At 44.0% G+C, this 144,179-nt stretch overlaps 1 protein-coding gene across 3 annotated transcripts; it reads right to left on the reverse strand.

Moving 5' to 3' along the window:
• Window positions 1-13,948: 13,948 nt before the first annotated feature.
• On the reverse strand, window positions 13,949-114,763 carry LOC311230190 (uncharacterized protein). Of its 3 annotated transcripts, XM_084316395.1 has the most exons (4): window positions 114,658-114,753; window positions 111,971-112,116; window positions 70,464-70,547; window positions 13,949-14,338 (listed from the first exon to the last, which is right to left on the reverse strand). In XM_084316395.1, the coding sequence occupies exons 1-4, from the start codon at window positions 114,744-114,746 to the stop codon at window positions 14,301-14,303; spliced, it is 357 nt and encodes a 118-aa protein (XP_084172521.1). In that variant the 5' UTR covers window positions 114,747-114,753; the 3' UTR covers window positions 13,949-14,300. The 3 variants fall into 3 exon arrangements, 2 of the variants coding, with proteins under 2 accessions (XP_084172521.1, XP_084172522.1); XR_014619779.1 differs by lacking the exon at window positions 70,464-70,547 and having other exon boundaries at window positions 114,647-114,763; XM_084316396.1 differs by lacking the exon at window positions 70,464-70,547.
• Window positions 114,764-144,179: the final 29,416 nt, after the last annotated feature.

Here is a 144,179-nt window from a genome sequence, read left to right on the forward strand (position 1 = left end):
TAATGGGAAGACACGGATTGGGGGCCATGAATGAAAATGGGGAGAGGCTGGCGGACCTGTGCGCTATGAACAACTTGGTCATTGGCGGCAGTGTTTTTCCCCATAAGAACATCCACAAGGCCACTTGGGTATCGCCAGACCACATAACCGAGAACCAGATTGACCATGTCTGTATCAGCAAGAAATTCAGGAGGTCCATGCAGGATATAAGAGTAAAGAGAGGAGCAGATGTGGCTTCAGACCACCACCTTGTCGTAGCCAGCCTGAAGCTGAAGCTGAGAAAGAACTGGATGTCGGCACATACAACACGACACAGGTACAACACAGCTTCCTTGAGAGACGCCAGTAAGCTGGAAGAGTTCAGAGTAACACTCAGCAACAAGTTCCAAGTTTTACAGGAGCTGTTGGAAGAGGACGAGTGCACCCTGGAGAACAGTTGGAAGGAGATAAAAGAGGCAGTAACGTCTACCTGCCAGGAAGTTCTTGGCCCCAAGAAGCACCAGCACAAGGAGTGGATCTCAGGGGACAGTCTGCGAAAGATCCAAGAGAGGAGGGAGAAGAAGGCGGCAGTGAACAACAGCCGGACAAGAGCAGAGAAGGCCAAGGCACAAGAAAGGTATGCAGAAGGAAACAAGCTAGTAAAGAAGAGCATCAGAGCAGACAAGCGAAGGTATATGGATGACCTGGCAACAGAGGCAGAGCAAGCAGCAAGAGAGGGGAATATGAGAGAACTGTACAACATCACCAAGAAGCTGGCAGGAAAGTACAGCAAACCAGAACGACCTGTGAAGGACAAAGAGGGAAGACTGATAACAACGGGAGAGGAGCAACAAAAGAACAGATGGATGGAGTATTTTGAAGAACTTCTAAACCGGCCAGCACCACAGAACCCACCAGACATCGCACAGGCTGACACAGACCTACCCATAGCCTGCAACGCACCAACCAGGGAAGAAATTAGGAAGGCTATCAAGCAGCTGAGGAACGGAAAGGCTGCAGGACCAGACAACATCCCTGCGGAGGCACTGAAGTCAGATATAGAAACCACGGTGAAGATGCTCCACCCACTCTTCATGAAGATATGGGAGGAAGAAGACGTGCCAGGAGATTGGAAAGAGGGCTATCTCATCAAGATCCCAAAGAAAGGCGACCTTAGCAATTGCGCAAATTACAGAGGGATCACACTGCTATCAGTGCCAGGGAAAGTTTTTAACAGAGTAATCTTGAACAGGATGAAGGACCTCATCGATGGACAACTCCGCGATGAGCAAGCTGGTTTCCGCAAGGACCGATCCTGCACAGACCAAATTGCAGTGCTGCGCATCATCGTGGAGCAGTCGATAGAGTGGAACTCGCCCCTGTACATAAATTTTGTGGACTATGAGAAAGCCTTTGACAGCCTAGACAGAGAGACCCTCTGGAAGCTTCTCCGACATTACGGGGTGCCGACCAAGATTGTTTCCATCATCAGGAACTCCTATGAGGGACTGACATGCAAGGTGGTCCACGGAGGGCAGCTCACAGAGGCATTCCAAATGAAGACCGGGGTCAGACAAGGTTGTCTGCTCTCGCCCTTCCTCTTCCTGCTGGCCATTGACTGGATAATGAAGACCTCCACAGCACAGAGAAGGTACGGGATTCAGTGGACACCTTGGACGCAACTTGACGACTTGGACTATGCTGACGATTTGGCACTACTGTCGCACACCCAACAACAGATGCAGGAGAAGACCAACAACGTGGCATCCACTTCCGCGCAAGTGGGACTCAACATCCACAAAGGCAAGACTAAGATCCTCAAGACCAATGCAGCAAACAACACCAACACAATCATGCTGGATGGCGAGGCTTTGGAAGAAGTTGAAGCCTTTACCTACCTTGGCAGTGTTATTGACAAGCAGGGCGGCACAGATGCTGACATTAGAGCACGAATAAGGAAAGCACGTACAGCATTCGTGCAATTACGGAACATCTGGAGCTCAAAAGAACTGACTTCCAACACCAAAGTCAGATTCTTTAACACCAACGTCAAGGCAGTCCTATTATATGGAGCAGAGACGTGGAGAACTACAGCTGCAACCATCAGGAAAGTGCAGGTCTTCATTAACAGCTGCCTGCGGAAGATCATCAACATCCGATGGCCAGACACCATCAGCAACTGCGAACTCTGGCAGAGAACAAACCAGCTGCCAGCAGAAGAAGAAATTAAGAAACGCAGATGGCGCTGGATAGGCCACACCCTGCGAAAGCCCGCAAGTACCATCACCAGACAAGCCCTAACATGGAACCCGCAGGGCAAGCGGAAAAGGGGCCGCCCGAGAAACACCTGGCGCAGAGACCTGGAGGCAGACACCAAGACCATGAAGATGACCTGGAACCAACTGGAGAGAACAGCTCAAGACAGAGATGCTTGGAGATCACTTGTTGATGGCCTATGCCCCAGAAGGGGTAGCAGGCGTAAGTAAGTAAGTAAGTAATGCTGTTTTCTATTACTTGGGTCTGAGAAGTGATCAATGATAGGGTCTTGATTATACTTGCCTTGCTAGGAACTACCTATAGGGGGCGTGCTGCCTGCTTCTCATTCATTACACAGACGTGAACGAGAGCAACAGCGGGTCAGATTCAGATCTGTTTATTGTCACGTATTTTCAGTACCTTACAGCAAAGAAAGAGTGAAATTATATTTGTTGTGGTCCCTTGGCCATAGCAGCGTCCAATAAAATTAGCATAGAATATTAATAATAAAATAAAGATGAGAGCGTCAATGGGCTCTTTTGACGAGTCTGATGGCTTGGGGGAAGAAGCTGTTCTTCAGCCGGTTGGTTCTGGCTGTGTGGCTGCGGTAGCGCTTTCCAGACCGCATCAGCTGGAACAGTCCATGGTTCGGGTGATTAAGGTCCTTGATAATTTTCTGGGCTTTTTTAATGCACCGGCTCTCATAGATGTCCTGGACGGGGGGGAGCTCACATCCACAGATCTTTAGTGCTGTCCTCACGACTCTGCTGTCCTCACGACTCTGCTCAGCGCTCTGAGGTTGAGGTCGGTGCAGTTCCCCCTCCAGGCGGTGATGCACCCCGTCAGGACGCTCTCTGTTGTTCCTCTGTAGAACGCCTTCAAGATCTTGGGTGTCATGCCGGACTTCTTCAGCCTCCTGAGGTGGTAGAGGCGTTGTTGGGCCTTCTTTACCACATGATTATGTGTATGAGGCGCCGTTTGGGACAAAAGCCTGGCAGAAACGCGACACCGCCTATCCAATCATCCTGCGCGACCCACTAATACAGGACACCGCCTATCCAGTTATCCGAGAGAGGGCCAGTTGGTGCGCCGATTGGGACAAAAGCCTGTCGAATACAGACACTGAGGTCCAGTTGGTTGAGGCCCAGATGTCCGACGAGAGAGGCCCAGATGGGTCCGCAGATGCTTGTTTTGATTCTGACTTTGATGAAAAGGGGCGTTACATACAACTTGACTTGATTTCTCCAGCTCAGGAACGAGGAAGTAAATCGTGTTTGCTCTGCATCGGTTACCGGTAAGGTCTTAATTCATATACATTAATATTGAAATGCATTTATACTTAACTTTACCGCATTATTCAAACGTGATAGGAAGTTATGAGTCACCATGCAGTCCATTTTGGCTTCAGAGATTACATTAACGTTAGTGTGGAAATCAAACTCTAACCCAATGCTAATAATAGTTTTCACATTCTTGTTGGGTGTTACATTAGCATGTTGTGAGTAACCATATACATAAATGTATAGATGTAGCAGTACACTGTCTATCTGCATGTCATGTATGTCATATATGTCCTGATGAATTGAAAATTGGGGACCCTGATGTAAACAAGACGAAAGTCTTTCTCTGGTCTGCATCCCCTTAACAATTGTGTGTATTGAGCTGTACTGTTTTGTACCCATTCTGCAATCTGTTAATAACGTTTTCAATCAATCAATCAAACCACAAGAGACGAAGATCATTGATTGATTGATTGATTGATTGAGAAAATAACATAGCTGTAGCTAGTACCAGTGGTGCGTTCCTCAGTACTGTATATTTGCATATCGTATATGTCACAAATGTAACAGTACTAAATACATGTATGTCATGTATGTCCCTATGTCATGATGAGTTGAATCTCTATGGCTGATTGGCTGTATTGTTATTGTGTAGAACTGTATATCAGTGCTCATGCTCTACATCTCTATGGCTGAACCCTGTTACCCTATAAACACATTATCCTGGCCAGCACCACTTCACCCTGAACCACTCTGTTTACATGTTTGAACTCGTAGGAACCTGCATGAGAATGGGTACATTACAGTACGGCTCAATACACACAATTGTTAAGGGGATGCAGACCAGAGAAAGACTTTCGTCTTGTTTACATCAGGGTCCCCCATTTTCAATTCATAGTGACATTTATGACATACACAACATACAGATATACAGATATAAAAATCTAATCTAATCTAAACTAATCATGACATTTATGATTTGTGACATACAAGATATGCAAATATACAGTACTGTTAAACAGATCCTAACATTAAATATATACATACGAGGGGGAGGAAACTGTACATTAGGAGGAGGTGGGTGGGTAGAGAACATTTATAACACAATAACATGTTATTTATTTGAACAGTAAAAAAAAAAAAAAAAAAAACTCAAGTGAAAACTTAGGCTACAGTATTCTGACAGTCCAAACACAGACACGTCTGTACATGGTAGGTTGTTTGAATTGTTTGATTTGCACATGCATCTCCCCTTCATACATTGTGTTTTTTTTTGCAGGAGCAGTACACAAGTTCCAAGATTCCATCTGGAAGTGACATCCAGTCAATCTCAAAGAAGTCTCCCTCTATCTTCCATCCATGGCTCATCCGTGTCTGGACTGCTGATCACATGGGAACTGTATTGAGAGGCATGAAGCAATAGTCGGGTGGTCTTCTACCATGAGTACCACTGTAGTACTAATACATTATAGATGCAGGATGAAGGTCTTCTACCATGATTACCACTGTAGTACTAATGCAGGATATATGCAGGATGGAGGTCTTCTATAATGGCTACCACTGTAGTACTAATGCAGGATATATGCAGGATGGAGGACTTGTATAATGGCTACCACTGTAGTACTAATGCAGGATATATGCAGGATGGAGGTCTTCTATAATGGCTACCACTGTAGTACTAATGCAGGATATATGCAGGATGGAGGACTTTATTTCTTTATTTCTTTATTTCAGATCCCCATTAGTCACTGCCTCAGCAGCGACTATTCTTCCTGGGGTCTGGATCCAAACATATAAAATTAAACAAGAATAATCAATAAACAACATAAAAACAAAACAAATATCAATAAAACACCAATAAAATATACAAACAATTATAGAACATTAAACCAATTAAAATCAGACATACAACCAAATATGTATGCCAAATTTTCTAATATAGAACAAAAACAAATATCAATAAAACAACAAATATCAATAAAACAACAAAGACAACAAAGACAACAATAACAAATATCAATAAAACAACAAATATCAATAAAACAACAAAGACATCTCAGAGCAAACTAAAATGTGCTCAAAAACAGCACAACATTCCATACACTCATACTCTAATACTCATAACCACTAGACAAACACATTCCAAAACAACACATAACCCAACACAAGAACCCATTCATTAGACACAGATTAGACCTAACCAAAATCAACCTCTTTCTGCATTACAGCCACTCGTAGTCTCCTCTTGAATCCCACCTTACTGGTAATTGAAACCAAATATTGTGGAAGTCTATTCCAGTAGGACATTGCCCTGTACATTACAGTTTTCTTTAAGGCTTCAGTTCTGGGTCTCGGCAGGGCGAACCGACCCTTCAAGGCTTGTCTAGTGCCATAGCCATGACCATCACTAATAAGCACCAGCTGCAAAAAGAGGCACACAGGTTTATGCAAAGTATAAATATTTCTCATAAACAAAATAAGACTACACACTAGTCTCTCATTGACTCTCATCCATGACAGTTCCTTGTGCATTTTCTCAACACTGTTTCTAATTGAGCTATGCAATGCAAGTCTTGCAGCTCTATTTTGAGTAAGCTGTATTTTATTTAAATCTTGTTTGGATGCATTTGACCAGATTGCTGGACAGTAGTCCAGATGTGACAAAACTAGTGATTGTATGACTTGCTTGGTAGCTGTGTCTGTTAAAAAATAGGCATTCCGTCTAATAATTGAAATACTTCTGCTCATTTTTGTTACAATATTGTTAATGTGAGTTGACCAAGAGAGTGTTTCATCTATTATAACTCCAAGCAATCTGGCCTCCTTAACTTGCTCAATATCTGCACCCTGCAACGAAATATTTAATCTGTGATTCTCTCTCTGAGCATGCTTTGAACAAATAATTAGACATTTTGTTTTGGATGCATTTAGTTTCAGCTTATTTACCGTGACCCATTCAGAAATCTGCATTAACTCGCTTTGAAGAAGACTGCTGAGGTCTTTGGCATTGCTTGCCGAAGCATATATTGTAGTGTCATCTGCATAAATGGAACTGCTTGCATTTCTTAAACTTTGTGGCATATCATTTACAAATATTGAATATAATAATGGTCCAAGGCAACTTCCTTGAGGAATGCCACATTGTAGCGTTTTAAAGCTTGATAAAGTTCCATTAAACAGGACACATTGTTGTCTCATGAATAAATAACTTTTCATCCAGTTAGTAGCTGAGTGTTTGAAACCATAATCAGCTAGTTTTGTAAGCAGCAGTTCATGATCAATGAGATCAAAAGCTGCGCTAAAATCTAACAGTACTGTACCAACTAATAATTTACAGTCAATATTTCTTAGCCAATCATCAGCCAATTGTGTAAGTGCTGTGCATGTTGAATAGCCTGGTTTGTAAGCATGTTGAAAGTCAGAATTTATGTTATTAAGGGAGAAATAATTTTGAATTTGTTTGAATGCAAGTATACCTAAAACCGGTAAAATACTGATTGGCCTACTATTTGGTCCAGTGAATGATTCTTTTCTATTTTTTGGTAGAGGAGTGACCTTAGCTACCTTCCATATTTGCGGATAAATTCCTTCCTTAAGACTCAAATTGAATATATGACATATCGGACCAGCAATACTTCCAGCTGATAGCTTCACAAGTCTACTGTCCAGATTGTCGTGACCAGAGGGTTTGTCACATTTCAATTCAGACAATAACTTTTCAATTTCTGAAAGATTTGTGACCAAAAATTCAAATTCACATTCTTTGTCCTTCATGATCTGACTTTTTATAATTGAATCTGATAAGTTACCCTTTACAGGTTGCATGTTGTCTCTTATAGTATAGGACTTGTATAATGGCTACCACTGTAGTACTAATGCAGGATATATGCAGGATGGAGGACTTGTATAATGGCTACCACTGTAGTACTAATGCAGGATATATGCAGGATGGAGGTCTTATATAATGGCTACCACTGTAGTACTAATGCAGGATATATGCAGGATGGAGGTCTTATATAATGGCTACCACTGTAGTACTAATGCAGGATATATGCATGATGGAGGTCTTATATAATGGCTACCACTGTAGTACTAATGCATGATAGATGCAGGATGGAGGACTTCTATAATGTGCTTGGTTTCAGGACTATTTATCTTCAAGGTGTCAATCTGTGAATTCAGGTAACTTTCAATCTGATTTCCTGCCATTGTCTAAGGGTGTACCACAGGGTTCGGTATTGGGGCCGGTCCTCTTTACAATCTATATTAATGATATTGTTTTTAGTCTTTCAGCACTAGCAGGTTGTCAGGCTCATCTTTATGCGGATGATACAGTCAGGGCCGCCTGGGAGAAATGCGAGGCCCTGTGCGAGATTTAACGCGAGGCCCCCCCCCCCCCCCCCCCCCCCCCCCAAAGGTAAATTTTTTTTTTTTTTTTTTTTTTTTTATACAGTCAACATATTCTTAAATAATAGCGCTGCCCGAGGCGGGGCATGATACAGTCAACATATAGCAAAAGAGAGAGCGAGAGAGAGCTCCCGTTCTACAGTCAATATACAGTGTACAGAGAGAGAGAGAGAGAGACACATTGGAAAGAAATTGAAATGCTATTTGGCCCTAAACAGAGAGTACACAGTGGCAGAATACCTGAGCACTGTGACTGAAGATCCTTGAGCACAGCCTAGCCATCGAGAAAGGCCGCCATAGGCAGACTGTGTGTGTTAGAAAGAGAGAGAGAGAGAGAGAACATGTGTGTTTGTCATGTGTGTGTGTGTTAGAGAGAGACTATAGCATGTATGAGAGATTCAAAAGGACAAAGATCAACACTTAAATCCAACAAGAAGAGGGTCTATACCAGAGAAACCAAAGCAGCAAGGAGCCAATGGCCGACATCAGCTAAATAGGCTAGCCAGGTACTGTGACACCAGGCCACGTGACACACAGCTTTGGCCAACGGCCCAACGCTACCCAAACGACCATTCACACACAGCACATGTCGTATCTCCAAATGTTGTGAAGTAGCATATGTTTTGCCTGGGAAAAAACATTGTTATTAACAAAACATTCGGGAGGGGAAGGAAGGAAGAGTGGGGTAATGTCATGACATCGTACCTGCACGAGGAACGCAGGGCGAAAGGCCGCAACACAGGTCTCCACGTTGACGAAAGGCCTCTCGCTGTCGGGACAAAGCTATGGCCAGAGCCTTGTCATGGTGCAGGCCCGACTACATCTTCTGTCAAAGATGATGTCGTAGTCAGAGTGCCAGGGCCTGCTATTCTCAAGGCTAACTGATAGCATCAAACGAACGTTCCCAGCTGACGCTAAACAGCTAACTGGCTAACAGTTAGCTCAATCAGGCACCTGGCTGTATGTAGTAGCCGCATAGCTTGCTTCTGCGTTAGCTAACAGCTAACAAGCTATGCGGCTACTGTCTACATACAGCCAGGTGCTCTCACCAGGCACACACAGTTAGCTACTAGTAGTACTATATATTAGCTAGTCGACCAGTTTGGCTCCAGAGAGAGAGAAAGATAGATAGGTCAGGTCCACGGCGGGTATATAATCATAGGTTGACTCACCATAACGCAGTATCAATGAATGCGGCGCGGCGGCGCCAATGGTAAAGTTGGAAGGAGACTTGGCCCACGGTGTAATTTCTTCTTCTTCTTCTTCTTCGAGTACTTTCCGGCAGACTGGACACCTTTCGGCGTATTGCTGCCTAACAGATTTATCTGCTCACAAGTTCTCTTCTCCTTCTTTTGAAAAGACATCCACTCGCCTCGCTCCTCTGAATAGCGCTGAATTAGATAATCCCTGTACCTCGTGTAGCCTTTAGCTAAGCTAGCTACTAGCCGACATCATCATGGCTATATCCCGACTGAACCACACGTTAGCACTCAATATTATAACGTAGCTAAAGCTAACTAGCTGTCCCTGTCTTTAGCTGGGATGGCTAGCCTGACTGAACTGTCTAACATGCAACAACTTTCATCTTCAGTCCATCTGCCGAACAATGTCCTCTTCATCTTGGCTGGCATAACCTCCAATGCTGCACGCGCGAAATAGTCAGACTCTACCTTACCTGTAACCCCTCCCCTCATTGAAACCAATTCTGCTGCAAGCCTCAGAGCTGCCTCCAATAGTGTATCTGCAGAGCCAATAGTGTATCTGCAGAGCCGCAGAGCCAGGAACAAGTCAGACACATTCTACAAACGTGTCTAATGTGAAATATATAAGCATATAAGCAAAACTAGATTTTAGGTCTGTGATGAAAAAGGGCCTCGCGGGAAGGGGGGCCTCGCAAAAAAATTAAAAATAAATAAAAAAAATTAAAAAAAAATTAATTTTTTTTAAATTTTTATTTTGCGAGGCCCCCCTTCCCGCGAGGCCCTGTGCGACCGCACTGCTCGCACACCCCCTGAGGCGGCCCTGGATACAGTTGTCTACTGCATTGCGGATACTGTTCAGGAAGCTATTGTGAACCTGCAGCTTGCGTTTGACACTCTCCAAAATGCTCTAGCTAAGCTCAAGTTAGTGCTTAATGCTAGTAAAACCAAGTCTATGATGTTTTCTAGAGCCAGGGTTATAGATTATGACATGCTACACCTAACAACAGCAAATGGTTTGTATATTGAAAGAGTTAGTGAGTATAAATATCTTGGTATATGGCTGGATGATAAACTTTCTTTTAAATTCCATATAGATAGCCTAGCTACAAAATTACGGCAAAAGATTGGTTTCTTGTACCGTAACCGCGCTAGTTTTCCTATGTTCTGTAGGAAAATAATTGTACAGGCTGTTTTTTTGTCAATATTGGACTATGGTGATGTAATTTACAGGCATGCGTCCAGGCCTTTGGATTCTGCCTACCACTCCGCCCTAAGATTTATTACGGGTGACAAATATGATACTCACCATTGTCTTTTGTATGAGAGGGTAGGCTGGCCATCTCTCTCGTTGCGACGTAGTTATCATGGGTATCTTTTTATCTACAAAGCAATTATTGGCAAACTTCCACCTTATATTACATCTTTGTTGGTCTGGAGTGCTGTCACCTACCAAACTCGTTCGAATGATCGGCTTGTGCTCAGGGTGCCTCGAGTTCGGTCTGAGCTTGGAAAGTCTGCCTTCTCCTACAATGCTCCAATGCTCCATACACATGGAATACCCTGCAACAGACTCTAAAGCTCGGAGCATTCCTGTCATTCATGGAGTTTAAAGGCATTGCACTTGACCTATGTACTGAATCATGTAATTGTTTTTAATCCATCATTGTAGTAATTGTAATTCATTGTAATTAATAACTGTTATGATATTTGTGTCCTTTGTTAACTCGTCATCACTGTGCTTTCACGAGTATAAATAAAGGTTTGAAATTAAATGAAATAATGGCTACCACTGTAGTACTAATGCAGGATATATGCAGGATGGAGGACTTCTATAATGGCTACCACTGTAGTACTAATGCAGGATATATGCAGGATGGAGGACTTGTATAATGGCTACCACTGTAGTACTAATGCAGGATATATGCAGGATGGAGGTCTTCTATAATGGCTACCACTGTAGTACTAATGCAGGATATATGCAGGATGGAGGACTTGTATAATGGCTACCACTGTAGTACTAATGCAGGATATATGCAGGATGGAGGACTTGTATAATGGCTACCACTGTAGTACTAATGCAGGATATATGCAGGATGGAGGTCTTATATAATGGCTACCACTGTAGTACTAATGCAGGATATATGCAGGATGGAGGTCTTATATAATGGCTACCACTGTAGTACTAATGCAGGATATATGCAGGATGGAGGTCTTATATAATGGCTACCACTGTAGTACTAATGCATGATAGATGCAGGATGGAGGACTTCTATAATGTGCTTGGTTTCAGGACTATTTATCTTCAAGGTGTCAATCTGTGAATTCAGGTAACTTTCAATCTGATTTCCTGCCATTGTCTAAGGGTGTACCACAGGGTTCGGTATTGGGGCCGGTCCTCTTTACAATCTATATTAATGATATTGTTTCTAGTCTTTCAGCACTAGCAGGTTGTCAGGCTCATCTTTATGCGGATGATACAGTTGTCTACTGCATTGCGGATACTGTTCAGGAAGCTATTGTGAACCTGCAGCTTGCGTTTGACACTCTCCAAAATGCTCTAGCTAAGCTCAAGTTAGTGCTTAATGCTAGTAAAACCAAGTCTATGATGTTTTCTAGAGCCAGGGTTATAGATTATGACATGCTACACCTAACAACAGCAAATGGTTTGTATATTGAAAGAGTTAGTGAGTATAAATATCTTGGTATATGGCTGGATGATAAACTTTCTTTTAAATTCCATATAGATAGCCTAGCTACAAAATTACGGCAAAAGATTGGTTTCTTGTACCGTAACCGCGCTAGTTTTCCTATGTTCTGTAGGAAAATAATTGTACAGGCTGTTTTTTTGTCAATATTGGACTATGGTGATGTAATTTACAGGCATGCGTCCAGGCCTTTGGATTCTGCCTACCACTCCGCCCTAAGATTTATTACGGGTGACAAATATGATACTCACCATTGTCTTTTGTATGAGAGGGTAGGCTGGCCATCTCTCTCGTTGCGACGTAGTTATCATGGGTATCTTTTTATCTACAAAGCAATTATTGGCAAACTTCCACCTTATATTACATCTTTGTTGGTCTGGAGTGCTGTCACCTACCAAACTCGTTCGAATGATCGGCTTGTGCTCAGGGTGCCTCGAGTTCGGTCTGAGCTTGGAAAGTCTGCCTTCTCCTACAATGCTCCAATGCTCCATACACATGGAATACCCTGCAACAGACTCGAAAGCTCGGAGCATTCCTGTCATTCATGGAGTTTAAAGGCATTGCACTTGACCTATGTACTGAATCATGTAATTGTTTTTAATCCATCATTGTAGTAATTGTAATTCATTGTAATTAATAACTGTTATGATATTTGTGTCCTTTGTTAACTCGTCATCACTGTGCTTTCACGAGTATAAATAAAGGTTTGAAATTAAATGAAATAATGGCTACCACTGTAGTACTAATGCAGGATATATGCAGGATGGAGGACTTCTATAATGGCTACCACTGTAGTACTAATGCAGGATATATGCAGGATGGAGGACTTGTATAATGGCTACCACTGTAGTACTAATGCATGATAGATGCAGGATGGAGGACTTCTATAATGGCTACCACTGTAGTACTAATGCAGGATATATGCAGGATGGAGGTCTTATATAATGGCTACCACTGTAGTACTAATGCATGATAGATGCAGGATGGAGGTCTTATATAATGGCTACCACTGTAGTACTAATGCATGATAGATGCAGGATGGAGGACTTCTATAATGGCTACCACTGTAGTACTAATGCATGATAGATGCAGGATGGAGGTCTTCTATAATGGCTAGTACTAATTCACAATACCCTGCGTGGCTGAATAAGTGTATGAATGAATACATGAATAAATGTTTCATATTGTGTTGTAAATAGTTTATATTGTTTAAGTGTTTATAAAATGTTATGAAGTGCTGCTGTTTGTGTTAACTTTGTCATATTTTTCAAAACACATGTACTAATGTTAATGTGACAAGTGATTTATGTCTCTATAGAACCCACTACAATATAAATATTATATTTATTAAGGTTATTTATTTATTTGCATCTCAGATATTGATTGAAGAGGTGTGTTTCTATATGGGTGACATGTCCCCATACACAGGGCATACGAGGGCATTCACATGCAGTCACCAGCTCTCCACCCAATCCAATGCCTATATGGGAGATTTCCCACGACCTGTTAAGACGGCACTCTCTCACGTTAAGACAGCACTCTCTTACGCCACCATCGCCAAAACACCAAAAGAGCATCAAATCACTGACCTCTAGGACCATCATCAAGGTCATAGTACCAGTTAGATTAGATTACATTGAAATGTATTGTCATCATACAGCATAAGTACATTACAATGAAAATAAGGGTGGCATCCAACCCCAGTGCTACTAGCTAGTTTTTGATTATCTGCTGCCATTTAATGATGAAACATGTGTCCAACTTCCTCTAATGTTCTTGTAATGTTAGTTGATACTGATGATGATGACGATAGTGCTGCATGATGCCAATAAATTCGCATACGGGAATTAAGGACCCCCAACATTCTCAAAGACACTGACGTCACGAGACCACCGCCATCTTGGTATTGGGGAAACAATAATTCTACGATCAAATGTATGCATTGAGCTCCGTTTTTATTACATATTTTATCACATTCTTGTTCATTTCATAACATTTTCATATAATTTGTTTTGAAAATATTGAGGCCAACATGGCATTTCACTATTTCGAAAGCCTTTCTGGTGATGTTGGCCTCAATATTTTCAAAACAAATTATATGAAAAATGATAAAGCCAAGTCGAGGGATCAGTAAATCCACCCGCCACAGTTGAACTCCCTGATGGCTCAACCTGGGTGTGTGATGCAATGGCTCTGATACAGGCAATGAAACCTCATACATTTGGAAGATTAGCAAAGAGCAAATTCAAGACATCACTTTGATAGTTGGACATGGGTCTGAGTGCCATGTCGTCAGAGTCAACAGCAGTGGCACAGGGGTGGAGGTTTTACCACTGTTCTCAATACAGGAGGAAGCAGACACCGACTATTGCTTCATGCCTCTCAATACAGTTCCCATGTGATCAGCAGTCCAGACACGGATGAGCCATGGATGGAAGATAGAGGGCGACTTCTTTGAGATTGACTGGATGTCACTTCCAGATGGAATCTTGGAACTTGTGTACTGCTCCTGCAAAAAAAACACAATGTATGAAGGGGAGATGCATGTGCAAATCAAACAATTCAAACAACCTACCATGTACAGACGTGTCTGTGTTTGGACTGTCAGAATACTGTAGCCTAAGTTTTCACTTGAGTTTTTTTTTTTTTTTTTACTGTTCAAATAAATAACATGTTATTTTCACACTTGTTATTGTGTTAATGTTCTCTACCCACCCACCTCCTCCTAATGTACAGTTTCCTCCCCCTCGTATGTATATATTTAATGTTAGGATCTGTTTAACAGTACTGTATATTTGCATATCTTGTATGTCACAAATATGTGACAAATATGTGACATACATGTATTTAGTAGTTACATTTGTGACATATACGATATGCAAATATACAGTACTGAGGAACGCACCACTGGTACTAGCTACAGCTATGTTATTTTCTCAATCAATCAATCAATCAATGATCTTCATCTCTTGTGGTTTGATTGATTGATTGAAAACGTTATTAACAGATTGCAGAATGGGTACAAAACAGTACAGCTCAATACACACAATTGTTAAGGGGATGCAGACCAGAGAAAGACTTTCGTCTTGTTTACATCAGGGTCCCCCATTTTCAATTCATCAGGACATATATGACATACATGACATGCAGATAGACAGTGTACTGCTACATCTATACATTTATGTATATGGTTACTCACAACATGCTAATGTAACACCCAACAAGAATGTGAAAACTATTATTAGCATTGGGTTAGAGTTTGATTTCCACACTAACGTTAATGTAATCTCTGAAGCCAAAATGGACTGCATGGTGACTCATAACTTCCTATCACGTTTGAATAATGCGGTAAAGTTAAGTATAAATGCATTTCAATATTAATATTAAAGCTCTCTCCCTCTCCTGTAGTCTATGACCAGCTTCTCTCCCCCTCTCCTGTAGTCTATGACCAGCTTCTCTCCTCCTCTCCTGTAGTCTATGACCAGCTTCTCTCCTCCTCTCCTGTAGTCTATGACCAGCTTCTCTCCCCCTCTCCTGTAGTCTATGACCAGCTTCTCTCCTCCTCTCCTGTAGTCTATGACCAGCTTCTCTCCTCCTCTCCTGTAGTCTATGACCAGCTTCTCTCCCCCTCTCCTGTAGTCTATGACCAGCTTCTCTCCCCCTCTCCTGTAGTCTATGACCAGCTTCTCTCCCCCTCTCCTGTAGTCTATGACCAGCTTCTCTCCCCCTCTCCTGTAGTCTATGACCAGCTTCTCTCCTCCTCTCCTGTAGTCTATGACCAGCTTCTCTCCTCCTCTCCTGTAGTCTATGACCAGCTTCTCTCCTCCTCTCCTGTAGTCTATGACCAGCTTCTCACACCCTCTCCTGTAGTCTATGACCAGCTTCTCTCCTGTAGTCTATGACCAGCTTCTCTCCTCCTCTCCTGTAGTCTATGACCAGCTTCTCTCCCCCTCTCCTGTAGTCTATGAGCAGCTTCTCTCCTCCTCTCCTGTAGTCTATGACCAGCTTCTCTCCTCCTCTCCTGTAGTCTATGACCAGCTTCTCTCCTGTAGTCTATGACCAGCTTCTCTCCCCCTCTCCTGTAGTCTATGACCAGCTTCTCTCCCCCTCTCCTGTAGTCTATGACCAGCTTCTCTCCCCCTCTCCTGTAGTCTATGACCAGCTTCTCTCCCCCTCTCCTGTAGTCTATGACCAGCTTCTCTCCCCCTCTCCTGTAGTCTATGACCAGCTTCTCTCCCCCTCTCCTGTAGTCTATGACCAGCTTCTCTCCTCCTCTCCTGTAGTCTATGACCAGCTTCTCTCCTCCTCTCCTGTAGTCTATGACCAGCTTCTCTCCTCCTCTCCTGTAGTCTATGACCAGCTTCTCTCCCCCTCTCCTGTAGTCTATGAGCAGCTTCTCTCCTCCTCTCCTGTAGTCTATGAGCAGCTTCTCTCCTCATCTCCTGTAGTCTATGACCAGCTTCTCTCTCCTCTCTTGTAGTCTATGACCAGCTTCTCTCCTCCTCTCCTGTAGTCTATGAGCAGCTTCTCTCCTCCTCTCCTGTAGTCTATGAGCAGCTTCTCTCCTCCTCTCCTGTAGTCTATGACCAGCTTCTCTCCTGTAGTCTATGACCAGCTTCTCTCTCCTCTCCTGTAGTCTATGACCAGCTTCTCTCCCCCTCTCCTGTAGTCTATGACCAGCTTCTCTCCTCCTCTCCTGTAGTCTATGACCAGCTTCTCTCCTCCTCTCCTGTAGTCTATGGCCAGCTTCTCTCTCCCTCTCCTGTAGTCTATGACCAGCTTCTCTCCCCCTCTCCTGTAGTCTATGAGCAGCTTCTCTCCTCCTCTCCTGTAGTCTATGACCAGCTTCTCTCCCCCTCTCCTGTAGTCTATGACCAGCTTCTCTCCCCCTCTCCTGTAGTCTATGACCAGCTTCTCTCCCCCTCTCCTGTAGTCTATGACCAGCTTCTCCCCCTCTCCTGTAGTCTATGACCAGTTTCTATGTTTTTTCCACATTGGGGGAGAGGTTGTTCTCCTGGCACCACTTTGCCAGGTTGTTAACCTCTCTCCTGTAGGTGATTCAGCCTATCACTGTGGTGTCATCTGCAAATGTAATCACTGTGTTGGAGCAACACACTGGAGTAACTACACACTGGAGTAACTACACACTGGAGTAACAACATTGATTGATTGATTGATTGATTGAACATTTTATGAACAGATTGCAGAATGGGTACAATACAGTACGGCTCAATACACACAATTGTTAAGGGGATGCAGACCAGAGAGACTTTCGACCCACTGGAGAAACAAATGCTCTGTATTCTCCACAGTGAGATAATAATAATAATAATAATAATAATAATAATAATAATAATAATAATAATAATAATAATAATAATTAATTTAATTTAATTTGTACCGCACTTTATATTTGTGAAAATCTCAAAGTGCTACAGGAGATAATGATAACAAGTTAAATGAATAAAAACAATTAAAATGAATAAAACAACCAATAAAATCGAAGAACATAAAAATAAAAATATAATAATAATAAAATGAATAGAAGTAAAAAAAATAAAAGTAAAATAATAATTCAGGCAAATGCCTTGTTAAAAACGGACTGTGGTGCTCTCAGATGGTCGGGGAGGGCATTTCACAGCCGAGGAGCAGCTGAGCAGAAGGCCCGGTCACCCATGGTGCAGAGGTGTGTCCTGTGTTTGGGTTGGAGTGTGTTTGAGTGTCCAGAGCGGAGGGAGCGGGTGGAGGTCGGGGGAGCGATGAGCTCCTTTAGATAGGAGGGGGCGTTGCTGTGGATGCACTGATGGGTGAGGAGGGAGACCTTGTATTCAAGTCTGGAGGAGACAGAGAGCCAGTGTAGGGAATGGAGTATGGGTGTGATGTGATCATATTTCCGCACTCTCATCAGGATCCTAGCAGCACAGTTCTGAATGTGTTGGAGCTTCTGGATGCTCTTGCTAGGGATCCCGATGAGCAGTGCGTTGCAGTAGTCAAGCCTTGAGGAGACAAAGGCGTGAACAAGCTTTTCCGCATCAGGCAGGGTGAGTGTGGGACGGAGTCTTGCTATGTTTCTAAGGTGGAAGAATGAGGTTTTGCACAGGTGCTTAATGTGGGAGTCAAAGGTCAGGTGGGGGTCCATTTTTATGCCCAGGTTAGTTATTACAGGTGAGAGGAGGTTAACCCTTTCACTACCACAATACAGAAGGTTAACCCCTTCACTACCACACTACAGAAGGCTAACCTTTCACTACCACACTACAGAAGGTTAACCCCTTCACTACCACACTATAGAAGGCTAACCTTTCACTACCACACTACCAAATGGTTAACCCTTTCACTGTGACAATACTGAAGGTTAACCCTTTCACTACCACACTTTAACCCTTTGTGAGTGAATGGGGTTAACCTGTAGTGTGGTAGTGAAAGGGTTAAAGTACTTCACACTAAGGTTTGATGAATAAACAATTAGCTACGGATCATCGTTACAGATTCCGTACTACTTGGTAAAAGGATTCTAATGCCGTATGAAGTGCTTCTACTTTTGATCTTTGACTGTCAGCCAGTCTACACTCCAGCAGGCCGGTGTGAGTCTATAGGTGTAGACCTTGTAGACCTTGTAGAGCTTGTAGACCTTGTAGAGCTTGTAGACCTTGTAGACCTTGTAGATGTAGACCTTGTAGACCTTGTAGAGCTTGTAGACCTTGTAGATGTAGACCTTGTAGACCTTGTAGACCTTGTAGATGTAGACCTTGTAGACCTTGTAGACCTTGTAGACCTTGTAGATGTAGACCTTGTAGACCTTGTAGACCTTGTAGACCTTGTAGATGTAGACCTTGTAGACCTTGTAGACCTTGTAGATGTAGACCTTGTAGACCTTGTAGACCTTGTAGACCTTGTAGAGCTTGTAGATGTAGACCTTGTAGACCTTGTAGACCTTGTAGACCTTGTAGATGTAGACCTTGTAGACCTTGTAGAGCTTGTAGACCTTGTAGATGTAGACCTTGTAGACCTTGTAGACCTTGTAGACCTTGTAGAGCTTGTAGACATTGTAGAGCTTGTAGACCTTGTAGACCTTGTAGAGCTTGTAGACCTTGTAGAGCTTGTAGACCTTGTAGAGCTTGTAGACCTTGTAGACCTTGTAGAGCTTGTAGACCTTGTAGATGTAGACCTTGTAGACCTTGTAGAGCTTGTAGACCTTGTAGACCTTGTAGACCTTGTAGAGCTTGTAGAGCTTGTAGACCTTCACACTCCTGGCTCCTGGTTCAGCAGCGCTCACTACCTCTGGCACAGGTTCTAACGCTGACGTCCCACTGTCGGACACTTCTCCCCAAATAAATAAAAACATGATATTTTGTTGCACTCTGTAATAAGCAACGGATGTCTGTCTGGTTTGTTATCTTCAGAGAAGCCACAGGCCTGGTCACGGTGTGCCGCTGGTTGTGCCGTAAATGAGACAGAATGCAGTCATGGCAGACGAGGGAAACAGGTCCGTGTACGTTTTGATAGTACGTTCTTCGTTAAAAAAATAAATAAAGGAAATACGAGGTGTTTTCCTATTTCCGTTTTTAAACCAAAAGCTGTTTTTCGTATTTTGGTGTCAGAATAAAAAAATAAATAAAGTAAATAATGGGTAAATAATTGGTTTTTGCGCATTCCTTATTTCCTTATTTCGTTTTGATTTGAAGAATGGCGAACGGAACCACGTGACAACTACATTTTTCAGAGTAAAAGCCAAGCGGGGATCTATACCAGGGTAACGTAATGAATAAATACATAAATAAATGCATATATAGGCCTACATAGATCTTTTTTGTATTGTACATTTCATTTAGACATGATCTTTTATGTGAAGTAATAACCTAATATGGAAATAGCCTGTGTGGTCTGTCCCAAATAGTGTTGTCTAAACCAGTGTTTCTCAACTGGTGGGTCGCGACCCAAAAGTGGGTCGCGGGGCCATTTTGTGTAACAAAATTAATAAAAATTTTTAAAAAACTGCACTACCTATCTTTGTGAAAGTGGCTTCTCAGCTCTGGTCCAGCTGAAGACAAAGCAGAGGAACAGATTGGACATTGAGCATGACCTCAGAGTTGCTTTGTCTACATCACCCCAGACTTTGAGACTCTTGTCAGGAGCAAACAACATCCCCAGTTATCCCATTAGTTCCCTGGGATGTTAAGCTAAGAAGTCTGCTAAGAAGGATATATTATTTATTATTTATTATTATTATTATTATTATTATTATTATTATTATTATTATTATTATTATTATTATTATTATTATTATTATTATTATTATTATTATTATTATTATTATTATTATTATTATTATTATTATTATTATTATTATTATTATTATTATTTAATTTCATTGTGTTTTTAGCCCTAGTTGCACTTTTGTTGCACTTTTTTGTGTTTATTTCATGTTTTTAACACTTTGATTGCCTAAGGCTAAATTCATGATATACCATAGGTTGCCAGCTCTATTTGTCTATGGAGAAGTTCCCCTTCTTTCCAGGGCTATAACTTTTTAAATTCTATTGCTAAATTGCCATTATTAGGGCCCATTCAATGTCCTATATGTATTGTTCAGGGTGTATGAACGTTAAACTTTTTCATTCACATATTCATACTAAAATATGATCTAAAGTATAAGTATGTTTTCATCTCTTTCTGCAGCTTTCTCCAGAACGTGATTTATAGCCCCAAATGCATTATATTGATGATCAAATACAGTTTGATAGCAATCGGCGCGATATAAAAAAATCCAACTGGACGGACTTCTGGAAGTTACTACACATCATCTGATGATGACCGGATGGGCGAGGGGGCGTTTATAATTCCGTGGGCAGCGTTATACCATTCATCTAATGTGGGTCAAATGTTCATCATAGCAGTTTATATCGTACACATTCAAAAATAACGCTGAATCTTACCGTATCTTCCTCGCGCCGTTGGGCGATGAGCGTGGAACAGACATTTTCCTATTATGGGATATAGAAATATCCGGTCCATTTCCAGGTTGTATAATAATATATACGTCCAAATCATGTTGTTTTTTCGAGTTATTTGCAGCGATCGGTGTTCACTGTGTGAAGACTGAGTCTCTCTAACATTAGCGAGTGCCCGGACCACATATGGAGTGAGTCCTGCCGGGTTAAAGGTAACATCCGTTTTTTCGATCTGCCGATCGGCCACCAGATGGCGCTCTTGAACCGCTAGAGGATTGAGAGGAGATCACACTTGTGTCTCAGGGCCCCGGAAAGGAAATATGATTCCGATCACAGATTTTTGAAATATTGATATCAAAGACGAGTTACGGCGTCCTCGGCAACTTGAGCATGGCGGGGAAGGACGCCTAAACACGTTTTCGGCACTTAAAGTGTTAACAGTGCATGAAAGATTGTGTATTACTGTAAAAAAAAATATTGAAATAAATCATAGTGGTTAAAAAATGTGGGTCGCGACTTAATGACTAAGGAAAATGTTGGGTCCCGAGGCTGGACCAGGTGAGAACCACTGGTCTAAACGCACGTTACCCAACAGATATCCTAGTCCAGTGGTCGGCAATAGGCGGCCCGCAGGCCGAAATAGGTCTGCCAGCCAGATTATTTTGAGAATATGATTTGTGATGAAGACTCGCTTTACTGTATCGGAATCGGGAGACTTAGGTAAAGTTAGAAAGATATTCACAGATTCTAATTTCCGTGGTCAATAATTCCTAAGCGACATGTTTTTAAAACACAAAGGGCACCTCTTTCCTATCGTAGTAAGGTAGACAACGAGCTACAACCCTATTTTCACCTAAACACTCCAATAGCCTCCAGCTGCGTACGGAAGTAAATCAGAATGCAGTTCGTTTCTACCTTAGCAAACAACTTTAACAAAGATGGAGAAACGCAATTACAAGGTAAGCCTTTATATATATATATTACCTTGTATAATTTATAAGATAAGATATTCCTTTATTAGCCTTATTGATCCCCTTGGGGAAATTCAGGTATAGCAGCATGGGGGAGGGGGAGGGGAGGTACAGGTCACGGAATTATAGTACAGTGGAGAAGTAAAAATGAAAATAGAATAAAAAGGCAGTGTAAACAATATACAATATTATTAACTCTGGACAGATGAGGGTATGTATGCCCTCTGTTATTTTGCCCTACAATAAATATAGTTGAAATACCGTAATTCCTCTAATAGTAACCCCGGCTTGTATTTGTTTCAACTGTAGCGGGTACCAGGCTTGTATTAGGAGGAGGCCTGTATAAGAGGGAGGCCTATATTTCAAATTTTCAAACGGATCATAATGAATAAATCAACATTTTGTGTCAGTTTGAACCCAGTAAAATGTACTGGGTTCATTTATTGAAACCAAGTACTGTATGAAATAGTAAACAGTGCAATTACAGGTGGTCACTGGTCATTTCAACGTTTTCAAAGTGAAATCAAGTAACTAGCTCAGTATGCAGCTCAGTATATTAGTAACCCGGCTTGTATTAGGAGGCCGGCTTATAATTGCTTAGCTCAAGAGCGCACCCGGCCATTAATAGAGACCCGGCTTGTATTTGAGACCCGGTTACTATTAGAGGAATTACGGTATATAATCTAATAATACAATAGTCTAAATCTAATCTAAATTATCTAATTATCACGGTTGTGTTTGGAACCCAATATAGAGAGATAGAGAGAGAGGAAGGAAGCACTGCCTGGCAGGAAGGTAAGATTTATTATATGACCTTGTATTATTATATAATTATTAGGAAACTTAATTTTTTTTGGGCTAAACTGACAAGAACTCCTACAAGTGCATTGGGTTAAGCATGGCGAACATGGGCATTTTACCCCACATTACCCTAATATTGATTATATTTGTGCGCAATACAATTTGTAACCCTGTGTCAAGTCGAACTAGATCTCCCTCCTGAACCAACCCACTGTCTACCAGCCCAACCAGGGTTCAATCAGCAGCACCTGTTAGCAGTGCTTTGAACAGATCAGTCTGAAGAACATTCTCCATGGACTGCATGTGCTCTGTTCACAACTCAGACAGGCAGCCAGTAAGAGTGTTTGTGTGTATATATGATGATGGACTGCATGTGCTCTGTTCACAACTCAGACAGGCAGCCAGTAAGAGTGTTTGTGTGTATATATGATAGGGGTGTAACGGTACACAAAAATCACGGTACGGTACATACCTCGGTTTTGAAGTCAAGGTTCGGTACGGTTTTCGGTACAGTGGGGGAAAGTTTGGCTTTCCATGTTCCACTCAGGGGTGATGTAGTGTGCAGCAACTAATTGTACTTGTAGGGCTGTCAATGAATATTCTATATTGAAATTAATAATCAACAAATTAAATAATAATAATAATATTAGATTGTGAAGAAAACAGCCCCCGGTGGGCGGTCGTTAGTGGTTAACATACCGTTGTATTATTTCGGTACGCTACACAGCCGTTCGGTACGGTACGGTACACACTGAAACTTGTTCGGTTCGGTACGGATACGTGTACCTTTACACCCCTAATATATGATGATGGGGTACACTGTTAAGTTGGTGATGTATTTATGTATGGTTTAAGTGTTTACTGTTAAGTATGTTGCTCACTAGCCCACATTACAGTAGTCACAAGAGTATTATCTTTGTACACATAGCATAGACAATTTAGAGTTGTATGATGCATTATGGTAGAGTAATTTAATTAACTTTAACTTCCAATGTGTATTTTATTGCTTGTATTTTTCTGTGTTCTAAGGTTGTTTACCTAATTGCTAATTGCTAAATGCTAGAACTATAAAGACCATCCATCTACTGGCTAAAAATGGCTGAAGTATTGAAAGAATGAAAACAAACCTTTGAATATCAAATAAATGAAGAAAGGTCATTCGGTCTGGTTCATTCAGTAAAACCCAGTTAACCCTTCGGGTGAACAAAGTTGGGGACAATGCAGAAGGTCAAACGCATACAACTGGACACCCTGTGCAAAGTGACTGTTTATGTCTTTCTGTTAAACTTTCTATGTCAGTAATGCATAATGTAGCACGGTTTCTGTGTCTGTGGATGATTATCTGTTCTTGAAAGTGTTTTTGCAACTTGTGAGATTACGTTTAGGTGTGGCAGAGCCTGTGTGATAACTAGTGGTTGCTAAGGGGATTATTGGTGATTACTACTGGTTGCTACATGGTTAGTTGGTGATCAATTATCATAATTCTTAATTAACCAAAATATCCCCTCCCCTCCGGCACTGTACTGTAATCTACTCTACTCTAGTCAGGCCTGCTTCAAGATGGTTGGACCGATTTCAGAAGAAGTCCTCTCTCCAGGTGCCTGTATACCTTGACAGTGAGAAACAACAGGACGCCCTTTTCTACGACCTTAAGACGGTGAACTTCATCCTCAATGTGCTATTCCCGGAGGTAGGCCGAACTATTTCATTGTTGTTTTTGTGTGTGTTCCTGCTCCTGCACTATCCTAAGTGTAGCAGGGTGGATTATCCCTGCTTCGTGGGAACGGGTGGGCACAGCCACTGGGTAGCGGGACGCAGTAGAGCTCCGTCTGACAACACCCTCGTCTTTGGGCCTGGAGCGTCAAACTGGAGGCCGGCAGTGGGAGTGGATGGGGCCTGGGATTTACCAACCTGGTCTAGTACTCTGGTCTTCCTCGCCTCTCCGGGGCGGTCAGCAGTACTCCCCAACTCACTCTCACTTCCCCCAATACCTCCGTTAACCCTACCACACCTAGTGACTGATATATGAATAAGTAGATTCGTTCCTCCCGCAAGCAGTACCCTCCCTCAGTGACACTAGAGACCTTAATAGCTGAAAGGGGAAGGTGGGTAGGAAAGGGTTAAATGTATTAATGTTACCCGCACCAAAAGGGTTAGTGTTAAGGCTCAGGAATTGACACGCACACAAGACTCCCATCTACATCCTTTAGTGTTATTTAAGGACTGGTCAGTTACAAATATTCAATAGCAATGGGTCAAATGAAATGTAGTTCTCCTATTATTCGAGTTGTAACTCAATACCTTGCAGACAACTGATATTGTACACCCAAAATAATATAGACTCAGATATTGCAGACCCAAAGATAATAGACCCAGATATTGCACACTCCAATGTAACTGACTCATTACCCACGTCTGGGCTAGTACCAATAAGAATACCTCTAAGGCTTTACATATATGGCTGCGTTACGTTACCCCCAAGAAGAGAAGGGTTAACTGGATGGGAAATTAATATGAATGAACATACACGTTATTACACTCAAATGAAATGAAAATGTGGGCCCACGTTACCAAACAAAAGTCCTAACTAATGCCGGCATGAAATGTTTGTGGGGTACCCCTATATCCTGTGGTTAGCAACCATTATCTTGGCCCGTAGGCCGCGACACACTGTGTAATGTACGATATGTTATTGGTCACCGAAGTGCCACTGTACTTAGCCAAGATGGCGGCCTCGCCCTCACCACCACTCGTCCGGGTGGTAAGATGGCGTCGAACGCTCTCGTCACAAGGGCTAGCAAGCTGTGGTGTGCAGGGGGGCAGTAGCAGGTTGGAGACGCATGCTGTGGTGTGGCGACCTCTGCTGGAGAGGCGGCGTCCTCTGCTCCGTCGAACCGAAGCCTGCTGCTGGTCTGCTGAGCCGCCGGTGCTGACAAGCTGCTGGTGGGCGAGCTGAGTTGGTGCGCGTGCTAATCTGAAGGCTACCTTAACTGAAGCTACTCTGTGGGTCTTAGAAGGCCCTCCTGCTAACGAACATGCAGCCAGCGCACGGTGCCTCTAACCACCAGCTCTCTTCAGGCGGCGCTTGCCAGGGGTACCTCGCTGGAGGGAATACAGTTAACATTAGCCACTTCAATATACCGCTTACTTCTAGGTTAACCCATTGTATCACTAGGGTTGTTCCGTTCGGATGTTCAACACGCTACTAACGCTTACATTTCTATCATAACACGAAATATACTCAGGTCCAATTACATTCACCCGTGTGCTCCACGACAGGGCTCCTCAACGACAAGTCCTCCCAGGTTCACGTTCAATGTCGAAGAGGCTGTTTCTCTCCACTTCCTTTCAGGTGACTTGCTTCTTCTCGACGCCTTCCTCCTGCACTCCGCCTGCCACCGCCGCCCCCTGCTGGCCACCGCCCACTAGTCCCACAGGACGAACTGGGTGAATGTGAATATGATTCAGTTAGTGTTTGTAATCCATATTCCAGCCGGTGAGAGAAGGAGAAACCTGCGTCATTGTTCAGGAGAATATCAAGGGAAACTGGTTAACATGTCTTTGTGCACCAAGGGGAGATAAAAGGTTAAGTCAGCACTTCTGAATAATAGTCGAATATTCAGGATGCTACATAAGCACACATTGTAGTATTTCATGAACATACACCAGGGGTCGCCAATTAGTTTTCGCCGCGGGCCAGATTTTCCCCAAGCCGTTGCTTGGCGGGCCAGGATCAAAAACAATGGCTAATTTAATATACTGATATTGAAAAAAGACAAACGTTTTTCTCTGGTCTGCATCCCCTTAACAATTGTGTGTATTGCGCCGTACTGTATTGTACCCATAAACCATTCTGCAATCTGTTAAATAAAGTTTTCATTCATTCATTCATTCATCATGAACAGCAGATCAGCTGTTGCAGATCACAGCGGCGTGTGATGAACACAGATCAAAATGCATGAAAACACGACTCACCATACCTTGTTTGTTGTTAAGTCCTCCAAAATCCCTGCTAATGTTTGAAACATGTCATATCCACTCGCCGCCCTCCAATTCCAGATTGGCGTTGAATGCTTTATCTGAACTTTATCTGCCAACTTGAACACAGTTGTCATCATTGCCTCGTTGTTGTTGTTGTTGTTGTCGCCACATATTATGCAGAGAGGACGTCGGCTCGGCACGCAAGAATCACCGACCTGTTGCGATAAACCCGTATTTTAAGTATTGCTCCTGTTTATTAAAAGAAGCGTTATATTTCCCCGTTTTCTTTTTAACTCGCTCGCATCTCGAACGCGGAAGTGAACGTGCGTTCGGGAAATATACACAGGCCCGGTGGGACTATTCCATTGGTTCTCCCAGTCCACGTGACCATTTCTAGCATTTCAATTGGCTATAGTGACAGACATGATGACTACCGGTAGATAGATACAGCTTCACAATAAAAGACACCCTGGCGTCCCGAGTGAATATTTCCCGCGCGTCACATAAATATCATATTCTCAAAATAATCTGACGGGCCAGAAATTATTGCTGGCGGGCCAATGTCGGCCCGCGGGCCGCCTATTGCCGATCCCTGACATACACCTACCATGGTGCTACTTGTGTACAGAACTGTGTATAATAACTTGCTGTCCTACGCAGGTATAACGTTATATTTGAATTATATTTGTTGTTCTAAAAACGTATCCTTTTTCTTTTGGTAGTCCATCATACAGGCCCTGGCTGTTCTGAAGACGGTCTCACTGCAGGAAGCAGAACAGCTCTTCCTCTCTGCTCCTGTTTACCATCACAGGTAAGAATAGAGAACGTACATTTTTCACACATTGCAATACAATATTTCTGTTTACCCAACAGTGATATGTTTTGGTTTTTAACTTGGTGGTACATTATATTACTGCTAATTCTATGATAATTTTGTATCTTTCTATTTATTACTAATAATATTTATTTAATTAATTATGTATGTATTGTATTTGTTACAAAGGATCAGATTAAACCGAATATATATATTTATTGATTGATATATATTGCATAGTATTTGTATATCGTTTGATATCCCTTGTATATTCCTTGTACATATACACGGAATATCCCTTTAGCCTAGTACGGACCATGATGTTTCGTTCTCCTATTGGACAGCGGTCCACAGGCGCCAGGGCCATGCCTCCGGAGTCAGGTTCAAAGCCACCGTCAGGACATGTCTGTACATGCCCGGCCTTGCCCAGGAATACGAGACAGAAATGAGGTTGGCACTAGATTGTTCGCCGTGCTTATAAATATGGCGCAGGTTAATACAGAAGTAGAGTTACCCAATAAGTTGAAGCCTCACCCACGATACTCCGTGCGGTGAAGTATGGCCTGTTTGGCCCCAAATAGAGCATTGAGACCGCGTGCGAATTAATAACTGAATTGTCAGAGTTTGGCGCTATACCGTCGAGTTCAAGTTTCAAGTTTCAAGTTTCTTTAATAGTTGTCATACAGAAGTACAGAATACTTTTGTACAAAATGCTTCTTACTGTTGCGCTCCAGAGACTGTGCATGACAAGATAAGTATGAAATAAAAACATAGTAAAAATTAGAAGAAAAAAAAAGAGGTCACAGTGTTCAGTTTAGACATATGTACAATGTTCGTAGACGTAGTTACCATACAATATACAATACTGTGCAGTGTACTAATATACAATACTATATAGTGCAAGGCATAAATGGACGAGGTGCAGTTTAGGTACAATTCACAGTAGGTGTACGAGTTGTAGTGCAAATCCTTTATCAATAAATAAATATAAAGTGTAAGTGTGTTTGTGTGATCTAAAGTGTGGAGAGTGGGTGCTGCAGTGTGTTGTTTGTTTGAGTGAGTGTGTGTGTGCGTGTGGGTGTGTGTGCTGTGTGCATTTGATGGTTGTTGCATAGTGATTATTGTTCGTTTAGCGATTATTGTTCGTTTAGCAGCCTGATGGCCTGGGGATAGAAGCTCCTTCTGAGTCTTTCTGTGCTCGCCATAAGACTCCGGTATCGCTTGCCTGACGGCAGCAGTTCAAAGAGGCAGTTGTTCGGGTGGCTCGAGTCCTTAATAATTCTCTTAGCCTTCCCCTTGCACCGCTTGTTGTAAATGTTCTGGAGGGTGGGAAGCCCCCCTCTAATTGTGCGTTCGGCTGAACGTGTCACTCTTTGTAGTCTGCTACGGTCTTGTGCAGTGCTATTCCCAAACCAGGAGGTGATGTTGCCGGTCAGGATGCTCTCTATTGTACATGAGTAGAAGTTCCTAAGGATCTTCTGACTGACTTGGAACTTCCTTAGGCGCCTGAGGAAGTAGAGGCGTTGTCGTGCCTTCTTCACAACACTGTCAATGTGTGTGGTCCATGTCAAGTCCTCGGATATGTGGGCTCCGAGGTACTTGAAACTGTTCACTCTCTCAACTGGTGCCCCGTCGATGCTGAGGGGGCTGTAGTCCTTGACCCCCGACCTCCTGAAGTCCACAATCATCTCTTTTGTTTTGCTGACGTTCAGGGAGAGGCAGTTCTCCTGACACCACTGTGACAGGTTCTCTACCTCTTCCAGGTAGGCCCTCTGTGCGACATATTTCTATTAAGTCAGTAATAGTCTATTTGTGTATAGTATATCGTGCGGCTAAAGTTCTACAGTGACCAGCATCACCAACGCTTCCTCGTACCAGCTAGAGTGCTTATCCAGGCTGGGCTGCTTTCATGGCGCTTTCACCCGAGGAGACCTAGACGAGAACCGTGTGGACATGTACACTGGATTAATCTACCCGACGACTACATAGCCCTTTGCGGCTGGATTATATTTGTTTTGGTCCTGTGATTTATGGAGCGGAGAATCGCCGATGCCTACACGTGTGGGATTTACCCTGTGAGGAGCCACGTCGAGTCTGCGCCTCAGAGAGCCTGAGGCCGGCTAGCTTTCTTCACTGTGGAGCTACAGTCTACGGAGAACAGCTGTATTCGTCTGTGGATCAAGAGACTATTGCACCGTCTCCTGTACTTGGAGTCTCCTTAGTCATCGTTGACCAGACTCTCTACTACCGACAGATCCTCTACCCCTGCTGGCTTACAACCGGGGGGACCCTTCCAGTATCTCCCGCTATATATTACTAGTGTACCATAGATATAATTCCCTAAGATTCAGGTTGTATAATTACCTCCTGCGTAACCAGAGAATGGACATTCATTATTGATTTGCCTACGCACATTCCTTTGCCTTATAAGCGCATCCAAAGTAAAATAGAGAAGTATATTATGTACCTTTTGCTGCAATAAATACTTGATTACACCTTTGTGTGGAACCGATTCATTGTGGGAAGTGTTCATCATATTTATATATCATGTACTGTATGGCCAGTAATTAAAGTACATAAAGCGGTAGTGGTTTAATGATACCATACTTATCAATACAGTCAGGGAATTGTACCCCTCAGTTACAATTGGTCCTTCGAACCGGATGGTAACTAGTGTAATATTAATATAGTGGTATTAATATTGACATGGCCTATGATGAACACTCCACAAAACGGTTCTCCTAAAGTAGATCGCCCGCAGCGTAGACGGCAGACACCTCAGTACTTAGAGGATTACGTTGCCAATATACTACCTAGCTTTCTACAGACGGTAAACGCGGAAAAAGTAGATAGTAAAATTATGTCCGACCCTATCGACCAGGCTACCCCGCCAATAGAGGCCCTAGTGGGTTCTAACGTAACTGACCAAGCTCACGGTAGGGACCAGGAGGGACCCGACATGACTTTACCCCCCGCCAAGACCGAAGAAGTAGTCCCCGGAGAGCTCCAGGATAAAGACAGCCCTCCAGGGATGGAACTCTACCCGCTACAAGAAGAGGAGAGCACCCCGGAGATGGATCTCCAGGACTCGCCACAGGAGAACAGATCTCCAACGAGTACTGCCAGGAGCGGATCACCTCAACCAGCGTCTTCCCCCAGCGAGGCGGACAAGATGCTGGCACAGGCATTCCTCGCCAGCCTAGCAGCCTCAACAGAGCGCGATCGACTCCAAGCACAGACGCTTAGTGAGCGTGAACATTCTTCCATGGAAAGAGAACGCCTTCAGGCGCAGCAACGGAGCGACGAAGATCGTATACGTCTAGAGATTAGACGCCTTCAGACGGAAGAGAATATGGTAAGGGACCGGGCCGAAGCCCAGCGCGCCGCCGCCGAAGCCCAGCGCGCCGCTGCCGGTGCCCAAAGAGAAGCAGAGCGCGACCTCGCTCTCACCAAGCGCGAAGCCGAGCGCGACCGATTACAAGCGCAGATAATGGAGCAGCTGATCACCAGGGCAACACCCCCTCCCTCCGCACGGGGTTCCAGGGCCTCGTCAAGACAAGGGTCAAGGGCACCCTCCCCTACCCGATCAAGCGACCCTGAGCCCGACCACCAGAGAGAGCCTATACCCCCCTCCGAACCCCTTCCCCGACCGGTCCAAGTGAGACCCAGCTACAAGGAAGAAACGGTCTACACCGCGGAGAGGCTAAATAGACGACTACAGGATCTAGAGGACCTGCCAGAGGAAGAAGAAGAGGGAGAGGAGGAGAGTCAAGCCCGACAGCAGCACAGTACTCCACAGGACCAGGAGGTCCAGTACAGCCCAGGCTCTACCCCCGCGGCTCTGCGCTACAGACCCCCGACTCAATTCACGGGTGAGCTTGACGCACGACCAGCCCCGAGGAACAGCACCTGGATACGCGGGCCATGGTACCCAGCAGGTACCAGCCCACCAAGAAGCGTAAGAGGAGACTCGCCTAGGAGGCCTCTCTTCCAACGCTCACCGATGTGCCAGCCATCCATGGCATCATACATTGGCACACCGACATTTCCGGACTTCACCCACGAGAACAGAGCACAGTACACGGAGCTACGAATGTGCTTAGAGACAATGATGTCCGATGTAGCTGATGAACCGTACAAGTATGCTATCCTACTGAAGCACCTCAAGGTGCCCCGAGCGCACAATATAGCGCTGGCCTATGCCACCTCTACTACCCCATACACAGCGGCTCTAGCAGCACTCGACCAAAGATATGGACGCATATGGGACTACGTAATACAAGAGATAAGGCATATTGACCGCCTACCCCCAGCCACAGACAATCGCTCACTAGATGACTTGTCTATCAAGGTACAATCCCTGGTAGGGATGCTGGGGGCGCAAAGAGAAAAAGGTATGCACGAACTGTACGCAAACTCTAATGCCGAGAGGATTTTAGAGAAGCTTCCGCCCGCCCGACAAGAGCGCTTCAGGCGGCAAAGAGACCACCGTGATCCTAACGGTCCCGAGCCATCCCTCCTAGACCTAGCCGACTTCCTGGCGAGAGAAGTCAACAGCCTACGGTTGGATACGTTCATGCGGAGCACCCCAAGCTCCAGAGAGGGACCTAGGAGAGCAAACGATGGCTGAAGATTGGTGACCGTCATGCACCAATCAGAATCAGTACCGAGCAGCAAGAACCACAGTACCCCCTTGATGAAAGAGAAGTGGAAGATGGTGTGCCCGTACTGCGAAAAGGAACACTGGTTGTCACAATGTGACACGTTCAAGAAGATGACCGCCGACGAGGTGAGTCAATGGATAAAGTCCAACCGACGCTGTTACCGATGTGCGCGCAGTCACATGGCAGCCGATTGCCGCTTAAAGAAGAGGTGTAGTGTGTAGTCGGTGTGACGGAGCCCACCTAGATGTCCTACACGACAGTAACAGAAGAAAGCCTGTACCCTCAAGCAGCACAAAGGCAAGTGTTATGTACATTGACCCCGCCAGCAGCGGGGGCGCCCGGGTGCCCTTAAAGGTGGTCCGCGTAACACTGAGTTACCAAGATAAGGTCATGGACACTTACGCCGTCCTTGACGACGGGTCAGAGAAGACCCTTCTCCTCGCGTCCGCTGCGGCCCAGCTGGGGCTGCGGGGGAGCGAAAACCAGATGACGATTCGGACAATAAGAAGAGATCTAAAGACGATAAAGGGCGAGAATGTCTCCTTCACTATCGCAGCAAGCGGGCAGCCAGAGAGACGGTATAGGATTACTAACGCTTTCACCAGCCAAGAAATAGGCCTGTCGCAGTACACCTACCCCATCGCCAAGCTGATGGATAAATATGTGCACCTGCGTCAACTACCTATACCGCTCATAGACGGTGCCACCCCGACCCTGCTGATAGGCTCCGACCATGCAGACCTCATCGTCCCGATAGACCGGGTCCACACAGGGCCCAGAGGCTGTCCTGCAGCAGTCGAGACCCGCCTAGGATGGACATTACAAGGCCCCCTCGCTAAGTCTCTTAACCGAACAGCAGCCACTAGCTGCCTCCACTCCAGAGTGACAGAAGAAGACACCACCCTCCTACAGCATGTCGAGAGGCTATGGACACTAGAGACAATGCCCTTTAAGAACGAAAAGAAAGACATTCGTTCCAAGGAAGACATTTACGCTATAGCCCTCCTCGAGCAGGGGACAAAGAGAGTCAAAGTCAACGGAGTGATGAGATACGCAACTCCACTCCTGAGGCGAGAGGGTATGCCTACCTTCCACGCCCCAAAAGAAGCGACGGAGCGGTATCTATTGAACACAGAGCGGCGCCTAGCCAGAGACCCCGCTCAAGAGACGGTGTACCGCGCTGAGATTAACAAGCTAATCACAGCGGGACACATAAAGAAAATTGACATTAAAGAGGCCGATCAGACGACCGAATCATGGTACGTGCCGCACCACAAAGTCCACCACAACGGCAAGGATCGTATTGTGTTCAACTGCAGCTACCAGATCGGATCACAAAATCTGAATAAAGAGCTCTTGCCCGGCCCAACACTCGGCCCCTCCCTACTAGGCGTGTTACTACGTTTCCGCCAAGACAAGGTGGCCATCAGCGGCGACATCAAAGGGATGTTCCTGCAGGTGAGACTAGTGGAGGAGGACAAGCCCCTGCTGCGGTTCCTATGGAGAGAGAGGATCGGGGATGAGCAACCAGCCATCTATCAATGGGAAGTCCTCCCTTTCGGAACCACATGCAGCCCATGCTGTGCTACGTTTGCACTGCAAAAACACGTCGCAGAGGACCCAGCAGCTGATGAAGAGGTCCGACAAAGTGTAGGAAATAGTTTCTACGTGGACAACTGTCTGCAAAGCGTCTCGACGCCAGAAGAAGCCGAGGCCCTTCTACTCAAGCTCCGCGCCTCCCTGATCAAAGGCGGCTTTGATCTCAGGCAGTGGGCCAGCAGCGACCCGCAAGTATTGCGCAGCCTCTCCCCCGAGGACAAGGCAGCAAGCAGCGAGACCTGGATGGCGACCATCCCAGGAGAAGCCCAAGAAATGACATTAGGACTAGTCTGGCGCTTCAAAACAGACTCGCTCCATTATAAACACACACCCCTGACCAAGGAGCAGGGAAGGTCGACTGCACTACCGACCACCAGACGGAGTGTATACAGAACACTCGCCAGACAATATGACCCGTTGGGATGTATTCTACCTTACACCACCAGGGCAAAGATGATTGTAAGAGCGTTATGGGACAAGGACCAGGGCTGGGACGACCCCATACCCGAACACCTTGCATCCACATGGAGAGAGTGGGAGACGGAACTCAGCTCACTCCCAGGTGTCAACATACGCCGCAGCTACTTCCCACCCACAGTGAGGCCGGAGACGTGCCAGATGGACCTGCACGTCTTCAGCGACGCCTCCGAAGTAGCCTACGGTTCGGTGGCCTACTTGCGTGCCCGAGAGGAGGGAGGAGAAATACATACTGCTTTCATCCTGGCTCGCTCAAGAATAGCCCCACGAAAGCAACAATCTATCCCGCGTCTAGAGCTCTGCGCAGCCCTAGCAGGAGCGCAACTCGCCACGTTAATCCAACGTGAACTCACCATTCCGGTGCAAAGAACAATCTTGTGGTCAGACTCCACGACAGTACTCACATGGATCCGGTCTGATTCGTGCAGATACAAGGTCTTCGTGGGAGTCAGAGTCACAGAGATTCAAGATTTAACAGAAGTAGCAAGCTGGAGGTATGTGGACACAAAACACAACCCAGCTGACGTCATCACCCGGGGAATGTCCCTGGATGACCTCACCCGTCACAACCTATACAGTGACGGGCCAGAGTTCCTCAAGCTCCCGGAAGAAGAGTGGCCTACACCCACCCCACGGGAAGCGAGTAAAGAGGAGGCCGAAAACAAGAAATCTATGTTCTGTGGATTGAACACACTCGTCTCCACAGACCCCGACATAGACGATTGCCTCACCCTAGAGAGTGCGCAGCTAAAGACATTCCTGTGGCACCACCCAGAGGTTCAGCTCACTACTGACATTACAGCAGCTGACTACGAAGAAGCAGAACTTCTTCTACTACAACGAGCCCAGAGAGACTCGTTCCCCGATGAGCTAGACTGTCTACAGGGAGCAAAGCCCGTCCCATCAGACAGCAGACTGCTCCACCTAGCCCCCGAGAGCGACGCCCATGGTCTCATCAGAGTGGGTGGTCGTCTGCGGAGAGCTCCAGACTTACCGGATGACGTCAAGTACCCGATAGTCTTAAACAGCCGACACAAGGTCACAGAGCTGATCATAAAGAAATACGACGAGGATGTGCATCACGCCGGGGCAGAGAGAGTCTTCGCGGAGATCAGACGTCGTTATTGGATACTGCAAGGGAGAGAAGCAGTGCGGCGCTTCCAGCGAACCTGTCTAGACTGTCGTAAGTGGCGAGCGCAGCCCAGTATACCCCGGATGGCTGACCTACCTCCCTGTCACCTCCGACTCGGCGACAAGCCTTTTCACTCCACCGGTATGGACTGTTTCGGCCCGCTGTATATAAAGAAAGGAAGAGGAACCGAGAAGCGGTGGGGTATTGTATTCAAATGCATGACCACCCGAGCGATGCATATAGAACTCCTTCCAACCATGAGCACAGACTCATTCCTTATGGCCTTCCGAAGATTCACATCGCGGAAAGGCAAACCGTCTATATTATTGTCTGATCACGGGACAAACTTCAAAGGCGGAGAAAGAGAGCTGAGAGAGAGCTTCCAAGCTATGGGCCCAGAACTTAAGACCCACCTCGCTCCATCCCAGATTGACTTCCAGTTTAATCCCCCGAACGCACCTCACTTCGGTGGAACTTGGGAACGAGAAGTACGTTCAATAAAGACAGCCCTGTACGACGTGCTTGGGGCCCAGACCGTGGCAGAAGAAGTCCTAATGACAGTCCTCACGGAGATCGAGGGAGTATTGAACTCAAAGCCCCTCGGTTACGTCTCAAGTGATGTAGCAGATGTCGACCCAGTCACCCCCAACACACTCTTGATGGGGCGGCTGGACCCCGCGCTACCACAGACAATGTACAGGCCTGAAGAAGCGAACGGCCGAAGAATGTGGAGGTACAGTCAAGTATTGGCTGACAAGTTTTGGAACAGCTTCCTACTCCACTATCTACCGTCTCTACAGACCCGCCAGAAATGGGTGAAAGAGAGAGACAATTTGACAGAAGGAACAGTCGTCATGATTATCGACCAGTCACTACCCCGAGCTATGTGGCCGGCTGGCCGCGTAAGCAAAGTGATCACCGGTGCCGACGGAAAGGTCCGAGCAGCCGAAGTGCTCGTCCAAGGACGGATCTACACCCGACCCGTGGCGAGGCTAATAGAACTGCCAAGGCTCCCCGATACTATCGATGACGACCATGACCCCATGACTTTGTGAACTGCCCGACCCCTCACAACAGACATTGAGTAGTGGACAGTGCGGTTAATCTGTCTCTGCTTAGCTAATTAGGTGGGACTAATTAGGAGGCGGCTGTTACAAAGGATCAGATTAAACCGAATATATATATTTATTGATTGATATATATTGCATAGTATTTGTATATCGTTTGATATCCCTTGTATATTCCTTGTACATATACACGGAATATCCCTTTAGCCTAGTACGGACCATGATGTTTCGTTCTCCTATTGGACAGCGGTCCACAGGCGCCAGGGCCATGCCTCCGGAGTCAGGTTCAAAGCCACCGTCAGGACATGTCTGTACATGCCCGGCCTTGCCCAGGAATACGAGACAGAAATGAGGTTGGCACTAGATTGTTCGCCGTGCATATAAATATGGCGCAGGTGAATACAGAAGTAGAGTTACCCAATAAGTTGAAGCCTCACCCACGATACTCCGTGCGGTGAAGTATGGCCTGTTTGGCCCCAAATAGAGCATTGAGACCGCATGCGAATTAATAACTGAATTGTCAGAGTTTGGCGCTATACCGTCGAGTGCGACATATTTCTATTAAGTCAGTAATAGTCTATTTGTGTATAGTATATCGTGCGGCTAAAGTTCTACAGTGACCAGCATCACCAATGCTTCCTCGTACCAGCTAGAGTGCTTATCCAGGCTGGGCTGCTTTCATGTCGCTTTCACCCGAGGAGACCTAGACGAGAACCGTGTGGACATGTACACTGGATTAATCTACCCGACGACTACATAGCCCTTTGCGGCTGGATTATATTTGTTTTGGTCCTGTGATTTATGGAGCGGAGAATCGCCGACACGTGTGGGATTTACCCTGTGAGGAGCCACGTCGAGTCTGCGCCTCAGAGAGCCTGAGGCCGGCTAGCTTTCTTCACTGTGGAGCTACAGTCTACGGAGAACAGCTGTATTCGTCTGTGGATCAAGAGACTATTGCACCGTCTCCTGTACTTGGAGTCTCCTTAGTCATCGTTGACCAGACTCTCTACTACCGACAGATCCTCTACCCCTGCTGGCTTACAACCGGGGGGACCCTTCCAGTATCTCCCGCTATATATTACTAGTGTACCATAGATATAATTCCCTAAGATTCAGGTTGTATAATTACCTCCTGCGTAACCAGAGAATGGACATTCATTATTGATTTGCCTACGCACATTCCTTTGCCTTATAAGCGCATCCAAAGTAAAATAGAGAAGTATATTATGTACCTTTTGCTGCAATAAATACTTGATTACACCTTTGTGTGGAACCGATTCATTGTGGGAAGTGTTCATCATATTTATATATCATGTACTGTATGGCCAGTAATTAAAGTACATAAAGCGGTAGTGGTTTAATGATACCATACTTATCAATACAGTCAGGGAATTGTACCCCTCAGTTACAGTATTCATTATTATATTATTACAAGCCCAATCTTTGGCGGCCCTTTTTGGGCAGGGGGGCCCCCTTTCTATGCTTTTGGGGGGGTTTTGGTGATCAAATATTGAACTATAATAATCAGTGCAGGAGCTCACTTATCCTTGAAAGACACTTGTATCACTGACTTAAACTTGATTTTTTTTAACTTGGCATATAAAGGGCACTTTTTTATGAGGCACAAAAGGGCAGGTGCTCAAGTTTGTTATTTGATCCAAAGAGAATGGACTCTGTTTTACCCAGGTGTTATGATAGTTTGTTATCAGCGAGCCAGGTGCAGATTCTGCCGAGTTCAGAGCTGAGGGCTTTTTCAACCTGTAATTTGTTCTTGTCAGAGACCAGCGAGTAGGAACGAGTTGCAGTCACAACAAGCTGATGCCATTCTATTTGCATAAATTAGGAACAGTAACGGTCCTAGTATGCTCCCTTGTGGAACACCACAGCTCACTGTGAGGGGGGGGGATAGGGTACCGTTTACCTCCACCATCTGTTCTCTCCCCTCCAGGTAGGATTGCATCCAGCTCACTGATAAACTATCAAAACCAAGTGCTTTTAGCTTGTCAATCAGAATGGAGGGATTGACAGTGTCGAAGGCCTTTTGGAGGTCCAGCATGACCATGCCGCAGTATTTTCCCACGTCCACCTCTTGTTTGATGTGGTCGTTCAAATACGACCTTGTGCAACAGGTAGCTGGTTACAGAATAGTCTCTTAACAGGGCGGCTGTGTGGCGCAGCGGACATGCTTGTCACCAACGCAAGAGACACCGGGTTTGAATCCGGCTGTCGGCGTTGCCTCCGGCTTGGGCCGGCCATCATACTAACTCAATTGGCAGAGTCAGCGGGTGGAAGTCGATGGGTGGTAATCTGGACGTTGTAAACAGCGACTCCTACAGGTCGGTTGGGGCGCCTGCACAGTAGAGACAGGAAAATAGCGGGGGCAGTGTGAGCCTCCTACACGTTACTCCTCGCCAAATGAGAGTCCGCGCTGGCAGGTGAAAAGATGCGACTGGCTGCCTACACATGTATCGGAGGGGACATGCGATGGGCTTCTATCCTCCCTACAACCGGCCAGTGGGGGGCACATGTGAGCAACATTCAAGACAGGGGAGGGGTGAATTGGCACAGCTCAATTGGGATGGGAGAAAAATAGAAAAAGAGGAGAAAAAGTGGATAAAAAAAAAGAATATCCAGTCATTTCCATTCGCAGACAGGGAATCCAGTAGCCGGTGCAGCATCAATAATAATATACATAAACTCGTATCACTTTGGTGCATTTGTGTGGTGGCACTGGCGATGCAGCAACAAGCACTTGCTTTGTACACAAAGCTAACCATTAGCATCCAGCGAAATGAAAGAAAGCTGTGGCGCCATGTTAGTTGACAAGGTGAAGCGTCTGGCGTCTCTGCGGTGTGTCGTTATTCTATCTCTTTGTTTCAAGAGCTTTTTCAGCATCGGAACTGTCTCCACGCCGTCCTTCGACTTCCACAACCAAACAGAAAGTGAATTTTAGGTTTGATTTCTTCTTCTTCTTCTTTAGAATTTCCGGCAGTCTAGACGCCCTTCGGTGTATTGCTGCCTAAGGGCATGCGTCCACCTAGCTCACATTTCCAGCTGAAAAACGCTGGCAGTGCGCCGGTAGTTTTGGGATGAAGCGCATCTTGTAGCGAGATGACAGAGAGAAAGAAATCTAGCGACAGCCATCTTTTTATCGTATTTTCCTGCCGCGGTTTTGCACATATAGCATATTTTAATACACTTTATTGTATATTAATTATATATATAGTTATTGCCTGACACCACAGTTCGCCCTTTGCTTTTTATTAGCGTTTTATTAGTGTATTCGTGTAGTTATTAGTGTATTTGTGCCCTCATACTGCTCCTGTCTCTTGTGGGCAGACAGGCAGGCAACTCCGGTGTCAGGTTACAAACAGAGTGGTATGATAGGCTGTGATTGGTTGTCAGGCCAAAGAAAGATTTTAGAGAGAAAGAAGAAACTCCCAGTACTGATAACCTCTTAAAAGATGTCCCTTTCTTTCCTATACCGGTCACATTCTAGGAAAACATACTTGACAGTTTCAGGCTCTCCACACTCACACCGCCCATCTGGATGTTTTCCCACAATGCTCAAGGTACTATTCAACCCACAATGTCCCAGCCTCAATCTACACATCTTGACCCTATCGCTCCTAGACCCATATCCAGCCACGTTGATTTTGACCCGAGGCTGCAGAGAGAAATAGTGCCTCCCCTTGGTCCCCTTTTCCCACTCAGCCTGCCACTCAGCCTCAACTCCTTTCTTGATCTTCTCTCTGAGTTCAACTCTTCCCATTGAAATGCTTATCTCTTCTTCCCTTCCCAGGCTCTGTTTGGCAAGGGAATCAGCGGTCTCATTTCCCTCAATCCCAGCGTGCCCCGGGACCCAACAAAACTCCACTGAACAGCCTGCCTTCTCAATCCTATATAAAACTAATACTATTTCCTGAATGAGATCAGGGCGAGCTTTAGACCTACCTGCACTCACAGCCATCAGTGCAGCAGCCGAGTCAGAACATAGAATCACCTGGCCTGGTCCCACTTCCTCCACCCACCACAATGCCCAGAGAATGGCCAGTAACTCTGTTACAAATACAGAGCTGCCGTCAGAGATTCTCTGTCCCTTACCGATCCCTAACTGAGGCACACACCACCCAAATCATGCCTTCCCACTCTCTGGATCCACAGAGCCGTCAGTATAAACCTCCAGAGACCCTGAGGCTAAAAGGAATTGATCTATTTCTCCCACAATCTCGCCCTTGTCTTTCTCCATCAAGAACCTAAATTCAATATCTCCATCAGGAACTAGCCAAATTGGCACTGACAGCCAGCGAGTGTGCTCCGCAACCCTTACCTGATGTAACCTCAACTTCCTGGCCCACTGCTCAACACTGGACACAAAAGGCTTATACTTATCCCCATCTCCTGCCCCTGAAAGTAAACACCTAGCTGGGAAGGACAGACTGGTCCCACTTAATATTGCCCAGTACTGTAGCCCTAACTTTATTCTCCTCAGGCTTAAGGGCAATTCCCCCATTTCCACTAATAATGCTGGAATTGGGGTGGTCTTAAAAGCTCCACAACAGATGCTCAGAGCCTTGCACTGAAGCACATCCAGCTTTCCTACATTTGACTTGGCAGCAGAACCGTACACAAAACAGCCATAATCAATTGCTGACCTGATCATCGCCTGATATATCAAGCACATGGTCTCTCTATCCACCCCCCACCCACTCCCAGCCAAGCTTCTCAGCACATTCACTATTCTTTCACACTTTGCCAGGGTTTTCTCTATATGAACAGCCCAATTCATTCTTTCATCGAACCAAACTCCCAAACATTTAAACACCTTCACTTTCTCTAGGGGAGACCCATACATGGCCAGCCCACCTCTAGGCAACTTCCTTTTAAAACCAAAAATCATATAATTAGACTTAGAGGCTGAGATTTTAAAACCCCACTTGTCTCCCCATTCCTCTACATCCCCCAGAGCTCTTTGAACCTGCTGTAAACAGTACTCAACATCCTCTACATCCCCCAGAGCTCTTTGAACCTGCTGTAAACAGTACTCAACATCCTCTACATCCCCCAGAGCTCTTTGAACCTGCTGTAAACAGTACTCAACATCCTCTACATCCCCCAGAGCTCTTTGAACCTGCTGTAAACAGTACTCAACATCCCTCTACATCCCCCAGAGCTCTTTGAACCTGCTGTAAACAGTACTCAACATCCTCTACATCCCCCAGAGCTCTTTGAACCTGCTGTAAACAGTACTCAACATCCCTCTACATCCTCCAGAGCTCTTTGAACCTGCTGTAAACAGTACTCAACATCCCTCTACATCCCCCAGAGCTCTTTGAACCTGCTGTAAACAGTACTCAACATCCATCTACATCCCCCAGAGCTCTTTGAACCTGCTGTAAACAGTACTCAACATCCCTCTACATCCCCCAGAGCTCTTTGAACCTGCTGTAAACAGTACTCAACATCCTCTACATCCCCCAGAGCTCTTTGAACCTGCTGTAAACAGTACTCAACATCCTCTACATCCCCCAGAGCTCTTTGAACCTGCTGTAAACAGTACTCAACATCCCTCTACATCCCCCAGAGCTCTTTGAACCTGCTGTAAACAGTACTCAACATCCCTCTACATCCCCCAGAGCTCTTTGAACCTGCTGTAAACAGTACTCAACATCCTCTACATCCCCCAGAGCTCTTTGAACCTGCTGTAAACAGTACTCAACATCCCTCTACATCCCCCAGAGCTCTTTGAACCTGCTGTAAACAGTACTCAACATCCCTCTACATCCCCCAGAGCTCTTTGAACCTGCTGTAAACAGTACTCAACATCCCTCTACATCCCCCAGAGCTCTTTGAACCTGCTGTAAACAGTACTCAACATCCTCTACATCCCCCAGAGCTCTTTGAACCTGCTGTAAACAGTACTCAACATCCCCTACATCCCCCAGAGCTCTTTGAACCTGCTGTAAACAGTACTCAACATCCCTCTACATCCCCCAGAGCTCTTTGAACCTGCTGTAAACAGTACTCAACATCCCTCTACATCCCCCAGAGCTCTTTGAACCTGCTGTAAACAGTACTCAACATCCTCTACATCCCCCAGAGCTCTTTGAACCTGCTGTAAACAGTACTCAACATCCCTCTACATCCCCCAGAGCTCTTTGAACCGGCTGTAAACAGTACTCAACATCCCTCTACATCCCCCAGAGCTCTTTGAACCTGCTGTAAACAGTACTCAACATCCTCTACATCCCCCAGAGCTCTTTGAACCTGCTGTAAACAGTACTCAACATCCCTCTACATCCTCCAGAGCTCTTTGAACCTGCTGTAAACAGTACTCAACATCCCTCTACATCCCCCAGAGCTCTTTGAACCTGCTGTAAACAGTACTCAACATCCCTCTACATCCCCCAGAGCTCTTTGAACCTGCTGTAAACAGTACTCAACATCCCTCTACATCCTCCAGAGCTCTTTGAACCTGCTGTAAACAGTACTCAACATCCTCTACATCCCCCAGAGCTCTTTGAACCTGCTGTAAACAGTACTCAACATCCATCTACATCCCCCAGAGCTCTTTGAACCTGCTGTAAACAGTACTCAACATCCCTCTACATCCCCCAGAGCTCTTTGAACCTGCTGTAAACAGTACTCAACATCCTCTACATCCCCCAGAGCTCTTTGAACCTGCTGTAAACAGTACTCAACATCCTCTACATCCCCCAGACCTCTTTGAACCTGCTGTAAACAGTACTCAACATCCCTCCCTCTTTTCCAAATGGCCCCATCATCTGCAAATAAAGACAACCCAAACCCTCTTCCAATTTGACTGAAGATGTCATTAATCATAACATTGAAGAGGACCGGACTAATCACGCTTCCTTGCGGGGTGCCATTTTCAATTTTTACAGTTTTTGAGGTTTGCCCCCCCACACGTACTTGAATCGTCCGGTCTAATAAGAAATCCTTTATCCAATTAAACATTCTCCCTCCAAGTCCTAAATCATACAATTTCAAAAGCAACCCCTCTTTCCACAAAGAATCATACGCATTCTCAATATCTAAAAATACACTTATCACTACTTCCTTATTCTCAAATGCCTTTCTAATGTCATGATCTAGAACGGCTACCGATTCCATTGTAGACCTACCATTTCTAAACCCATTCTGAAATCTAACATAAAGATCCTTACTTTCTAAAAAGTAAACTAATCTATTAGTAATCATCCTTTCCATAATTTTACATAGTACAGATGTCAGAGCTATGGGTCGATATGACCCTGGGTCAGACGCTACTGTACCTGGCTTCAGAATAGGAACGATGACGGCATGCTTCCACTCCTCTGGCAAGCAGCCTTCTGACCACACATTATTAAACACACACAGTATTTCTATCTTTACAAAATCATCCAAATTCTTAAATAATTCATACGATAACCCATCTCTTCCAGGCGTCGTGTTTGTTCAGTTCAGTTCAATCCTCTTTCTCCCTCTCTCCTCCCCCAAACTCCCAGAACTATGCACTGCTTATCCTCCTTCTCCCTCTCTCCTCCCCCAAACTCCCAGAACTATGCACTGCTTATCCTCCTTCTCCCTCTCTCCTCCCCCAAACTCCCAGAACTATGCACTGCTTATCCTCCTTCTCCCTCTCTCCTCCCCCAAACTCCCAGAACTATGCACTGCTTATCCTCCTTCTCCCTCTCTCCTCCCCCAAACTCCCAGAACTATGCACTGCTTATCCTCCTTCTCCCTCTCTCCTCCCCCAAACTCCCAGAACTATGCACTGCGTATCCTCCTTCTCCCTCTCTCCTCCCCAAACTCCCAGAACTATGCACTGCTTGAAAGGCCTCCACCAACATGTCTGCCTTCTCTTTATTGGTAACTGCTTCTGAATCACTGGAATAGAGTTTTTCTTATATATTCCTGACATTCTGTGTACAACTGCCCACGACTGCCTCACAGAAGCCTCAGGGCCTAGTGTTTCACAGAACTTCCTCCAACTACTCTTTTTAGCATCTTTAATAACTCTTCTTGCTACTCCCCCTAACCTCTTATATTCTACTGCCTGACACAACCCTGGGTACTGTCTCACCTTCCTATATGCTTTATTCCTATTCCTTACAGCTACATCACACTCTTTATTCCACCAGGGAACCAACCTTCTAGCTGGGATCCTTCTTCATAGGAATTGTGTCCTGCGCTGCCTTATGGATCATCTCACTAAGAGAAGCATTCCACCGTCTACATTCCCCTCAGAGTCAATCTCTCTTATCAACTTTTGGGCCGCCTCCAAGAATTCATCCCACTTAACCTGCGAGAAGTTATACCTGGGCACTCTCTCCTCCACTTCTATTCTCAAATCCCTACCAAATCTGCACAAAATAGGATAACGGTCGCTACGCAGAGTATAAATGTCCATTGCATCCCACTCTCCAATTCTGGCTAAATTTGAAGAGGCAAAACACAAATCTATATGACTACAGGTATTCCTTAAGATATCAAACCTAGTCTGTCTATCATAATTTATCATAACTAAATCACGCTTATCCAAAAATCTCCTCAACCACGACTCCATTACTGTCCTTACTATTGCTTCCCCACAATGGATTATGAGCATTAAAGTCACCGACCCATATAACAGGACATCTCACCTTCTCCATAATTTCATCAAATTCAGACAAAATAAGTCGTTTACAAGGATTATATAAATTAAGCAGCGTTATGGAACTATGGCTCTGACTACTCCAAACTTCCACTGCGACACACTCTGTATTAGATGTTATGTCCAGTGCCCTGTACTGAAGCCCTGCTCTAATGAAAGTTGCACACCCTCCACCTGCTCTATCAACTCTGTCTTTTCTTAAACACTCCTATCCTGGAATAACAAAATCAAGGCAAGGTTTCAGCCACGTCTCTTGAATGCAAATTAACTCAGGCTTAACTTTAAATGTAAGTACAGTACAACAGCGTGAAGTTGGAATCTAACCAGAGGGCAAGGTAAAAGTGCAATAACAATATACAGTGTAAGATGTGATTAAATGGAATATAAGATGATCTGAATCACTGAGTTCTGTGAGTTATTGTAGTTGGTTGGTTAGTTGGTTGGTCGGTTAGTCGGTAGGTCAGTCAATTGGCTTGTCAGTTGGTTGGTTGGTGGCTTGGTTGGTTAGTTGGCTTGTCAGTCGGATGGTGGCTTGGTTGGTTAGTTGGCTTGTCAGTCGGTTGGTGGCTTGGTTGGTTAGTTGGCTTGTCAGCTCTTATTTCTACTTAATAACCACAAGGGTGTAACACTAAGTCACTCCCGTCGCTAGATTCCAACGGTCAAAGGTCTCATTTATGGCACAACCAGCGGCACACCGTGACCAGGCATGTGGCTTCTCTGAAGATAACAAACCAGACGGACATCCGTTGCTTATTACAGAGTGCAACAAAATATCATGTTTTTTTATTTGGGGAGAAGTGTCCGAAGTGGGACGTCAGCATTAGAACCTGTGCCAGAGGTAGTGAGCGCTGCTGAACCAGGAGCCAGGAGTGTGAAGGTCTACAAGGTCTACAAGCTCTACAAGGTCTACAAGGTCTACAAGCTCTACAAGGTCTACAAGGTCTACATCTACAAGGTCTACAAGGTCTACACCTATAGACTCACACCGGCCTGCTGGAGTGTAGACTGGCAGACAGTCAAAGATCAAAAGTAGAAGCACTTCATACGGCATTAGAATCCTTTGACCAAGTAGTACGGAATCTGTAACGATGATCCGTAGCTAATTGTTTATTTATCAAACCTTAGTGTGAAGTACTTTCACTCACAAAGGGTTAACCTTCTGCAGTGTGGTAGTGAAAGGGTTAACCCTTTGTCGTGTGACAGTGACAGGGTTAACCTTCAGTATTGTCACAGTGAAAGGGTTAACCATGTGCTAGTGTGGTAGTCAAAGGTTAACCTTCTGTAGTGTGGTAGTGAAGGGGTTAACCTTCTGTATTGTGGTAGTGAAAGGGTTAACCTCCTCTCACCTGTAATAACTAACCTGGGCATAAAAATGGACCCCCACCTGACCTTTGACTCCCACATTAGGCACCTGTGCAAAACCTCATTCTTCCACCTTAGAAACATAGCAAGACTCCGTCCCACACTCACCCTGCCTGATGCGGAAAAGCTCGTTCACGCCTTTGTCTCCTCAAGGCTTGACTACTGCAACGCTCTGCTCATCGGGATCCCTGGCAAGAGCATCCAGAAGCTCCAACACATTCAGAACTGTGCTGCTAGGATCCTGATGCGAGTGCGGAAATATGATCACATCACACCCATACTCCATTCCCTACACTGGCTCCCTGTCTCCTCCAGGATTGAATACAAGGTCTCCCTCCTCACCCATCAGTGCATCCACAGCAACGCCCCCTCCTATCTAAAGGAGCTCATCGCTCCCCCGACCTCCACCCGCTCCCTCCGCTCTGGACACTCAAACACAGGACACACTTCTGCACCGGGCCTTCTGCTCAGCTACTCCTCGGTCATAAGCTGGTCATAGACTACAGGAGAGGGGGAGAGAAGCTGGTCATAGACTACAGGAGAGGGGGAGAGAAGCTGGTCATAGACTACAGGAGAGGGGGAGATAAGCTGGACATAGACTACAGGAGAGGAGGAGAGAAGCTGGTCATAGACTACAGGAGAGGGGGAGAGAAGCTGGTCATAGACTACAGGAGAGGAGGAGAGAAGCTGGTCATAGACTACAGGAGAGGGGGAGAGAAGCTGGTCATAGACTACAGGAGAGGGGGAGAGAAGCTGGTCATAGACTACAGGAGATGGGGAGAGAAGCTGGTCATAGACTACAGGAGAGGGGGAGAGAAGCTGGTCATAGACTACAGGAGAGGGGGAGAGAAGCTGGTCATAGACTACAGGAGAGGAGGAGAGAAGCTCATAGACTACAGGAGAGGGGGAGAGAAGCTGGACCCCATCACCATCGACGGGGCTGAAATGGAGAGAGTCAGCAGCTTTAAGTTCCTCTGTGTCCACATCACCAACAAACTCACCTGGGACGTCCACATAATCATGTGGTAAAGAAGGCCCAACAACGCCTATACCACCTCAGGAGGCTGAAGAAGTTCGGCATGACACCCAAGATCTTGAAGGCATTCTACAGAGGAACAACAGAGAGCGTCCTGACGGGGTGCATCACCGCCTGGAGGGGGAACTGCACCGACCTCAACCTCAGAGGCTTGTCTTGGCGCGACCCCGAGTCAGTCGCCATGGGTTTTGCTCAGCAACGAATGTGCACATTTATAGTTATTATGTTTGTTTATACTACTTTTTTTATCGAAGCATCACTGGCGGGGACGTCATACGACCGTCAGTCACTTATTGACCTAAACTCCGGACTCAAAGGGGAGTTTAGAGACACTTTATCATGCCAAGAATGGCCATCGGAGATCAGGCGGGACAAAGACAACGCGCTGGGAGACAAAGAAGGACGCAAGACAAAGAAAAAACACAGGGGGAAGAGGAGCGGGATCAGATTAAGATTAAGGAAATCTGCTTACCGTCCGGCTATTCCATCCATCTTCCTAGCGAATGCCCGTTCGCTAGAGAGTAAGATGGATGATTTACGTGCACGGGTCCAATTCCAGCGAGAGATGAGGGAATGCAATATCCTGTGCTTCACCGAGACCTGGCTGAAACCAGTGACTCCCGATCACAGCATCTCTCCCTCCGACTCCTTCACCATCTTCAGAGCGGATCGTACAGAAGCCTCCGGGAAGAGCATCGGCGGGGGGCTATGCCTTATGACCAACAACGGCTGGACTAGCCCCGGGGAAGTGAAGATACTCTTTCGTTCATGCTCTCCCGACATGGAACACATCACGATCCAATGTCGTCCGTTCCATCTTCCGCGCGAATTCACTGCAGTGATAATGACTGCAGTGTACATCCATCCCCAGGCGAATGTCGGCAGGGCGCTAGGGGAACTACACGACCATCTGAACGCGCACCAGATCAAGCATCCGGACGCAGCCATGATCGTAGCCGGGGATTTCAATCAGGCAAATCTGAAGAAAGTCATGCCGTCTTTCTTCCAGCACATCGTCTGCTCCACAAGGGGAGGAAATACACTCGACCACTGCTACACCCCGTTTAGAGCCGGATACAAGGCTGTACCGGCTCCACCATTAGCGGGAGAAACAAACACATCGGATCATGCCGCCATCTTTTTGGTCCCAGCGTATAAACAGAGATCACGTGACGCCGTAGTGTCACGTGAGGTAAAAAAATGGGACGACCAATCAGAGGCCACGTTTCAAGACGCACTGGATGACGCCGACTGGGGAATGTTCAGGAGGAGTAACAGTGACGTCAGCGATTTCACAGACGCTGTAGTGTCATTCATAACAACACTGGCTGATACTATCGTCCCCACAAAGAAGGCGAGGGTGTTCCCAAACCAGAAACCATGGGTGGACAGTACCATCAGAGCAGCCCTGAACTCTCGCACCACTGCTTATAACCGGGGCAGAGAGTCAGGAAACATGGAAGAGTACAAGACAACAGTCTACACTCTGCGCAAGGCTGTCAAACTTGCTAAGAGGACGTATGCCGACAAGATGGAGGCACAAATGGTACAGAATGACACAAGAGGCTTATGGCAGGGACTGAGGGCTATAACTGACTACAAAGTCAGCGCCCCCTCAATGGGGAGCGACGACGCCTCCCTTGCGGACCAGCTCAACACCTTCTATGCGCGGTTTGGTGCAAACAGTGGCACTGCTAGCCCAACGGCTAGTGACGTCACTGGTGCGCCGGCTGTTGTGGAGGGGGGGGGGGCATCCGCGGGGGGGGGGGGACGCTCTCTCATTGACGGTACACAGTGTGAGAAGAGCATTTATGCAGGTGAACACCAGGAAGGCTGCTGGCCCAGATGGTATAACAGGACGCATACTTAAGTCCTGTGCCAACCAGCTTGCCCCAGTGTTCACCGCCATATTTAATCAATCCCTGGCGGAGTCGGTGGTCCCTGCCTGCTTCAAGATGTCTACCATCATCCCTGTACCGAAGAAACCCTCCCCAACATGTCCAAATGACTACAGACCGGTGGCACTCACCTCTGTGGTCATGAAATGTTTTGAGAGGCTGGTCAAGGACCACATTTGTGCCTCCCTCCCCAGTGATATGGACCCTATGCAATTTGCATACAGGACAAACAGGTCCACTGACGATGCTGTCTCCCAGGTACTGCACAGCACCCTCTCCCACCTTGACCGTCAGAAGGGGGGCTATGTGAGACTGTTGTTCATTGACTACAGCTCAGCGTTCAACACCATAGTCCCCACCAGACTGGTGGACAAGCTGATCGAGCTGGGTCTGAGCTCCGCCCTGAGCGCCTGGGTACTGGACTTTCTGAGTGAAAGACCCCAGGCGGTCAGGGTGGGGGGTCAGACCTCCAACACCATCACCCTGAGCATCGGGTCCCCCCAGGGCTGTGTTCTAAGCCCCCTGCTGTACTCACTCTACACACACGACTGTGTGGCCAAGTTCAGCTCCAACTCCATAGTGAAGTTCGCAGACGACACGATGGTGGTGGGGCTGATCTCGGACAACGACGAGAAGGCCTACCGGGAGGAGGTTGAGGTACTGGAACGCTGGTGCCAGGACAACAGCCTGCTCCTGAACATTGGTAAAACCAAGGAGCTGATCGTGGATTATAGGAGAGGACAGCAGGAGACGCACACACCACTGATGATTAACGGGGCTACCGTGGACAGGGTGAGCAGCTTTAAGTACCTGGGGGTCCACATCTCAGAGGACCTGACATGGTCAACACACAGACACAGTAGTAAAGAAGGCGAAACAGCGCCTCTACCACCTGAGACAGTTAAGGAAGTTCAGAGTATCGGGGAAGATTGTTGTATATTAGTACACTGCACAGTATTGTATATTGTATGGTAACTACGTCTACGAACATTGTACATATGTCTAAACTGAACACTGTGACCTCTTTTTTTACTTCTAATTTTTACTATGTTTTTATTTCATACTTATCTTGTCATGCACAGTCTCTGGAGCGCAACAGTAAGAAGCATTTTGTACAAAAGTATTCTGTACTTCTGTATGACAACTATTAAAGAAACTTGAACTTGAAACTTGAAACTTCTACTCAGGAGCTGTAGAGAGCATCCTGACCGGAAACATCACTGCCTGGTATGGAAACAGCACGGCACAGGACAAGAAGGCCCTACAGAGAGTGGTGCGCTCAGCCGAGCGTACCACGGGTATTGCACTACCCCCCCTGCAGGTTCTATACAACAAGAGGTGCAAATCCAGAGCCTGCAGGATAATGAAAGACCCTCACCACCCCAATAACAGCCTGTTTCAGCTGCTGAGGTCAGGCAGACGCCTGCGAACCCCAGCTACTAGGACAGAGCGGCTTAGGCTCAGCTTCTTCCCCCAGGCCATCAGAGCCATGAACAATGAACATTGAGTGCTCAGAACATTGAACTATCCACACACAAGCACACATGAACACACACACGACACGCACGCTGTGCACGCTCACACACGAGCAGCCACTTAACACTTTAACATGAGCGGGCACACACTCATGTCGCACACACACCCACACTTATGGCCAAAGGAAAGGACACTTTAAATTAGAATAACAGGAACAGTGTATTGCACTACCAAAGCTAACTAGCATGTCCCATATGCTCTGTAAATAACTATGTACAGATACCGAGATGTCACTCCATGTTACCGGTTACCTGTTTACTGCACAATGTTGTTTTTTCATTTTTTGATTCTATTATATGTTGTACCACTGTATTGCACATCGTTGCGGGCAAGACCACCCGCATTTCATTGTATACCTGTATGCCGTGACAATTAAAACTCTTGACTTGAGAGCTCTGAGCAGAGTCGTGAGGACAGCAGAGTCATGAGGACAGCACTAAAGATCTGTGGATGTGAGCTTCCCCCCGTCCAGGACATCTTTTCTTTTGATCATTTTTTTTTAAATTATTATTCACATGAAACAAAACACATTAAACACAATCACAATACATAGAACTTCACAAGAAAATAACAAAAACAATAATAATACAGAATAACAATTTATACAGACAAAGAGAAAAGAAAACAGAGTTCAACCTTCTAATTTCTAAATCCAAGGGGTACTATCTAATAAATGGTATTTCCCAGTGTTCAGCCCCGATTCCCGGCTGTGTGACCTTATATTAATAAAACGTACATCTCCAATTCACCACAAGGACCACTTTTTGAGAACACAACCCGAAAACAAAGCAATGAACCTTCCTGAAAAAACAAAAACCTGTAGAGGTGTTTCATAGACTCACAGAGACCGTGTAAAAGTGACCAAACAGTGAAGAAATAGTTAAATAGCTGCCCCCCCATTAAATCCCCAGCTAAACTCAAGAGGACAAGACAAAAGACAAGACAGACAAAACATTTCCTCCTCCCCCTCCCAAGAGACCGCCGGACCCCCCGGATCAAGCACCCCAACCCCGCTCAGCCGCACACGGCGGTCCTTACCTTCTCAGCTGCTGCGAACCACAGGTCAATGCCAGCCTGTCCTACCCCAATCACCCGCGCCGTGGATATCTCAAGATAAATCACATCCAATAGTGTTAGGGACCAGTTAATCACTGTAAGCTTCTCAGGCTCCTTCCAACTCATTGCTATTAGCTTCTTCGCTGCTGTGACACCCGCTAGGACAACCCTTTTTAGTTGAACGGACGCAGGTAGTGTCGTTATATCGTTCAGGAGTAGCGTAACAGCTGTGAATGGGATAGTTAAGCCACACTGGTCTGAAAGTTTGTCCGTTATTGACCTCCAGAAGCGGGCCACTGGTGGGCAATCCCAATACATATGCATATAAGTGCCAGTGGCCTTTTGAGAGCACAAAGTGCACCGAGAGTCGGTTATCAGGCCCATAGCAAATAGCTTCCTAGGTGTAAGATAGGTCCTATGAATATAATTAAAATTAATTTGCTGGTGATTGGGGTTGCGGGAAGATAATGCCACATTTGCCCAAACATCATCCCAGTCAAACTCGGGGTCCAACTCCGGGATATCCACACGCCAGATTGTATCCAATGATACATTTTTATACGTGGATTGAATTAAGAACGTATAAAAGTCTGAGACAAACCCTCTGGATGTCGTCCTGTCCACTATGAGCCTGAGGAAGGGGTGTGGGTGCAAAGCTTGAGCCCACGGCACGCCATGCGCCCTCAGTGCTGACCTTAGTTGAAGGTAAAGAAAGAAGGACTCGCCGGGAAGATCATAAAATTCTCTTAAGTCCTGAAACGCACGGAGGCCGTTCTTATCATAAATATCCTCCAGAGTATGCACTCCCCTCCTTTGCCATTGAGGAATATTAATCGGCTTGTGCCCAACAAGTAATTGCTGGTTATTAAAAATTGGAGAGTCCAGGTGCCATGGGCATTTAACCCCACACGACCTCTGTACATTACGCCACGTTTGGATCACGTGAGTTATGATCGGTCCATACCTCAGCCGGCATTTCGAAATAGAGACAGTGGAGTACACTACATCCTGCAATCTTAGCGGTGAGACCGCCGCCGCTTCTAAGGAGCGCCACGATACAGCCTCTACAGGGTCTAGCCAGCACATCAGAGGTCTCAGTGAAAAGGACCAGAAATAAAGCTTAAAATCAGGGATTGCGAGGCCCCCATCTTGTTTTCTACGTTGAGTAGTAGCCCTTTTGATTCTCGGGCGTTTGTTATTCCAGATAAACTTAGATACCATCGATTGTACCTTACGCCAGTAGTCTATTGGAGGGGGCAGGGGGAGCATTGAGCTAACAAAATGTATCCTAGGCAGGACGTTCATTTTGATTATGGAAGCCCGGGCTTGTAAGGAGTTAGGAAGGGGCGACCACCTGTCTAGATCCTGGCGTATTTTATCATAAGTAACCGTGAAGTTGTACTTAGTAGTTTGGTTCAGCATGGGGAATATCTCTATGCCCAAGTATTTAAAATGTTCTACTATGGGGATATCAGCTGGTAGTCGTACCACCTTGGCCAGCTCATTAAGAGGTAGGCAGGCTGATTTGTTCCAGTTAATCTTAAAGCCTGACATTTTACCAAAGTCGTCGATTATTCTCAATAATTTTGTGGCCGACCGGGAGGGGTCGTCCATGAAAATCAGCTGGTCATCCGCATAGAGAGCAATTTTGTGTGGAGTATTATTGACCATTATGGGGACGATGTCCTCCGATTGCCTAATAAATTGGGCCAAAGGTTCGAGGGAAAGCGCGAACAGTCCTGGGCTCAGAGGACAACCCTGTCTAGAAGATCTGGAGACTGGAAAGAGTGTGGAACAGTTTTTGCCTGTCAGTATCATCGCAGACGGCGAGGCATACAGGACTTTAATCATATGAATAAAACTCTTCCCAAGACCCATGACCTCAAGTACCTTCCACAGGTATGACCACTCAAGTCTGTCAAACGCCTTCATGGCATCCAAAGACAGAACTGTGGACGGAGTTGTATTGTCTTTACTGTTATCGATTACATGCAACAGCCTCCTAAGATTATCTGTAGCCAGACGCCCCGGGATAAAACCAGTTTGATCGCAGTGTACCAATACCGTCATAAATCTCTGCAGGCGTCAGGCCAGCACCTTGGCAAACACTTTTAAATCGGCCCCGAGAAGACTCAAGGGCCTATAGCTACCACAATCATTGGGATCTTTGTCCTTCTTGAGAAGTAAGGAAATCAACGCCATGTTGACATCTCTTGAGAACTCCCCTTGCTCGATAGCATAATTGATCATATCGAGCATCAATGGACCCAGTTGGTCCCAAAAAGCTAAATACACCTCGGGTGGAATACCATCCCAGCCTGGTGCCTTGCCCCTCTGCATTTCAGCAATCGTCTCCCTCAACTCCATAAGAGTGATCGGTTTCCCCAGTTCCTTGGCCTCTTCCTCAGAAATGTGGGGTATCTCAAGCCCGCCAAAGAACGATTCAAATTTAGAGTCGTCGAGATTAACCTCTGAGCTATATAACTGCGAGTAAAACTCTTTAAAAGTGTTGTTGATCCTTTTCGAATCAGTAGTGATTGTACCCTGTCGCGTCTTGATCGAGGGGATATCCGAGAAATGATCATTTGAGTGTATTTTCATTGCCAATAGATGGCTAGGCCTGGAGCCGTGAAAGTAGTAATTTTGCCTTGTCCTATGTATCAAGAACTCAGACTGTTGTTTAAGTATGGAGTTTATTTTCTTCTTGACTATCTTACGTTGTGTGTTTAGTCGATCACTATAGTTAGTTTGCAAAGATGCGTATAGATCCGCATATAATGTTTCCAGTCCTTCTAGTTTTTTTGACCGGGATTTACGTAAGTTGGAGGCGAAAAGTGTGACATGACCCCTGATAAATCCTTTCAATGCGTTCCATAGGACCCTGGGGTCATTGACCGTGCCAACATTGATCTGCAAGAATTCAGCTAGTTTACTCCTGAACTCAAGAGCAGAAATCATCGTTCTTTAATAAGGTTGAGTTAAAACGCCACCTGGGAGCTCTCGTGGAGAGCCTGCCAAAGGTTGCCACAAGGAAAATCCCCTTGTGGTCCGAGAGAGCCAGGGGAACCAATGAGACGTCGAAACTATCAAACAAATTAGGGGATGCGAATGCATAGTCTATTCGAGAGGTTTTGTGTCTGGCAGACAGGTGAGAGTAATCCTTGAGGGTGGGATTGGATAAGCGCCATAGGTCTGCGAGCCCAGTGTCCTGGGCCCACATCCTGAGGGCCTTAGAGGACCGTTTTTGGTCGCTTGTTTCAGAGGATCCGGACCTATCCATCTCCGCATCCCAGCACGCATTAAAATCGCCACCCACAATGAGAGCGTATCCAGTAAGTTCCAACATATTCTTCGTGATTGTATTATAGAACGCTGAATCAAATGTGTTAGGGGCATACAATGCTATTATTGCCATCTTCCTATGAGAGAACTCAACTTTTGCTATAGTAATCCTTCCCTCCGTGTCAGACCACACATCCAGGACTTTGATATCAAGGTTACGTCTTGTAACTATGACGACTCCTTTCGTCTTATCATCGGCTGAGGATGAGGAGATAACGTGATATTGTCGATTTGCTAGCCTTGACACATCACCCACCAATAAATGCGTCTCACTAAGGAGAGCAATGTCAATATTTCTTCTCTTCAATAACCAACGGACACTGGCACGCTTGTGTGGGGCGTTAAGACCTCCTGCGTTCCAAATTAAGATATTCAGTTTAGCCATGGTCGAGTTTGTCTAAATGCGTAGAGAACATACCAGTGCAGCCAGGCTGAGTACAGAGGCGCTGATCCAGGCGGGCCCAGACGGTCAATCCCAGGAGTTCAGAGGAGGAACAATTACACACATATAAGACAACAGCACATAAAACACATAAAAATACCACCCCAGTTACAACCCCCCCTCCTTCTACTCTAAACCCTAACCCACCCGTCCTATTATAAGCCCTCCTATACCCACTCTCCAATCCCCACCCTATGCCCCATCCACTAAGGATGGTCATCTTCCTATCATTTCCCACTAGAGTCATGGATCCAATAAGACGCTCCCCACTCCGACCCCCTCTAGATAAACCCCTGATTAAACCCCCACTAGTCCAATAAACACAAATAATAATAAAAATAAAATTCAATAAAGATATCGGTCGAAAACCACCTGAGCCTTGGCCCTAGCATGAGATAACCATAATGGAAAAAAGCCATTATTATATAATAACTCAACATCACACCTGCAACCATCTATTTCCGAGTCTGCGCTTCAACGTCGCAATGTTATAGCACAAATAGATAAAGGAAAATTCAAAACAAAATTAAAATAAAGCATACCAGCCGATAGTCTAAGGCAGGATCGGGTCACAGGTAAATTGTGCAAAATTGTGCAAACAGATGTCATTTAAACAACGACAATAATAAGAAAGGGAAAAAAGGGGGTTATGGTCCAAGTGCACACCTGTAACAGTCCCTCTGATCAGGCACCACGGCTGGAATGACATAACCTATGTAAGAATAGAATTAAACACATTCATTAACCCGGGGATGGTAAAAAGCAATACCTGACACAACCTGTTATCATATCTTGTTTATATATATATTCAACCGATCTTCTCCTACCGGAGCCCAAAGCTCAAAACAGCCTGGATATAAAAATAACAGCATACAAGAAGTTAGTTAAGGACCCGATCACCGTTGAATTGTGCGAGCCGATTACACTTAAACAGCAACAACAACCAAAGTGCGTAAATATTAACGGATCTCGAATGTCACAGCGCAGACGATAGACGCAGCCCGCTAGCTAGCCCGAGGCTAGCACGTAAGCTAGTGATGCATCCGGATAGCACGTTAGTCTATTATGTACATTGTTCAGCTAGCTCGTTAGCTTCCAAAGAGGCGATACACAAGTACGACCATGAGGTCAGCTTTAGCAAGTAACAGAAGTCATTGGGAAGCCCCGCTAGTTGGATGGGCAGTGGGCAGTTAGCATGTCTGGGCATGACAGCAAGTGTTTGTGAATAGCCGGCCCTAACAATGTATTCAGGCCCACATCGCCACGTCACTCACCCGATATAGTTATCAAGCTACATTCTCGGGTATCCCCTCGAGATATTCCTTCGCTTTATCCAACGACCAAAATGAACGCCGACCATCGACCTTATCCAACACAGATCATTTCGCGGGAGCGAATAGCGTGGGCCTCAGGCCTAGTTTCTATAGCCTGGACAAGACGACTTTGTATTCGCCTCTCTGGGCTTGAACCTCCGGTGTAAAGTCTTCGAAAATGGCCACTTTGTGATCGCCAAGCCTCAGATTACCCCTTCTGGCACGAGCCGACCGCATGATGAGTTCCCTCTGCTGAAGCCTGTTCAGCTTGACGATGATGGGCCTCGGCTCTTTGTTCACACCAGGAGTAGACCTGCCCGCTCTGTAGGCCGACTCACAGACAGGAGGGGAGGAGAGGACGTCATTTCCCAGTATTTTTTGCAGCAATTCCGGCATGGTCTCAGAGAGACGGCCTTCCCCGCTGCCCTCCGGTACTCCAACAATCCTGATGTTGTAGCGTCTCTCCCGGGACTGTATTTCCTCAATTACCGACTGTAGTTTGGTAACTTCAGCCTGCCTAGCCAGCAGGGAGGACTCGAAATCCACCATCTTCTCGCCCTGTAATGATACCTCCGTCGTTAGCGCAGCTAGCTCGATAGCATTAGCCGAGGAGACAGCGTGCAGCGACTCCATCTTGTCTATCAGCGGGACGAGCGCCAGCCTTATTTCCTCCGATATCTCTCGATGAAGGTTGACACAAAAATCCGCCAGCACTTTCTTTTGTGCTTCAGCGGAGCGTGTCTCAGACTCTGCATGTAGCTTGGTCATGACCAAGAGCACAGCTTCGCTTATCTCACCGACACCGGGCGATGGTGCGGCCAGGCCCGGTGGTGGTTTGCTGGTTGGGGCGCTCATGGATCTGGTTTCCACCACCGACATCGCAGAAAGTCGAAAAAAAATCGACGACAGTATTTGAAACACGACAACTTAGCAAGCAGACAAAAAACAAATAAAAATAAAATAAAGACTAATGGGGAGAAACGTATATTCTGCACGGTAGAAGGGAGCTCATGTGAAACACGTCTACTCCATGATCGCTCAGCTCCGCCCCCCCCCCCCCCCCCCCCGTCCAGGACATCTATGAGAGCCGGTGCATTAAAAAAGCCCAGAAAATTATCAAGGACCTTAATCACCCGAACCATGGACTGTTCCAGCTGATGCGGTCTGGAAAGCACTACCGCAGCCACACAGCCAGAACCAACCGGCTGAAGAACAGCTTCTTCCCCCAAGCCATCAGACTCGTCAACAGAGCCCATTGACGCGCTCATCTTTATTTTATTATTATTATTCTATGCAAATTTTATTGGAAGCTGCTATGGCCAAGGGACCACAACAAATATAATTTCACTCTCTTTGCTGTAAGGTACTGAAAATACGTGACAATAAACAAATGTGAATGTGACCCGCTGTTGCGCTCGTTCACGTCTGTGTAATGAATGAGAAGCAGGCAGCACGCCCCCTATAGGTAGTTCCTAGCAAGGCAAGTATAATCAAGACCCTATCATTGATCACTTCTCAGACCCAAGTAATAGAAAACAGCATGAATGGCAATAAATCAGTTGAAAATAATATACTTTACACATTAAATAATAATATGTAGCATCCTGAATATTCGACTATTATTCAGAAGTGCTGACTTAACCTTTTATCTCCCCTTGGTGCACAAAGACATGTTGGAATATGGATTATAAACACTAACTGAATCATATTCACATTCACCCAGTTCTTCCTGTGAGACCAGTGGGCGGTGGCCAGCAGGGGGCGGCGGTGGCAGGCGGAGTGCAGGAGGAAGGCGTCGAGAAGAAGCAAGTCACCTGAACGGAAGTGGAGAGAAACAGCCTCTTCGGCGTTGAACGTGAACCTGGGAGGACTTGTCGTTGAGGAGCCCCGTCGTGGAGCACACGGGTGAATGTAATTGGACCAGAGTATATTTCGTGTTATGATAGAAATGTAGGCGTTAGTAGCGCGTTGAACATCCGAACGGAACAACCCTAGTGATACAACAGGTTATCCTAGAAGTAAGCGGTATATTGAAGTGGCTAATGTTAACTGTATCCCCTCCAGCGAGGTACCCCTGGCAAGCGCCGCCTGAAGAGAGCTGGTGGTTAGAGGCACCGTGCGCTGGCTGCATGTTCGTTAGCAGGAGGGCCATCTAAGACCCACAGAGTAGCTTCAGTTAAGGTAGCCTTCAGATTAGCACGCGCGCCAACTCAGCTCGCCCACCAGCAGCTTGTCAGCACCGGCGGCTCAGCAGACCAGCAGCAGGCTTCGGTTCGACGGAGCAGAGGACGCCGCCTCTCCAGCAGAGGTCGCCACACCACAGCACGCGTCTCCAACCTGCTACTGCCCCCCTGCACACCACAGCTTGCTAGCCCTTGTGACGAGAGCGTTCGACGCCATCTTACCACCCGGACGAGTGGTGGTGAGGGCGAGGCCGCCATCTTGGCCAATACCATATCGTACATTGCACAGTGTGTTGCGGCCTACGGGCGAAGATAATGGTTGCTAACCACAGTGTATAGGGGTACCCCACAAACATTTCATGCCGGCATTAGTTAGGACTTTTGTTTGGTAACGTGGGCCCACATTTTCATTTCATTTGAGTGTAATAACGTGTATGTTCATCCATATTAATTTCCCATCCAGTTAACCCTTCTTCTCTTGGGGGTAACGTAACGCTGCCATATATGTAAAGCCTTAGAGGTATTATTATTGGTACTAGCCCAGACGTGGGTAAGGAGTCAGTTACATTGGAGTCTGCAATATCTGGGTCTATTATCTTTGAGTCTGCAATATCTGAGTCTATATTATTTGGGTGTACAATATCAGTTGTCTGCAAGGTATTGAGTTACAACTCGAATAATAGGAGAACTACATTTCATTTGACTCATTGCTATTGGATATTTGTAACTGACCAGTCCTTAAATAACACTAAAGGATGTAGATGGGAGTCTTGTGCGTGTGTCAATTCCTGAGCCTTAACACTAACCCTTTTGGTGCGGGTAACATTGATACATTTAACCCTTTCCTACCCACCTTCCCCTTTTAGTTATTAAGGTATCTAGTGTCACTGAGGGAGAATACTGCTTGTGGGAGGAACGAATCTATTTATTCATATATCAGTCACTAGGTGTGGGAGGGTTAACGGAGGTATTGGGGGAAGTGAGAGCGAGTTGGGGAGTACTGCTGACCGCCCCGGAGAGGCGAGGAAGACCAGAGTACCAAACCAGGTTGGTAAATCCCGGGCCCCATCCACTCCCACTGCCGGCCTCCAGTTTGACGCTCCAGGCCCAAAGACGAGGGTGCAGTCAGACGGAGCTCTACTGCGTCCCGCTACACAGTGGCTGTGCCCACCCGTTCCCACGAAGCAGGGATAATCCACCCTGCTACAAATAGATAATAATAAATAAAAAATACATATCTTCTTCTACATTTTCGCGAGCCTGTTTACTTCAATTGTATACATAATATAATGTGTTACACGCATGAAATGTATCTTTTCGCATTTCTCTCTTTTTCATGTCCACTGAAGACACACAGCTAGAAAACACATTTCAGTCACTACCTGACGAGCCTCCATCACCAGGAGGACGGGGCTCAGATGTCAGTCCCACTAGAGGACATGAGCAGGACAGAGGACTGCATCAGCAGCAGCCAAGACTCACTGGAGGAACCGGCTGAGACTGATGTGACGTTTTGAGTGGCTCTTTGGTACGGACAAAGGGAACCGAGTTGGTGGGAGCCAACAGAGGCCTGTCTCCACCAATCACAAGTTAGAGATCCCCTCCCCCCAGGAATGCATGTAATCCAGGGGTTCTCGAAAAATGTTATACCACGATCCCATTTTATTTAGGATTCTTTTCGGCGACCCCACACTTAATGTATCACGTCATTTCAACGTGGAATATCAAAATAAAAGCACACGTTGTTGAACTTGATCATGCATATTTATTAGGAAATGAAATTACAGCACTATGTTATCAATGAAATTAATGAATATCAACAAAAGCAACAGAATTGTTTCTGTATACACATTTATAAAACGAGGCCTATTTAGCCAAAATATGGTGCCAGAACATAAAACAAATTAAGAAAATGCATTCACATGTGTTTCAAAAAAAGAAGAAAAAAAGACATAATGGGAAGGGTGTGCTTGTACAGTTGAACAGTTCAAAGAACGCTGCAACAGATTTTCTAAAAATGATCATTGTTGCACTTAGATGAAGCCTTTCATACAAAGTAGGTTAAAAGGTCATATTTAATTTTCATACTTCTGAGTTACAGTTACTTCTAAGAGATCAATTCACACCATCCCACTTATCTTGACGCTTACAATTCATCCATATTATTAAATGGTCAATGGTAAATGGTTGCATTTATAGCGCTTTTATCCAAATCGCTTTACAATTTGTTCCTCACATTTTTACCCATTCACTCACATTCACACCGATGGCAGAGGCAACCATGCAAGGTGCCAACCTGCTGATCGGGAGCAATTAGGGGTTAAGTGTCTTGCTCAAGGACATTTCGACATGCTGCCTGGGAGCGGGAATCGAACCTGGAACCTCCGGATTACCAGACGACTGCTCTACCTCCCGAGCCAATATTATTAGCATATCATACATTCTAATGAGAATGTTTCAGTTTGGATCAATTCACTTCTTAATTCAAGATGTCATTTTATTTCAAATATTGTACAATCATGAAAAGGTTTTGCTATCCAACCTAATGACAAGTAAATGTGAATGGATGTTCTATCATCATAAAGTAAACAACTTGTTTTGATTTTTAATTGATTGAATTTAAAGTGATTCCAACCCTATACCGTTTTGATAGAAAAACCACTAAAGATGATAAATTCATTTAAGGAACATCCATTCCTTTAAAAGAATACCAATGAAGACAATACATGGAACATTACTCTAAAATAAACACTTCTTCTTGTGTAGTACTAGGAATGTTGACAATATGTGTGACATGTGAAAAAAAATCACTAGTATCCACATTAAAATATAAAAATCCCTACGAGAAGCAGTTTCCCCCTCCAGTGTGTACAAAGTGTTTGTTAACCATCTTGGCTTTTGGCTGGTCACCCCATACTGAGGTCAGAAAGTTCCTATGATCCCAGTATTTAAAACACCAGAACAATGTGGTGTTATATTTTATATTTATTAACTTGACCTTCTCTCCCCAGCAACCTCCTGCAAAGCCTCACCGTCCCTCCTCTTTCTACCTTTTTACCCTACCCTCCAATCTCCGCCCAATCCCATTCAATCTTGTTTTCTGTAGCTCAAATGTATCCCCTTGCCCCACTTTGCCTTTTATGTCTCCGTCTGTGTTTGTGTATTGTATGTTTGTTTTTATTTTGCTGCCATTTTGGCCAGGGCCCTATTCCCCGTACCTGGTTCAACTAAGTCGATCAAGAGTCCCATTATCCAGATTCAATTAACCCGATGTTTGAATCCGGGATTTTCCTGTTCCTCGAAGGTGGATTCAGTCTCGTTCATTTGAACCAGACTTGAGACACAGGATAATTGCGCGCGCCCGCCTCAGCTGAAAAGACAGCAAGTGTCGATAGCAGAAATCCTGATTTTCTAACGGCATTGATTGATTGATTGATTTAAAACTTTATTAACAGATTGCAGAATGGGTACAATACAGTACGGCTCAATAGCCTCGCCGACAAGTTAAATGCATAATCTATAGGCTAATTTTAAATCCCTCATTACCCCAATCAATCAGATTATATTTCTTGTGCCTGCTGGCAGTATAGGCTTATGGAATGAATAATCAAATGAGATCTTGCTAGCGAAAATAATTAGTTCAGCTCTTTCAGAATAACGATAAAAACAAGCCCAAATAGTATATCTAATTGATACGAATTATATCATGAGGATATCTGTATGTGCTTAGGTATTATGTACTATATAAATACATGGTTTCCAAAGAGAGGCTTGGAGGGAGGCTTGCAGTTACACTATTAATCAGGTTTTAATCTGTTTCGGACCTAATCCATACATGCATTGAATTGATTACCATTTGGTTTATACCAGTGACACCTCATGTTCATCATCAGATAACAGTGCTTGAAAAGATAAATGCATTTTCTCAAATTCATTCATCAAAAACGTCAAAGGCTCATTCAATTTATCAAGTCACGTCACGTCACGTCACGTCATCAAATCCATCAAACAGCCCATCTCCTCATATATTTTAATCCCAGTTACAATATCACAATAACGTGTGACACTGTCACAGTGATACAATTAAATACTCCACAGATTCAGATTCCTCATAATTCATATCCACAATCCACGCATAGACGCTTCAGCTTGAATGAAACGCATCCGGGTGCTCAGTTAAGCAAATACACAGCGAAGAATATTAAACTAATCAGAGCCAAACACCCGATAGGTTTCATTCATTAAAAATATCCCAGCGGGATTCACATTTGCAATGATCCGTTTAGTCCGTTATTAAAATAACTGTGTGTCGCGACTCGCGAGCGCCGTATCCGTATAAATATGACGTGCATTATATAGGACAAAGTAAATTCATAGGCTGAATATGATTTATTATCAGCGTTACTGCATACCTATTATTTTACATTTCAAACGAAGCACAAAAACATAATTCAGAATGGCATAATGGGATCTAGACTGTGAGAAATATTTCAGGAAGGGAGCTGGGATTTCTTTGCGGGGGCGTGGCCATAGTTCATCCAGCTAACTGAACTTAACCCTGCCCTCGACCAGGTTCAAACATAGTGATTTAGACAATCGAGCGTCGGGGAATGGAAAGGTCTGGCTTAAGTCAAGCTATGCTGAAAATTATCCGGTTAACTCAGTTATCCAGGTACGGGGAACGGGGCCCTGGGCCCCGTACCTGGATAACTGAGTTAGCCGGATAATTTCCAGTCTAGTCTGACTTAAGCCGGACCTTTCCATTCCCCGACGCTCGATTGTCCAAATCACCATGACAACAGATCAAAAAGTTTGAGCCTGGTCGAGAGCAGGGTTAACTTCAGTTAGCCGGATGAACCATGTAGAGGGGAGGCCGAGTCAGTCTAAAGTGAACTTGATTGATCCATGTTGGCAGACTACACAATTCTTTGTGTGTAATATCTAGTTATTATGTTGAGTCAAAATACGTTTGTTGGCCAGCCGTCTGTTGGTCATCGGTGTTCGTAATCTTACATTTAGATTCAATGTTTGCTCATGCATATCTTGGGACACCTCTAGCTGATAAACCAATCAGGATACAGAAACGGGAAGTACGGACCCCAAAATTGTCAACAAGAACGGAGAATCTGACTGGAACGCTAGCTGTATTATACATCGCAACATGACAGTAAATACTATTGTAATAAAACGTTCAAAACTATGTTCAATTTGTGTATTGTTTTGTTACTATATAAGATTGTATTTCGCACTGTATTAACCATAACGACGTCACAGATGAGCTTTAGATGGTTGATATTAACGTTAGATCCGACGGTTCGACCTAAATACTATTGTAATAAAACGTTCAAAACTATGTTCAACTTGTGTTTTGTTTCTTAATATAAGATTGTATTTCGCACTGTATTAAGCCATATCGACGTCAGGTGAGCTTTCTAGCCATTAGATTGTTAACGTGATATTAACGTTAGATCTACGACCACAATTTGATTCCAAGTTTTTACATACCTCACTTTGTTGGTCTCTCACGAAAGTCTTTCTCTGGACTGCAAATATACTGTCTCATAAATATACTCTTCCAATATATAAATATGCATATAAATATATTGTTTTAGATGCTGTTGTCACTATGAATTACAAATGAGGGACCCTGATGTAAACAAGACAAACGTCTTTCTCTGGTCTGCATCCCATCTGCAATTGTTTTCTGGACTCTTTGTATCATAAACAGTACTGTATTTGCAAATCTGGTATGTCATAATTAAATGTATAGATGTAGCAGTAGGCCTACTGTATCTGTATGTCATGTATGTCATATATGTTATGATGAATTGAAAATGGGGGACCCTGATGTAAACAAGATGAAAGTCTTTCTCTGGTCTGCATCCCCTTAACAATTGTGTGTATTGAGCTGTACTGTATTGTACCCATTCTGCAATCTGTTAATACAGTTTTCAATTAATGTCAGACGTCCTCTCCATAAAAAAAACTATTGAATTGCTCAGAATTTTAAATTATGTCCCCAATAGGACATAATAATATTAATATTATTCCCCAGTATGACACAATAAACACAGAATGAATGCTACCAAAGAGAATGCTATATGCAATTTGTGTATAAAGTGTGTATTAATCCTGTAACATGAGTCAAGGTCAGATCTAGCCTGGCATAGAGAACAGAATGTTGATTTTTTGATGTTCAAGTTTCTTTATTAGTTGTCATACAGAAGTACAGAATACTTTTATATAAAATGCTTCTTTCTGTTTTGCTCCAGAGATTGTGCTAGATAAAAATAGATAAGTATAAAATAGAAGTCAAGTACGTAGACAATTGTTCAATATATACATACAATGTACAATGCAGAGTAGAAAAGTAACTGAGTTACAATACAATATACTATACAGTACAATGCAGAAATGGGATGAGGTACAATTTACAGTAAGGTGTAATGAGGTATGGGTTGTAGTGCAAATTCTTTGCCAATAAATATAAAGTGTGTTTAGGTGTTCTAAAGTGGGTGCTGCAGTCAGTTGTTTGTTTAATAGTGAGTGTGTGCGTGTGGATGTGTGTGCTGTGAGTGCATTTGATGGTTGTTACATAGTGTTATTGTCATTTGTATGTGTGTAATGTGTAACTAGTACAGTGGAGGGGTGTCCAGTCCAGGGCCCAGAGAGTAGAGAGCTGTGTGAGTCGTCCCCGGACAGCTTATGTGAGACCATCCTTGTTCAAAAGTTGAGCTCTTGCAGATTATCCTGGCCCCACTTCTATCCAGAACAATATATAAAGGGACTGCACATTGTTTATTCACTGTGCTGTTTACCATGGCCTCTCATTCAATCATGATATTCATTGTTTTGGGAAATACAGGTCCTGCAGTTGCCACTCTGATAATGGTTCTTGATATAGAGCAGTCACCTCAAGAGCTCAATCTTTGAGCTTGCATGATTGATTACTATAGAACCCTCAGGCTAGGGTTAATTAGGCCTAGAATATATCTGTCGTGTGGTCCAGGGTTGAGCATCTGGGGAAACAGAAAAACAATCAATACATTTTGGAACATTGTTACTACAATAGATAACGTTATTCATCATATTAACAGATTGCAGAATGGGTACAGTACAGTACAGCTCAATACACACAATTGTTAATGGGATGCAGACCAGAGAAAGACTTTCATCTTGTTTACATCAGGGTCCCCCATTTTCAATTCATCATAACATATTACATACATGACATACAGATAGACAGTAAACAACAGCACAGGGACCATCCAATATCAAACTATTGTTAAGGGGATGCAGACCAGAGAAAGACGTTTGTCTTGTTTACATCAGGGCCCCCCATTTGTAATTCATAGTGACAACAGCATCTAAAACAATATATTTATATGTATATTTATATATTGGAAGAGTATATTTATGAGACAGTATATTTTGTACATATGTAACTGTTGTGACAACGTCTTGTGACAAACAGTACTGTATTTACAAATCTGGTATGTCATAAATAGATATGTAGCAGTACAACGTCACAGGCAACAACACATACCGCTATACCATAGTGTAACACACAGCAAGAATGTGAAACAAGTTACTATTATTAGTATTGGGTTAGAGTTGTTTGATTTACACTAACGTAATGTTAGATTGCTATCTGAGAAAGTTAAAATGCTAACGTAACGTTAGTCTGTGAGCTGGCTACAATATTTTCCAATGTGTAATCGGAAGTCAAAACGGATGCATATAAACAGCTGATGACTCATAACTTCCTATCACGTTTGAATAATGCTGTAGAGTTAAGTAAAAATGCATTTCAATAGTAATGTATATGAGTATTGAGAGCTTACCGATGCAGAGCTATCCAGTGTTGTCAACAGACAAGTCGCAAATTTACTTCCTAGTTTCCGGAGCTTGAGGAATGTCATTGGGAGAAATCAAGTCACCTGACGTTGTAACGCGTTTTGATTGGTTCCGCAGCAACGCCCCTTTTCACAAACGTAGGTAGTTTTTATCTTATCAACACATTAATTTCATAAAGATATGACCCAACAACCGTTGCCAACAAACGGAAATGTGTTATTATAGTATATTATGTAGTTCATATTACAATAACATATAGTCTGTTTAACCAGATCAATCATTTCATTAACGGAAGCCTCTAGAGACCTTCGGCCCGCCGTCTAATGGCCATGCCCCCGCAAATAAATGGCAGCTCGCTTCCTGAAATGATTCTCACAGTCTAGAGATCCCATTTATACCATTCTGAATTATGTTTCTGTGCTTCGTTTTCCTAGAGGGGGCTTTTGAAATGTATAATAATAGAACTAAATGCTGATAATAAATCATATTGAGCCTATAGATTTACTTTGTCCTAAATAAAATAATGCACGTCATATACGGCGCTCGGAGTCGCGATACACGCTGCATGTGGTTATTTTAATAACGGCGCATTGCAAATGTGAATCCCGCGGGGATATTTTTAATGAATGAAACCTATCGGCCGTTTGGCTCTGATTAGTTTCATATATTCTCCGCTGTAGATTTGCTTAACAGAGCGCCCGGATTGTGTTTCATTCAAGCATAAAATTGAAGTGTCTATGCGTGGATTGTGGTTTTTGTGTGATATTGTAACTGAGATTAAAATGTCTGATGAGATGCGCTGTTTGACGGATTTGAGAAATTGAATGAGCCGTTGACGTCACATTAATGCATTTGAGAATAAAGAGATAAAACTTCATTCAAAAGAAAAAATATTCTAAACACGGGTCTCTCGTCCATTAATGGATAAACAATGAATATATCCCGTCTGGCACAGTGGCGCAGCGGTAGTGCTCAATCCTGGCAACCGGGCGACCGGTGTTCGAAACCCCGCGTTTCCAATATAATTTTTTGGAATATAATATTAATGATTATACGCAAAAGTAGCCTAGTTTTAAGTTAAAATATTATAAATCTACATGCATTGAGGATGTCATTCTTTATATAGCTCTCAACGTGCACCAAATTGAATTATTCCTACATTGCAAAAAGAAGGAAAAGACTAGGAGAAGTGGGATTCGAACCCGGGCCGTCTGCGTGAAAGTCAAAACCACAAACCGTCACACCACAGTGCAGATAAGTAAAAGATCCACCATACATCAATCAATGGGTAAGAGAGCCGTATCCTTATTCTGTATAACAGTTTAACTAATTATTTTCGCTAGCAAGATCTCATTTGATTATTCAATCCATAAACCTACTGCCAGCAGGCAAGTTTAAAGAAATATAATCTGATTGATTGGGGTAATGAGGGACTTAAAATTAGCCTATAGATAACGCATTTAACTTGTCGGCGAGGCTATTGAGCCGTACTGCAATCGTTAATAAAGTTTTAAATCAATTAATCAATCAATGCCGTTAGAAAATCAGGATCTCTGCTATCGATACGTGCTGGCTTTTCAACTGAAGTGGCCGCGTGCACTTATCCTGGGTCTCAAGTCTGGTTCGAGTTAACGAGACTGAATCCACCTTCGAGGAACAGGAAAATCCCGGCTTCAAACATCGGGTTAATTGAATCTGGATAATGGGACTCTTGAATGACTTAGTTGAACCAGGTACAGGGAATAGGGCCCAGGTCTTGCTCGAAAAAGAGATCATTGATCTCAAGTGACTACCTGGTAAAACAAAGGTTAAATAAATGTGTGTTCACTCTTATACCATGACATATTGTCCCAGGAACATCCACACCGTCTGTCTCACTCCTCAGAGCGACAGAAACACAACTGTTGTTGTCAATGAAAACCGTGTCTATGCTAGTACTGCTTCTCTCTCAGAGGCTTCTGTGCAGGTCAAAAGCTATTGGTAGTAGTTTTTCATTTCAAAAGAACAACCAAATATTACTACCACTATTATTGTTATGATTGTTGATGGACTGATAGCTGTAATGGCGTACTGAAGCGTTTTCCAGTGGTCACAATAGTAGACCTTCTTCCCTGTGTGTTGTGTATTATCAGTTTGGATGGTTTTAAATTCCTGCTACATTAGTTAAAATGGTACCTATTTTTGATGAGAAGTTTTCCCCACAGTGGTATAGTTTCTCTCCTGTGTGAATGACGTTGATATCATTTCAGGAGCATCATTATGAGTGTAACTCTTCTAATATTGGTCACAGCAGTAGGAATATCTCCTAGGAATGTGCAGGTGAATTGACAGGTTTGACATTTCCCTGAATCTTCTCTTCCAAGTGAATTTTCTCATGTTTACTCAAATATGCTAATGTTCTGAATCTCTTATCACACAAACCACAATGATGTGGCTTCTGTCCTGTGTGAATCATCTGGTGTGATTTCAGACTACCCAGTTGACTAAAGCTAGTCTCACACTGGTGACAGAAGTAGGGCTTCTCTCCTGTGTGAATCATCTGGTGTGTTTTCAGATGATCCAGTTGCCTAAAGCTAGTCTCACACTGGTGACAGAAGTAGGGCTTCTCTCCTGTGTGAATCATCTGGTGTGTTTTCAGATGATGTTGATGTCTAAAGCTCTTCCCACACTGGTCACAGAAGTAGGGCTTCTGTCCTGTGTGAATTCTCTGGTGTGTTTTCAGATTAGACAGATGACTAAAGCTCATCCCACACTGGTCACAGGAGTAGGGCTTCTCTCCTGTGTGAATCATCTGGTGTGATTTCAGATGAGACAGTCGACCAAAGCTCTTCTCACACTGGGCACAGGAGTAGGGCTTCTCTCCTGTGTGAATCATCTGGTGTGTTTTCAGATTATCCAGTTGACTAAAGCTCTTCTCACACTGGTCACAGGAGTAGGGCTTCTCTCCTGTGTGAATTATCTGGTGTGTTTTCAGACGATGTTGATGTCTAAAGCTCTTCCCACACTGGTCACAAAAGTAGGGCTTCTCTCCTGTGTGAATTCTCTGGTGTGTTTTCAGATGAGACAGATGACTAAAGCTCTTCTCACACTGGTCACAGAAGTAGGGCTTCTGTCCTGTGTGAATTCTCTGGTGTGTTTTCAAATTAGACAGATATCTAAAGCTCATCCCACACTGGTCACAGGAGTAGGGTTTCTCTCCTGTGTGAATCATCTGGTGTGATTTCAGACTAGACAGCTGACTAAAGCTCTTCTTACACTGGCCACAGGAGTAGGGCTTCTCTCCTGTGTGAATCATCTGGTGTCTTTTCAGATAAGACAGTTGACTAAAGCTCTCCCCACACTGGTCACAGGAGTAGGGCTTCTCTCCTGTGTGAATAATCTGGTGTATTTTCAGATTACTCAGTTTACTAAAGCTTTTCCCACACTGGTCACAGGAATAGAGTTTCTTTCCTGTGTGAATGCGCTGGTGTTTATTGAGATTCATCTTTGAACTGACGTTTTTTTCCACACTGGTCACAGCAGAGACCTTTTCTTCCATCCAAGCCTCTTGGTTTCGTCCCAGGCCTGACAGGACAGCTATCTGGATGGAGAAGAGTGTCAGAGGAAGGAGATTTGGTGATTTTATTCAGCTTAATTTCCATGTAAGAGGTTTATAATGATATGTAGCTGGGTTTTATAGTTTAAGACCACAGTGTAGTCCAGAGTCGTCTACAGTTCTAGACTCAACGCCCACTTTGAAGTCCCCAACACCAACCAACAGAGAGGGGTTCTGACCACGGAGCGCATGCAGGACTCACCACTCACTGTGACAGCGCCAGAGGTACGTACGGTTCTGAGCAGAACAAACCCACGGAAGGCAGCCGGCCCAGACAACATCCCCGGCCGTGCCCTCAGGGTCTGTTCCTCAGAGCTGGCTGACGTACTTGCTGACATTTACAACTTGTCACTAGCACAAGCTATTGTGCCCACCTGCTTCAAGACCACCACCCTCGTGCCCCTGCCAAAGAAAAACACTGTAACCTGTCTCAATGACTATCGTCCCGTTGCACTCACCCCAATAGTGATGAAGTGTTTCGAGAGGATAGTCATGTCGCACATCAAGGAGACCATCCCAGACACACTGGACCCTCTGCAGTTTGCGTACCGTCAGAACCGGTCCACTGAGGATTAGGGCTGCACGATTTTGGGAAAAAATCGAATTGCGATTTTTCTGACAGATATTGCGATTGCGATTAAATTTGCGATCAAAACAAAATTACAATTAAAGCAGCCCAAAATGTTTATTTTTACCTGGGAATCGATGCCGGTACCCAACGGTACCTTTTCTCTGTTTTAGGGTTTGTACACCTTTTCCAAGGCAAAATGCAAGCACTTTTCAAGCATTTTCAAGGTGTGCATTTTCAAGATTTTCCAGCATCTTATGCAGCTGTGGTAAATTAAATATTTACTCAAAATGATCATTTCACTTCTTCCATCACATTAAATCAGATGTTATTGTGCTATAAACCAGTGTTTCTCAACTGGTGGGTCGCGACCCAAAAGTGGGTCGCAGGGCCATTTTGAGTGGATGTGTGAAAAAAAAAAAAAAAAAAAAAGTTTTTTTATAAAAGAAATTGCACTACCTATCTTTATGAAAGTGGCTTCTCAGCTCTGGTCCAGCTGAAGACAAAGCAGAGGAACATATTGGACATTGAGCATGACCTCAGAGTTGCTTTGTCTACCATCACCCCAGACTTTGAGACTCTTGTCAGGAGCAAACAACATCCCCAGTTATCCCATTAGTTCCCTGGAATGTTAAGCTAAGAAGTCTGCTAAGAAGGATATATTATTTATTATTATTATTTTCACAACATACCTTTTTCTTCTCTGTGCATGCAGTAGGAGTAGGAAGACGTTGGGAACTAGGCTAATGGAGGAACCTACTTCCAGTGACTGACGCTAAGCTAGGCTAACGGTGCACGTCTTCCTACTCCTACTGCATGCACAGAGAAGAAAAAGGTATGTATCTTCTTGTCTAACTCCAGGGTAAGCTAATTTCCCAAAATGTTGGAGTTTTCCTTTAAGCTAAGAAGTCTGCTAAGGATATATTATTTATTATTATTATTTTATTTCATTGTGGTTTTATCCCTAGTTGCACTTTTGTTGCAACCCCAGTTATCCCATTAGTTCCCCCAAACTTAAGTCTGTTATGTTAAGCTAAGAAATCTGCTAAGAAGCATATTATTTATTATTTTGCACTGTTTATTAACAGTGCATGAAAGATTGCGTATTACTGCAAAAAAAATAAAGAATTGAAATAAATCATAGTGGTTCAGAAATTTGACTAAGGAAAATGTTGGCTGCTATAAACAACCAGAATGATGTAGACTTGGCATCCTATATTACCTGGCTGAGCCCATGTGTTATGCAGTAACATACTGTATATCTGTATGTCGTGTATGTTATAAATGTCATGATGAATTGAACATGGTGGACCCTGATGTAAACAAGACGAAAGTATTGCTCTGGTCTGCATCCCCTTAACAATTGTGTGTATTGAGCCGTACTGTATTGTACCCATTCTGCAATCTGTTAATAAAGTTTTCAATCAATCAATCAAACGTGACGAGCCAGGCCAATTTTAGCATGTAAAATTATGGAATATGCAATCTAACAGCTAACGTGAACTTTACAGTAAATTACATGGATAATAATGTTAAGGTAGTTAGTTCATTCCTGTAGGTAAACAATCACTCAAATAATCACCAGATAAAACTTCAATTTCAATAAAATATTTACTGAAAATTTGCAAAATAAGAGAACAGACTTTGAGGTAGGCAGTCAATCAGCTCCTGGAGCCTTATGTATGTATGTAATGTATACAAAAACAAACACTTTAAAAGCAAAACATATCTCCTTGAGAAAAAACTGCATCGAACAACACAAAATAGTGCAAACATATAATTGGCTGTGGTAAATTAAATATTTACTCAAAATGTGCTAAATAAGAAGTCTTTGAGGTAGGCAGTCAATCAGCTCCTTGAGCCTTAAAATGTATACAAAATCAAACACTTTGTATTGTGCAAAAGAAAAACATATCTCCTTGAGAAAAACACTGCATCGAACACAAAATAGTGCAAAAAATATAATTGGCCTAGTTAGGCCAAATAGGGCAGGGCCTATTAGGGAGTGTCCTTCAGTTCCTTGAGTTTGTCGGTTAGCTGTTTCTCCACAGTCTCTAGACTTCTTTCCTTTTCTTTTGCAGCTCTTCGAAGGCCATTGGACTTTGAGATGAAGGTCAATTTCCCTATAGACTCAGCTTTTTCTGCATTGGCATCAGCAGACTTCAGGAGGACCCATTAGTCCTTTCCTCTTCTGTGCCTTCTGCTTATCTTGCTTTAGACGTTTTTGGTCATCAAGATACATGTGATACTTCTGCCTGGCAGCAGCTGCAGAGGAGCAGCTCCTTTGTGTTGAGCAGCCCTCCAACACTCTGCACATGGTCATGAATAACCCGCTGGGCAATCAATGAATGCTCTTTGAGGTTCTCCACCATCACTTCTTTGTTGACCGAAAACCCTCTCTCGACAGAAGCTTGACCGTGTGAAAGGATCAGGAGGAGTTTTATTACTCCCCATAGATGGCGCCAATCTGCTTTGTTGGATAAACATTCATGATAGAACTCATCCAACCTTCCACTTTCTGAATTGAAGTTCCTAAAGCAGGGGTCTCAAACTCAATTTACCTGGGCAGGGCTGTACGCTAAGCTTTTTCACTAGGGGCACACTTGCCCCTAAATTAGAAATTTAGGGGCAAAAAATATGTTTTAGGGGCACATTTTTAAATAACAATTTTACCATTATAGTGCAAAACAATATGTTCCTCCTGCCTCATTACTGTGGTCCTTTTATTTAACATTTAAGTGCTTTTGTTGTCAGGTTTGTATCTTTTATAATGAACCTAGGGCTGGGCGATATGGCCTAAATATGATATCACGATATTTTCTGACCTTTCGGCGATACACGACACACATCACAATGTTTTTCTTTTTTACCCCAAACAATTCATTATGAGGCTTACCAAGACAGTATGAGTTTGCAAGCTAACATTAAAGACAAAATAAAATACCCATGCATTTAGCATTTTTATATTATATATTAGATTTAGATTATTGGATTATTAGATTATATATTGCATATATTTAGCAATGAGATATTATATGATTTAGATATGAAATATGATGAATTGAAAATGGGGGACCCTGATGTAAACAAGACAAAAGTCTTTCTCTGGTCTGCATCCCCTTAACAATTGTATGTATTGAGCTGTACTGTACCCATTCTGCAATATGTTAATAAAGTTTTAAATCAATCAATCAATAGCATTTTAGCATTTTTATGAAACTACTGTATATGTGTATGTCTCTAAATGTTTTGATGAATTGAAAATGGAGGACCCTTATGTAAAAAAGCCGAAAGTCTTTCTCTGGTCTTCATCCTCCTGTACTGTATTGTACCCATTATGCAATCTGTTAATAAAGTTCTCATTCATTCATTCTGACGGAAAACAGAATAATTTTGATTGACAGTAGAGTCTGCCAATTACGTCACAACGCTTGCACCCGCCCTGCTGTTCTTAGCACCAATCGGCAAGCGCATTAGTTTTTGACTTCCTGAATGCCCTGTGTGTTGACAACAACAAAGCTACTAACATTAGCTCCCCGCGGCCCACGAGTAGGAGACCAGTGCTCTGCAGGATGACTAAATGAGGCATAATGAATGATTTTACCTCAACGAATGTTATAATAAAAAGCCTTTCCATACATCTGTCTGATTGAAAACTTTATTAACAGACCGCGGAATGGGCATATCTCAGCACGGGCTGAGATATGAACGAGTAACGTGTGGACCAGATTGACGCGACACAAGGTTTACACAACAGCCCCCACGCCTTGTTTTATTGTATTTGTACCTGTACTACCTGCTGTCAGCTGTTTATCTCTCTCTGTGAGCTTGATTAGCTCACGTTAGCTAGCGTTAGCTCCGCGGCTAACCCTGAACTAAATCAATGACTAGGTTCTAAAGCATTTCGAGTAGTTTTCACTGCACATAGAAGCAGCCAAACAGCGGGAGAATTTCGGGAGCATATGGCCAAAACCCAGTTAGGAACCATCGATTCCCATCCCTACTACTAACTTTACTTTTCTTCATAGCTAAATCAGACAGTCAGCCAGTCTATCAGAGTGAGTGCTCAGTTGATTTTCCCCGCTGATCATACCTGAGTGCTCAGCGTCATCACACGCCTTGGATCATTTAGGAGTGAAATGCGAATGCAAGGCTTGAAATCCCTACTCGCAAGCCCGCCCCCAAATATTATTTACCAATTGCAACGGCCAATTAAAGGGGCAATTTGCAACGAGATCATCGCAGCGTACAGCCCTGCTGGGGGCCGCTGGAGGTAGAGTCTGGGTGAGGCTGGGCCGCATCAAATATTCCACAAAAAAAGGGTTCCAAGTATTCCAAAAAAAAGTACAACTGATCCAATCTTCTCACAAACTCACTAAAACCTCACAAACACCAGCAACTGAGCATTCTCAGTGGTGTCAGTGGACTCATCCACAGCTATGGAAATGCACTGTGCATTTTTTTTATTCTATCACAAAGCTGTTTAATCAAATCATCACCCAGTATTTCAGTTATTCTGGTTGCTGTGCTATCTGAGGATTTGCTTTTGTTTGCCTTCAAACATGGTCTCCATCACTTCAGTCATACATTATTTTATTATGTATGCATCAGAGAATGGCTTCTTGTGTTTAGCCAACACCCATGCCACTGATTGAGGACTTGCTTTTTCTCGTTGTGACATAGCTTTAACAATAATTCTGCTTGCAGCTTGATATGATGATTTCATTCCATTTATTTTTGTGGTTCTTAGCACTGAATTTGGAGGAAAGGCTGCATCAAAATTACTCTTTTGTTTCGTTGTGGCGTTTCAAATTGCCACTCTTCACAAGAGCTACCATTTCTTGGCATATTAGGCACATTGCTTTGGTGCTGGGAGGATGAACGCATATTTTTCAGTCCATTCAGCATGAGCATGCCATATTTTTCTACTAACTGCCTGCTGGCGAAACTAGGCTACTAGCTACATTTATCTCACGGAAATACAGTAAAACTGGGAATGAGGTTACTAGGTACAGTACCTGCAGATTAGACTACCTGTAGATGCGCTGTCAACTCTCGCTCTGACTCGGCCCCGCTGAAAGAGACAACGCTCATTCTGTGAAGACCCGCCCTACTCTGCTCTGATTCGCAGACTGTGGGTGGGGGGGAGAAACGCTGACGGGATGCTGAATGTGATTGGACCAGAGTTAGACAGACAGACACAGACAGGCAGAGCACCGCTTGCAGAGGAGACAGCGGAGAATTTCGAGAATGCCTGCCATACGCACTGGATATATTTTCCTTCAACTTGGTATCACTCCGGAATCACGTTTCAACCAAGTCACTAACATAACGTTGCTGTCATGAGCCTGCGCTATGGTAGCCTACAAGTGATAAAATAAATAAAACATCCAACTCACACAACGACTCGGCAACAAGTTGAGCGCGGGCCGCACTAACACTAAACTTTGATGTCAAGTAGGGGGCCGCAAAATATCATCCAGCGGGCCGCAATTGGGCCTAAAGGGATCTGACACTGACATCAAGCTGTAGTCATAGAAGTGACCAAACTCCCTCAGAATCTCATCACAGGATTTCTCTTCAATGCGGCCAGTTTCAACAAGTGGTGAGTTTCCGGGTGGTTCTCTCTTTGCTCTTGATGAGCTCCCTAGGATCCAGGACAGAGATGCTTCTAACAAGAGGATAGTTGAGTGGAGCCTTTTCAAAAAGCTTGGAGACCATCTTCAGCAAAAACACCTTGCAGTTCTGCCTGAACTCCAGCCTCAGCCTCTCAGCATTTGAGTTCTTCTTCATGTGCTCCTGCAGAGCTCGCTCTGTGACAAATCCCAAACTCAGTTTGGTGACATCCATGTGGTTGACTGGGTCAGCAGTCAACTTGGAGAAGCTTTACTGTGGTAGTTGCGTCCTTCATGACACTGGGCTTGATAAACTTCTCCATTAGACTCCTCAGCATATTGGTGAGATCCACACTCATAAACGGCAGCATGGGTTTGTCGGTCTGGTAGAACTTCAAAAATGGTGTTATTTCCCTAGCCACCATTAGAAAGAAGTTGAGCTTTGCTGGGAAGAGGTAATCTTGAACAATCATCTGAGCCGTCTTGAAAGACTTAGTAGATGGTTCTGTTACCATTTTCGTTTTTTCAGAGAAGGCAAAATCTCTAGTGCACGCTCAGCCACCTCCACATGTTCCAGCCATCGATGATACAGAAGTCAAAAGGGAAGGACGAGGAACCAGTGACTGCTGTATAGTCCTCCCTACGAGCTGGAACATCTTTGAATAGCCATTTAAGGCTCGACAGAGCATTTCCTAGCTCCCAGTCTGTGGACGCACACCCTCCTCTGAAGGAATTGTGTAGTATATGCAAACCACAGCTTCCTACATTTAGCATTTTCTTGCCTGTTTGTTCTTCTATGTTTTGCTGGGCCAGGGAGAATAGCTTCCAGTTAACATTTGGGCCATCCATAGACAGCTGAATCAGGTTTTGGAAGCCGATATCCGAACACACTGCCTCAACCTTCTCATGCATTTGTTTTGCGGTGTGATGGCCCATGAAAAAAGACGTCAGATACCTTGAGTTTACTTGATTATCATCCCAGAATCTCATGTGCATGTCAAGCTGGCATTTCTTCATTTCCCGATTTAGACTTTCATCTTGGCTTTGGTCTTCATCAGGGAAGAGAAATGAGGAGCTATCCCAAATGTGGTGAGGTATGCCACTTTATTCTCCCCACAAGTCAACTGCTTTGCTATCTCACTGTCAGGAAACATGGTTTGAAACATGGCCCCCATGTCATTACATGAGTGGTAGGAATAGTGGCTGGTTACAGCTTTTGTTGCCCAGCATATTTCAGCTTGAAGTGTTGGATTAGAGGTAACAAATGATTTAATGGTGCCTGTGGTGTTGCTGGTTGACTGGTTCTTGGATGAGCCTGTGGATGGTAGAGGGGCAACTCCACTGCAAGCTCCTCCACTGGCTGCTTCCACTGTCCTGCTCTCACTACACTCTGGTTGTTGATGTAGCTGCTTCCACTGTACTGCTCTCACTACACTCTGGTTGTTGATGTAGCTGCTTCCACTGTCCTGCTCTCACTACACTCTGGTTGTTGATGTAGCTGCTTCCACTGTACTGCTCTCACTACACTCTGGTTGTTGATGTAGCTGCTTCCACTGTCCTGCTCTCACTACACTCTGGTTGTTGATGTAGCTGCTTCCACTGTACTGCTCTCACTACACTCTGGTTGTTGATGTAGCTGCTTCCACTGTCCTGCTCTCACTACACTCTGGTTGTTGATGTAGCTGCTTCCACTGTACTGCTCTCACTACACTCTGGTTGTTGATGTAGCTGCTTCCACTGTACTGCTCTCACTACACTCTGGTTGTTGATGTAGCTGCTTCCACTGTCCTGCTCTCACTACACTCTGGTTGTGGATGTAGCTGCTTCCACTGTACTGCTCTCACTACACTCTGGTTGTGGATGTAGCTGCTTCCACTGTACTGCTCTCACTACACTCTGGTTGTTGATGTAGCTGCTTCCACTGTCCTGCTCTCACTACACTCTGGTTGTTGATGTAGCTGCTTCCACTGTACTGCTCTCACTACACTCTGGTTGTTGATGTAGCTGCTTCCACTGTACTGCTCTCACTACACTCTGGTTGTTGATGTAGCTGCTTCCACTGTACTGCTCTCACTACACTCTGGTTGTTGATGTAGCTGCTTACACTGTACTGCTCTCACTACACTCTGGTTGTTGATGTAGCTGCTTACACTGTACTGCTCTCACTACACTCTGGTTGTTGATGTAGCTGCTTCCACTGTACTGCTCTCACTACACTCTGGTTGTTGATGTAGCTGCTTCCACTGTACTGCTCTCACTACACTCTGGTTGTTGATGTAGCTGCTTCCACTGTACTGCTCTCACTACACTCTGGTTGTTGATGTAGCTGCTTCCACTGTCCTGCTCTCACTACACTCTGGTTGTTGATGTAGCTGCTTCCACTGTACTGCTCTCACTACACTCTGGTTGTTGATGTAGCTGCTTCCACTGTCCTGCTCTCACTACACTCTGGTTGTTGATGTAGCTGCTTCCACTGTACTGCTCTCACTACACTCTGGTTGTTGATGTAGCTGCTTCCACTGTCCTGCTCTCACTACACTCTGGTTGTTGATGTAGCTGCTTCCACTGTCCTGCTCTCACTACACTCTGGTTGTTGATGTAGCTGCTTCCACTGTACTGCTCTCACTACACTATGGTTGTTGATGTAGCTGCTTCCACTGTCCTGCTCTCACTACACTCTGGTTGTTGATGTAGCTGCTTCCACTGTACTGCTCTCACTACACTCTGGTTGTTGATGTAGCTGCTTCCACTGTCCTGCTCTCACTACACTCTGGTTGTTGATGTAGCTGCTTCCACTGTACTGCTCTCACTACACTCTGGTTGTTGATGTAGCTGCTTCCACTGTACTGCTCTCACTACACTCTGGTTGTTGATGTAGCTGCTTCCACTGTACTGCTCTCACTACACTCTGGTTGTTGATGTAGCTGCTTCCACTGTACTGCTCTCACTACACTCTGGTTGTTGATGTAGCTGCTTCCACTGTACTGCTCTCACTACACTCTGGTTGTTGATGTAGCTGCTTCCACTGTACTGCTCTCACTACACTCTGGTTGTTGATGTAGCTGCTTCCACTGTACTGCTCTCACTACACTCTGGTTGTTGATGTAGCTGCTTCCACTGTACTGCTCTCACTACACTCTGGTTGTTGATGTAGCTGCTTCCACTGTACTGCTCTCACTACACTCTGGTTGTTGATGTAGCTGCTTCCACTGTACTGCTCTCACTACACTCTGGTTGTTGATGTAGCTGCTTCCACTGTACTGCTCTCACTACACTCTGGTTGTTGATGTAGCTGCTTCCACTGTCCTGCTCTCACTACACTCTGGTTGTTGATGTAGCTGCTTCCACTGTACTGCTCTCACTACACTCTGGTTGTGGATGTAGCTGCTTCCACTGTCCTGCTCTCACTACACTCTGGTTGTGGATGTAGCTGCTTCCACTGTACTGCTCTCACTACACTCTGGTTGTTGATGTAGCTGATTCCACTGTACTGCTCTCACTACACTCTGGTTGTTGATGTAGCTGCTTCCACTGTACTGCTCTCACTACACTCTGGTTGTTGATGTAGCTGCTTCCACTGTACTGCTCTCACTACACTCTGGTTGTTGATGTAGCTGCTTCCACTGTGCTGCTCTCACTACACTCTGGCTGTTGATGTAGCTGCTTCCACTGTACTGCTCTCACTACACTCTGGTTGTTGATGTAGCTGCTTCCACTGTACTGCTCTCACTACACTCTGGTTGTTGATGTAGCTGCTTCCACTGTCCTGCTCTCACTACACTCTGGTTGTTGATGTAGCTGCTTCCACTGTCCTGCTCTCACTACACTCTGGTTGTTGATGTAGCTGCTTCCACTGTACTGCTCTCACTACACTCTGGTTGTTGATGTAGCTGCTTCCACTGTACTGCTCTCACTACACTCTGGTTGTTAATGTAGCTGCTTCCACTGTACTGCTCTCACTACACTCTGGTTGTTGATGTAGCTGCTTCCACTGTCCTGCTCTCACTACACTCTGGTTGTTGATGTAGCTGCTTCCACTGTCCTGCTCTCACTACACTCTGGTTGTTGATGTAGCTGCTTCCACTGTACTGCTCTCACTACACTCTGGTTGTTGATGTAGCTGCTTCCACTGTACTGCTCTCACTACACTCTGGTTGTTGATGTAGCTGCTTCCACTGTCCTGCTCTCACTACACTCTGGTTGTTGATGTAGCTGCTTCCACTGTACTGCTCTCACTACACTCTGGTTGTTGATGTAGCTGCTTCCACTGTACTGCTCTCACTACACTCTGGTTGTTGATGTAGCTGCTTCCACTGTCCTGCTCTCACTACACTCTGGTTGTTGATGTAGCTGCTTCCACTGTACTGCTCTCACTACACTCTGGTTGTTGATGTAGCTGCTTCCACTGTACTGCTCTCACTACACTCTGGTTGTGGGTGTAGCTGCTTCCACTGTCCTGCTCTCACTACACTCTGGTTGTTGATGTAGCTGCTTCCACTGTACTGCTCTCACTACACTCTGGTTGTTGATGTAGCTGCTTCCACTGTACTGCTCTCACTACACTCTGGTTGTTGATGTAGCTGCTTCCACTGTACTGCTCGCACTACACTCTGGTTGTTGATGTAGCTGCTTCCACTGTCCTGCTCTCACTACACTCTGGTTGTTGATGTAGCTGCTTCCACTGTACTGCTCTCACTACACTCTGGTTGTTGATGTAGCTGCTTCCACTGTACTGCTCTCACTACACTCTGGTTGTGGATGTAGCTGCTTCCACTGTACTGCTCTCACTACACTCTGGTTGTTGATGTAGCTCAGGGGTGGCCAACCAGTCAGAGACTAAGAGCCACAAAAAAATGACTGTGGTACCACAAAGAGCCACACCATATACCAGCGTTTCTCAACCTTTTTTTTCAGTCACGGCACCATTCATGTGTTTATAGGTCTCACCCTCTGGCCTCTGAAGTTGCTAATGTCTTTTTTATTTGGGCCTCACAGGGTTAAAAGTACCCTGTGAGACCCACGGTTGCAAAATTACAAAATCACTTTTAGCCATTTAAAAAAAATAATGTTTATTTAAAAAATGTTAAAGGGGAACTATTTTACTATTTCTTTCACTATTTGGGCACTTTTACACAATTCCTGTGAGTCTATGGAACACCTAGGTTTTTTTCAAAAAAAATGCATTGTTTTGTATTTCTAATCAAGTACTAAAAACCGCATTTTTCTACCTCAAGATCTTAAGCTGTTTTGAGGCTGGGCTCCAACCACTGTGTGGCCTGGTGCCAACTGCCACATCAACTGCCACATTATTATGCAGCTGAGAAATCTCTGACATCACAGATATGCACATTTTCAGATGACTCAGTTCAGTGAGGGTGAATATTGTGAGAGGAGAATTGGAAGAATTCGCCAATATGAGAATTAGAGACATATATCCTATTAATATAAGTCCACATAGCTAAGAAACAATGGTAAACACTGAAAAAAGCCATTTATAAGATAGTTCCCCTTTAAGCACATGTATAGTCAATTGGTCCTGTTGTTCAGCCTCACAATGCTATTTGATAGTAAATGTGTTTATATGTCCCACCCTCTGGCCTCTGAAGTTGCTAATTTCTTTTTAATTTGGGCCTCACAGGGTTAACCTCTTAAGCCCGAGATATACAGTAAAAGTGTATATTTTCAGCATTATGTTTGTTTACCAATTATTTTAACTGTTATTAGTGAAATATAAGATTATAGAAATCTCAGGGCATTGAGTCGGAAACCGGCGCATATTGACAGGAGGAAGTGGCACAGCCAAAAGTGAGTGTAGTCTTTTGAAGGAAGAAACTCAGGGCTTTCAAATTTCGAAAAACTACCCTACCCAGCTCACACCAGCCCCTGTCAATCATCTGACTTCTGGATTTACTTTTTAATTTCTCTTATTTTTTGGGATTATCTCCCACAAACCTGAACGTTATTGCCATAAAACAGAACGCAGTTAGTTTCTCTACCTTTCTGTGAACGTCTTGCAAAAAACGGTGTTGCAATATGATGAAAAATGGTGGAGAAATTTACATTATAAAAAAGATGGCAGAATTCAGTACTGTATCTACAAAACCTTCTGTTTAATCATCTTCCCTTTATTCATTTGCTTAGATTTTTCAGGTCTGGTCAATTTTAGCATGGTGTTATTTACAGTCAAAGATAATTTTTTTTTTTAAATAGAACTGATATTCTCCTTTGGTTCATTACAATTTACTCAAGCCTAGTAACAGACACACTATTTCTGACACTGATCCATATATGTCCCTAGATTCAGATACCAAGAACATGCAAATGGACCATTTAAAAAAAAATTGTAAATGTTTATTCTACGTCCTTATGGAATGAGTGACATAAAAAAAAAAAAAAGTAAAAAAAAAAAAAAAAAAAAAAAAACGTTTTTTTTTTTTATGGATGGAAGAGCCGCACATTGACAGGCAAAGAGCCGCATGCGGCTCGCGAGCCACGGGTTGGCCACCCCTGATGTAGCTACTTCCACTGTACTGCTCTCACTACACTCTGGTTGTTGATGTAGCTGCTTCCACTGTCCTGCTCTCACTACACTCTGGTTGTTGATGTAGCTGCTTCCACTGTCCTGCTCTCACTACACTCTGGTTGTTGATGTAGCTGCTTCCACTGTCCTGCTCTCACTACACTCTGGTTGTTGATGTAGCTGCTTCCACTGTACTGCTCTCACTACACTCTGGTTGTTGATGTAGCTGCTTCCACTGTCCTGCTCTCACTACACTCTGGTTGTTGATGTAGCTGCTTCCACTGTCCTGCTCTCACTACACTCTGGTTGTTGATGTAGCTGCTTCCACTGTACTGCTCTCACTACACTCTGGTTGTTGATGTAGCTGCTTCCACTGTACTGCTCTCACTACACTCTGGTTGTTGATGTAGCTGCTTCCACTGTACTGCTCTCACTACACTCTGGTTGTTGATGTAGCTGCTTCCACTGTCCTGCTCTCACTACACTCTGGTTGTTGATGTAGCTGCTTCCACTGTGCTGCTCTCACTACACTCTGGTTGTTGATGTAGCTGCTTCCACTGTACTGCTCTCACTACACTCTGGTTGTTGATGTAGCTGCTTCCACTGTGCTGCTCTCACTACACTCTGGTTGTTGATGTAGCTGCTTCCACTGTCCTGCTCTCACTACACTCTGGTTGTTGATGTAGCTGCTTCCACTGTACTGCTCTCACTACACTCTGGTTGTTGATGTAGCTGCTTCCACTGTCCTGCTCTCACTACACTCTGGTTGTTGATGTAGCTGCTTCCACTGTACTGCTCTCACTACACTCTGGTTGTTGATGTAGCTGCTTCCACTGTACTGCTCTCACTACACTCTGGTTGTTGATGTAGCTGCTTCCACTGTACTGCTCTCACTACACTCTGGTTGTTGATGTAGCTGCTTCCACTGTACTGCTCTCACTACACTCTGGTTGTTGATGTAGCTGCTTCCACTGTACTGCTCTCACTACACTCTGGTTGTTGATGTAGCTGCTTCCACTGTACTGCTCTCACTACACTCTGGTTGTTGATGTAGCTGCTTCCACTGTACTGCTCTCACTACACTCTGGTTGTTGATGTAGCTGCTTCCACTGTACTGCTCTCACTACACTCTGGTTGTTGATGTAGCTGCTTCCACTGTACTGCTCTCACTACACTCTGGTTGTTGATGTAGCTGCTTCCACTGTCCTGCTCTCACTACACTCTGGTTGTTGATGTAGCTGCTTCCACTGTACTGCTCTCACTACACTCTGGTTGTTGATGTAGCTGCTTCCACTGTACTGCTCTCACTACACTCTGGTTGTTGATGTAGCTGCTTCCACTGTACTGCTCTCACTACACTCTGGTTGTTGATGTAGCTGCTTCCACTGTACTGCTCTCACTACACTCTGGTTGTTGATGTGGATGTAGCTGCTTCCACTGTACTGCTCTCACTACACTCTGGTTGTTGATGTGGATGTAGCTGCTTCCACTGTACTGCTCTCACTACACTCTGGTTGTGGATGTAGCTGCTTCCACTGTACTGCTCTCACTACACTCTGGTTGTTGATGTAGCTGCTTCCACTGTCCTGCTCTCACTACACTCTGGTTGTTGATGTAGCTGCTTCCACTGTACTGCTCTCACTACACTCTGGTTGTTGATGTAGCTGCTTCCACTGTCCTGCTCTCACTACACTCTGGTTGTTGATCTGGATGTAGCCGTGCTGCTTGATGCATTGCTTGTCTGCTGGAAATAATCCACTAATGCAGGACCTGGATTTAGTCGTGCTTTCATCAGAATTTGATGCTTCTTCCCTAAATAAAAAGGAGCAACATGTTATAAATAAAACAAAGTGTTTTATTAATTTAATCTCACTGGTTGCACTTAATTTTAAGAGTGTTTATTGTTTAATGTTGACATCTAATCTAAATGGATCATTATATTATAAATGTATATTTCATTTTCATTTATAGGCTACTGCCTATGGATTTTAGAGCCTAATGATGGCCTACCTAGTACCTACAGGAATGAACTAACTACCTTAACATTATTATCCATGTAATTTACTGTAAAGTTCACGTTAGCTGTTAGATTGCATATTCCATAGATTAACATGCTAAAATTGGCCTGGCCCGTCACGTTTGATTGATTGATTGAAAACTTTATTTAACAGATTGCAGAATGGGTACAATACAGCAGGGGTTCTCAACCTTCCTGCTGCCATGGCACCCCTGTGTCCAATAAAATATTCCAGGGCACCCCTAATACGATAAAGACTTTTCCGGTCCTGTCTTTTTGTTTTTAATACAAATAGACCTCCTGTTCACTATAAAGTGCCACGTTTTGATATATTGAGCTTTAAACGTTAAGTAAATTTTTTGGAACACGCAACCTAAAACACCTTCCTCTCCCAAACCGTTCCTGCAATTGTTTTATGTTGCATGATGATCATGGATACATTTATTATGTATTGTATTTTTTATGTTTAAATATCGACATCATCTGTCTGTCCACCCTCAGTACATTTACTATCAATATAATATACTCGTCTGACTTCATCATATCTTTTCAAACGCACACACACAGAGGGAGAATGCCCCCCCCCCCCCCCTCCTTCCCAGTCCTCCTTCCCAGTCCCCACTCTGCTGTTCTCTGTCGCTCTGAACAGGGCTTTAGCTTGTTGTTAGCTTATGCTAACGGGACGTTAATTCCGTAATTGGTTTCTTTTAAATGATCTAAATAATGTGAGCCATTAAATAAAGGCTTTTAAAAATTTGTAGAGCTGCCTTGGACTGTAACATTTTTTTATAACTATAGAATATCAGGCCTATAAATTACCTTATTATGGCCAAGTCATACATCTATGGATCGGGCCAAATCTCCTCTTTCCAATGGCAGAGTTCAATCTGGATTTAGTACCACCAGGCTTGTAGAAGTGGAGCAATCTTCCTTTTACTTGGGTATGTACTTTTAGGCGAATTTAGAGAGTCTGGCTTAAGAGGTTAAAGTAAACACTTATAAAGTCATAATGTTTACAGATTAAAGTCAACATTTCCATACTTAGTGCTATAGTTCTGATCTATGAATATAAGCCTATGATATTGCATTTAATTTGATGGCCAAAACATCTGATTGGTTATTGATGCAAGCAGCTGTTGTTTTTGTCTTCCAAGTGGTGTTTCCAGGATAGCATTGGAAAAACTAAAACCACGTCCTTGTCAGAAAGTACACTAAATTAAATGAAAATACAACTAAATGCAATATCGTGGCCATCTACAGAAGATTGAAAAATAATTGTTTGGTAAACTGTAAATAATACAACTTTACCATGGACTCCTAAACCAAGCTAAACTAGGATAATGTATGTCAGATAAACAGATGAGAAACACTGCTAAGCTAATGTTAGTTCTGGATTTAGCTAATGAAGGGCTAATATCTGAGGCTGCCGCGGCTAATAATAATAACTAGGGATGCGCGATAATTATCAGGTCGATAATTATCGGGCTGATATCAGCAATTATGACATCATCCCGATAAACCAGATACAATTATTGATAGCTCCGATAATATATAATATATTTGACGTGTGGGTGGATTGGGATGAAGGGCGTTTGTTTTTACTGTAGGCTCCTCCTGTTTTGCCAGTACTGTGGTACGACTGATAGCGTGTGGTTTAGGAAGAGCGAGATATACAGGGAGAGAGAGAGAGAGAGAAAGAGAGAAAGAGAGCGAGAGAGTGAGAGAGAGAGAGCGAGAGAGAGAGAGCATGAGAGACAGGGAGAGAGAGAAAGAGAGAGAGCATGAGAGAAAGAAAGAGAGATATATATCGCGCCACTCACTCATATCAGACCTCACTGCACGCCTTGATATATGTATGTGACAAATAAACCTCTTGAATCTTGACTTACCATATTCAATCAGTTTCAGTAACTACAGAACAGTATATTGTTAGACTCACTTGTTTTGTTGAAACGAGCCTTGAGCCGTCGCGTTAACCCTTCAAGAAGTTTTTGTGGTCCAGCAGGGCTTGATAAAGTGTATGTCCACTGTCCAGACTCCATATAAATCCAAATCAAACACCGTCAGTAATGTACAGTATCTCGTGCTGATCTCTCCAACTCCTGAGAATACACTTCTTATATCTTATTACCGAACCACGAGCCTAGCTAAGCTAACGCACTGAATCGAAACTGAATAAAAATAGGACTGACTGGCTCCTCCTCGCATTCTTTTCTGTCCGTGGGGAGTACAGTGGCGCAGAGCTTGCTTCGAGCGCTAGAAAAACGCGCCCCGGTTACATCATATTACATCATATTTGAACGCACTGATAGGCGAAATGTATTTGCTTAACCTATTTAATTGGCTGCGATGATACATAATAATAATAATTTATAATTTATAATTTTATAATTTAGGACCTGCTCCGAGCGATGATACAGTGGCGCTACATCTATGCGCCCAGCTTTAGAGGTACTCTCTATATCAGGAGAGACAGTGACGTCATGTGAATCACAAAACAATGATTTATATTTGATATATTAACGTTATTGTGCATTTGAAACACAAACATACTTAAAATGAGTAAATATTATTCATTTTAAACATGTTTAGTTTATTTTTAGGGGTCTAAAATAAAAATAAAAACATTTTCTTCTTCTCCTGCTCTCTTCACCAGGGGGGGGGGGGCGGCGCCCCAGCGCCCCCTATGGGCGGGCCGCCACTGCTAACACGCCTGCTAAAACAAACCGTCCCAACAGACCACGGAGTGAAAACTACAAAGGAGACTGTTAAAAGCAGTCCAAAGGCGTTTTGGTGACAGAGGAAAAGCCCATGTATTATCTCTCCACGATATTGGACCCGAGGTACAAGGACCGCTACTTCAGCCGTGCATCAAAACGCCAAGCTACAGAAATTCTGCGGGAACAGCTGCACAAAATCGAGACAAGACACCCCCGGCCCCCAGTCAGACGAGCCACCGGCAAAGAGGACCAAGGAAGACGAGAACAACAACAACTCGCTCTTGGGAATGTTTGAGGCAATCATGGAAGAAAACACAGATGCTGCAACTGAACAACAGGAAAACAGCAGAGTGGATACGGACGTAAGTGTATATTTTATTTTAATGTTTTATGAACACTGTATAACTTGTGTTATGGAACCGGTAGAATGTCATCATAATTAGATCCCGTTCTTCTGTGCTTTTGTTTTTACTGTTAGCTCCAGTCCCATCTGTTGGAGCCCACGCTGAGCCGTTGCCCGCTTGAATACTGGAGTAGCAGCCAGTCCCGTTACGAGCGCCTGGCCCAACTTGCTCGTACATTTCTGTCAGCGCCTTGCACTAGCGTTGACTCTGAGCGCTTGTTTCCTGCTGCTGGACACGTGATGACCGAGCAATGCGCATGCGAGAAGGCAGAGATGCTAATCTTTATTAAAAAAAATCTCCCACTGATCAGACTAGAATAAAAAAAAAAACAGTAGAAGAGTTACCAAAAAAATAACCATACAGGGTCAAACGTGAATCTATCCGTCTCTCTCTCCCCCCCCTCTCTCTCTCTCTGAGAAAAAAACGAAAACAATTGAAAGTTTGAAACCTCAATGCTTTAGTAGTTTAGTGGAAAAAAGGGTTCACTCACTGTCATTTATATGGATTATTATAAGGCAAGCCTGTAAAGAACCAAATTCCTCTGTTTATAACGTTAGACTTGATTTTACGTGGAATTGTTTTTTGCTGTCTTTTATTTTGAAAATACTGATGGTTCCGCTCGCGCTGTGGCTAACCTTGCATAACAACGATATCCGGTTAACGTTACAGGTTCAGAGAAATGGTTGACGGGAGAGAGTACTAATGTAAATAACGGATATCTCTCATTAATATAACTGTTCGTGAAGGAAACCCCCCTTTTTACCTTGTTTAGCACCTAGCTGGAAGGCGAAGAGGTACGTGTTTATTTATGGATTGTGTTATTTGTGTTATATTGGCAATCTCCATATTTTATGTATTGAGCTGAACTAGCTAAGATGCTAGCCGGTGCTACACCTTTCTATGAAAACGTGGTTTGGATAAACGAATGACTATGTCTGTTTCCACTTTCAGCTCTTACGGTGTTTAATGGTGAACTAGTGTCAATAAATGGTTGGCATACCGCACCATGGCCATCAGTCTCACGGAGTTCATTTTGTCTGAAGTAAAGTCCAGCTTGGAAATGCTACAGTAAGAACTCTGGCCCCTCATCATCCCTGCCACCCCCGCTGCACCAAGGAAGCCTGGTCTACGACGACGAAACCACGGGGCTGAGTTGCTGACAACGGACAATTCATCAAACAACTCGGCGCCATTCCATGGGTCTTGTAGACAAAAAAGACTTCACGTCATTGACAGCTGGCTAAAGGTTTGACGCGACGGTCAGACAAAGGAAAAGGAACAATTATCTCATTAAGAAGGTACAACTCATCTTCCACAAGAACATTCATAGCTGACTGGAGGTTTGATACGACGGTCAGACAGAGGTATGGAACAATTACTTTATTAAAAAGGAACAATTCATCTTCAATAAGAACAATTGATGCTCACATTGACAGTTTGAAGAAGAAATCGAAGTCAACAATTAAGAACCTTTCTTAATTTGATGCAGAACTCTAAAGGTACCCTCCACACTAAAGTTATTTATATAGAAACCTTGTTTTTGCACTGTGATTATAATTTTCTTAATTTGATGCAGAATTCTAAGGTACCCTCCACACTAAAGTGATTTATATAGAAACCTCGTTTTTGCACTGTGATTATAACTACTGTTGGTTACCTAAACAACTCGACTGTAAAATGCCTCTATGGATAACTATGTGCAGACTAAATGGTAACATAACTGGGTATTCACTGGAATGAAAAGAAACCTTTATAATATTCAGCACATTATTCAGTGTTAGGTTTTGGTTCTCTGAGTAGTATAACTAATTAGGATTCTTGGTGCAGTAAAAATAGTAAGGATTATCTGATATTTTATAGTAATAATAAAAACAACGGTTTATTATTCAGATCAGATTTAATTTTGCATATTTAAAAATGGAGCAAGCAGAGACTGAGCACCTTTCTCCACAATTAGAGCTGGAAAATCAAATAGATAGCTTACAGTTTAAAATTAGTAAGCTTGAAGTGGCTCTCGAACAAACGCTAGAGACTACTGAGATGGAACGTATAGAGAAGGAAATTCTAAACAAAAAATAAATCCTAAATAGCCTCAAAGGTCAAAGTCAGGAGGACGGCGAGGAGCACCTCTGACGCTCAGGCCGAATAAGGTATCCAACCCCTAAAATGCTTGAAAAGCAACAAGAAGAGGCACAGAGGAAGGAAAGAAAACTCGCCTCAGCGTATAAAAGGTGGAAAACTGGAGTCCGTGAGTCAAGAAAACAGCTCAAGTCGAACCTTAATGAAAAGGAATTGGCATTAATGTCCGAAGCTCTGGAGGAAGAGAAAGAGGCTGTGTTGAGCGCCTACCTTGAAATACGAGGTCACAACACACCATCAGTTGAACTGAGAAGCTGCATTGATACATGTGAGGCAGTTACAACAGAGATTAAGAAGGTCGTCTATGGGAGGATTTTTGACATTGAAGAAGAATTCGATGGAGAACAAGTACAATGTCGTCTCAAAGAACTGCTTAAAGGCAGCTATGCTCGGTCCATCTATGGATCCACTGTCTCGAGAGTGAGTCACAAATCATCCATCACTCATGACAGTGCCACTTTGACAGTCAAACTGGTGGACGCTGCGGCAGATCTTGCCGCTAAGGAGGTGGAGTATGAAGGGTTGCTGGAAGAAAGGAAGCAAACAGAGAAAATAGAAGATTTAGAGGGGCGACAAAGAAAGCAACTTGCAGTTGAGAAGCACAAGCTTGTACGCCTCCAGGCAGAGAAGGACGTGAAGACAGCCCGTGCCAGGCTGAAAGTTTACACACAGGAAGGCAGCGTCCACTCAAATAGTCCCGAAGGAATTCACTATGCCTCCTCGGCGGCAAGCAGACAACCCCCCCAACGTCACAACCTTGTCGACTGATGTAAATGTATCATCCCTAGCCAAGGCCTTCAAAGATAGCATAGCTCTAAATAGACTTCCAGTTCCAGAGCCATCTGTATTTAATGGCGATCCTATCCAGTTCCTTGAGTGGAAAGCCTCATTTATGTCACTCATTGACACAAGAGCCGTCTCATCTGCTGATAAACTTTATTATTTGAGGAAGTATGTAGGGGGCCCTGCTCGTAAAACCCTGGAAGGAACCTTCTATAGAAATGACAGCGAAGCCTACAAGGACGCGTGGGACAAACTAAACCACAGATATGGCCAGGCCTTCGTTGTACAGAGAGCCTTTAGAGACAGGCTCGCAGATTGGCCAAGAATACAACCAAAGGATGCAGAGGGACTAAGAGACTTTTCAGACTTCTTAAACGCCTGTCAAGACGCAATGAGGCATGTGAAGAGTCTTGAAATATTGAATGACTGTGAAGAGAATAGAAGGCTAATCCAAAAGATGCCAGACTGGGCAATGTCAAGCTGGAACAGAAAGACTACCGAAGCCTTGAACAGGAATGTGGCGATGGAGGCAGAAATCGCTTGCAATCCGATCACCTCATTCCATGCTTTCCGCACCCTTGAGTCCAGCACAGAAAAACGAAACAGGGACCCCAACAGGAACAAGGCGTGTGTTCTCAGTACTCAAACTGAGGCCGACAGTGACAGGCAAAGACCAGCCAAGGGAAACGTAAAGCCCCCTTGTGTGTTCCGTCAGGACAATCAACACAGTCTACATGGATGTCCCAAGTTCATCGCAAAGACTCTGGCGGAGCGACGGGAATTTGTGAAGGAAAATAAGCTCTGCTATGGCTGCACGAGATTCGGTCATAGTGCCAAGGACTGCAGTCATCGACATTCCTGCGACGGTAAACATCCCACTTGTCTTCATGATGACAGCTATGTGAGAAAGGAAAGGCCTGCACCACGGGAAAACATTTCCCAAAGCAAAGCTGTTCAAACAGAAGCTGCCGCAACGTCACTGGCAGTCACTACTGCTGGAGCAGGACAAGCCACCAACACGTCGATGATTGTGCCTGTGTGGGTGTCCTCAAGGAGCACGCCAGGAACGGAAAAACTGGTCTACGCCCTGTTGGACACACAAAGTGACACCACTTTCGTCGACCAGGAAGTCAGTAACACTCTAAAGGCAGACTCCTGTCCAGTTAAACTGAAGTTAACTACCATGATAGGACGAAACACAATAGTCAAAAGCCAAAGAGTCTCAGGGCTTCGTGTACGAGGTTACAGCTCCTCCCTGCACATCGATCTTCCTCCTGCCTATACCAAGGATTGCATACCGGTGAACCGCACCCACATTCCAACAAAGGAAACGGCCAAGAAATGGAATCATCTCTCCACAGTCATAGACGAGATTCCACCGCTACAGGATTGTGAGGTTGGTCTCTTGATAGGATATGACTGTTCAAGGGCCATGGCACCAAGACAAGTAATATCAGGAGGAAATGATGAACCTTATGCAGTTCGAACCGATTTAGGATGGAGCATTGTGGGGTGCTCTTCACCGCGCCTTGACACTCCAAGCCAGGCGAGAGAATGCTTCCGGATCGCGGTCAAAGAGCTCCCACCAGTCACCCCTGCCGATGCCATTGGCGTTCTGGAGTCAGACTTCAAGGATGCCAAGGAGGATGGAAAAACAGTCTCCCAGGATGACATCCTGTTCCTAGACAAACTAAAAAACGGCATCAAGAAAAACAGTCAAGGTCACTACGAAATGCCCTTGCCCTTTAAGGAGAGACCCAACTTACCTGACAACAAACAGCTTGCCATCATACGGCTCAGCCATCTCAGGAGGAAGCTGTCAAAGAATGAAAGGTACAAGGAACAGTACGTCAAGTTCATGGAGGAAGTCATAGAAAAGGGTGATGCAGAAGAAGTTCATGATGATGGGAAGGACAGGGAAAGATGGTACATACCTCACCATGGCGTCTACCATGCTAAGAAGCCAGACAAGCTACGTGTGGTATTTGACTGTTCCGCCAAATACAAGGGAACCAGTCTAAACGATCATCTGCTCACGGGACCCGACTTGATGAACAATCTAAATGGTGTTCTACTTCGTTTCCGGCTGCACTCTGTTGCATTAATGTGCGACGTAGAGAAGATGTTTCACCAATTTCATGCGAGTGAAACGGACCAAGACTATCTGCGCTTCCTTTGGTGGAAGAAAGGATATCTCAGCGCGCAGCCTCAAGAGTACCGTATGAAGGTGCATATCTTCGGAGCCGCATCGTCTCCTGGTTGCGCAAACTACGGCTTGAAGCACCCGGCCACGGAGACCTATACCCGCTAGGCTCACAGTTCATTATGAGAGACTTTTATGTCGATGACGGGGTCGCAAGCATGGACTGTACCGAACAGGCTATTCGGCTTGCTCAAGAAGCCAGAGAACTGTGTGCCCTAGGTGGTCTTAGGCTGCACAAATTCATGTCCAATGACAGAGCTGTCTTGGAGAGCATACCATCATCTGAACATGCATCAGACATCAAAGACCTCAACCTTACCTTCGATGACTTACCTTCAGAAAGAGCATTGGGTATCCAATGGCACATCGAGTCAGACTGCTTGAAGTTCAATGTCAATCTCAAGGACCAACCTGCAACGCGCCGAGGTATGCCGTCTGTGGTCGCCTCTTTGAACGACCCCTTAGGGTTTGTAGCCCCCTTCTTACTTATTGGAAAGGGAGTGCTGCATGGAAATGTGCAGACACGGAACGGGTTGGGATGACCCCCTGACTGAAGAACTTCGTCCACGGTGGGAGGGTTGGAAAAATGACCTGGCCAACTTGGAGAAGATAAAACATACCCCGAAGTTATGCACCTGCAGACTTTGGAAGGGTCATCAAACGAGAATTACACCACTTCTCTGATGCAAGCATGACTGGCTATGGACAGTGTTCATATCTGAGACTCAGAAATGAAGAAGGAAACATCCACTGCGCCCTAGTCATGGCGACGTCTCGTGTTGCTCTGACGAAGGTCACAATGATCCCAAGATTAGAATTAACAGCTGCGGTCGTGTCAGTGAAAACCAGCGATGTGCTGAAGGAGGAGCTCGGATACGCTGACACCGAGGAGTACTTCTGGACTGATTCTAAGGTCGTTCTAGGATACATTAACAACGAGGCTCGACGCTACCACACGTTCGTTGCCAACCGTGTTCAGAAGATACACCTCAGCACAACTCACCAGCAATGGAGATATGTCCCCACTGACAAAAACCCGGCAGATCACGCTTTCAGTGAGCTGATCTCATCAAACTGGTTCCAGGGGCCTGCGTTTTTATGGGAAAGGGAAATCAGCCTCTCGGAAGAGGTGGTCACAGAGCTGCCAGTAGGAGACCCGGAAGTGAAAGGAGCTCAGACACTGAACACAGAAACTACAGAGCAATACTCCCTGGCAGATCGACTGTCAGTGCTCTCATCCTGGCCTCGGGCCGTTCGAGCAGTAGCTCGTATCCTGCGACGAATCAACAAAGAGAAGTCTAATGGTCTCTCCACAGTAATGGAACGAGAGGACGTGGAGCACCTCATAATCAAAGACCTACAAAGACAAACATATCCAGAGGAACTGAAGTTACTGAAGAAAGGCTCTCGGCTGCCACTCCATAACAAGTTGCATCGTCTTAACCCCTTTCTAGACAAGGATGGTGTGATCAAGGTGGGAGGAAGGCTCTGTGACTCCAATCTCCCCCATGCAGTCAAACACCCTGCAATCATTCCGAAGGAACACCACGAAGATGATCATCACACACTGCCATGAAAAGGCAAAACATCAAGGTAAAGGAATGACCATAAACGAGATCAGATCAAAGGGCTACTGGATCTTAGGGATTGGTCGGGTTGTGGCATCTCATCTCCGTCAATGTGTGACCTGCAGAAAGCTCAGGAGACACACAGAACAAAAAATGGCAGATCTCCCTCATTTACATACTGTGGAATGGACTGCTTTGGACCCTTCTATACCAAACAAGGACAGAGTGTGCGCAAAAGATATGGCCTTCTCTTCACCTGCTTCTCCTCCAGAGCCATCCATATTGAAATGCTGGAGGCAGGGACCGAAACTAAAGCCTGCCGCCCGCCAGGGGCGGTCTGTTTTTACCTTTGGCGCATGACACTTAGAGGGCTGCCCGCCGTGTGGCGTGTAGACGTGTAGTTCATAACGATACTCTTGTGCGAGTACAGATTATAGCCGCTCGTCTTTTTTTTCTCCGCCGCGAGATCGTTAAAAAACTACAAGTCCCACATTGCACTCAAGTCAACGGTCCAATCACAGTAGAGTGACGTGACTGGTTTCATGAGAAATAAAGCAAATGACCAATCGGAAGCTCTCATTTGGCTTGTTTACTTCTGTCTGCTCTAGTCTATATCGGACCTCCATGAGCTAACGTTACTGTTTAAACAATGACCCAGTCAACTATTCACTTTTAGTTTAATACATGACGAGGCATTGTCTAACGGTATCTAGCTGGCTAGCTACTGATAGCTGCTGATATCAACAAATGCTCCAGCAATAGTCGGCTCGAGTGCATAATACCTCCGTTCCCTCGTTAGCTAGCTTAGCTAGCTCACGTTAGATCCATCTGTCCCAGTAAACTAAATTGTCTTAACATTATCTACCGGGCTAGCAGTAGCTACAGATAGCTCCTGATATCAATGTCTTATAACATTGATTGAATGCGTATTCTAGCTGAGGGCATGTTGAATGTGATTTGACAAAAGAACCGTAACGTTAAATAGGGTCCAGCTGCATCGCCGGAGAATCCTTGCATGCTGAATGTAGGGTCTAGCTGAATATAGGGTCTAGCTGCAGGGCCGGAGAATCCTTGCTGGAGCTGGAGGCTACTCAAGTATACACACAGACAGTGGAGCTGTTTGCAGATAGCAAGCATTTTGACTTATTGCGTGGTGGCGATGTCTCGCAGATAATACAACTACAAGTATGATTATATAATATATATTTTATTTTAAAAAAAAAATTATATAAAATATATATATATATTTTTTTAATCAAAAAATCTTTGGCAGGTAAGAAATATGCTTGGCGGGTAGACTCTTCACATCTACCTGCCACTGGCCGGTGAGTCAAAAAGTAAATTTCGCTCCCTGGCTGGAGGACATGTCAACCGAGTCATTCATAAATGGAATGCGCTGCTTCATTGCCATACGTGGTGCAGTGCGTCAGATCAAATCTGACCCAAGGAAGCAACTTCCTCGGAGCCAAAACGAACTGAAGGACGCTCTTAAGGAAGTCGATAGTGACAAACTGGCTACCTTTCTCTCTGAGAATCAGTGCGACTTCATCAGATAAATAGATAGATAGATACTTTATTAATCCCCTTGGGGAAATTCAGGGTATCTCGCAGCTCACAACAGTATACAGACATTGACCGTTCCCATACAGTTATTACACATTATGTCTGCATCATGAATTAAAAATAAGTACATGATAAAATTCAATTAAGTCATACCCATCAATATTAATAAGAGCGTGATTAGATAAAAGCAGGTGTATAAAAACAGTGTATAAAAACAGGTGTAAAAACAGGTGTAAAAAACAGGTGTAAAAACAGGTGTAGAAACAGGTGTGTGGGTCAGAGGTCAGGTCCCCCGCACTATAATACGCTGTTGTACAGTCTGATGGCTGTGGGGACAAAGGACCTCCTGTGCCGCTCAGTCCGTGAGTGCAGGGAGATGAGCCGTCCGCTGCGACTGCTGCTCTGCCCCACCAGGGTGTGGTGGAGAGGGTGGTTGGTATTGCCCATGATGGCCAGCAGCTTGCTCTGCGTGCGGCTCTACACCACGGTCCCCAGTGGGTCCAGTCTCCTCCCCACCACTGAGCCAGCCTTCTTGACCAGCTTATCCAGCCGTCTGGTATCCCTGGCCGTGGTATTACCACCCCAACAGACAGCGGCGTAGAGGAGCACACTTGACACCACTGCCTGATAAAACATGAACAGCATTTCCCCACACACATTAAAAGACCTGAGGAAGAACAGCCTGCTCTGTCCTTTATTGTAGAGCGCTTCCGCGTTAGCAGCCCAGGCCAGCTTATCGTCTAGGTGCACGCCTAAATATTTGTATGTCTGCACCGTCTCAATGTTGTTTCCTCGTATGCTGACTGGTTGCAGAGGTGGTTTCGACCTGCGGAAATCCAGTACCATCTCCTTGGTCTTTTTTGCGTTCAGGAGAAGGCCGTTCCGTTCGCTCCAGTCGCTGAAGGCTCCCACCTGGTCCCTGTACTCTCCCTCCTGTCCCTTCCTCACACACGCCACAATCGCTGTGTCGTCCGAGTATTTTTGGACGTGGCAAGACTCAGAGTTGTAGTTGAAGTCTGCCGTGTAGAGGGTGAACAGGAACGGGGCGAGAACAGTCCCCTGTGGAGCCCCAGTGCTGCTGACCACTGTCTCCGAGACACAGTTGCCCATTCTGACAAACTGTGGTCGTCTGTCAGGTAATCTGTGATCCAGGAAGTGAAGGAGGGATCCACCCCCATCTTCCTGAGCTTGTCTTTAAGTATGGGAGGTTGAATAGTATTAAAAGCGCTCGAAAAATCAAAAAACATAATCCTCACATAACTCCCCGCTCCAGATTCAAGCCATGTCGGCGGAGTGTGGGAGCGTCAGATCAGGACAGTCAGAAGCATCCTCAATTCGATCCTCTCGCTCTCTTTTGGAAGATTAGATGATGCATCCCTCCGAGTATTCTTCTATGAAGCAATGGCAATAGTTAACAGTCGCCCTCTCACTGTTGACAACCTCAACGATCCCAACAGTCTTGAGCCACTTACCCCTAACCACCTACTTACCATGAAGTCCACCCTAGCTCTACCTCCCCCCGGCAAGTTCATTAGAGAAGACATGTATGCTAGAAAAAGGTGGCGGCATGTACAGTACTTAGCTGAACAGTTTTGGGGCCGCTGGCGTAAAGAGTATCTAAACAACATCGCCATCAGGCAACGCTGGCACACGCCAAAGAGAAACCTCCAGATAGGTGACATAGTGATGATGAAAGATGATGATCTGCCGAGAAATGAATGGAGATTAGGTGGAGTTTCTAAAACTATAGTGGATAGAGATGGTCTGGTTAGGAGAGTGACAATATGTCTAGGTGACAGGAAACTGGGAAAGAAGGGTGAACGTCTCACTAAGCAGTCAGTTCTTGAAAGACCAGTTCAGAAGCTGGTCTTATTACTAGATAAGTGACTAGATGTTTACTAAGTAAGGGACCCTTGCATCTCCTAAAGATGTATTTGATTTGATTTTGTTTGAAGTGTTTGACAAAACTTAAATACCATATTTTTGGTTTTTGCTTATGGTTTATTGAGAAATCATTGTGTTTGCTTATGCATGGTTTCCTACAATATTTGAAACACCAATGATTTGATGGGAGTGTAGAGAACCAAATTCCTCTGTTTATAACGTTAGACTTGATTTTACGTGGAATTGTTTTTTGCTGTCTTTTATTTTGAAAATACTGATGGTTCCGCTCGCGCTGTGGCTAACCTTGCGTAACAACGATATCCGGTTAACGAACGTTACAGGTTCAGAGAAATGGTTGACGGGAGAGAGTACTAATGTAAATAACGGATATCTCTCATTAATATAACTGTTCGTGAAGGAAACCCCCCTTTTTACCTTGTTTAGCACCTAGCTGGAAGGCGAAGAGGTACGTGTTTATTTATGGATTGTGTTATTTGTGTTATATTGGCAATCTCCATATTTTATGTATTGAGCTGAACTAGCTAAGATGCTAGCCGGTGCTACACCTTTCTATGAAAACGTGGTTTGGATAAACTAATGACTGTATGTCTGTTAGGGCTGACCTTCTAAGCTTTTTTTGGCAATCGAAGCTTCGGGGCCGAGCTTCGATTTTAATTCGACGCTTAGAGAGAGAGATTTTTTTTTTTTTTATCTTATGTTGTGGGACTTGTACAGCACTTTGGTAAACTTTGTTGTTTTTAAATGTGCTCTATAAATAAAGTGGATTGGATTAATTAATTAAGTAGCCCCTTTCGTGACTGTGACGCAGCCAACAAGGTTTCACTCGGCTGTGTGATTTAATTCAAGGTAGATCGCTGGTGTCGTTTGAACAACTTCAGATTTCATGGGAACTACCAATCCCCCAAATCAAGAATGTTTAAGATGAATGAAGTAAGATTTTGATTATTTGAAATATGGCCTGTGTAGACTAAACTATGCACAGAATTATGTTAGTCTACAAGGTCCGGATGCTACATGGTCCGGCAATGTAGACCTTGTAGACTCCACTACAGACCAATAACATTGAATGTTCATGCATTTTTAAGAAGGGCTACTTCCACAAAAAAACAAAGAACTCACCAAAACATCTCAGTAGCACCTTATCTAAATGTTCTATTTCATATATGGAGATTCATATTTATTTATGTATTGCATGCATTTCTACATTTTATTTCCTATTTTGTTTATTCATCCCAGTATCTTTCTTTCTTATGTGTGGAATTCTACAAGGCATGTAGGTGTATATGTGTTTGAGGATGATATCCTTCAAACAGGCAATAGTGATGATATAATTTTGGCAGTGCTGAGCTGGGTTACTTTCCTCCAGTGTATTTGTCCCTCGGCCCCACCCAATGGCCCCATACACACACAAATCGAAGATTTTTTTTTTTTAACTTCGAATTTTTTTTTATGTTCGAAGCTTGTGCCATCGAACGAAGCTTCGAAGTATTTAAGACAGCCCTAATGTCTGTTTCCACTTTCAGCTCTTACAGTGTTTAATTAAACCCCAGTTAGGACAGCCGAAACACGTCCAATCTTTCGCCGTCGACTAAAGACGCACTTCTTCAACCATTATCTGAATTAAAAAAAGAAAAAAAAATCGAACCCTAACTAACCGTACTGTCATGCACTTGTCCTAATAAACTAACCTACACTGTAACTGAGGGGTACAATTCCCTGACTGTATTGAGAGTATGGTATTATTAAACCACTACTTAGTTATGTACTTTAATTACTGGCCATACAGTACATGAATATATATATGGTGAACACCCACACAAGAATACGGCAATGACACATACAGTTCTATTTAGAGGGATTTATTATTATCAGAGCAAGCAACGTTAGGTTACAGATTGAGAATTATACTTGCGCTTGTAAGGCGAAGAACACACGTAAAGTAGGTCAAGAACGTAAGTCAATGAGAATAGTAAGATGGGTCTAAACTGACGCCACCTGTGGCATAGCAATTACATAAGGCACACTAGTACCAGCTGGAGACACTGGGGGGTTCCCTCCGGGTGTAAGCCGGCAGGGTAGAGGAATGTTCGGGTGCAAAGTCTGGGTCAACGAGGAATAAAGAAGCTCCAGCTACGGGAGTCGGTACATGTACTTCCCTGATCGGCAGACAAAGCAGCAGTTGTAATCCAAGATGCTCGAATAGCTTTGACGACAGCCAGCCAGCCTCCTCCTAGAGGCGGGCTCGAGTGATGATCCTCACGGGGGTAAATCACAAACGATAGTGGGGTAGACGGTTCTCTGCTCCAGCAGTCACAGTACCAAAGCAATATAATCCAACCAGAAACGGTTCTGCAGTCGCCGGTGTAGATTCTCCTGTGCACTATCCTTCACATTAAACTAGGTTGTACTTGACGTTACTTCACTAAAACTATGACACTTTACTATCCTATTCGCACATGTTTTAAGTGCTCTATTTTGCCGCAAGGTTGCTCACTTCACTTGGTCGTTGACTAGTGGTGAAGGCTTTACTAGTAATGAACGAACTGCTGCTGTTTCCACCTGCGCCGTATTTATACGTAAGGTGAATTATCTAGTGCCAACCTCAGTTCTGTCTCGTATTACTGCGCAAACCTGGACATGTTGAGACATGCCTTGGCGTTGCCTTTGAACTTGCCATTGGGGGTATGGTCGTTGGCGCCTAGGGGTCGCTGTCCAATAGGAGAACGAATATTATGGTCTGGTTTGTACCCAGGTAAAGGGATATTCCATGTATATATACAAAGAATATACAAGGGATATCAAACGATATACAAATATTATACAAGGGATCTCAAGCAATAAATATATATATTCGGTTTAATCTGACCCTTTGTAACATACACTGTAGCACTCAACACTTTGATGAACATTGTTGCTCAGCTGATAGAGTTGTGCCCTTCCTGATGGCCTGTTGTACAGAACTTGTAAGTCGCTTTGGATAAAAGTGTCAGCTAAATGACTAAATGTAAATGTAATGGTGAACTAGTGTCAATAAATGGTTGGCATACCGCACCATGGCCATCAGTCTCACAGAGTTCATTTTGTCTGAAGTAAAGTCCAGCTTGGAAATGCTACAAAGCCATTAATCCTTTGTTCTGTAAAAATGACTGTTTGTTACTGTGTGGAACTTGTTTCAGTAGCTTATTTTTTTGTTTTTGATACTGTGAGGAATGCACTTTTTCAGTTTGTATACTTTGGTTACATAGAGACATATCTGAATGTCCGGTTTTACCTGCCAGTATTGAATTTGAATCCCAGGCTTATGCAAAGATTTGCAACAGTTCTAGAGGCCTTTATTTTATTTTTACATCACTGAATGATGAACCTCACTATGGATATTGGCAAAGGTTTACATTTTGCAATGTTATGTTTACAAGTTATTGACAGGATGTCAAATACTTTGTTTGGTTTATTTAATTCTTTTTGAGGCGTGCCGTCCTATAAATGCCAGTAATAGTTGTTTCATGGACCAAGACCACAACAGTCTCCTCTCCTATAGTCAAATGTTTTATCTGCTGAAAAGCACAATACCTGTTGGTTTTTAGTTCACTCATTGTTCAGGGAAACACATTGTTAATGACATTGACGGATTGTGAATTCTGTGATTCAAATTATATTTATTTCGAAAAATAAATATGGTCACTTTATTTGAAGAGTCAAAACTGCTGTCTTGGCTTTGTTTTGTTCATAGTAGTAACGCTCATGTCATGATAAATCTGGTTAGGTCAAAACTACAGGAATACAAATTTTTTAAATAATAATAATAATAATAATAATAATACAATAAATATATATATATATATATATATTATCAGTTATCGGTATCGAAACACTGTAGCACCCACTCCACACACTTTATAGCACACACCCACTTTAAACAAACACACTGTAGCACCCACTCCCCACACTTTATATTTATTGATGAAGGATTGCACTACAACTCGTACACCTTACTGTAAATTGTACCTAAATTGTACCTCATCTCATTTCTGCTTTGCACTATATAGTACTGTACATTAGTACACTGCATAGTATTGTATATTATATGGTAACTCAGTTACGTCTATTCTGCATCGAACATTGTACATATGTCTATACTGAACACTGTGACCTCATTTTCTACTTCTAAATTACATGCTATACTATGTTATTTGATACTATCTTGTCTAGCACAGTCTCTGGAGCGTAACAGTAAGAAGCATTTTGTATGAAAGTATTCTGTACTTCTGTATGACAACTATTAAAGAAACTTGAAACTTGAAACTTGAGGAGCAGAAAGTTATCGATATCGATATAAAAAAATCAATATCGTGCACCCCTAATAATAACACTAATAATAATATAAAACAGCCATGGATGGTCACCACAGATAATCCAATATCAGTTGGATAACAGATTTCTACCACTACTGAACAGGCCCATCCGGATTATCTGTGGTGACCATCCATGGCTGTTCAGATCCTCCTCACCCCCACCCCACCTACCCAACCCCCCCCCCCCCCCCTCCACCAACCTCCTCCAATGTACAGTTTCTTCATCAAATGTATATACTCTCTTTTCACAAACAGTACTGTATTTGTAAATCTGGTATGTCATAAATGTATAGATGTAGCAGTACTGTCTATCTGTATGTCATATATGTTATGATGAATTGAAAATTGGGGACCCTGATGTAAACAAGACGAAAGTCTTTCTCTGGTCTGCATCCCCTTAACAATTGTGTGTATTGAGCTGTATTGTACCTAGGGATGGGTACCGTTCACATTTGAACCGATACCGGTACCTGTGAATTAGGGGTGGACGGTATAAACGGTATACGGTATAAACGGTATGAATTTGCTCTACGGTATGGATTTTGACTATACCTTGTAACCGGTAGAGCAGCTCTAAAATAGCAATGACGTCATGTAACCACAGCGCGACTATTTCACTCGCATTTGCCCCTAAAAATAGATAGAATTAGTCATAGATAATAGATATGTGCAAACTGGAAAAAGTTATTTAGGAGGCTTCGCGCAGTGGGCGTGTCAACACGCAATTGTCATTTCATAATAAACACATATCACCGCGGCGCACAGCAAGTTTCAATTTCAGTTCCTGGCATTTTTAATCAGTGGAGAAAGGTAAGAGATTTCCCTATCGTTTTTCTTATATGAATTATTCTACGTTAATAAAACATACCTGGTGATCAACTACAGTTTGCTGTGAACATTATGATATGTGTGTAGTGTTCTGATAACGACGGCTGGGCAGCGGGGCTGGATGCTGGATTTTGTGAGAAGCATATGCAGCTGCAGAGCCGCAGAATCCACCATAACCCACCCATCTGTACGGGCACAGTGCAGTACTCCAATTCAGCCATTGGCAATTCAGCCGTTGGGTGGGGGGCGCTGTTGAGCCGGGCCTGTGACCGGACCTGAAAGCGCCCCTACTCTGCGGCTCTGCAGTTGCATACTATTGGGATTCGTTGGGAGCAGCACAGAGTCTCGACTCGGGACTTATTTTATTTGGAATATAATGACTGTATACGCAAAAGTAGCCTAGTTTTAAGTTAAAATATTATAAATCTACATGCCTTGAGGATGTCATTATTTATATATCCTGCCTATCAGGCAAAAAAAATAAAAAATTCTAACAGAAACACTGATACCGTGATATATACCGTTACAGTCTATGCTTCAAATTATACCGTGATATACATTTTAGACTAGGCCTGCCGCGATAAGCAATAAATCGATTAATTGCCGCGATAATAAAAATTAATGCAATGATTTTGACGGGCGCGATTAATTGCTATTTGCGCGTTTGTTTTAATGAGGCGGAACCAGTGCCCCTTGTCAGTCACTGTCCGTGTTGGGAGGCGGGCCGCTGGCTTTACTACAGAGCAGAGAGCACAGCACAGGAGCTCCGTGGGGCAACACCACATAGCTTAACTACATTTCTCAATAGTGTTGCTCCTTTTAACCAAGTAGCGTTATTTGTAGTGTAACGTTAGCGTTTTAACGTTAGTAGCTAACGTTAAAACTAACTTAAAGTTAGTTGTTCACCAACAATCTCAACATTTGTTTTATCATTAGCTCATGTCGATCTACTAGTAGCATCAGCAAGCTAACATTAGCTGGCCCCAGTCCACTAGCAGCATGTCTATCTACCAGCAGCATCAGCAAGCTAACGTTAGCTGGCCCCAGCCCATTAGCAGCATGTCGAAGTAGTAGTAGCATCAGCAAGCTAACGTTAGCTGGCCCCAGTCCACCAGCAGCATGTCGATCTACCAGCAGCATCAGCAAGCTAGGATAATCACAACAATACTTCCGGTCCGGTCGGTGGGCTTCAAAATAAAAGTCTAAAACACCGGAAAAGACGGAGCGGTGGGCTTCAAAATAAAAGTTTTGGGAAATAAAGTTCTCAAAAAAAAATTCTCTAACCGGTCGCAATAATATCGCTTATCGCGATATTTTCGGGGGCAATTAATCGCCCAGCAAAATGTGTTATCGTGGCAGGCCTATTTTAGACCATACCATCCACCCCTACTGTGAATCGATAACGGTACCCAACGGTACTTCTTTCGGTACTTTAGTCTAAAAATGTTACCTACCTACCCCAGTTGTAAAAAAGAATTCAAAAACTTAATATCTAATAAATAAATGTATTATTATTACTTTATTACCTACTTACCTGCACTATTCTTACCATACCTACTTTCATACACTTCCAATCAAATTCATATGTCTGTTGTAATTCAAAACAGTCATTCAAAACTTTGTAAAGAAACTCAAAGTTAAGAGATTTGTCGTGTAGGTAAGAGTAAGAGTAAGTTAGAGCGAAGGACTGCTCTGTTGTATGTTAGAGCGACGGACTGCTCTGTTGTATGTTAGAGCGACGGACTGCTCTGTTGTATGTTAGAACTTTGTAAAGAAACTCAAAGTACTAAGAGCGATACACTGCTCTGTTATATATTTTTTATTGAACAATCTTATCACACTGTCCATTCTATTTGATTATTTTAGCCTATTTTAAACTGTACTTTTTAATCTAATCTACTCTATTTTATTATTTGTATTACTGAAGAACTGATTTGCCTTACCTTGCTCGCTTATGCCTGTATTTTTTACTGTTGTGAAGCACTTTGAACTGCAACCTCTGTATGAAAAGTGCTATACAAATAAAGTTATTTATTATTATTATTATTATTATTATTATTATTATTATTATACACAGTCACACACATATCTTTCAATAAATGTTATGTTTATTTTTTATTTTATTTTTCTCCCATCCCAATGTTAGTCGTTATGCCAATTCCCAATTCCCAATCCCCTTCCTGGTCGCTGCGCACTCTACCCCCTACAGTCGGTCTGGGAGAGTGGAGGCTATCACATGCTTCCTCCGACACATGTGTAGCCAATCAACCGCTTCTTTTCACCTGGCAGCGCGGACTCTCACTGAGAGGGTGTAACGTGTGGAAGGATCACACTACCCCTCTTAGATCCTTTCCTCGCTGAGCAGGCGCCCCGACCGAACTGTAGGAGTCGCTGTTTACAACGACCAGGACCCACCCACCGGCTTTCCCACCCTCTAACACTCCCAATAGACCTGTCGCTAAACCACGCCCCGAAATAGAATTTGTCCAATCATATCAGAGCAAAAACTTCGCTGCAGAAAACTCGGTCAACACCAGAAAAGCCATTTGTGGGCTGCATCAAACCAGACGGCTGTGATCAAAACCACTGTGTAAGAGTTCAGTTTATATGTTATTATCTACCTAATATCCGATGGTGAAACGCTGTGCGTGGGGTACCTGTAATTCGGACACCAGGTACCCTGAAAGACTGGATGGAGGAGTATATTTCATACCTTTCCCGAAGCCCAAACGAAAACTAGAGAAATGCAAGCGATACACATACACAACTGAATGTGAAGACCATTACCAAGGACACTTATGTTTGCTCAAAGGTAAGGTCAATTCATAAAGACATAATATTTGACGGCATGTATTAGAAACATAGACCAAACTATTAGTTTGCTAACGTTTGACTTTGACTGCGAACTAGCTCTCGTATATCCAGCCCAGTTAGCTAACGTTAGCAGCTAGCTAACGTTAGCTGCCAACATGTAACGATACCGCAGATATTTCTGCATCATAAGGTGAGCCTTCTGTATCATAAGGTTAGCTTTCTGCATCATAACGTGAGCCTTCTGTATCATAAGGTTAGCTTTCTGCATCATAACGTGAGCCTTCTGTATCATAAGGTTAGCTTTCTGCATCATAACGTGAGCCTTCTGTATCATAAGGTTAGCTTTCTGCATCATAACGTCAGCAACGTTACCGCAAGCCAGGTGCATAACAGTGGAAATGATGACCAACAAGGACGGTTATAGATGTAATGTAGTGACCACCATTGATAGTATAAAGAACTGGCTAACAGACAACAGAATACTACTACATGCACTAAGAATGCTCGATGCACTTCAGATGCCATAGTGCCACTTGAAACCAGTAACAACAGGGACAACGATGTAAACAGTAAATAAGTCCTGGACTTTTCATTTTATCCCCGACAAGGCAAACACAAATGTTGATCTGTCAAAGTTATGTTTGTTGTCAATAAAATCCACTTTGAGCTGCATTTTATGTATGAAAGATGCTCCATAAATGAACTATTATTATTATCTGTCTATGCTTAGCTAATACTCAGCTTTTTGTGTTTTTTTCACAGAATGAGGTGTGCTGGAGATGTTACTGCCCTCACAGAGACGACACAGGTCAACCCAAGACAGGACATGAGTGACAATGAAAGAGGTCTGATTTATGTTTTTGGACTAAAGTGAGCATCATGGAATGTGTGCAGCTTTACAATCATGTCATTAACTGAATAATATCCCTCTCCCCCTCATCCCTCTCTCCTCATTCACCCCTCTCCTCATTCACCTCCCCCTCATCCCTCTCTCCTCCCCTCTTACTCCAGATGAGGAGTGCCGGCCTGTGGGCACCAGGCTTCCCCAATGGAAGGTGGACATTACTAGAAAGCTAAACAGAATAGGAATGTTAGAGGTTCTAGAAGGTGCTACTATGACATCACCAACGTTCCAGAATGATCGGGCAGGACTAAGGTTCTAGAATGTACTGCCATGACATCATCACACACGTTCCAGAATGTTCGGGCGGCACTAATTTTCTAGAATGTTCCTAACAATAGGTCTGTGGGTGAATTATGTACCATTACAACTACAGTACTGTATTAAGTTTCAAAAGTAAAAGTACAGTACATATTCTATAGTTTCTTGTATTTCAGTGCATTCAACCCTCGATTGACCTGAAGGTTGTTAAAGTGGTCCAGTTATGCTGCTCTGTGTCCCTCAGATTGCTGGTTTACAATGTTAAAGTACTTAATCTTCATCAACAGTTGCTGATATTGCAAATGTCAACAGACCAGGCTATTAATCCATAATGGAGGTACTAGAAGAATATAATGTTAAATTACCATAGATGTATCACAACAACACATGATATTGTTCGCTATTCCAGTTTATATCGTACATCCATTTGTGTAACTGTAAATCCATGTATATTTATTGTATATATTAAAAATAGTGGCTATTTATGTACACTTTAGTTGTGGGTTTTCTTTTCTAATCAGAGTGATCTATCTTGAGAATGTGTTGTCTATGCATTTATTTATATTTATATTAAATATAACTTATACTTAGTGTTATAAGAAAAGCTATGCCCATTTACTGTGATTTACAGGTATTTTGGTAAATGGTAAATGGCTGTATTTATATAGCGCTTTTATCCAAAGCGCTTTACAATTTGTTTCTCACATCTTACCCATTCACTCACACATTCACACACCGACGGTGGAGGCAACCATGCAAGGTGCCAACCTGCTCATCAGTGTCTTGCTCAAGGACACTTCGACACGCTGCCCGGGAGGAGCGAGAATCAAACCGGGAACCTCCGGATTACCAGACGACTGCTCTACTCCCAAGCCACTGTCGCCCCCTATATTAGGTCTATTTTATTATTAGGTATTTTTACTTTGGTCTCTATCACTATACATTTATAGTTAGTGTAATCAATCATTTTACCTGATGTACACTAGAATGTGCAGCATACCATTCTCTGAAGTCTCACCCCTTTATGGAGGAGGAATGTTGGCAAGTGACAGCTCTCACTTTTTTCCTCATTCTAGTGACTAGTGACACAACTGTCGGGTCTAGCTCGTATACTGCGTTGGACCACTAGCCTTAAACTAAATGTATCAGCAATAGTAATAATCATGGATTATCGTCATAGTTCTTGTAATCTTCAATCAAGTCAACTGTAAGTAATGCTTGAGACGTTATCTATAGCTAATGCTTGCATCACCATGGAGGTCTAAGGTAAATGTGTATCTCATGAACGTACTTTTCCACTGCATATTGTAACCCTCTCCGTCTGCTTCTAGATGAAATATTTGTGTTATCTTTAAAAAACAGGTCTATTACCTGCTGTGGTAAATCTCCAGCGGCATAAGCCCCTTTCGTGACTGTGAAGCAAGGCTTGCATCACAGTCAGGAAAGGGGCTGCCTGCAGCCATCGTCAACGAGAGTCATTCACGGTCGGCTCTGTGTCCGAGTTTTCAAAGGGGGCGTGGCTTAGCGATAGGTCTATTGTGTTAGTACGACGGGCGGCCAAGCCGGAAGCAACGCAGAGAGCTGGGCTCGATACCAGTATCTCCTGCGTTGGTGGCGAGCGCCTTGCCCACTGCGCCACCCAGCTGCCCCAATGTTATGTTTATTAAAAAAATATTTTTATTTAACAAATTAACTAAAAAAGGTACACATCTATATATTTTAGTGCCGTCAATAGATTACAAATAATTAACGAATTAATATCACAATTTTCTGTAATTAATCTAGATTAAAAATAGCATTTTTCTACTTAAGACGGAAGCTTGTAAGAGATATTTACTTGAGTAAAATCATGGAATTAATGTAAAATCAACACAAAGAAAGTATCAAAGACTATTTTAATAGCTTTCTTTGAATAGTTTCTCTCGCAAAAAAAAGAACAAGCAAATATACTGCTGAAAGTTCAGAACATTGAAGATTTTTCACTCCATCTAGATTAATTTATTTTAATGCTTTAAATCGTTTAAATTAATCTCCAAAGTTAAAGCATTAATTTTGACAGCCCTAATATATTTAAATACAAAATAAATAAAGGTATTGTATTTTACAAAATAACAAGTATAAAACAAGGGTAAACAAACCACTCTAGCAGCAATTAACTATTCTGCTGATCAAAAAATAGGAAGGACTACTTAAAAAAGTGGAGAAGGACCTAGATAGATGGATGCAGCTACCTCTCTCGCTAATCGGACGTGTGAACTGCATTAAGATGAACGTCCTTCCTAAATGTCTCTACCTTTTTCAAACCCTCCCTATATCTATCCATAAGAACTTCTTCAAGAAATTACAAAGGATAATATCTGCATTCATATGGAGGAGGAAGGTCCCTAGAATTAAAATTAAAACACGATATAATTCCCCCCAGTGTGGTGGACTGAAACTCCCGGACTTCCAACGTTACTACTGGGCTGCACAGACAAGGGCTCTGTGGATTTGGCAGAATGAGTCGACTAATTCCCCTGCCTGGAGACAAATAGAACAATGCCATACGATGGACGTACCGCTGGCCGGAATTCCTTTTATCCGGTCGTACCACCAAGAATAGTTCAGATAACCCATTTATTAAACACACGGCACGAACATGGTTTGAGATTCAGACACATCTTGGTAGCTTTATTGCATTTCACAGGAATACTCCCTTCCACAACAGTCCAGCTTTACCAGAATCACTTAGAGATGGCATCACCAAGAAGTGGTACACTCAGGGAATTAAAACTGTTGGGGACCTATATGATAAATAATAACTTCATTTTATATAGCGCCTTTCAAGGGACCCAAGGTCGCTTTACATAGGGGGGGGGTAACAAAGTAACAGACAGTGGACAGACACAACATATACATATATATATGATAATAACATACTTATGTCCTTTGAACAGTTACGCTGCACCTTCCACCTTCTAATTTCTTCAAATACCTACAGGTCAGACACTTCATAGGTACAGGTCAGGGAGGAAACTCCACTCTTCCAAAACCCCTCCTCATAGATGATATTCTAAAAGGAGTTATTCACACTAGAGGCATCCTATCATTAACATATAATAGATTTCTGACCTTTACAGAAATAATACCCCTAAACGCCAAGAACAAATGGGAGCGGGACCTGGACTGTACCTTTGAAGAAGATGAATGGGTATCACTATGTGAGTCCGCACTATCTTTTTCATATAACACTCGACATAAACGTATGCAATTTAACATTCTCCATAGAACCTATTTTACGCCGGAAAGACTTCACAGGATGAATGACGCTATCTCTGACCTTTGCCCTAGGTGCTCAACTGAAACAGGTAGCCTGCTCCACATGTTCTGGGAATGTAACAAACTAAGACCTTACTGGGGCTCAATTTGGGAGATTCTCAAAGAGATCACAGGGTTTGAGATCCCATGTACACCTAAATTAGCATTATTAGGAGACATGTCTGACATCTCTCCTGATAAGAGAAGCAAGGTGCGGATCATTAAATTGGCCATGATTGCTGGGTACAAGTGTATTGCCATGCTGTGGAAAAGTGCTGAATCCCCCCCCCCCCCCATGTGGCTTAGTGAAATCTCTTCGTACATGGCATCAGAGAAAATAATGTTCAATCTTAAGAAAAAACCACATCTCTTTGATAAATGCTGGGCTGGGTTTAGGCAATACTTAGAAAAGATTACATAGTAGGTTGACGATGTAGGCTATTAATGATGCTCGCTTTTGTCTTTCTGATGGGTATATATTGCAATGAATGATACTGTAAATGTTATTATTTGCTCTTTGAAGAGAAAAGATGTACCGTTAGATATTTATTTGTTTGGTATAGAAGTATGGGCACCTGTTCAGACAGGTGTAACTGGGTTTACTAAATTCTCAAGTTGTGTATACAAAAGAAATTGAATTTGTTGAGGTCCTAGTCTGTGGGAGGGGGGGGGTCTGGCCTTGAGGTTTTATTTCTGTTTATATTAATTTAAATTTCTTTCGGGGGGGGGGGGGTAATTTGTATCTATTTTTCTTTAACTCGGGGTGAAGGGGGGGAGGGGGGCAGTTGGCAGCATTTCTCTTTGTATTGATGTTGAATTGTTGAACTGATGCTGTAAAACTGATACATTTAAATACCAATAAACAGCGTTAAAAAATAAATAAAAAAAACACGACGACAGGCAGGAAAATAAGACGGGAATTAAATGTAAACCCAGTAGGTAAAATTCACCTGCAGGTGACTTGCTTAATCCTCCCTGTGTCCGTCTCTCTCCACTGGTGAGCGTTGTGGGGCTGTGTGTGATGGAGCAGGTGAGCTGGTGGAGTGATGACTGATGTGGAGGTTTCCAGGGGTTAAGAGCTGGCTTCCCCTGGCTCCTGTGGGATTGATTCAATAACAGGTAGGGGTTATTAAGTCAAACGGATTAATACAATGGTGAGTGAGAAATCTTCTTAGGGACCTGCACTGGCTCCCCATTGCTGCATGAATCCGCTTCAAGGCCCTCGACCTGGCATACCGTGCGGCAAAGAGAACCGCTCCCGCCTACCTCCGGTCAATGGTCTCTAACTACACACCCTCAAGACCCCTACGCTCTGCATCTTCTGGCCGCCTCAGACCTACTCCTATCCGAGCTCCGGGAGGGTCATCAAAGAGAAGTCGCCCATTCTCAGTCCTTGCCCCACAATGGTGGAATGAACTACCCACCCCAGTTAGGACAGCCGAAACCCGTCCAATCTTTCGCCGTCGACTAAAGACGCACTTCTTCAACCATTATCTGAAAAAAATAAAAATAAAATACAAAAAAATATCTAATCCTTACTGTCATGCACTTGTCCTAATAAACTAACCTACACTGTAGCACTCAACACTTTGATGAACATTGTTACTCAGCTGATAGAGTTGTACCCTTCCTGATGACTTGTCGTACAGAACTTGTAACTCGCTTTGGATAAAAGCGTCAGCTAAATGACTAAATGTAAATGTAAAGTAATACTACATGAGGATTAGGCTTGGGCGGTATGACGGTATACCGGGGTATTTCGAAATACCGACGGTATTGAAAATCAATACCGTCTAAACGGCGTTTTGTTGTAGTGCACACACGCGCCAGCAGAGGGCGAGACTAGTCCTCACTAGTGGGGCGAGCCATGCAGAGCTGGTTGTCTTCTACACACAGGAGGAGGAGGAGGAGGAGGAGGAGGAGGAGGAGGAGGAGGAGGAGGAGGAGGAGGAGGAGGAGGAGGAGGAGGAGGAGGAGGAGGGGAACCCCGCTTCAGTGAGTGAAATTAAATGAGACACGCTTACCGTTGCTGGTGCTGCAGGCTAACTGGCTATTCTGAGAGCTAACTGTAGTATTGTGTATGATCACAACGGTGTTCACGCTTTACGGTAATGTTGCGACAGTGCTGGGAAAATACCGTAAAGCGTTGTGGTAACGAGAGTGTGTGTTGTTGTTGTGTGTAGGATGCTGCGGGCGAGCTGCTACCATTCTGAGAGCTTAACGTTAGCACTAGATGCTGCGGGAGGACTGCTACCATTCTGAGAGCTTAACGTTAGCACTAGAGCTGCGGGCGAGCTGCTACCATTCTGAGAGCTTAACGTTAGCACTAGAGCTGCGGGCGAGCTGCTACCATTCTGAGAGCTTAACGTTAGCACTAGATGCTGCGGGCTAACTGCTACCATTCTGAGAGCTTAACGTTAGCACTAGAGCTGCGGGCGAGCTGCTACCATTCTGAGAGCTTAACGTTAGCACTAGAGCTGCGGGCGAGCTGCTACCATTCTGAGAGCTTAACGTTAGCACTAGATGCTGCGGGAGGACTGCTACCATTCTGAGAGCTTAACGTTAGCACTAGAGCTGCGGGCGAGCTGCTACCGTTCTGAGAGCTTAACGTTAGCACTAGATGCTGCGGGCGAGCTGCTACCATTCTGAGAGCTTAACGTTAGCACTAGATGCTGCGGGCGAGCTGCTACCATTCTGAGAGCTTAACGTTAGCACTAAAGCTGCGGGCGAGCTGCTACCATTCTGAGAGCTTAACGTTAGCACTAGATGCTGCGGGAGGACTGCTACCATTCTGAGAGCTTAACGTTAGCACTAGAGCTGCGGGCGAGCTGCTACCATTCTGAGAGCTTAACGTTAGCACTAGATGCTGCGGGAGGACTGCTACCATTCTGAGAGCTTAACGTTAGCACTAGAGCTGCGGGCGAGCTGCTACCGTTCTGAGAGCTTAACGTTAGCACTAGAGCTGCGGGCGAGCTGCTACCATTCTGAGAGCTTAACGTTAGCACTAGATGCTGCGGGCGAGCTGCTACCATTCTGAGAGCTTAACGTTAGCACTAGATGCTGCGGGAGGACTGCTACCATTCTGAGAGCTTAACATTAGCACTAGAGCTGCGGGCGAACTGCTACCATTCTGAGAGCTTAACGTTAGCACTAAAGCTGCGGGCGAACTGCTACCATTCTGAGAGCTTAACGTTAGCACTAGAGCTGCAGGCGAGCTGCTACCATTCTGAGAGCTTAACGTTAGCACTAGATGCTGCGGGAGGACTGCTACCATTCTGAGAGCTTAACGTTAGCACTAGATGCTGCGGGAGGACTGCTACTATTCTGAGAGCTTAACGTTAGCACTAGATGCTGCGGGAGGACTGCTACCATTCTGAGAGCTTAACGTTAGCACTAGATGCTGCGGGAGGACTGCTACCATTCTGAGAGCTTAACGTTAGCACTAGATGCTGCGGGCAAACTGGCCATCTCCGTGATTTGTTTACTTGGTAACACGGGTTGCCACCCCCCCCCCCCCCCCCACTGATGACAATTAATAATCATAATCAAGGTATAACGGTATGAAAAAAGTCATACCGCCCAAGCCTAATGAGGATCAAAGGAAATCCAACCACAAGACTGTCTACTGTCCACCTACCGGCAGCGGTCTCCGTAGGCGCACACTCCTCTCTGGTAGAACTTGCAGATGGTGGACGGCTTGCTGTTGGCCAGGTCATGAGAGAACATGCACCTGTTCCCCTCCCGACACACGCCGTGGATGAAGTACCTATCGGAGCCACACGGATGATGTCGTCAATGAATGGAAAATGCTTTTCTTATGATTTTATATATAATAATAATAATAATAATAATAATAATAATAATAATAACTAGACAATTCCGCGCGGGGGGAAATTGTGAAAGTGTGGGTGACACCTGTGCACCGCCGGCCAACGGGGGAGAGGGTCTCTCGCGAGTCTCTATGACAAACGGTTCAAAGGATACAAAAAGGGGGCGCGGCCTAAGGATCAGGGGAGTGGTCAACATAGACCAATGAAAGAGGATATCCCTACTGAGTGCAATGACACAACCCGCAACACTATTACACTATTACACTATTACACAATATTACACTATTACACTATTACACACTATTACACTATTACACTATTACACACTATTACACTATTACACACTATTACACTATTACACACTATTACACTATTACACTATTACACACTATTACACACTATTACACTATTACACTATTACACACTATTACACTATTACACACTATTACACTATTACACACTATTACACACTATTACACTATTACACACTATTACACTATTACACACTATTACACACTATTACACACTATTACACTATTACACACTATTACACTATTACACTATTACACAATATTACACTATTACACAATATTACACTATTACACACTATTACACACTATTACACTATTACACACTATTACACTATTACACACTATTACACTATTACACACTATTACACTATTACACTATTACACACTATTACACTATTACACACTATTACACTATTACACACTATTACACACTATTACACTATTACACTATTACACTATTACACTATTACACAATATTACACTATTACACTATTACACTATTACACACTATTACACTATTACACTATTACACACTATTACACTATTACACACTATTACACTATTACACACTATTACACACTATTACACTATTACACTATTACACACTATTACACACGATTACACTATTACACACTATTACACTATTACACCGAGTACAATGGCACAATCCGCAAGTCTCTACGACAAACGGTTCAAGAGATACACTGAGGGGGTGTGGCCTAAGGGGGCGTGGTCTAAGGATCGGGGGAGTGGTCAACATCGACCAATGAAAGGTGGTCAACATCGACCAATGGCACAATCCAAGTCTCTACGACAAACGGTTCAAGAGTTACACTGAGGGGGTGTGGCCTAAGGGGGCGTGGTCTAAGGATCGGGGGAGTGGTCAACATCGACCAATGAAAGGTGGTCAACAGGGGGAGTGGTCAACATCGACCAATGAAAGGTGGTCAACATCGACCAATGGCACAATCCGCAAGTCTCTACGACAAACGGTTCAAGAGATACACTGAGGGGGTGTGGCCTAAGGGGGCGTGGTCTAAGGATCGGGGGAGTGGTCAACATCGACCAATGAAAGGGGGTCAACATGGACCAATGAAAAATGAAAGAGGATATCCCTACTGAGTACAATGACACAACCCACAAGACAGAGGGCGCTGTCCAGCAATTCAGTAGTGCAACACAGTGATGGCCAATGATGGGTTAAGTGGATGATGTCATTGGCAGGTCAGCTCAGCCATGAGCCCTGAGCCTCACAGCTGTTAAGCCTGAACCAATCAGCCATGAGCACAATGACTTGCATATTCTGAAATTTCTTTACATGACTGCATTGTCACGTTGATTAAAAGAAAACTATAAGAGATGAAGCGTTGTGACTCGCACAAGAGCACTACAACGAGTAGGCGAAGGGTTGTGCGCGAGATTGTGGCATTCGTGCGATATTGTGGCACTCCTTCGGCGATCGGAACAGAAGGCTAAAAAAATATGGATTTCTAGAGGGCGATTGCATGGCGGTCAATGGGGAGGAGAACCTTCAAACAAATGGTCGTCAGTTGAGATAGAAATGTCCAATTCCATTTATTTTTCTTTTGTGAGCGGGTTGACAGCCGTGTCATCGTTTTGATGTGTTTGTTTTATTTCTACGTCCAAAATTGAGATCACACTCGCAATTCACCCAAGGTAGGGGGAAAAAGATTATTTCAGCTGCTACACTCTAAAATTCAATGCATTCCCAATGGGACCGAAATTTTACCGTTTAAAGTCGATTCGTAGCCAGACGGTGCGGTGAAACTTTTACGAGTTCGAAGACCGCAGTTGCCATAGGCAAGCCGCTCGTTTTGATACCTTTCACGTGTATGGTGCGCGAACGCTTACGTGTTGCAAAGTGTTTGAAACTCTAAATTGCACTGTATTTCCGAAATTTTACCGTTTAAAGTCGATTCGTAGCCAGACGGTGCGGTGAAACTTTACGAGTTCGAATAGCATATCGAGTTGGAGCAAGCCGGTCGTTTTGATACCTTTCACGTGTATGGGGCGCGAACGCTCTGGCACGAGTGTGTTGTCAAAATCGGTGGAATAAAGAAAGAATAATAAAAAGAGTATAGATATGTATAGTGTGGGTTGCAACCTGGCTTCGCCAGGTCACCCACACTAATAATAATAAACTTTATTTGTATAGCACTTTTCATACAGAAGTTGCAGTTCAAAGTGCTTCACAACAGTAAAGAATACAGGCATAAGCGAGCATAAAAAATATATATAGAGGTAGCAAGGTAAGGTAAATCACAGTGTTTCACATTAGGATCTAGCATCCCAATAGGCCTTTCTGTTTACAGTTTCATTCAGTAATGCAAATAATAAAAATAGAATAGACAGAGTAAAAACAAAGTGCGTTGGATTATGTTTAAAAATAGGCAAAAAATTATAAAATAGAACGGACGTACAACAGGGTATTTAACATACAACAGATCAGTGCATCAGTAAAAAGTAAAAAGTGTGATAAAATAGTTCAATTTTGAATTACAACAGAGCAGTGCTCTTAAAATTACAGTGCACATAACCGACGCATGAATTTGATAGGAAGTGTAGGTAGGGTAAGAATAGTGCAGGTAAAGTACCATTTGTGTCAGGATATGCCTGATGTTTCATTTAAATGCCTGAGCAAAGAGATCGGTTTTAAGCTGTCTTTTGAAGATGTCTAGTGCAGGGAGGGGCATGCGGCCCTCACCGACGCTCCATGCGGCCCCAGGCCAATATCAGAATATTGATCAATTATTATTGTTTTCAGCTGTTAAATACACGCAACTTTCCATGGTCGCGATAAATTATTTCCTTGAAATAAACATGAAACGTGGTCGCAAATCTTCTATATATCTATTTTCCATGCTTGGATATCATGCACACGCACTAATAACCAATCAGGAATAGAGCTACGTTACGTGATCACGCACCACAGCTCACGCACCACAGCAGTCCATGTGCTACCGTTTTGTTTTGTTATCATTCTGAGGAGATTAGCTTAATTAGGAAAATGAACGGAAATTCGAGCGACAGCGAAGGAGACGACAACCCTACGGCCACCGCAAGCTCAAATGTAGAAGAAATTGTAAATAAGAAAGGTGTTTCAACATCGGCAGTATGGACACATTTTGGGTTTCTAAAGTCGGACAAGAATCAGAGCAGCGTTCGTTGCAAAATGTGTCTTAGACCGGTGCTAACCAAAACGGGTAACACGACAAACATGTTCCATCACCTGAAACAGTATCACCTGTTAGAGTTCACTGAATGCAAGCGAATTCAGTCAGAAAGGAGTGGTGGTGTCAGCCGACAGCCAAGAAGAACGTGCTGCAACTGCAATTAAGTAGCTCCGTAGCGGCGCAGCAACAAACGGTACAGTACGGCTCAATACATACAATTGTTAAGGGGATGCAGACCAGAGAAAGACGTTTGTCTTGTTTACATCAGGGTCCCCCATTTTCAATTCATATAGACATTTATGACATACATGCCATACAGATAGACAGTACTGCTCAAATCAAATGAAGTCAAATGACAGAACAAAGCAGCGTGCCTTGCTCTGAATTGTAGGAAAAGGTCAAACATAGTAAGCATGCATGAAAAACTGGCATGGTTAATGGTAGAACAAAGACTAAATGTAAATATTAGGGATGCTCGATATTGGCTTTTTTACCGATACCGATATTCCGATATTGTCCAACTCTTAATTTCCGATACCGATATCAACCGATACCGATATATGCAGGGTTTCCCCGTCCAAAAAACTGAATAATTTCAGGTAACTAATAATTTCACTGGATATATATATAACAAATATTGTTATTGTTTTTTTTTGTTTTTAAACCGATACCGATATTTTCCGATATCACATTTTACTGCCGATATCGGCCGATAATATCGGACATCCCTAGTAAATATCATAATGTTTTTTAGAAATATATATAAGAACAAAAAACCTGCTTGTCTATATGATGATACAATTCACAATCAACAGACACAGTTACTCTACCAGGCATGTGTCAATGGAAAGATGTACTGTAAAGATGCCAAGAACAAATGCAATGAAAATAACTGAACTGAGCCATGACTGCATGGAATTCCTTACCACCTGCACTAACTAGGGTTGAAGACAAACAGACATTTAAAAAACACCTTAACACTTTCTATGCCACTCACGAGTTTTCTCGGAATTATTAATATTACGTTGAAAGCCACTCACGAGATTTCTGTTTTTTTTTTTTTTTCGATCTGAAATCATATTTGGCCGATGTTATACATACAATTACATACAATTATACATACAATTGTTAAGGGGATGCAGACCAGAGAAAGACTTTCGTCTTGTTTACATCAGGGTCCCCCTGTTTACATCAGTAATCATCGGTAACATTTAGAATTGATTTCAAGGTCCTCCTCCTTATATACAAAGTATAAACATTGCGATCATCTACTATTGAAGGTTCCAAGCCACAGTCTAAAGAAAATCAGGGATGCAGCCTTTGCTAACTATGCACTAAAGTTATGGAACACACTACCTATGGACATTAGGGAAGCTAGATCTCTTAATATTTTCAGAAATAAGCTAAAAACGTACCTCTTCACCATAGCCTTCTAATACACCCCGCTGTTGATTGTACTGTAGCACTATTTTACTCTATTCAATTGCATAATTTTACTATCTATTCTACTATTCTATTATTGCACTGTATTATTGGTGTGCAAACCAGTCAACTTACAAAAAAGAGCCTGTTGGAGGATTTCAACAAGATAAATGCGACAAGTGATCAATTGCATATTTGCATCTCGTTACGTTAGTCATAGCCTATTCTTCATAGGCTACTGTTGTTTGACAAAAGACACTCATTAGCGCCACTCGACTCCTATACAACCAAATAAGTAGTATGCTATTCATTCAGTTGTCTGTGTCAACGCCTGTCAATAGGTAGTACTTAAGCATTACATCACGCGCAGGAGTGGTTTGTGAACAATAAACCATGCCTAGGGGTGGTCGTTAGGCCCGAGGCGCAGCCGAGGGTCGTTAGACCCCCCTAGGCATGGTTTATTGTTCACAAATCATGACTGCAAGTGGTGTAAAGCTTTTATACAACTGCCACATTCATCCAACCTTATTTCTATACAATAAACACACATTAATCGAAGATTTATTGAAAAAACCATCCGCCAGAAAAAGTAGTTCCCACAACTACAAAAAAGACAATTTGCCTCCATGTGGAAGCAGATCGGAAGTGCATCCAACCAACTAACACATCCAACTGTGTATTATTGGAATGATTGAGAGAAGTTGCCTCATGTGGAAGCAGCTTGAAGTGCATCCAACCAACTAACACATCCAACTGTGTATTATTGGAATGATTGATTGAAAATGTTATTACCAGATGCAGAATGGGTACAATACAGTACGGCTCAATACACACAATTGTTAAGGGAATGCAGACCTACTTTCCATAGAACTTCATTCTTAGATGCTTCTATAGAAAGTAGGTAAAACAAATTAAAACGTTTTCTTTGCCCTAAAGGAAAAAAACGTTTTCTTCGCCCTATTCTTTTATTTATTTTTTTAAACCTACTGTAGAGGGCCTAAACTTAACCAGTTGGAAACCAAGCGTACAGTAATAAAATTAGCAATCAATCAATCAATCAACTCAATAGGCCATGCTCACTTAGAACAGCGCAGCACCCAGCTCTCTCTCAGTCTGACTATCCCCCGCGTTGCAGGCAGTGTGTGTGTGTGTGTGTGTGTGTGTGTGCGTGTGCGTGTGTGTGTGTGTGTGTGGGGGGGGTGTGGCGGTGGGTGGAGACTAGAGCGAGCGCTGACAGTCGAAAGGAAAAAAAAATTGAAAAAAAAATTGAAAATTAATCATAATGTTTTTTAGAAATATATATAAGAACAAAAAACCTGCTTGTCTATATGATGATACAATTCACAATCAACAGACACAGTTACTCTACCAGGCATGTGTCAATGGAAAGATGTACTGTAAAGATGCCAAGAACAAATGCAATGAAAATAACTGAACTGAGCCATGACTGCATGGAATTCCTTACCACCTGCACTAACTAGGGTTGAAGACAAACAGACATTTAAAAAACACCTTAACACTTTCTATGCCACTCACGAGTTTTCTCGGAATTATTAATATTACGTTGAAAGCCACTCACGAGATTTCTCTGTTTTTTTTTTTTTTAAATCTGAAATCATATTTGGCCGATGTTATACATACAATTACATACAATTATACATACAATTGTTAAGGGGATGCAGACCAGAGAAAGACTTTCGTCTTGTTTACATCAGGGTCCCCCTGTTTACATCAGTAATCATCGGTAACATTTAGAATTGATTTCAAGGTCCTCCTCCTTATATACAAAGTATAAACATTGCGATCATCTACTATTGAAGGTTCCAAGCCACAGTCTAAAGAAAATCAGGGATGCAGCCTTTGCTAACTATGCACTAAAGTTATGGAACACACTACCTATGGACATTAGGGAAGCTAGATCTCTTAATATTTTCAGAAATAAGCTAAAAACGTACCTCTTCACCATAGCCTTCTAATACACCCCGCTGTTGATTGTACTGTAGCACTATTTTACTCTATTCAATTGCATAATTTTACTATCTATTCTACTATTCTATTATTGCACTGTATTATTGGTGTGCAAACCAGTCAACTTACAAAAAAGAGCCTGTTGGAGGATTTCAACAAGATAAATGCGACAAGTGATCAATTGCATATTTGCATCTCGTTACGTTAGTCATAGCCTATTCTTCATAGGCTACTGTTGTTTGACAAAAGACACTCATTAGCGCCACTCGACTCCTATACAACCAAATAAGTAGTATGCTATTCATTCAGTTGTCTGTGTCAACGCCTGTCAATAGGTAGTACTTAAGCATTACATCACGCGCAGGAGTGGTTTGTGAACAATAAACCATGCCTAGGGGTGGTCGTTAGGCCCGAGGCGCAGCCGAGGGTCGTTAGACCCCCCTAGGCATGGTTTATTGTTCACAAATCATGACTGCAAGTGGTGTAAAGCTTTTATACAACTGCCACATTCATCCAACCTTATTTCTATACAATAAACACACATTAATCGAAGATTTATTGAAAAAACCATCCGCCAGAAAAAGTAGTTCCCACAACTACAAAAAAGACAATTTGCCTCCATGTGGAAGCAGATCGGAAGTGCATCCAACCAACTAACACATCCAACTGTGTATTATTGGAATGATTGAGAGAAGTTGCCTCATGTGGAAGCAGCTTGAAGTGCATCCAACCAACTAACACATCCAACTGTGTATTATTGGAATGATTGATTGAAAATGTTATTACCAGATGCAGAATGGGTACAATACAGTACGGCTCAATACACACAATTGTTAAGGGAATGCAGACCTACTTTCCATAGAACTTCATTCTTAGATGCTTCTATAGAAAGTAGGTAAAACAAATTAAAAAGTTTTCTTTGCCCTAAAGGAAAAAAACGTTTTCTTCTGCCTATTCTTTTAGGCCTAACAAAAATAATGGTTGGTTTCAGGTTGCCGACCGACCCTGCAGATTTATGTGCGACCCAATTTATTTTATGGGAGTTTCTATTGGCGGAAGAAAATACGCATTTTGTAGAGCGCCCTTTGTTCCAGTAGAGAGCGCCAGACTCCAGCAAATGGCCGCAAGCTACAGTGACTGTCAACATGGATGTGTGCACGGTAACCATTGTTTGTTTGTGCGGTGTGCCTCCTAAAATAGTCAGACTGGGTGCAAAAACATTTAAAGACGTGCTCCTAGAGGTAAAACAGTGCACTTGTTGCTTTATATCAGCAGCTGGCAAAGTGGATAGAGCGGACAAATGGACAGACATTGCCAGCGATGTATTGTCAACCACCACCACCCAGCTTGGGTCCCATGCCGGCGCCGTGTTAAACTTATTTCAATTCAAGTACTTGGCACTGAAGTGCAAGGCTCCAGCGCCAGAACCTATACCCTCCACAAGCCAGTCTGCCTTCGACTTGCTGTTTCGTGCACAGCAACGTATACATTTGCCTCCGCTGAGAACTGAACAAAATAAAAAAGACGAGTTGATGAATGCCATCATCAAGAGCCTCCAAACCAGGCGAGTGGGGTTTTCTGTCCAGGCGAGCACAAACCAAGGCTCAGAATTGGTGACGGTGAGTTAACTATTTTACTCAAATGGAACGAGTCTGTCTGTCTATGTACTGTATCGTTCTGTCATACTAATTGTTATGAAGAATGAGGAGGGGTTTATGCTTCTTTGGGGTTGTTTAATTCCATTGATATCGGTTACATACAGGTGAATACCTCGCTCGTGACACACACAGCTACATGCTTTACATAGATATAGATAGCCACTAGATAGCCCGCGCTGCCGGTTAATGGAGAGCGACGTCGTCGTAGGGCGGCCATCTTGCTCCAGGCAGCTCAGCTACCGATAACCCTCACTCAAGGCTGACTGGAGCAAAATGGCGGCGGTTCAGCGACGCTGGTGACTCCGCCTTAAGCTATCTAGTGTTCTATATATCTATGCATGCTTACACGTGTATTCCACGACAACAAACTAACTTCCGGTGCCACCCCCTATCTCTCCCGGGGCGGAAACACACACCCAGCTAACAGTGACACACACAACGGCAGAACATTATAGTACGTTTCATTTTCATGCAAGCACTGTTTCTGTAATAGTATGAATTTGAGATAATATTTTTTACAATCAAGTTTAATTAAATAGTAAAAAAAGTGCAGTCCTGGCATGTCAAGAATGAGAATATATAAAAAGCAAGTATTTCACAATATTTGCACAGCTCTCTGACGTCGGTATATTTAGTGAGTATATTTAGGGGTGGCATTTTTAGTACTACCATTGTACATTGTACTTTTGTAGTACAGTGTCTTTGTATTTGAACCTTTTAGTACATGTGTGGTATTTAATATAATAAAAGCTTTTTGCTGGGAGTCGGAGGCGTGGTATAGTATATCTGGTTGTGGATTTCATCCTATTCCTAGACTCGTTTTAATAAACATACATAAATATTTCTTCTTTGATTTGACGGGCAGTGGCAACTTCTAGAGCTCATCTTTCAATCTCTCCATTGAATGATCAGAATATTGGCACAAAAGGTGTGAATGAAAAAATAAACTGACATTTCAATTGTTCTGAGCTTTAAATACGTACATGAATGTCAGAACTTTAATACTAGTACACACATGCTTTGTATGCCAAATTATCCTGTACTTCAGCATGTATTTTAACATTTGTGCTGTATATACTTTTTTTTGTTGTATTTGTACTAAAATTAAATGTATACAATTTTAATAATTTAAATATTAAATAGAACTTTAATATTAAATACCTGACACCATTTCCCTTTTATATTTTCAGATTCTAACCAACTGCCTTTGGTACATCACCAATCAGCACATGGTGATACATGATGCATCAGTCGGTCAGAGAGATGTGACTCCTGTTCCTTCATGCTGGAAGTATGAAGGCTACAATGAAGTTAAGAGAAAGAAAATGAAGGAGCAACCGCTGTCTGCTTCCATCCTGGGGAGTCACTCCCAAGCCCTGCTGTGTCTGTGCGACCAACCATACATGTCCTCATCGGATGCTTGGAGAACACTGAAGGAGGACATCATCAGTCTTGCCACCTGCCTTTGCAACTACATGCAGTACCTGAAAAAGCAGGGTGCCACTGCATTGAAAAATCAGAGCTCAAGCCAACCTGTCAGAGTTGTATCCGAGAACACTTCAGTGACACACCACAACACCACCACAGAGGTGGTACCAGCTGCAAAGTACCAGTTGCTGGACAAGGTAATGTGTGAAACACCAACTCTAAAGCCTGTGTTCCTGGATGAGAATCTACACCTGGCAGAACCGTTTCCAAGTTCATGGCACAGATTTGATTATATCAACAGAATCCAGCGCTCTGTCCCGGTCGATGTGCTGAAATTCAAACCTGGGGGCAGCAAGATCGGCATCATCTTCCTGTGGAAAGTGGACAGGTACAGGACACAGGACCAGCTGCTGACCCAGACCACTCAAGTGGTCAGTTCAATGCAGCCATTACTGCCACAGTACCACACCAGGTTCATGAAGAGAGAATTTAAGAGAAAGTTTCTGAACGTGGCAAGGGTGACACCGAGCATAGTGGAGGCTATCTACCAGGACCTCTCCCATGATACCTCTGCCCCTCGAAATCGTCTCATGAACCAACGCATCCAAGTGGCTCTGGAGGGAGAGCCTGGCATCATCATGGACTTGCGCACCCTCAACAGTGGTCGCCCTGGTGACAACTTCGAGGAATTCTTCTCAAAAATGGAAGAAGCAGTGAACGAAGTCACTGCAACAGATGAAAGGAGACATGGCATTGCCCACCTGTCACAGTGGCTGTCGCTAGAGGATCTCATTGAACAGGTGAAGTCCAAGTGCCCTGAAGGAACCAGGGTGCCCAGCAAAGCCCTTGTGAGATTGCAGTTTGCACCACAGAATCCCTACACCCGGAGAGCCTTGAACTTCACTTCACGTTTTGAACTGAAGTACAAGATCCAGCGAAGACAGCTCCGGGCATCTCATCCTGATGCTCACTTCTGCGCAGCACTCTTCAAATACCTGCGTCTACGCATGCATCAGCTGCGTTCTGACATCTTTGTCTTATTCATCGACGACAAGGCAAAGATCTCAGTTGGGGAACCAGGGGAGCCTGTATCCACCGGCGTCCGAGGTCGACACTCAATCACACCATCATCAACCCAACTGGCAGCACTTGACCACGACATGACTGCCAAGGGCAGCATCACATCCTCAGTGTACATGCAACCCAATGTCCCCAGTGAGCCAGGGGGTTCTTGGTACAGTGGCAAGGTGAAGGTCGTGGTGCAGGACTCAGTCTTCCAAAAGTCAAATGCCTACAGAAATGCAGCAGCAACAGTACGACTCGCGCAGGAAGACCCTTCAGGACTGAAACCAATTCACGTCAAGTACAGTGATGGTGGAACAGAGCATCGCAGCCTGCTGGTCAAAGTTCAGCGCAGTCTGATCGCGATATTCAAGATGCTAGAACTGGACATGCTCATTGCTTGCAGAACAGCTCCAGGCCAGAGCTGGCAGAATCCAGTCGAGAGGATAATGGCTATACTCAACATCGGCCTGCAGAACTGCGCATTGGAGAGAGACAATACAGCAGAGGAGATGGAAAAGCTGCTGAAGAGATGCGGTTCAATGGCAGAGATCCGCAAAGCTAGCGAGAAAAACCCAGCGCTTGTTGAGGCTTGGACCACTTCACTCGCGCCAATGCTGGACACAGTGGCAGCACGGTACAGTCGGCTTAAGTTGAAGGGGGAGCCGATCACGATCATGCATGCAGTCACAGATGCAGAAGAAGATGCGGTCATGCAGGTCATCACCACACTCTTCCCAGCAATCAACCCTGCAACAGTGACCAAGCAACAAGCAGACATGGTTCCAGCATTCACTGAGTGGGTGCAGCGACACTGCAGGCAACGCCAGTATCTGTTTCAGATACGAAAATGTGGCAACACCGAATGCTGTTCAGTACCAATCCTCCTGCCTGAAAGTATGATCTGGCTTCCTGACCCAATGCTCGATGCCTCTGGTAAGAATTTGTTATTAAATTCAATACATTGTATTGCTTTAAAAGAAAACAGGCTTCGTGGACCATTCTCTTTAATCTGCTTTAATGTTAAACTCATTTTAAACTCAGTTGGATGCAAAAATCTTTAATACATTTATGTGTTGTGCTTTATTGATTGAAATAGGTGACCATTACTTGACATTGGATGAGGTTTTGGGCACAGCCACAGATGACACCCACCGACCTTCTGCACAGCAGTCTCACAAAAACAAGCATGCTGCATGTGTAGACTTCTTCCTGTCGGATGATCTGGAGAAGCAGCAGAGAGAATCGGGACTGTTTACTGCCCAACATGCACGGGCAGTTGTCAGCTGTCTGGAATGTTCCAAACCACGAGTCATCTACTCATTGCTGCGCCTCTCCTCCCGCCAGCAGGCCACACTAGCAGAAGCACTGTCAATGGACGGCATGGACTACACCTGTGGGAGTCCCATCCTGGAGCCGAGACACGTTCTTGCATCGATCACCCAGGTCAGGCTGGCTCTCTCATGCGGGGATCCCATAGAGCTGGCCTACTATCGTGCGCCTTTTGCGAGGCAGGATCTATGCGCACACTGTGGTGTGACTGGAGGCGACACCTTGCCATCGCTGTTGGTCAAATACAAAACAGTCTTACCCTGCTGCCAAGTTTGTATTGGAGCTGGCAAGAAGCACGTTGTGGCCAGACCATATGGGAAGCAAAACTGAGCATTTTCAACTTTCATGCCTGCCTGGCACTGTTTAACATTGAATAATTCACTTTAAATAAATGTTCTGTTTTAACCCTGCTGCCAAGTTTGTATTGGAGCTGGCAGAAGAAGCACGTTGTCATGTTCTGTTTTAACCCTGCTGCCAAGTTTGTATTGGAGCTAGCAGAAGAAGCACGTTGTCATGTTCTGTTTTAACCCTGCTGCTAAGTTTGTATTGGAGCTGGCAGAAGAAGCACGTTGTCAATGACTGCATTTGGTCTTTCATGCACTGTTTAATATTGAAGACTTCACTTTAAATAAATGTTCTGTTTTAAAAGGAGTTGTCCATGTCTTCAATACTATAAAAGCAACAATATATGGATATTAAACATCCTGTCAGAGTACATGCACCTGTGGTGTCAAAAAAAAAAAAAAAAAATCCCTTTAAAATAAAAAAAATAAAAAAATAAAATAAAATAAATTCCCTACCTACCCATGGCCAAACTGACAGCCAACCTGAAACCAACTATTATTTTTGTTAGGCCTTATTTATTTTTTTAAACCTACTGTAGAGGGCCTAAACTTAACCAGTTGGAAACCAAGCGTACAGTAATAAAATTAGCAATCAATCAACTCAATAGGCCATGCTCACTTAGAACAGCGCAGCACCCAGCTCTCTCTCAGTCTGACTATCCCCCGCGTTGCAGGCAGTGTGTGTGTGCGTGTGTGTGTGTGTGTGTGTGTGTGTGTGTGTGTGGGGGGGGTGTGGCGGTGGGTGGAGACTAGAGCGAGCGCTGACAGTCGAAAGGAAAAAGAAATTGAAAAAAAATTTGAAAATTAATCATAATGTTTTTTAGAAATATATATAAGAACAAAAAACCTGCTTGTCTATATGATGATACAATTCACAATCAACAGACACAGTTACTCTACCAGGCATGTGTCAATGGAAAGATGTACTGTAAAGATGCCAAGAACAAATGCAATGAAAATAACTGAACTGAGCCATGACTGCATGGAATTCCTTACCACCTGCACTAACTAGGGTTGAAGACAAACAGACATTTAAAAAACACCTTAACACTTTCTATGCCACTCACGAGTTTTCTCGGAATTATTAATATTACGTTGAAAGCCACTCACGAGATTTCTCTGTTTTTTTTTTTTTCGATCTGAAATCATATTTGGCCGATGTTATACATACAATTACATACAATTATACATACAATTGTTAAGGGGATGCAGACCAGAGAAAGACTTTCGTCTTGTTTACATCAGGGTCCCCCTGTTTACATCAGTAATCATCGGTAACATTTAGAATTGATTTCAAGGTCCTCCTCCTTATATACAAAGTATAAACATTGCGATCATCTACTATTGAAGGTTCCAAGCCACAGTCTAAAGAAAATCAGGGATGCAGCCTTTGCTAACTATGCACTAAAGTTATGGAACACACTACCTATGGACATTAGGGAAGCTAGATCTCTTAATATTTTCAGAAATAAGCTAAAAACGTACCTCTTCACCATAGCCTTCTAATACACCCCGCTGTTGATTGTACTGTAGCACTATTTTACTCTATTCAATTGCATAATTTTACTATCTATTCTACTATTCTATTATTGCACTGTATTATTGGTGTGCAAACCAGTCAACTTACAAAAAAGAGCCTGTTGGAGGATTTCAACAAGATAAATGCGACAAGTGATCAATTGCATATTTGCATCTCGTTACGTTAGTCATAGCCTATTCTTCATAGGCTACTGTTGTTTGACAAAAGACACTCATTAGCGCCACTCGACTCCTATACAACCAAATAAGTAGTATGCTATTCATTCAGTTGTCTGTGTCAACGCCTGTCAATAGGTAGTACTTAAGCATTACATCACGCGCAGGAGTGGTTTACAAATCACGACTGCAAGTGGTGTAAAGCTTTTATACAACTGCCACATTCATCCAACCTTATTTCTATACAATAAACACACATTAATCGAAGATTTATTGAAAAAACCATCCGCCAGAAAAAGTTGTTCCCACAACTACAAAAAAGACAATTTGCCTCCATGTGGAAGCAGATCGGAAGTGCATCCAACCAACTAACACATCCAACTGTGTATTATTGGAATGATTGAGAGAAGTTGCCTCATGTGGAAGCAGCTTGAAGTGCATCCAACCAACTAACACATCCAACTGTGTATTATTGGAATGATTGATTGAAAATGTTATTACCAGATGCAGAATGGGTACAATACAGTACGGCTCAATACACACAATTGTTAAGGGAATGCAGACCTACTTTCCATAGAACTTCATTCTTAGATGCTTCTATAGAAAGTAGGTAAAACAAATTAAAAAGTTTTCTTTGCCCTATAGGAAAAAAACGTTTTCTTCGCCCTATTCTTTTATTTATTTTTTTAAACCTACTGTAGAGGGCCTAAACTTAACCAGTTGGAAACCAAGCGTACAGTAATAAAATTAGCAATCAATCAATCAATCAAGTTCAAGTTCTTTAATAGTTGTCATACAGAAGTACAGAATACTTTCATACAAAATGCTTCTTACTGTTACGCTCCAGAGACTGTGCTAGACAAGGTAGTATCAAATAACATAATAACATAATATAGCATGAATTTAGAAGAAGAATGAGGTCACAGTTGTTCGGTATAGACATATGTACAATGTTCTGAGTTACCATATAATATACAATACACAATACTATGCAGTGTACTAATGTACAGTACTATCTAGTGCAAAGCAGAAATGGGATGAGGTACAATTTTAGGTACAATTTACAGTAAGGTGTACGAGTTGTAGTGCAATCCTTCATCCATAAATATAAAGTGTGGGGAGTGGGTGCTACAGTGTGTTTGTTTAAAGTGGGTGTGTGCTATAAAGTGTGTGTAGTGGGTGCTACAGTGTGTTTGTTTAAAGTGAGTGTGTGCGTGTGGATGTGTGTGCTATGTGTGTTTGGTGGTTGTTGTTGTGTAGTGTTCATTCATTGTTCGTTTAGCAGCCTGATGGCCTGGGGATAGAAGCTACTTCTGAGTCTTTCTGTGCTCGCCTTGAGACTCCTGTGTCGCTTGCCTGACGGCAGCAGTTCAAAGAGGCAGTTGTTCGGGTGGCTCGAGTCCTTAATAATTCTCTTAGCCTTCCCCTTGCAACGCTTGTTGTAAATGTTCTGGAGAGTGGGGAGCCCCCCTCCAATTGTGCGTTCGGCTGAACGTGTCACTCTTTGTAGTCTGCTTTGGTCTTTTGCAGTGCTATTCCCAAACCAGGAGGTGATGTTGCCGGTCAAGATGCTCTCTATTGTACATGAGTAGAAGTTCTTAAGGATCTTCTGGCTGACTTGGAACTTCCTTAGGCGCCTGAGGAAGTAGAGGCGTTGTCGTGCCTTCTTCACCACACTGTTAATGTGTATGGTCCATTTCAAGTCCTCGGATATGTGGGCTCCGAGGTACTTGAAGCTGTTGACTCTCTCAACCGGTGCCCCGTCGATGCTGAGGGGGCTGTAGTCCTTGACCCCCGACCTCCTGAAGTCCACAATCATCTCCTTTGTTTTGCTGACGTTCAGGGAGAGGCTGTTTTCCTGGCACCATCCCGCCAGGACCTTGACCTCTTCCAGGTAGGCCCTCTCGTCGTTGGCAGAGATCAGGCCCACCACCACTGTGTCGTCAGCAAATTTGACGATTGTATTGCTACTCCGCTGAGCCACACAGTCGTGTGTGTACAGGGAGTAGAGGAGGGGACTCAGAACACAGCCCTGGGGGGCCCCTATGTTGAGGGTGATGGATGAGGAGGTGCAGTTGCCTGCTCTCACCACCTGGGGTCTGCCAGTCAGGAAGTCCAAGACCCACTGGCAGAGGTCATAGCCCAAGCCCAGGTCCCTGAGCTTGGCTATGAGTATGGAGGGGACTATGGTATTGAATGCCGAGCTGTAGTCGATGAATAGCATTCTCACATAGTTCCCCTGCCTCTTGTCCAGGTGTGATGCTGCTGTGTGCAGCACATGGGATATGGCGTCCTCCGTGGACCTGTTGGGGCGGTATGCAAATTGCAGGGGGTCCATGTTGATGGGGCCATGCTCACTTAGAACAGCGCAGCACCCAGCTCTCTCTCAGTCTGACTATCCCCCGCGTTGCAGGCAGTGTGTGTGTGTGTGTGTGTGTGTGTGTGTGTGTGTGTGCGTGTGTGTGTGTGTGTGTGTGTGGGGGGTGTGTGGCGGTGGGTGGAGACTAGAGCGAGCGCTGACAGTCGAAAGGAAAAAGAAATTGAAAAAAAAATTGAAAATGAATCAATCAATCCGCGATTTTTCTTTTGTTACAGAATGATTCAAGACCCATCAATTACATCATCCAAAATTGTTTAAACGACTAAGACATTCGCTGTGACAGAATCGCTTGATATTTAGTCGTTTAGTCGCTATCAACATATCCATTTGTAAAGATTATTGTCCACCTTCTTGTGATCCGGCGGATTGATGTGATGTGATTCGGTTGTGGGCGGGTCCTGGGCCAGCAAGCGTGGACTGATCGCAATACATACGTGTAAATGGTTGTTTCAGCCAATCAGAATCGAGAAATTTGCATGCCGTTGTATAATACTATTCATTAGTTTCTCATAGAAACGTGTCAGACTCTAGTTGAGCCCCCGATCGACGATATGAGTTGTGTGTGTCCGATTCGACTCACGCTCACGGCAATGAATCGGCTCTTATGAACGAGTCGCTCATGACCGACCCATCGCTAGTGGAGGTAAACGGTACCCTATCCCCCCCCCTCACAGTGAACTGTGGTGTTCCACAAGGAAGCATACTAGGACCACTACTGTTCCTAATTTATGCAAATGACATGTCGTCAGCTTGTGACTGCAACTTGTTCCTGTTTGCGGACGACTCAGCCCTGCTGGTCTCTGACAAGAACAAGTTACAGGTTGAAAAAACCCTCAGCTCGGAACTAGGCAAAATCTGCATATGGCTCGCCGACAACAAACTATCATTACACATGGGCAAAACAGAGTCCATTCTCTTCGGTTCAAATAACAAACTCAGCAAAACAGACGGCTTCTCAGTTACAGTGGGTGACAATATTGTCACAAGGAAAGATGAAATTACCTACCTGGGTTCCATCCTAGAGGCTAATCTTTCCTGTGACAAAATGGCATCCAATGTAATAAAAAAAGTCAATCAACGAACTCGATTCTTGTACCGGATCTCCTCCCTGGTAAACAAGAATACCCTGAAGACTCTGGCAGGAGCACTCATTCAAGGGTACTACGACTATGCTTGCACCTCATGGTACCAAAGCACCTCAAAGGCACTAAAAACCAAATTACAAACATCTCAAAACAAACTAGTCAGACTACTGCTTGACCTGACTCCTAGAACCCACCTCATACACTTTGCCAACCTAGGATGGCTTAGAGTAGACAACAGAGTACAGCAACTTGCAATGGGCCTGGTCTACAAGATACACTACACGACCAAGGTACCCATGTACATGTCAAAATACTTCCCAAAGGTCAGTGAATACCACGATCACAACACCAGAGGGAGCTCCACAAATCATGTAAAACCCATATTCGGCTCAAACAAGGGACTAAACACGTTTCGCAATTATGCCACAACAATGTGGAACGCCCTACCCAAAGCTGTAAAGGAATGTAAATCACTAGCCACCTTCAAAAACACTCTCAAAGAACACCTACGGGAGACTGCAATTCAAAACTGGCCCCTACAAATGTCCTAACCCAGTTGTACAATAAAGACCAAGCATGGCTTTGTCAGTATTCCAATGTACAGCCCCACCCCACCTACCCAACCTCCTCCAATGTACAGTTTCCATGTCAAATGTATGTCAGTATTCCAATGTACAGTGTCCCCCCCGCGTGTAGCTTTATGCCAAGCAAGCAGTGCAAAAATTTACCGTAGTGGCGTGCAGTAATGCGCCTTTCATTTTCCGCCGCCCAGCGCCCAGGTCGCGCGGAAATAGGCTGTCTATTGCCATTCTCTTTGACAAACTCTAACCTTAACCAGCTCCTTAACAACGCCTAAACTTAACCGTTCTAACCTTAACCAACTCCGAAACAATGCCTAACCTTAACCTTAACCTTAACCATGCCTAACCTTAACCATAGAAATTATATTGCCATTCTCTTTGACAAACTCTAACCTTAACCAGCTCCTTAACAGCGCCTAAACTTAACCGTTCTAACCTTAACCAACTCCGAAACAATGCCTAACCTTAACCTTAACCTTAACCATGCCTAACCTTAACCGGCGAAAGAATACACGTTAAAAAAAATCACGTTAAAAAATATTTTCGATGGGATTCGAACTCGCCAGCAAACGAGCCATAGGATCCACAGCCATGTGGCCTTGCCAATTGAGCTATTTCTAGATACTGAATAAGGGGCGGTGACTTATATATATTGAGCTCCGCTCGTGTCGAACCAAGGCGGGATCTCATGCGCATGCGCGGGCACCTCGCGCGAGCACGCCGGCGCACGCACGCACGCACCTGAGCGAGCACGCCGCCGCCGGTGCACGCACGGTAGCATTTGTCTGAAAAGAAGGGCGCTTTACCGCACTGGCGTGCGGTGACGAATGCGGAAGCATTTTTGCACTGCTTGCTTGGCATTAAGGAAAACGCGTCCCCCCCCCCCCACCTCCAATGTACAGCCCCACCCCACCTACCCAACCTCCCCCAATGCACAGTTTCTATGTCAAATGTATATACTCTTCTTCTGGATTTTTTTTAGTATCACAAACAGTACTGTATTTGAAAATCTGATATGTCATAAATGTATAGATGTAGCAGTACTGTCTATCTGTATGTCATGTACATGACTAAATACTTCCCAAAGGTCAGTGAATACCACGATCACAACACCAGAGGGAGCTCCACAAATCATGTTAAACCCAGATTCGGCTCAAACAAGGGTCTAAACACGTTTCGCAATTATGCCACATCAATGTGGAACGCCCTACCCAAAGCTGTAAAGGAATGTGAATCACTACCCACTTTCAAAAACTCTCTCAAAAAACACCTAAGGGAGACTGCAACTCGAAACTGGCCCCTGTAAATGTCCGAGCACAACCCCCGCCAATGTACAGTAAATTACCAAGTATGGTCTTGTCAATAATCCAATGTACAGTGTTGTTTGTACAGTTGTACAGTGTCCCCCACCCACCCCTCCTACCCAACCCCCCCCCCCCCCACTCCTACCCAACCCCCCCCCCCCCCCCCCACTCCTACCCCCCCCCCCCCCAACCACCTCCAATGTACAGTCCCACCCCCACCTACCCAATCCAATGTACAGTTTCTACGCCTAATGTATATACTCTGTTCTTTCTGGACTCTTTTTGTATCACAAATACAGTACTGTAATTGCAAATCTGGTATGTCATAAATGTATAGATGTAGCAGTACTGTCTATCTGTATGTCATGTATGTCATATATGTTACGATGAATTGGAAATGGGGGACCCTGGTGGAAACAAGACGAAAGTCTTTCTCTGGTCTGCATCCCCTTAACAATTGTATGTATTGAGCTGTACTGCACTGTACCCATTCTGCAATCTGTTAATAAAGTTTTCATTCATTCATTCATTCATTCATGTGTGTCATATGATGAATTGAAAATGGGGGACCCTGATGGAAACAAGACGAAAGTCTTTCTCAGGTCTGCATCCTCTTAACAATTGTATGTATCGAGCTGTACTGTACTGTACCCATTCTGCAATCTGTTAATAAACTTTTCAATCAATCAATCAATCAAGCTGAACTGGTGTGGATTAGCTAGAAGGCTACTAGGCCTACAGCCTTTCATTCCACATAGAACAACGTGTTGAAAAGAAACAGACACAAACATCTCCATACCTGTGTTCCACACATCAGATGCACATCACTGGGTTTGGTGTGAAGCAGCTTGGTTCCAGCTGATCAACAGAACAGAACTTGACTGCAGTCAGCTGGAGCTCTGGAGCTGAGAGGAGAGAGAGCTAACAGGAGCTAGTAGCTAGCTGTACAGGAGCTAGCGTTAGCCTACTTTCTCCCAGACTAAACTAATACAAAGTGGGTTAGTGGTCTTGGATCCGAACACAATGTACACAGGATGAGTGGAATATTTTACGGAACATGTAGCAACAAGTAGATAACGTTTAACACGAATGACAACTTTTATAATCGTTTATCAGGCGGAGATTCAGCTCACGTCGTTCAGACACGAGTAGGGTATATCTGCAGAGCCGCACAACGGCTTCGGGACTTGTACCTACTGCGCATGCGGATGGGGGGGGGCTCTCTCTCTCTGTCTCTCTGTCTCTGTCTCTGTCTCTCACTACGTGTTTCGCCTTGTTTACGACATACACAACATCGTCTTGTGTTACTTTTGTGAAAAGTTTATTAACAGATTGCAGAATGGGTACAGTACAGTAGTGATGGCGAGATGAAGCTTCACGAAGCATTGAGGCTTTCCATCCAATAGTGCCACACATGTGTTGAAGCTTCATGGTGTATTTGCTCTACTGTGCCATCAAGTGGACAATAAATGTAGAACAGACAGCGTGATTATAATATGTGAAGCTTTGATGTGATGATGATGCCAATAAACAAATAATATTGTGTCTGTTTTTCTAACAGAATGATGGCAGGGACAGAGGAGAAAGTGCTTGTGTTACTACAACATTCTATTATTTTATATAGTGTGTTTTTCTAACAGAATGATGGCAGGGACAGAGGAGAAAGTGCTTGTGTTACTATAACATTCTATTATTTAATATACTGTGTTTTTCTAACAGAATGATGGCAGGGACAGAGGAGAAAGTGCTTGTGTTACTACAACATTCTATTATTTAATATACTGTGTTTTTCTAACAGAATGATGGCAGGGACAGAGGAGAAAGTGCTTGTGTTACTATAACATTCTATTATTTAATATATTGTGTTTTTCTAACAGAATGATGGCAGGGACAGAGGAGAAAGTGCTTGTGTTACTACAACATTATATTCTTTAATATACTGTGTTTTTCTGACAGCATGACAGCAGGGACAGCGGAGAAAGTGCTTGTGTTACTACAACATTCTATTATTTAATATACTGTGTTTTTCTGACAGCATGACAGCAGGGACAGAGGAGAAGTGCTTGTGTTACTATAACATTCTATTATTTAATATACTGTGTTTTTCTGACAGCATGACAGCAGGGACAGAGGAGAAGTGCTTGTGTTACTATAACATTCTATTATTTAATATACTGTGTTTTTCTAACATAATGATGGCAGGGACAGAGGAGAAAGTGCTTGTGTTACTATAACATTCTATTATTTAATATACTGTGTTTTTCTGACAGCATGACAGCAGGGACAGAGGAGAAAGTGCTTGTGTTACTATAACATTCTATTATTTTATATAGTGTGTTTTTCTAACAGAATGATGGCAGGGACAGAGGAGAAAGTGCTTGTGTTACTATAACATTATATTCTTTAATATACTGTGTTTTTCTGACAGAATGATGGCAGGGACAGAGGAGAAAGTGCTTGTGTTACTACAACATTCTATTCTTTAATATACTGTGTTTTTCTAACAGCATGACAGCAGGGACAGAGGAGAAAGTGCTTGTGTTACTATAACATTATATTATTTAATATACTGTGTTTTTCTGACAGCATGACAGCAGGGACAGAGGAGAAAGTGCTTGTGTTACTACAACATTATATTATTTAATATACTGTGTTTTTCTGACAGCATGACAGCAGGGACAGAGGAGAAGTGCTTGTGTTACTTCATTAATTTTTATTCAGAAAAAGCAACTTTTCCACAGTGCTGGGGCTCAGGCGGTTTATTTTTTTTGACAGGATTTCCCCAGCTTTTGAAAAGACCCTTTCACAGGGGGGCACAGATGATGCTGGAGTACACAGGTACCTTACAGCAAGTTTATATCAGTTAGGATACACGTTTCGTTGTCTCTCCCAGTACTCCAGGGGGTTCTCCATCCTGTCAGTGTTGGGTTCGGACAGGAACTTATGGACCTCCACTGTTGCGTCTGCAGCGACACTCGGGCCCTGGGTCCTGGCCTCCTGGACTGCGGTGTCCAAACGACGCCACATATTGTTTTACCTAGGATAGACAAACAGGCTGTAAGTGATTAGATACAATAACACAAGTACAATCCCAGGTGGCCAAAAAGTTCCGGCCCATTAATGGCCTGTATCCGGCAGGCCGGAAGAAATTAGTCTGCCCAAGTCCGGTTGCCAGAGTCGGCCAAGTAGGCGGCAATGACTGACTGGCCGATTCCAGCCCGAGTACACTGGGCCAGGTCCGGGGTTGCCGGAAGCGGTGAACGTCCGGAATTGGCGGAATCGGCCCAGTAGGCGGCAATGACTGACTGGCCGATTCAGGCCCGAGTACACTGGGCCATGTCCGGGGTTGCCGGAAGCGGTGAACGTCCGGTTGCCTAAAGCAGACCAGATGCGGCCCAAACACACAGGGCCAGGTCTGGTTGCCCGAAGCCTAGCCGACACTGCCAATGCAATACTGGTACTACACAGTAAATTCTGCAGTTTGAGTGAAATGTACTCAGTTTGAGTCAGCGGAATTTACTGTGTACCCAGTATTCTGCCAGAGCTACTCCACTATCTGCCTATGACCGTACATTACCGGAAATACAGTAGGAAATGGTTGATTAGTAATACAATGCCACATATTTAAGGACCCTTCCCTTTACCAATTCAGTATTGGCATGTCCCTCATTGAAAAATTCAGAAGTTTACATGCTGTCTCCTACCTCACTGAAATATATTCTCAGTGTATGTGCACATTGTACACAATATACATCATTCTGCAGTGAAGCTCAAATATCAAGTAAAGTAACAATTACCCTCATACATGCTACTTTTTCCAGTTAAAAATGACAACTTGAATAGATATTTAAACATTTATTAACAAAAAATATCACATCCTCCTCTCTGAACCCAACGATAAAGCCTCCAATGAAATGAACCCATTGTTCCCTGCAACAGCTTCTCCCACAGGGGATCTTTGATTAAACAACTGCTAGCAGAAGAATATAGACAGTCAGAAAAAAAGTTCACTGTTTACTACTTAAGTACATTTAAAAGTAGAAACTTTGACTTTTACTCAAGTGTGTACTTTCACTTAAACGTCCATGTTAGTCTAGCTTAGCAATTTTTTTAGGAGAATTAATACAAAAACCAAGTGATATGGCCGTTCAGTTGTAATTGAAAGCCTGCATTTAGTAAGACGTTGTTTATAAATGTCTTTTGGTTTGGTTATGAATGAATGACAGCATCTCTATAGCACAGCTCTATTACTAGGACATAAAGTGCTTTGGAATGACTGCATACATCTTTCACAACGGGTGGCCCCAGCAGGAATCAAACCCCTAACCGTGACAGTGTTAGTGCCATGCTCGGAGTGCCAAGCACAAGACCCCAATGTTATGCGGGGCTCTGCTCATAGGCGGGCGGCTCGTGGCGTGGCTCGTAGTCCTGGTTGTAGAAGCAACCGTCGCCCTCCATGGAGCCCCCCCTCCTCCCGCGTCACCCCAGCGAGGTGGCGGGTGGCGACGCTGACGGGGTGAGCCATGGTGGGGTGGCAGGGGGCCGGCAGGGGGAGGCCCCTGGCCCTGGGGGGGGGCTCCGGAGAAAAGTGCCAGGGGGCCGGGCCGGGAGGCGTGGGCATAGCCTTACGGACCACGGGGGAATAGGTGACGTGGCACCACGGGGGAATAGGTGACGTGGGGGCGTGGCGGGGGTCTGGGGGAGCTGTCGCCGGCCCCGGCGAGGCGTGCTGGTCCCCGACGTGGAGGGGACGGGACTTCCACTCACCGAACTACTGCCCTACACGAAAAGTGAAAAAGGCAAATAAAAAGAACGAACCACAAATTCAACGACAGAACGAAGACAGAAGAGAAGAGGATGAGAGATGGAGAGAGAGAGAAGAGAGAGGAGAGAGAGAAGAGAGAGAAGGAAAGCAAGATAACAAAATACAACAAGAGCCACAGTATGGAAGCAAATGAGTGACAGAAGTATTTGAATTTGATCAGACACCGAATTTATAGCATTGAAAATAATTACTTTGAAAACATGTATCTGAATTTTTTCAGACACCGAATTTATAGCATTGAAAATAATTACTTTGAAAACATGTATCTGATTTTTGAATTTTATCAGACACCGAATTTATAGCATTGAAAATAATTACTTTGAAAATCATGTAACTGAATTTTTTGCTCCGAATTTACCTATGTGAAATAAAAATTCAATGTAAAAAATTCGAATGCATAATAAAATTCAATATAAAAAATTCTATGCATAATTGCGGTGTATAAAATTCGATGTAAAAAAACATCATCCGGGCTACCCAGACAGGATAAGCAATCGAGCCTGGATGCAATCGAATTGACTTCTGGCCTATCACTGCACGGCTTTGTCAGTCATGTGATCACACCAACCCGGGAGAAAGATGGCGGTATATATACATACGTTGGGGAGAGAATATACATACGGTGGGGAGGAGACTGTACATTAGGAGGGGGTGGGTGGGAGAGAAATATACATACGGTGGGGAGAGAATATATACATACGGTGGGGAGGAGACTGTACATTAGGAGGGGGTGGGAGAGAATATATACATACGGTGGGGAGGAGACTGTACATTAGGAAGGGGTGGGTGGGAGAGAAATATACATACGGTGGGGAGAGAATATATACATACGGTGGGGAGGAGACTGTATATTAGGAGCGGGTGGGAGAGAAATATACATATGGTGGGGAGAGAATATATACATACGGTGGGGAGGAGACTGTACATTAGGAGGGGGTGGGAGAGAATATATACATACGGTGGGGAGGAGACTGTACATTAGGAGGGGGTGGGTGGGAGAGAAATATACATACGGTGGGGAGAGAATATATACATACGGTGGGGAGGAGACTGTATATTAGGAGCGGGTGGGAGATAAATATAGTAATATACATATGGTGGGGAGAGAATATATACATACGGTGGGGAGGAGACTGTACATTGGGAGGGGGTGGGAGAGAATATATACATACGGTGGGGAGGAGACTGTACATTAGGAGGGGGTGGGAGAGAAATATACATATGGTGGGGAGAGAATATATACATACGGTGGAAAGGAGACTGTACATTAGGAGGGGGTGGGTGGGAGAGAAATATACATATGGTGGGGAGAGAATATATACATACGGTGGGGAGACTGTCTATTATATGTATATTTCTCTCCCACCCACCCCCTCCTAATGTACAGTCTCCTCCCCACCGCATGTATATATTCTCTCCCCATCATATGTATATATTCTCTCCCCACCGTATGTATATTTCTCTCCCCACCGTATGTATATACCGCCATCTTTCTCCCGGGTTGGTGTGATCACATGACTGACAAAGCCGTGCAGTGATAGGCCAGAAGTCAGTTCGATTGCATCCAGGCTCGATTGCTTATCCTGTCTGGGTAGCCCGGATGCGTGAATACCAAACCATGCCGCATTTCTCTGAGACGCTCTCTGATTGGCCGACGCCTGTTTTTACACTGGTTAAGCTTAGGCACTCTTCGAAGTTGGTTAAGGTTAGAGTTTGTCTTAAGAGCATGGCGATAGAACGCCAGGTAGTTTGCAGGCTGTTTGACGTGGAAATGGGCAATTAATTTTGGGGGGCTTTGAAGGTGAGGAGTAGTGTTTTGAAGTTAATGCGTTCCTTGATCGGGAGCCAGTGGAGGGAGTGGAGGACAGGAGTGATGTGTTCGCGGGACCGGGTGTTAGTGAGGAGGCGGGCGGCTGAGTTTTGGACCATCTGCAGTTTATGGAGGGAGCGGGAGGTGATGCCAGTGAGGAGGGAGTTACAGTAGTCCAGGAGGGAGGAGATGAAGGCGTGTATGAGGGATTCAGCAGCAGGGGGTAGAGGCAGTGACGGATTTTGGCAATGTTGCGGAGGTGAAAAATATGAAGTTTTGACAATGGAGCGGACATGGGGGTCAAATGAGAGGGTGGGGTCGAGGATGACACAGAGGTTGCGGACTAGGGGGGAGGGGGTGATGGTGGAGTCATTGATGGTGAGTGTGATGGGTAATACAATAATTTATACTGTAGCATTACAAACCATTTGACAGCCGGGTCCTGCACCTCCGTTCTTGTCCTCTAGGAGCCATCGCAGCATGAAGCTCTGAAGTCATTAGTGGTCATGAACCTAGAGAGAGAGAGCGAGAATACGTTAGTAGATAGTCTAAGGCCAGTGATTCTCAATATTATTTAGCATATCTAGGACCTCTAATTTAGTCCACGTCATGCACATCTACATACAATATACTGTAGCATTACAAACCATTTGACAGCCAGGTCCTGCACCTCCGTTCTTGTCCTCTAGGAGTCATCACAGCATGGCCAAGACCTTCCAGCATACTGTCCTTCTGAAGCTCTGAAGTCATTAGTGGCCATGAACCTAGAGAGAGAGCGAGAATACGTTAGTAGATAGTCTAAGGCCAGTGATTCTCAATATTATTTAGCATATCTAGGACCTCTAATTTAGTCCACGTCATGCACATCTACATACAATATACTGTAGCATTACAAACAATTTGACAGCCAGGTCCTGCACCTCCGTTCTTGTCCTCTAGGAGCCATTGCAGCATGGCCAAGACCTTCCTCATCCAGCATATTGTCCTTCTGAAGCTCTGAAGTCATTAGTGGCCATGAACCTAGAGAGAGAGAGAATATGTTAGTAGATAGTCTAAGGCCAGTGATTCCAGGGATTAAAGCAAAAAAAAAATCTGACTTTTTTTCAGGCCAAGTCATATTCTTATTTTAACCTCCACTGATTTGTTTTTCTTTTAAATAGCGTTAGCGTTTTAAGATAAGATATTCCTTTATTGATCCCCTTGGGGAAATGCAGGCATCATAGCAGCATGGGGGGGGGGGTACAGGTAGTAAAACAACACAGTGTACAGGTAGTAAAAAGGTAGTAAAAAACAACACAGGCAGTGTAAACAATTTGATCAATATGGTCAATATAATTTACTATCTGACTAGCTGAAGAAATATTTACATTATTCACAGTGTCACATAAGGTGCAGTATGCATAAGGTAGTGTTATAATTTACTATCTACTGAGTATACATTTGTTATGGTTTGACACCGACCCCAAACGCAAACGGCACAGAGAGAGTAGTTTCAGAGTTAGCCAAAATCTAGGGCTTGTTTATTTTAGAGAGTAACAGACAGAACTTGGTTGAGAACAGAAACAAACTGGGAAACAAGCATGTGAGGAATGTTGCTGCTCTGCAGCTTCTCCCGGTGGGGTTACGTTTGAGGAATCTGTCCGTGACGTCAGAGCCGCTCTGCAGAATCCTCCCGGCAGTACTCCGAGGTGGTAGCGGAACAGGGAGAGAGAGAGAGCGGGTTAGCTCAGTGAACAGTTGGGAACTGACAGGTGACGTGACTTGTCCCAAACAGATAATCCAAGTGACAGAATATTCGGTGTGAAACACACAGTGAGCAAATGTCCAAACAATAATTCCAAGTGACAGAATCTTCGGTGTGAGACACACAGTGAGCAATGTCCAAACAAATATGAATCCCAATGAATATCCAAAACAGGCAAAAAGGGTGAGAGACAGTCTGAACGAAAAACAGGATCTCTTCAGTGTTTACACACACGAAAAATGATTGAGTCCAAAGACTGTCTTGCAAAAACTCACCAGAGCGCTGTACGAGAAGCGAGCAGATCAAACAGGGCGAGCGCTTCGTAAACGGGGAACGGGTTGTCCAAACGGAATACTCCTCGAGAGTCCTGGGAGGCAAAGCACAGGGAAAAGCAGGCGACGGAAGGAACGGCAAATGCAGAGAATATATCAGAACGATCCAACAACACTAAATGGGGAATCAGGGAATATAAAGCAAAAGGGATGCTTAATGACAAGCAGTGACAGCTGCGGGATGAGATTGACAAGCGTGTGGTTGGGGGAGCACCAATCAAACGGCATCTACAGGAAGAAGCGTGTGGAGAGGAGAATGCAATTAATTAACCGAAAATCTTAAAGGAACAGAGCGAGTGGGTGAGCAGCGGACAAATCATCACAGTACTTTAAGAAGCCCGTGGTGGGGAAAGAACCAAACCTCACAGTACTCCCCCCTCCACGGGAGCCAGCCGGCGATCAGGGGTACTGGAGAGGGGGAAAAAGACAGAGGACCGGCGAGGGAGGCCGGAGACGGGGACTGGGACCCGACAGCGGAGGCCGGGCACGGGGACAGAGGACCGGCGAGGGAGGCCGGAGACGGGGACTGGGAACCGACAGCGGAGGCCGGGCACGGGGACAGAGGACCGACAGCGGAGGCCGGGCACGGGGACAGGGGCCCGACAGCGGAGGCCGGGCACAGGGACAGAGGACCGGCGAGGGAGGCCGGAGACGGGGACTGGGACCCGACAGCGGAGGCCGGGCACGGGGACAGAGGACCGGCGAGGGAGGCCGGAGACGGGGACTGGGAACCGACCGCGGAGGCCGGGCACGGGGACAGAGGACCGACAGCGGAGGCCGGGCACGGGGACTGGGGCCCGACAGCGGAGGCCGGGCACAGGGACAGAGCACCGGCGAGGGAGGCCGGAGACGGG

This window comes from Notolepis coatsorum, assembly GCF_963971535.1.
Source record: "Notolepis coatsorum genome assembly, chromosome: 6".
Taxonomy (NCBI): Eukaryota; Metazoa; Chordata; class Actinopteri; order Aulopiformes; family Paralepididae; genus Notolepis; species Notolepis coatsorum.

Bases quoted from the DNA above. Each gene is read 5' to 3' on its own strand.
- LOC311230190 (XM_084316395.1), bottom strand. From the start codon at position 114,746: ATGTTCTCTCATGACCTGGCCAACAGCAAGCCGTCCACCATCTGCAAG. The intron at 70,548-111,970 runs GTGAATTTTACC...TTCTCCATCCAG, and splicing joins ATTAAGCAAGTCACCTGCAG to ATAGCTGTCCTGTCAGGCCT. The intron at 14,339-70,463 runs GTCAGTTCAAAG...TTTTTTTTGCAG, and splicing joins TGACCAGTGTGGAAAAAAAC to GAGCAGTACACAAGTTCCAA.